The 144,179-nt window shown below is 31.9% G+C and overlaps 4 protein-coding genes across 18 annotated transcripts; 2 read left to right on the plus strand and 2 right to left on the minus strand.

Moving 5' to 3' along the window:
• Nucleotides 1–2,272: 2,272 nt before the first annotated feature.
• Nucleotides 2,273–4,066, minus strand: LOC108562155 (glucose dehydrogenase [FAD, quinone]-like). Its single transcript, XM_017920378.1, has one exon. It carries the CDS (start codon nucleotides 4,064–4,066, stop codon nucleotides 2,273–2,275), a length of 1,794 nt encoding a protein of 597 aa, XP_017775867.1.
• Nucleotides 4,067–6,081: 2,015 nt separating this feature from the next.
• Nucleotides 6,082–104,035, plus strand: LOC108562169 (uncharacterized protein CG43867). 13 transcript variants are annotated; one of them, XM_017920415.1, is made up of 13 exons: nucleotides 70,414–70,652; nucleotides 76,290–76,582; nucleotides 90,949–91,011; nucleotides 98,132–98,956; nucleotides 99,016–99,133; nucleotides 99,266–99,439; nucleotides 99,496–99,710; nucleotides 99,763–99,939; nucleotides 99,997–100,380; nucleotides 100,443–100,673; nucleotides 101,766–102,117; nucleotides 102,181–103,088; nucleotides 103,148–104,035. In XM_017920415.1, the coding sequence occupies exons 2-13, from the start codon at nucleotides 76,514–76,516 to the stop codon at nucleotides 103,610–103,612; spliced, it is 3,981 nt and encodes a 1,326-aa protein (XP_017775904.1). In that variant the 5' UTR covers nucleotides 70,414–70,652; nucleotides 76,290–76,513; the 3' UTR covers nucleotides 103,613–104,035. The 13 variants fall into 13 exon arrangements, with proteins under 13 accessions (XP_017775896.1, XP_017775902.1, XP_017775899.1 ...); XM_017920417.1 differs by having other exon boundaries at nucleotides 76,294–76,582; XM_017920416.1 differs by having other exon boundaries at nucleotides 70,414–70,648.
• Nucleotides 104,036–105,543: 1,508 nt separating this feature from the next.
• LOC108562162 lies at nucleotides 105,544–106,736 on the plus strand. Of its 3 annotated transcripts, none has more exons than XM_017920388.1 (3): nucleotides 105,544–105,822; nucleotides 106,100–106,218; nucleotides 106,279–106,736. In XM_017920388.1, the coding sequence occupies exons 1-3, from the start codon at nucleotides 105,792–105,794 to the stop codon at nucleotides 106,501–106,503; spliced, it is 375 nt and encodes a 124-aa protein (XP_017775877.1). In that variant the 5' UTR covers nucleotides 105,544–105,791; the 3' UTR covers nucleotides 106,504–106,736. The 3 variants fall into 3 exon arrangements, with proteins under 3 accessions (XP_017775877.1, XP_017775878.1, XP_017775879.1); XM_017920389.1 differs by lacking the exon at nucleotides 105,544–105,822 and adding an exon at nucleotides 105,856–106,039; XM_017920390.1 differs by lacking the exon at nucleotides 105,544–105,822 and adding an exon at nucleotides 105,856–106,029.
• A 1,654-nt stretch (nucleotides 106,737–108,390) lies between these two features.
• On the minus strand, nucleotides 108,391–121,324 carry LOC108562178 (follicle-stimulating hormone receptor). The gene is made up of 13 exons (XM_017920434.1): nucleotides 121,266–121,324; nucleotides 119,888–120,027; nucleotides 119,042–119,113; nucleotides 116,064–116,135; nucleotides 114,227–114,295; nucleotides 112,299–112,442; nucleotides 112,058–112,198; nucleotides 111,915–111,980; nucleotides 111,683–111,826; nucleotides 111,051–111,122; nucleotides 110,710–110,999; nucleotides 110,277–110,651; nucleotides 108,391–110,216 (listed from the first exon to the last, which is right to left on the minus strand). Exons 2-13 carry the CDS (start codon nucleotides 120,001–120,003, stop codon nucleotides 108,625–108,627), a joined length of 3,153 nt encoding a protein of 1,050 aa, XP_017775923.1. The 5' UTR covers nucleotides 120,004–120,027; nucleotides 121,266–121,324; the 3' UTR covers nucleotides 108,391–108,624.
• Nucleotides 121,325–144,179: the final 22,855 nt, after the last annotated feature.

Here is a 144,179-nt window from a genome sequence, read left to right on the forward strand (position 1 = left end):
TTTCATAATAGTAATATTACATACATTTTAATGCATTTTTTAACGCACTTATTAAACTATTGCGAAGTTTATATAAGAGAAAGGAAACTATTATTAGTATTCAATCCATGATCAAGCAAGTCAAATATTTTACTACTTGTTTCTTTATTTCAAAATCATTGTTTTGTACATTACAACATATTAAAGTAATGTCTTACGTATATATACATATTTATTTTAATTAAGTTATTAAGTAAACAGACATAATATTTCAAGTATTATTTTATGAACGATTATAATTTGTCATTTATATATTGGTTTTGTTTAATTAAATATATTTCATAAAATTAAAAAAAATAACACAAAAAATAATTAAAAAAATGTAAAATTTAAATTAAATTAATCCTTTTCAAACAAACAAAAATCCTCCCAAATATCTTTGTCAAAACATATATTTTTTGTCATTTCGTCTCGAAAATTAAATAATTTTGTACTAAATTACCTGAACTATCTTCTTGAATATTTATTTAAATTATTTAATATAGATGTGATTAATTATAACTTTGAATATGGACAAAATTGAATTATTAATTAATTTGTTATGCAATTCTTGAAAAATACCTTATATGTAACAAGAAGTTTTTGTAGCCTATGGTTTGAATAATATTTGTACAAAACTATTGTAATGTATGGTATAATACTTACCTTTTACATATGTAATGTTCTAGACATTTATCTTTAATAGGTTTCAGAATTGAGACAAAGTAATTAAACTTAATACAGTAGAACCTCGCTTAACAAGCATAATCCGTTTCAAAATTTCTGGATTTTTATTCGTATAGTGAAACAATATTCTCTATATAAACTAATGTAATATACGATAATGCATTCGATTTTGTGAGTAATTTTTCTTACAATTTATTTTGCTTCTTAAGCGAAATGATCGTTATGCGAGGTTCCACTGTATTTTAAATAATCTTTCAATAGTCAGCGGAAAAATATCATTATTAATTACTTATAGTTTTGATAACTAGTTGATTTAAAAACGAAAATCAAAGTAAATTTAACATTAATTTAATCGCGAAATTTCAATCAGCAAATTTGATTATATAATTGAATAAAAAAAACTGTTCACATATTATTATGTTTTAAACTAAGTATGCATATACTTGCACTTCAACATATATAAGTTTATTATTTTATTTGGTGCGAAAATGTTTACTAGTAGTTTCCTGCTACAAAATATAAGCAAATAGATAAAATGCGTTGTTACAGGGAATATTATATAACGGTTATGCGGGAATCGAAAATCTGGCACTTAAAAGCCCCTTTGTCAGCGCTCTTAAAGCCCTGGAAAGCTCTCGCGTATAGTTAAGAATTTTCAATAAAAGCAAGGGAAGGAATTTGGTTCCATTGAAAATGCGCACACGCATATTGCGACCTGATGACAGGAGGAAACCTTATCCATTGAACATACATACATAAATGAATAAAAAAAGAAATCACTGCTCTTAAAACCGATATTAGGCTTGGTGGAAATGGAAGGGCCTCTTCAAAGGCACGCAGGCAACTGAATTGGAGGGTACGATTTTCACACTCAAAGCCTATTCACTTCAAGGGACTGAGTTGATGAGTGACGACTGAGAGAGAGAGAGAGATCCAACCACTATTTTATAATTGCATTCAATTTGCGCTGTATAGCTTCAATTTCATATAATTAACCTTCAATCATGCTCCAATTAACCCTCGTACATCTCCATTCCGAACACCAACAGACGATCCATTTTGTATCGACAGGCCCAAAGCGATTTTAAATTCCCTCTTTCCATCATCGCCGCCCGTCCACCCAACGGTTTGATAGGAAAAAGGATCGAGATTGACCCTATTTCCGGTCCAGCGATGGCCATCATATCCGGTGACGCCGGCCTTTTAAATTGCCTCCCTTAATTCCCATTCCGAAAATTGCTAATTAAAAATGTTCTTCGGTTAGAAATTTAATATTCTGGTGGCCGGCGCAGACCATGGCTTCTGAATTATTGGACAGCACATGAGGGACGACTGCGAATTGCTTAATTATGGGACGAAAGTTAACTTAATAATCCCTGGGGAGCTTTAATTAAATTTAGTCTAAAAAAAGAGGATATATTAATCACTTATATTAATTGCCACATAAAACTCTATTATCAATTAGAATGTTTCGTTTTTATTACTGCTCTATATTCAATTAAATATAAAGGTTTGTCAAAAGTGTTTAAATGGAAAGAACAAAAAAACAAAACAAATAATACAGCATTCACATCCAATCTTCTTTAATGAACGCCGAGCCTTTTTCCCCGATCATCATTGCCGGAGCGTTGGTATTTCCTGGGATTATAGTAGGCATAATGCTGGCATCAATTACTCTTATTCTATTTAATCCATGGACTTTAAGTGTTGAATCTACAACTGAAGTCGCAATATTTTTGGGGCCCATTTTGCACGTTCCAACCGGGTTATAAGCCGTTGTAGCGTAGTGTTTAATGTGACATCTCCAATAGCTATCTGTGGATGCGTCCTGAAGGCAATATGGGCTTTTCATAATGAACAATTTTGCTCCGGCTCGCTGAAAAGCTTTGGTTTGTATCAGAGATTTAATGAATTTGACAGCTTCCAGTAACGTTCTTATATCCCTACCATCTTGCAGGTAATTTGGTTTTATAATTGGCGCATCAAAAAGCGACTTTGTTAATAATGTACCAACGGATTTTGGATTTAAAATAGCGGGAGCAACTTGCCATAATATAGATTTAGTACTGGCTTCTAATATGCTTTTCGTGGAAATCGTATCCAACCCAATAATCTCCAATTCTCGATGTATATCTGGACTATTTTTTGGATAAAACGTGTTGAATATTTGCACGTTAGCTATCTTCGCATTCTTGTTTTTAGTATTTATAAATCCAACGAAGTTTGAACCTCCAATATTTGACAAGGATCCTTTATTCGCTGTAAAGTAATCGAAAATCCTATCTGGCTCATCAGCCTCTGAAGCGGTGTCATTTAGCGTAATAAAGAGAGTAAAAATAGCAAGGTGATCCAAAAGATTCCTACCGACGTGTAAATTAACGAGCGGCTTCCTACCTAGATCTTCCCTTAAACCGATGTTGGAATTCTGTAGTATTGTCGGCGACTTAATTGTTCCGGCCGACAGGATCACTTCTTTTTTGGCATACACGTTAATTAGTTTTGAATTTATCTTCACCAGAACACCTTTAGCTGTCGTCTTGTCGAAAATAACCTGTCCAACTTCCGCTTCGGTTGCTAGGAATAGATTGTTTCTGTTCGCTGCAGAAGCTAAATATGCTTTTGAAGCACTGCAACGCTTACCGTCTCTAATAGTCGCTAAAACTTCGTAGTAACCTAAGGAAGGTTCATCATCTGATATAAGCATCCCTACTTGCTTCGCTCCTTCCATATACATGTTTTTCACGTAGGAATTTGATTTTACGTAGCTTGTTGTCAAGTAACCGGAAGTACCATGCAAAGGTGATGTTCTATAAGATTCTCTTGTGGTATTCTCAGATTTTTTGAAGTACGGCAGAACTTCATCCCAGCCCCAACCTTTATTACCCAAATCGTTCCAATTGTTATACGCAAGTGGATTCCCTCTAACGTACATACAGCCATTTATAGTTGAGCTTCCTCCAAGGACTTTGCCTCTTGACCATATGCAACCTTTAGCCAAACCCAAGCATGCATACTTATTTACCGTTTGGTATTGCCAATCTTCAGCGGTGTGCTTCATGTACAGGAACAGAGCAGGTACCTCGGAACTTGCTGATGGATATTTGCCTGCTTCTAAAACTAAAATTCTCCATTTCGGGTTTTCTGATAGTCTGTTTGCTACTGCGGAGCCAGCAGAGCCAGCACCAACTATAATGAAATCAAATTCGCTTCCGTTTATTAATTTTGATCCAATATCATCTGGGTAACTGGCCCTCGGGTTGAGTGCACACTGTGTCGCCATTAAAGTGTTGATCAGGTTTAAAAATAGATTACTTGCCGTCCCTTCAAGGGCGTTCGGGCATGGATTTTGTGCACAATTCATAATTGCTTTACACTGAAAAGCGAATTTGCTAGAAAGCAAATATAGCAGCAACACCGTCTGGGATCTTAATTACTTTGCCTCTTTAAATATATTTCGAATAGCGATAAAAGTATGCAAATTTTGCTGATTCTGGTATCTGTTCCACTTTACTACAGAAATAGTAATGATTTCAATAAATTATAATTGCTATAATGTCCCACAAAATAAAATTATAATGTATTTTTATTTTAAATGTATATACCATAAAATATTTTATTGTAAAGTATAGATATATCATTAAATTATGAAAATGATGCAGCCAATAGCCATTTACAAGTTAATTGACTGTTTATAGGTAATACAATTTTCAATAATTTCGCCAAAAATAGATTAAATCAATAATATTAAAAAAAAAGGTACAAGTTTGTATAATTTTATTTGAACATATATATGTTATTGATAAATATATATCCTAAATGACTAATTACTTTTTATGGATATTGTAATTTTTTTTTCAAATTACTTAAATATAGAATATAAGAAAGAATATAAGTTATACACTTGGTGAGAAAAATATTGCATTTTTTTGCTGGTAAAATTGTGATAAAGATGCATTTTTTCGAGTCTCCCTTTTTTTAGGCACGGTCACAAAGGGCGTTATCGTAACGGCATTGCGAGTTGAGGCTTACCGCGTGCGATGCCATAAAATATCAGAAAATCCCAAATTTACGAGACCGTGCGTGACAAAAAGGCATTTTGCATATGGGATGTATTTATATGATCGAGGAATATTGCAGTTTCGATGAGATTGGCGCCAAATGGCTGCTCGTAAAAAAGGTGGACTCGACGACCTCCCAGCTCGTCTGAAATGCGAGGGACGAACGAGGGTAGTTTAATTAAAGTAAAAAAAATAGGAGGCCGAAGTGGAGGAAGAAGAAGAAAAAGAAAATGCGGGTGAAGAAAAACCGGAAACCGGGAAAGAGAAGAAGACGTATATTAAATGTCTGCTCAGGATTAGAAAACACATACTCACGGGAAGAGATGAAATAAATCCGTCGGAATCATCATTCGTGAAGCTCTCGGGGTGGCTTATGTCGCAGACTTTAAAAAAAGAAGCGAAATGAAACGGGAATAAATAGAAATAGAAATAAAAGAGACCTCTTCTTGAGTATACAGACACTCACATATATATATTTAAGTACTTCCGTTTTAAGCTAATGCATTCCGAGACGTCCGCTTCGTCTGGAGCTGCAGTAAAAATTAAAGTGTTCCCCCTTTCAATTTTACTTTTTCGATTTTTATCTCGCCGGGTGAATCTCCCCCTTTTTGGGGAGGTGATACCTGGTCGAGGCGGAAAATGAGGTAACATAGAGATATAAGTTTAAAAAATTCGCGATGAAACAACCGGAAGTGGGTGTGCAGAAGAAGGGGGTCGGCCGAGATATATAAACAACTGGGCCAGAGATAGGAGACAGGGGTTTGGAATCGACCCAAACTTACAATGAGAGAGAGAGTGTGTATGAGAGAGAGAGAAAGGCAAAAAAAGGAGAATATATACGGGGGTTGAGATAAGCGATAAGCTTAATCGGACACATTATTTAGCGTGGCCCATTTTTCCCCTATTTCCAGGGGGTTCAGGTGGTCCGTGATGAAATGTCCTACACATTTCAAATTACAACGCGTTTCTAAATGCAAATGTATCTACATAAAGTATGAAATGCTATCCGTCTTGTAATACTTCTCTCTCGTTTATTTCATTTTTTTTGCTAAGGGAGATGCAATAAAAAGGAAGATCGTACGGTAAGAGCGTGGGGCGTAAGAAGATGACTATTTCATTTAAATTATATTTTAGGTAAAGTCTCATTTTGAAACGCTCTAATAATTTTCTTTTCTTTTGTTTCAGATTACCGATGAAGTAATGTAAGAAGTAAAAAAAAAATATAAAAAAAATCCAGTTAACCGCGTCGTCCATTGAAGTCTTCATGTTAAAATTTTATATAAATTTATATATAAAAAATATTTATTAAGAAATTCTATATTTAGTAATTTACACGAGAGTCAAATTCTGTTGAATATTTTGTTGTTATATTATTGCATGCATTCATGCGTGAAAGAGGCTAAGTGAAATGAAAAGAGTTTTTTGTTTTAAATGTTGAAGTAATGCGCGTTCGCGAGTGTAAATGCATTTTATTACAAAACGCACGTGAATGAATGAGAGAGTTCTGTGTTTAGTATTCATTTGCTCAGTCTTAAGTACGACTACGCGACCTTCTCTATTACGGGAGTTCATTGGCTCTAAACACTGAGAGGATCCCAGCCTCAGTATGCTTCCAACTCACAATAGACTTGAACGCGTTCGCACTGTGTGAAACAGAAGAAAAGAAGTAATAAGAAAAGAAATAGCAAGGGGGAGTAAAAGAGGAGCGCGTCTCGGTCGTTCCGGATGTTCCGGCGAAAGTGTTCTGTAATTGTGTGATCTACAGTGATTGAGAATTTGGACTTAGTATCCAGCCATCTACCATCAATCAACACCATCCATCGATCATCCGTCATGGGCGAAGACGGCGGAGGTGCGAACAGTCCGCGCCGGCTAAGTCAAATTTTCGATCCGCTCTCGCGACTTAGCGAATTGACTCGCGAATCGCGTTCTACTCCGACTAGTCCAAGACTGTTACCGCGACGCGCCCGTGATCCCAATGCGACGTCTTCGCAGCAGTCGCAGATGCAACCGCTGGCCAGCTTCGATTCCCTGATGGACCCCGGGGGACACCACTCATCTGCAGGTGTTAATTGGCAGGAAAAATGTTTGGAATTACAATTGGAGTTGCACCGCAGTAGGACCCAGGCCACCAGAACAAGGGACATGCTACGGGAAAAGGTGAGTGAGAGTCCCTTCCCACACCGCCGCTTCTTTTCCTCCTTTCCCTTTCATCCCTCCCAGACCTCCCATTCCCGTTCGTCGCACTTTAATGCAATGGCATTTATTCATGGAACAGGTTGCGGTGGAGAAGCTTGCCACCTAATAACTATTAATAACGCAGGTCTTTTGTTTCCAACCACCCACTTGCACATCAAACACTTACCAAACTAAATTTATTTATATTTACAGTTATTTTGATAAATACGACATACATTCATTTCTATACCAATAAATAAATGAAATAAATATACAAATTTTTCTAAATGAAAAAGATCTGCAATAATATTATCTAAGGTTATTATAAACATTATTCAAATTAAACTTAATAATCCTACAAGAAAAAGTTTGTTGCAATGATATGACTTTTTTGGGAATCCCATAAAATTGACGTAATTTTAAATTGCTGGTAACATGAGCAACCGGCGTTAAATCCAATATGGATTTTACTTTACGGTCCAGATTTCCAATACTGTTGATATCCCACGCAAGGTCACGCGACTGCGGCGCTCTTTTATTTATAGTCTTAATGAATTAAAACCGTGGCCGAGGAAAAAGCCCACAACTGGGACACGCTGTGTTTATCAGCGTTGCCCACGATAAGAAGTCGATGTGTCTCGGATGGTAAAATTTCAGTTTTTTCAACCTCGATTTCTATGCGCAGAAGAAAATGAACGAACGACTTGAATCATACTGAATGACTGCATTTTTGCATCTGGTATCCTCTTTAAAATCTAAAAATAAATTTTATATAAATTACGTGCGATAACTTATGTCATAGCCTTTTAGATAGCTTGGCGTTGAAACAACTATTGCATTTAATGCAACTTTCTTATTGTTCGGAATTTAATCTGTTCATCATTAATACATTTGTATACGTCATATCCATCATCTCACTTAAACTGACTAATTGTTGTTTGCATAATCATTTAATTTAGATTTAAATATTAATAATTGGCAAAATTTGATTTCTCAAGTTCAATTTAAATTAAATGCATACTTATGATAAATGTTGATTTATTTTATATAACCAAGGTGTTAATTAGAGAAGTTTTTTTTACTTATATTTTGGAATGTCTCAAAGTAAATACAAAAATGTCACTCAATGGTTTTAATTTTGTCTTTTTTTTAAACTAATTTATTTTGAAAACCGTTACTTACTATCATAATACAATAATACTGTATAATAATTGCTGCAATAAAAATAGGCATATGATATTATTATATTAATCTATTATATTAAATTAACTGACTTAAATAAAAGCCTGTGTAATCATTTATATGACTTCATTGACGTCTCATTCATGTTATATAAATAGTGTGCCAGTTAATTGAAAAGCAATAAAGGGTTTCCCAATTATAAGATAGAATAAAGAAGGAATAAATCGAATATTCAATTAAATACCCATCATTCTATTTAATTCGACTGTTATGTTATTATAAGTGTTGACTTATTTTGTTTAATGTTACGTTGGTATTAGAAAAGAAATTGATGGTAGTATCAAAACAAAATAAAGTTGAATGTAACCATTATAGAAATTGAAACTTATTTTTCTTTTTTTATTCGAATTACCAAATGTGTGTATTCGTTTTATTGATGTTTGTCCATTTTGTCAATAATTGAACTAAAATACACATTGTTTCGTCACATTGTGTAAATAAAACAGTTTAATTAAAGTTAAATTGTCATTGTTATTTTATGCATATTCGAATAATATTGAAACAATGAAATAACAGACATTCTGCAATAAAATCATTTGAATTTCGTGGGTGGTAGCAGTATATTTTATAACGATTTTAACATTAAACAAGAAGTTGTTTGTTATTATTATTAATTTGTTATACTTGGATTCCAACAAGCATAGTTTGTCTGCATTTGCACGATTATATGTGTTGTTTAATTATTTTTTTAATTAATTAATAATAATTATAAACGGCTTTATTTAATATATGTTAATGGAGTTATTCGTGATGAATCATTTGAATCCTTATACGTATCTTTCTACGAAATTTAAATTCCGACGGGTTTCATTTAGCTAAGTATGTATTGGGAAAAAAAACGTATTTCGCGTAGTTCCCAAGGATTTCGTTGAAAGTTATCAATCTTGCTGGCCAAATTGGAGTGTCAATCAAGATCACTGCAAAGTAAATATAGAAGGCAAACGCACAATCAATAAACACTCCTTTTAAGAATTTAAACTTGAAATAGAGAGGAGAGATCTTAATAACGAGCCACGCACAATATCCTATTCATTCATGGAGGATTTTTAACGGTCGGAACAACTAACCTTTACGAGCCATACGAAGACTTGATTGACTGGTATTATTTATTACCGACACCGAGTTATTGAATATCTGCCAACGCCACGAAGATTTATATGAATGGCATTATTTTATTTACCCAAAAGCGCCGACCTTCGATGACAAATAAAAAATGTATGCAGTAGAAAAATCAATATATAATGATACTTTTGGACTTTGCTTCTGTTATTACATCACAAGAAAAAAAACATATCGTTTATAACGGATCATATTTTTTGGTAGTCTGTAAAATTTCGAGTATTTATAAAAGAACACAAGCAATGTAGTATTTATTCTTACACAATTCATTGTCAAGTTTTTGAATTTGCTGTATTATTTGTTTTGTAATAGAAATCTTGTTTGTGTTACAGTATTCAATACTTTTTTTAGTTCTAATAATAATTTATCACAATTCTTAATTAGTTTTAGACTTAATGTAAAAACATATATTTTGATTTTTTACTTGATTGTTTTTGTGGTTTTCTAAACTTTTTTACTAGGTTAATTAATTAATAAAATATTTCCTTTTATCTGATATTTTTGTTGCAAAACAGTAAAATTTTCTATTAATAATTATAATTATATATTTATTTATACACACACAATTCTATTTATACATAATTATAATATATTAGTAAATTATTTGCATCGATTATCAATTATTTGTTGTTGGTAAATATACAGATTCCCGACTTACGATCTAGTTCCGTTCCATAGGTTTGTTCGTAAGTCGGGGGAATTTAAAAAAATTCAAAATATACTTATCTTACCATACTTTATCATGGTTTTTACTTTTATATATGTTAAATTTCGTATTACTGACAGCATACATTTGAAAAAATATATTAAAATAAATAAAATACTTACAAACACTTTTCAATTATTTCACAATTATTTAATAAAAAACGACAAATAAATAAATGCAACAAAACAGAATGTACATTTTCCAAAAATATTATATTTTATTAAAGAAATTATCAATTCTTGTTTGGACAGTTAATTTTCATATCACTATATATCTCCTTGTAACAATTTAGAACTTTTAGAATTTTGTTCGTAAGTCCGGGATTTCGTAAGTCGGGGATACCTGTACAGACATTTGCATTTAAAATAATGCATCACTGCCTTGCATAGTGCGGTTTCAATCAGTGCGGATTCACATTTTTTAAATTTCAAAACATACTCAAATTTAATTGAGCAAAAATTGTACATTGTTTTTTTATTTATTTACATAATTGATCGGATTGTTAAGACAAGTCTCTTTTTGTGCTGTTTCAAACATAGGTATTTCTGTATACACGTTTTTAAAAAGTTTAATTGAATAAAAAACCATTTTCATAATCATGCAACACGATATAAATTGGATTATAATACTATTAATTATGTTTAATTGCGTACAAATTCAAATAGATTATAACTAATTAATGATAAAATACCATGTGTCCATACATAATTTTAAATATTATTTATTATATATAATTGTGTATGTAATTTAAATTGGATGAACGTCATTTTTATTGAAATGCGATTTGAAATACACCACATGATAATGATTTCGATGCAATTTATCTTTTGCAGTCGTGCCATCATGCACTAAATGTAAAATGGTACGCAGACTAGAGATTGAAAATACTGTCATATCAATGAAAGCGGAACGGTTTCAATACAAATGTTGATATGCGATTATTGGAATAACTGAAAATATAATTCTGGTTTCAATTATGTTTTTGTAAATATTGGAAAACCGAAATTGATACAAATAAAAATGTACGTATATACGTGATATATATGCTATGTGGGTAGAATAATATTCAATACAATGTTCGTTTTCGGTTACGCAATATTTGGTAATTATTTTACGAATTCACGTTATTCATTTGCAGCAATTGGAAAATCAAATCACTAATGATAGGTTTACATGCGTATTTTTATTATATCATATTGTTGTGTAACTTTTGGATCAACTATATTCCACATTGTACAAATTAATCTATGAAGAAAATTGACTTTTCTATCCAAATTTACTCAAGCTAAAATATTACCTAAATTCACAGCTTACGATAGTCAAGGTAACTTAAAATGAAGTAAATAATATAATTAAATAGTGATATAATTTCAGCATCTTTCAGTCATGTGTTTTCTCTAAATACTTGTTGTAGTAAATTTTATTACTCTAATAAATATCCTCTTCTGTAAAATATTATTGAATATAATATAATTATTGGTATTTATTTAAAAAATTGGAATATAGTAAAACTATTTGAAACTGGACTAGGACTATAAAACCGCAAACAAAAACTTCACTTTATGTATAATATATTTTAGAATTTATTTTTATTTTGCGGAATCCGGACTATACGAGGTATTGCTGTATATAGCAAATGTATACCGCATTTTAGATCGGATATATTCGGATCAATAATTTTGTTTTCAATACATAATCATAACGCTTCGTTCTTTTCGAAAGGAGAAAGATTAGGGGGAAAACTAGAAGATTTCGAGAGAAAGTTCATGCACTCACTGTGGATTTAAGAGTATTTCAGTCGTTCAAGGAAACGGAAATTCCGGAAATGGCTGCTCCCCGGCCTCTTAAAGATTTTTCTCTACCCTCGACCTTTCAAAAACTTGATATAGGAGTCAATGACACGAAATCATATACGTTTCTACTTGTGATTTAAAAGAATTAATAATAAATGATAACTTTGGATGCATATATTATAATTATTTACTAATTTGTATTGCACCTAAAATGGGATAAAGATCGAAGTCTACTTATATCAAACATTTTCAGCGTATTTAATTTATTTAAGTATTTAACGTATATTCATAAATAACATCAAAGTGTGAATTAAATAAACATGAAATTTGTTCGTAGATTTAAGCTTATGATGTCAGAACAAGTGGAAAAGTGTACGTTTGTACGAACGAATTTTATACCTATGAACAAAAAACATTAATTGCTCATCAAACGTACATTAGCTTACTGTACTCAATCTTTGTAAGCTTTATATACGTTAAGTGTCTCAAATAACGCATATCTAATGTATGTAGTAAAACGCAAAAACTGAACATCAAATTCATACGAAAATTATTACTGGACTTCTAAAATTCAATTAATTCAGATTATATTGATGGGATAACAACATGTTGCTAAATAATTGCAAATCATGTTAGCCTAAATTGAAGTCCAATTCCTTAATGAGCCGTAACTATCGCGTAACTCATTGGTCTCGAAGCAATCATCAATTATAGATAAGTTTCCGTTGGACCCGTTGCTGCTATTAATTTGGTTGTTCCCTCTAATGATTTCTGCATCTGACGTGTCGCTTTCAACGTGGCCGGAAAAGCGGAAATTATTGATGCAGACGGGGTTAATGGGCTATGCGAGGAAGAGACAAGAGTTTTGTCCTCTCGTAATCGAGTTTCTCTTCGGAAGATAAGGCTAGGATGATGAGCAGTCGCGAAAAGAAGAACCTTGCAAAAAACACGAAGCAGTGATAGGGTGAGGCAGAGAGCTGAAAAAAATCAACGACTGAAAAACATGCGAAGGGAAAACCCCTAATGGATCGTTTAAGAGAATACATTCACATTAGAGTAGCAGAAAAAACAAGGGACGAAGGTATTGCTTACGAAAGGAATATATGTATAATTATTTTTTTGGAAAGGTTGTCGTTAACGTGCGGAATGGGATTAATCGCGTATGTTATTGGATATCTTGTGTATATGTATAAAATAACGGTACGTACAAAGAGCCATGAATATTTGATATCTACTATGTATTATTTATGCATTCGCCCATTTGGCTTTAAGATAGGGAGGGATCGAAAAGACATATCCTTTTTATATTTCAAATATATTATACATAGGCGCTGTATCAAAATACGCTAAGATCAAACTTTACCGGGGAAAAAAAGGGACGGTGGAATGTATATGATATACAGGAATATCTCCATATCAGGGAGACATAAATCTAGCGACAAAATAAACGAACATTAATAGATAAAAGCCTCAGATATAAGAAAAGAACGAACAACAGGGCGGAAAAGTTTCTTTCCTTTCTTCTTGTTCTTCTTATTTTTATGGCGAAATTTCTTTAAGCTTTTGAATATTTTAATAAAGCTCACTCCCTCAAGTGCTGCCTGCACACGGCTAACTTACTCTCTCCTTATCCAGACCAGGATTTATTTTCACGAGGGCTTTTAAATTATACACCAATAAAAAATCTCGTTCATTCCATTTTTATTAACAATGTAAATTACGCCCGAACGCTAAATTTTAAATGAATTATTCAAAGTTTTTTCGTTTCTCCCCTTCGTTGAACGTTTCCTTCAATTATTGAGAAATTGTACATAATTAGTGATGTATTATAAACTGTTGTATATTTTATTATAGAACATGTTTATTTTAGTCTGCAATGAAAATTTGTATTTTGCTTATATTACACCCCAAGTAGAATAATGTTAGTAGGAATAATATTTTTTTCATTTTAAAAATAACTTTTCATAAAGTACAAATTTGTAAAGTGAGAACACATTTAATATCTTTGAGAAATAATTATCTCTATAGACGATTATTTTTCATATTACGACACAGCTTTGAAGTTATTGATCTATGTTTCATTCACACAACGATGCAAGTAATTTTGTATTATTATCAAACATTTCATCGTTTTTGATCAATGGTCTTTAAAACTTGATTTCAATAGTGTACGCTTTTGTAGTTTATTTTTTTATTTAAGCTTGTTTAATATATTAGATAAAAAATTGTTGCTGTTTCTATAGGAAGGAGCTTTACTTTATGTAGACTTTATTTCTGTTGGTGTTTAGAGTATTAATCTTTTTTTTTGAAGTCGTTTTTCTCTGAAAATTTTCTAGATGTAAACCTTTCTTACTGTTGTTTCATCATTGACTTTTAAATAGTAGTCTTCTAACTCTAAAATTTAAACTAACGTGTAAAAATGAATGCAAAAATGTACTTGCTGTCAAGAGTTTTAAGTTGATAAAAATATGTACAAGTATCTCCCGACTTACGAACTAGTTCCGTTCCAAAGGGTTGTTTGTAAGTCGGGTAATTTAAAAAAATCAGTTTAGATTTTGAAATATTTATCGAAAAATAGTTGGTTAATAAAATAATATTTATAATATTCTCAAATATAATAACAAATTATACTCCTATAACTAACAACATTTTATTGTAGAAGATGAAAATGCATACAATATTTATATACTTTATGAATAATTTAAATTGATATACTGAAATAAGTTCTTATTTATGCAAGTCATTAAGAAACATAGGTCAAAGTATACTTGCCAATTCATTCCATTTTTATTAACCGTGCTCGAACCCTATATTATAAATGAATAATTCAAGGTTTCCGCTACTCGGGTATCCTGCTTTTTATATATACTTTTTTTCCCTTCAATTATTTTCGGAGGGATTTTGCCACCTGCATCGCAAACATAAAATAATCCGGGCAATTTTCCGGTCGAGGAAACAAACCGGGGACAGCGGTGTCCGGTCCATCGGGCGTGGATGAGGAGAAAGAGGGAACATCCCCAGCTGGTGCCATTGGAAGGACGAGGATAAACCGGGACCCGTGTATATGCAAATAAACAATCTCTTTGTGTGTGCGTATATATGTATATATAGAGAGAGGCTACGCTACGCTCTTCGTTTATTTACCAATTTAACTTTACGAGTTTTTACTTATACAGTTCACTTAATCACGGCTCTATACGTTTATACCCTCATTGCAGTTTACGGCTCCAATCGTTCAAGCCTTCAATTGGGTACCTCATGCCCGTAAATCTTCCATTTAAATTACGACACACCAGGATCTTTTTCATTTTTTTATACTGTATATCATTCCTCGTGTAAATACATCGAATTGTCATACTGGTCACATTTCCAAATACCTGGCATATCAATTGCTTGCAGTTCCCAATATGGAAAAAAACCGCACAAAAAAATATTCGAAATTTTCATAAATTCTTACATATAAGTGACCGCATACAAAAAAATACGTCAAAGATTCACGAAATACATAAGAAAGTGTATCCAAACAAAATAAATTACAAATGTAAACATTTAATTTCTCATTGTACATATGCAGAAATTTTCAAAATGCACATACATAATTTACTGCTACTCGATTTAATCCAAAAATCGTTTGAGTAGGCTGTACTTAATGGTGCCAATGCCATTGAAATTCATATAACGCATAAAAAAAATCGTACAAAAAAGGGCCGCGTGACAATAGGTTCTACTGTACTTAACTTTTTTAATTTGTAATCATCAACCATTCAATAAATTATATGACAGATCATTCATATATAAAAATTATTTCGAAATTTGTGAATAAGAAAACTAAAACTTTCAATAATATACGGACCTCTTGTTGTTTTTCAAAGTTCTTGGAACTTTTAGCTTAGGGATTCTCGGGTCCAATGGGAACGTAGATGACAAAGATTTAGGACATTGGGCTTACAAGAAAACACACTTCTAAAGAGATTATATGTATTTTTATATAGATGTCTTTATCGCAATTTGATAACACTAATTGAATTTACTATTTAATATTTGGTATAAATTATTATTAGTTTTCTTTTTTGTAATATTTCTACATGGTTATATTTTAAAATTATATTGTTTGTAAATTGCAACAAATTATCCCTAATTAATAATCTAGTAATGAATGACATATTTAATTCAAATAATTAATGTTTATTATTTAATTATATTTTTTAAAATAAAATAAGTAAGAACTTTTCGAAGTTAAAATAAATCCATCCATTAGGATTATAATTCTGTAATGTTTTGTAATGCTGTATTTTTTTAAATTGAATATATTTGATTATCCTGCCACCAATTTAGATGGATAATCCGTGTTTAAAAAAACTTTTGATTTAGAACCTACAGTTATTATATCGAAAGGATAATTGCTTTTAGTATATTTTGGCTGAATATGTACCAAATGACTATAGCATAGTTCTTGTAATATCCGAAAGTACACTTTTTAATGTAAATATTTCAAATATTAACCTTTAGTTTTGTAGGTTTTTAAATATTTTCTTTTGACTTAATATGCATTATATAATTTAATGTATGTTCTTCAGAATGGTGTGACAATTTAGATTGATCGATCTATATGCGCATGTCTTTAAGAGTCACCAGTAGCGTCATGAAATGTCAATTAAAATTTCTTCATGAAGATATATACGTGTTTACATATATTGAAGCCTGTATGAAATAGAGAAAAGTTTATTAGAGTACCATTTTCTTAGAAAGATAACTTTCTTAAAATGTATATTTACCCTTACATGAATGCAAAATCATACTTTATACAATATTCTGCTTTATGGTATAAAATTATTATGATGTTAGATAATAACATTGAATCTCTGTTTTTTTTTTCAATGTATAAGAGGGTAATTTAAGTTTTAAAAGCTCCTATATTTAGAAAGTGCACTTATTATCTCATAAATATTTAGCCTCAGATTATCATAAAATAAGTTATTTTCATTGCTATGAAAGTTTTACTTTAATACATTTTATTATTACTAAATCTAAGCAATGGAAAAAAAAAAGATTAGCATGAGGTTAGATGCTAACACCGAATCAGCGAAATTTATCGTGAAAATAAAAGAAAAAGCACTTAAACATCCGGCAGAGGGAATGTTTTATTGCAATGCCAGGAAGCAATAAAGTTTCGCACAGGGAACAATAATCGTATGCGAGGTTGGATCGCGTGTTGTGTGCGTGTGGATAGGAACAATGGCGAAAAATTAAAAACAATTTTGTATTTACATATAAAGCGAAAATATTTTAGCGATTAGCAGCGAGTTGTGGGAAGAAGGAACGGTGCAGTTGCAGTGGGAATGCCTCGCATAACTAGGAGATGCCACGACGATGATAATACCCGTTTTATGATTCTATTTGTCGTTGGGAAGACATGCCCAGACTAAATGGAAGAGCAAGAAGGATGGGCTGAGATAGTGAAAATATTTAAAAGACAAATTAAATTACTGAACTCGAGACAGATACTGGTCCTCCATAGGTTATGTCGGTTATTTAAAAAACCGTTTTTTTGATATATTTGTATAATTTAAAAACCGGTTTCTAGATTTATATTTTTAAAATAAATATTTTTTAATCAAAAGTACTTTCTATGTATACAAACAATTTATTTTTCAATGCGAAAACTGTTTTTTAGTGTTTTACAGTTAGTCCTCGTTTAACGTTGTCTATTTGAAGTGTAACAAACTCTAAATTCAATTATTAAATATATATTTAAGTGATTTACTTATGATGTGATTTTAGTTTGACTTCGTTTTGCGCTGTTCTGTTTAGAGTTGTATTGTCTTGGAACGCATACTATATTGGATTTTTTCATAATTCTCAGTCTTCTCTACATACTTGAAACTAAAACATAGAAATAACATCGCCTGTAGATGCTTTTCCTTGTTGTTTTCCTTCCTGTTTTGTGTACATCATCAGAAACAAAACCAGTTGGCTAGCTCTGAGTGCATTATGAAGTAGTAAATTTAAATTAATAACAATTACAGTGCTTCACTTTTAATTCTGTAACGGACGCAATTACCGCCCCGTGTATAAATCAAATTGTGACAATTAGCGTCGAGCGTACACACAAAATAACGTAAAACAAAGAGAGTAGGGAGTGGAGATGAGCGTGTGTACGTGCGTGTGTGCGTCTGTTGTGAGCTGTACACATACGGGACCCATCAGCTTTTGAAACGCTATTTTAATAAACACACAACACACAAATAGATTGCATTAGATTCAATGAGCACAAAGCGAATTCAACTGATTTCGAATGTACACGAATTAAAATCTGCGCCCGGAAAATGCACTTGATTTTGTGTAGACTTTGTATCTACGGTATTGATTTTACACTATATGTCATATTTATCTATAACAAAGTGTACCATGTGCACCGATAAGCTTATTGTGTTTCGTTGTCAGATCATATCAATATTTTGAACATGCTGGATTATGAAATCTATGTGATTTCATATAAATGTAATTAAATTCTGAAATCTGAAAAATATATTTTCGTGAACATTAAATTACTTTTACATCGCGTCGTGTCTGAATTCAGTATAGAAAAAATTGTGCATTATAATATGAAAAACTGTTATATGATTTAAAAATTTCAGATTAAAATCGAAGTTAATCTAAATATATTGAAATCCAGAAGAATTGTAAATAATTATCTATAAATATTTTTTAGATATATTTATGATTTTATAATAAAATAACAAAATATTGTTTTATTGTTATATAATGTATAGTATTATACATTTTAGATTATTATAAACTTTAAATTAGTTTTATATGAACCACTAGTGTTTGTGTATAAACAAAGTAATTTTATTGAAATGTTGTCTAAAGATTAATGTTCATGCTAATATAAACGGATGGAAATGAAATGGCTTTTCTATTGGATTAAAACCTCATCAAAACGTTTGCTGCAACAAAAAATAAACATGTACGGGCATTTGTCCATCCGATTATGGCATAAACCACATTAGTCAAAGGCAAATCCGCATGAATCAAGCAGATATAATGCGTTTCATTTCGCATCGTCCCCCTAGAATCTGTCGTCACATCCGTAATTTCCTAATCCAATTGTATTGCGATTTGTGTATATGTGTGGTGGCATGGTGTTGGATGTATGCGCGCTTTGGTTTGGCAGAGCCTTTCAAATCGACGAATGCTTTCCTATACACAAGCTAGCAGAGTGTCGCAGTCGTGTCTGAAGCTCGTAACTCGACCATTATGCAAATCGTCGTTCGAGGGTTAGCCTAATGCCTACGCCCCCGCAACTCCGCTCGTGATCGAACGTATTAAAAACACATGCGTGCGCCTATTCGTTTTTAGTTAGCTTCGGCACATGTGATACATAAAAATCACCCTATTACCATCTTCAGGACAGTCGAAAGAGGATAGCCTGACTATGGAGAGCATAGGAATCGGGGAACAAATACTTAACCTTCATTCACCTATAGGCTTGGATGCATGTTAGTGGAACTAGGGGGAATTTAATAAGTGAGGCGGAATAAAGATAAATATTGATTTACTTCATGCGATATTATATGAGACAATGGATGCACCCTTCGGAACAAAAGGCTTTCAGATGAAAATCTATATGCTGGCTACACAAGTACAGTCGATGCTCATCATCTTAACATATATTCTGATCGAACTAACGCACTAATACTAATATTCATACTCATTCACTGACAGTGTTTGCTTATCAATGACGTGTATTCTTACGGACGTTCTTATGTATCTGTCAAATTAGTTGGCATGTTTTATTTTTAACTGCTTTCAATTTTCTTGTCTTTTCTATTTTTCTTAAACTCATTTGAAGAAATAATAAATAACGATACAGTATCATTGAAATAAAAACTGATGACAAAATCTATAAAGTACGTTTGTGCGAAAAATAAGATGAATGTACAAAACATAGTAAATGCATGTATTTATGTTTGAATTCACTAGGTTTAACATACATTATCTTAACTAACGACAATGTGCGTAATATTTATGAATTATGTACGTTAACTGAGAGCTGATCAGCTATAAAATGTGCATCAAATATATTAGATATTTTTGGAACATATATAACAATGTAAATATTCTAAGCTAACAACAGTAACAGTTATTGATGTTTTGTTCAGAACTGCCTGAAAGTAATTATTGGAATGTTGCATATTATGAACCATTAATTACCTTTGTGTTTGTGGTACCTTCTAATTTTATGAAATTAGTAATAACAGTTTTCATGAAACATATCTTCACAGTGTTTTACGTCGAACTAATTTCCTTCTCTAATGTTGAATAGTTGTTTCTGAAACAATGGAGGTATTGTGATGATCATAATACAAATAATGATACATCCCATCGCCATCCGTCCATTATACCATACGTGTCTTTGGAAATGTAACCGTGAACTTAAGGTCTAAACCACGATACATAATATGTATTATACATACATACGTAATTACATATTCGTGGCGGCGGTAATAAAGTTGTATTACATTGGCCGCATTTGTGGGCAATTCTTTCATTACCATTTTTCTGTTATTTTTCTTACATTCGTGCAGCACATGCTGTGTGCGTTTTGTGAATTGAAATTCCTTTATTTCGTGGCTAGATAGGCACAAGCATTAATTAAATTCCATGCCATTAAGTGGACGCACCGATAACGTGCCATACACACAATAGAATATTCGAAACATTTTAACTAGTCTTTATACGTAAAGCTTATTATGAATCCTTTTTGTTGTAATTTATTATTTTTTCATTAATAAATAATGAAAATTAATTGCGTGGGCGTATCGCACAGGTAGGTGCCAAAAGAGAATTAATGTCTCGTACGCACGACGACAACTTTCCTAATGAATTTATACTTTATTCATATTTTAATTTCATAAATTCGCGATGCTGACGATTTCATAAATTATTAATATTTTCTCTCCCGTTTATATAGCGCTCAACCATTCTAGTAAATCATCTCTCTCCTGAAATTTATAATAATATTATTTGAAGTAGATCTGTGTTATTTTATAATCTAATATATTCTATATCGTAGCAAGATCACGAAAGTTTATTTTTATACTATTAACATTGTTTATAAAATATAATAAACATTACATTTTTCATTAAATAAAATCAAGAAAAGCAACAAAATGAATTAATGTTGAAGCATCAGACAATTTTCGCCAAATTTTGACATAATAAAAATATTCTGTTAAATATTTTCTATCTATTTTATATTTCGCCACTGAGATATTCAGAAATACCTTCCTTTGGTTATTGTGGATTAATTATAGTCTAATTTAAAAATTAAAAACAAACTAAATTAAAAAAAAAACAGTAGATAACATGAGCATAAATGATATTTTTGTATACAGTAAAGTCTCTTTTTGTGCAATTTATCTTCAATTAGCCCGGTTGCAAACCGGTTCCGGATTATTGGAATTACACTCATTATGCGATGAATTGCTGTATTTGTAAAAGCATAATAATCCTTATAATGTTTCATATATTTTTACTTATATTTAATGTTATTTTATAATAATAAGTTTTTATTCTTCTAATATAATTATTGGGTTGTTACATAAGTCCGCTCGTAGGCTTATTTTTGGTGATTTATTGGGAACATAATCTTTTTAGACTAAGATCTACGGTGAACAACATTGTTATAGAGTATCCATTTTTCATCTCAAGTAATCAAATATATTTTTGGCCGCTTGAGTTGCGTTTTTCTTTTTCGAAAATAATACAGCATCAAATGCCAAAAAATCTCGTTTTTTCTTCTAGAATTCAATAAACTTTTCACTAAAATGTAGCTACAACTGTATCGAATCGTTATCAAAAATATCCAGCCACCTAATTAATCATCGTCCACTAAACATCAACGTGTGCACACCAAAAGACGAACGGACTTATGTAACAACCCAATATTATCAAATTATTAAAACGAATTAAATGCTCTTCACTTATATTAGATAAAACTACAGTACGAAATGTATATTCTTTTATATTAACATCGTTATGTATAATTTGTATATCAAATCAGTTTAATTTTAAGCAAGTATCAGAATATTCAATATCGAATCCAATATGTGTGTATGCGCGCTCGGCTCGGCATGTTCAAGTGCGAACAATATTGTTCACCAGACAAGATGGTTACGCTACATTCGCTGGTAATGAGAAACATAAAGGATATTACAAGCTATTAAACGGTGTCGGTGTATATGTGTACGTAGTTAGCCTACAACATTCTGTTCCATAATTTAGTAAACACCTCAATCTAAAGTGCATCTGGTATAATATGCAACATAATTTAATTGCATGGTATGCAATTTTCACCTGAATGCAATACCTCAGCTTAAGTTTAAATTGGAATCGATATTATCTATATTCAATTAATTTATAACACCGAAAATTAATTAAAACAATTGCAAATCGTATAAATATGAAACAAATACCATAAGCATTTTTTCTTCGACATCGAACTTGGTAATGAACAATTATTAAAAATAATAATAATATTTATTGCAACATTAAATCACAAATAAAACTTTATACAACAACAAAAATAAAATAAAATTCAACTTCTGCAAAGTTTTATTATTCCAGTTCTATACTATTTAAATTAATTACCACAAGTATTATTTTAAGATTTTTGTATGTTTAAAGTCATAAAACTCAGAGCTAATCAAAATATTTAATTATTATATCTTTCGCCGGAAAGTATTTTACAAGTAACTTTATGTGGCTGTAAATAATTTTATTTTTTTTGTAATTATATCGCTTCTTAGTTATTATACTTTAATAATAATAATTAATTGGACTGTTTCATATAGTCATATTTTTTTTAAATATATTATTATATCATATATAAAATTTTAGAAATATGATAATTAACAATATTAAAAGTGAAACATTCATAAAATACTAAATATTTTAGTTGTAAACTAAGTTTTGTGTTGTTAATTGGTCACATATAAACTGTGATTGACTTATTATTGTTCTACGTTCCACTATTATATAATAAAATAACTGTTATATATAGTTAATAGAATAGTTAAGTAATGTATTTTGTCAAAAGTATTTGGGATTAAAGCTAGGACATTGAAAATACTATTCAATAATAAGAAGTCTTAATACCATCTACAATATATAGCAATACCTCGAATAGTGTAGTTTCGATCAGTCCGGTTTGAAAATTTTAAAACAAACTACATTTTATTTTATTAAAACAAAAATAAATTATAAAAAGTAGGAAACAAAATTATATCCATAAATAATCGTTTTTTTTTCGTTTATGCAAGTCTCATTTTGTGCGGTTTTATAGTACAATATAGTATGATTAATTCGTATATTTCATCATTTTATAATTGAAGTGATAATTGAAGTCAGCATAATTATTTGTTTGAAAGTTTAACAAATATTAGGTAGAATGAAATATATTGAAGTAGGTTCTTGTCGATGTACATTTCATGGAATATAATGTGAACAGTGAGAGGGAATGTCCTTGGAACGTTTTGATGCGACAATAAAATCCGTTTTTGCTTTGCCGCCCTCGCTTCAATTAGATTCCATCAAAGACGACGCTCTTATCATTTACTCTAACAGTGGCATTGTTATTTTGATAGACTTTAAATGGCTCGGCGAGGCTGATTCCAATTTAAAGTTCTGCCGAGTATAAATATTAAGATCTTGTCTCTGTTTAAGTTGTAAACAGTATGTGCGTTTGTGTTTTATGGGGCGTGTGTCTGCGTGGGTTACGAGTGGAGTGTGTATTTCAGAAGGGAGGCGGATGGTGCTCGTAGGTGTATCAGAATGGGGATGGGGTTCAAAGGGTTTTTGGTGGGTGGGTTGGAGTGGTTGGGTGTCGTTAAGCATAATTGCAGTCTTGTTTTTCCCCATGCAAAAGGAAATGGGCTGGCTCAGGTTTATTGGCGACCGGCGAAGAGGATACGACCCCCTCTTTGTATGAGGATGTGTGTGTGTGTGTGTGCACTGAACATTCCGGAAGCATTTATTGCATTCCACTATCCTTCGGACGAGGCTGTGCATACGCAAACTTCATTATGCCCAGGGATTGGGCGACTACTAATATTCATTATTGAAGATTCTGAGGTCGACCGCTGCTTTATGCCACGTATATTTCGGTTTAATGAGAGAAATGTTCTGTGGCCGGGCCGACACCGCCTCGAATGCTGCACACTTTAAAAACAAATTGAATGTTCGGGATTATTCAAATTCCCAGAGGAAATTAATTCACAGATTTAGTAATTATCCCCTGAACTATCGAAACATATTGCATAGGGATACTTGAAGTATTCTTCACTTATTAATAAAGTTTAAAATAGTTAATATTTGATGGCAGAATATTAAATTAATATTTTTTCATATGCCATATGCAGGTTCAAATCCTGCTCAAGCCAAGCCCTTTATGAGTCCTCTCGGTGTTTGCAGCTATAGGACCATCGTTCATCAATGAAAGAGGTTCAGCATAGGGACTTTAGCCAAGTCGATGGACAATGACAGTGTTAAGGATAGCAATAGATTCACAGTGAAAGGAAATAGTGGAATCGCAGAGCATCAATATACTACTGAAGTTAACCTACAAGACGACAGCCTACAAATTAAAAAATCATCATAATGGTAACTATCCACCGGGAAAGATTACCTACCTAATGTCAACCATGATCTTAAATTTACTCAATTTTCACATTGATGAACTGATTGTGAATAAAATTACACGACATAAAAACAATATATTACTGGAAATAGGAATATCACATACATTATGCAGCATTATACAAGGACTTTTGGCTGCAGTCTTTCTATCCTATATATTTTTAAATTAATGATAACTATACTAAATGAATTACATAAATAAACAAAGAGAAAAGTATAAATTATATCAATATAAAATAGATCTTGTTCGAAATTCCACTTTGCAATGTTTTATTAACAAAATTCAGTAATATGTTTTAATATTACGTTTATTTCATTTAAGTATTTCTTTATTTTATTGAATCATGTGTCTTTATATAATTTTATAATAATAAAAATAAATAGAATAATGCTAATTTTAATGGAATAATATATGAAAATTGCTTGACTACAGTGATATTACGTAAATGTAAGTTGGTAGTTTTGTTGATAGAAAAAAATATGATAAATAAGGTAATAGGCTATAAGAAGCATCATGAAATATATAGCATTAAACGAGACGGACAGTCCTACATCGACAAATAAGGAAGTCAGCTGCAAGTTATTGATCTATAAAACATTAATAATCCTGTAATTAGAATCTGTAACGACTGCAAAATGAATACGCATTCCTTAGGAAATTAATTATGGCATCGTAAGAACAAGAAGCAATTAAGCAATCGATCGGAATCGGTCTTGGGTACAGAGAGAGCGAGCGGTGCTCCCAGGATTTAATTTAACACATGTGTAATAACATGGAGTGTAGAGAGCCTAGGCTACGCGAAAACCGCAACGGCGACCACATTCTCTGGCTTTCCAGCCGCCTCCAATGCCGTGTATTTGAACTGTCCCAAAATTAATTCCCGATGTGTAAATACGCAGACGGTGGAAGCATGAAATGTGGTGGTCTCGGCTCAGGATGAACGCTTGCACGAAGAGCAAATGACATTCTGCTCAAAACTCAAATACGTCGGCGCCCTATGCTAATAAACCGATGCCGAGGGGACTAAGCCTCTCCAAAACCCGCCCCAGCCTCCCCCTGTAAAGAGGAGAGGAGAGAGAGAATATTAAATGTGTCTGTGTGCTCATAACTGGTGGATCCCCAGAGTGAGACATTCGCGAGGTGTACTGTATTCAATTATGTATAATTACACGGATGCATACTGGAGCCACTCTTTCCAACAAATACTCTTGGGCGTAAAGAACAAACGAGGAGTGCATTTTCTACTACCTAAACTAGTTCACGCTTATATACAACACGGAAACTCGAGAAATATTCAATCTTTGTTCTGCCTGTTAAATTCAACATATTAATCATATAAAATTTGAGATACTCTTGGGTTAAATTTGTAATATTTGTTAATTTTAACATATTAAACATACTTGAAATCATACTCAAGAAAAATAATAACGAAAACTTTACTTTACTTTTTTATATTTTATTTTATACCATTATTGCATTCTTTATTAAAGCTGAAGTTTCTAATAATTAGCTACATTTCTTAAAATAAACATACGCTTTGACGTGATGTTTGCTAGAACAAAAAAAATGGAATACCATTTGTAAAAAATGTAGGTTATGGTGGACTTTTAAAGTTTTATACACATCTTCATTAATTTGAGTAAGTTTTAGTTAGAAACAAATACTAAATTTGAAATGATATAAATTTATTTAATAGAATATATATTTTCAAATTGTTTTGTTCTTTTGGCCAAAAAGTTATCAACAATTTTAAAGAAAAACCTATGGACAATTAAATATTTATTGATGTAGACGACACATTAAATTATATTTTAAAATTAATATATTTATTACATATACATTGTTGTTTTTTATTGATTAAAGTAAATATATAATTAATAAATTGGTTCTATTATGTTGCTTTATGCTCGAATGGCTACATAGTTTTGTACATACAATGCATATATTATAATATATTGGCATTCGCTTTCAAATATTTAATTAAACAAGTTGTACGGGTTCAATAATTAATTCGAATTTCTGCTCGTGTATGTGTAGTGTATGTGACAGACCAATGGTCACCAGTTGCTGCAGCAGCCGGTTTGTTGGTAACACCATGATGGTGGGGCAACCGCCGCCCTCGCCTCCCCCGTACCGTCCCTCAAATGGTGGAAGTTGTAGTAGTACCGATCGATTGCCCAATTGCTTCTTGTTTTAGCGAACGGCATAATTAATTGGAAAGGAATGCATTAATTTAGAACGCTCGGTAGTGTGTAAATCTATGAAACAAGAAGGAAGTCGTTACGAGTTGCCAATTACAGAATTAGATATTCCCAGCACGTCGAACAATTTCGCTCCGATTTATGCTGCTAGGAAATTTTCGTTGCCCGTCACCGAACCCAACCAATATCGCATAATTATAGTATTTCGTTCGTGATTGAAATGGTATTAACCACCCAGAAAGCTGGCTGGGTCCGACGGTTCACGTCTTTTAATTGAATTCCGCGACTGTCGCCTCGTCCTCTCCATCCCCGAAGCCAATTTGCCGTTCGGCAATTTCGATTTGGCAATTACATATTTAATTGGCATTCTTTTAATTGCAGTTTTGTCGTCGCCCATCGGGCGTATTTAGAGTTACGCTTTCGGTATGTCAATATTAAAAAAAAATTGAATTACAGTTATTTAAAACCGTTTTTAAGTAGTTATCGAACTTACAAATATTTAAATGAAATCATAAAAGTATTTTAGAACTACAGAAATAAATAAAAAATTCTAAATTATTCAAGACAATTCATTCCAAATAAAAGTTGGCTTTCAATGCCTTCGTATATGATTTATTTTCTTTAGGTTTCTTAATAAAGATATGATAGTTTCTTCGTCTTTAATATATTCATCTGTCAGAATGAGTTTTCATACATCTAACAAAAGGGCTTAAACTTTCTGTACATTTTTTTAAATAAATTTAAGATATTAAGATTTGAATATAGTGGAAATACATTATATAACTTTGTTAAATAAATATTGCAGAAGTGTTAGCATCCCAAATTATCTTTCTTGAGTTCGTACCTATGTGCAAATCAAAACATTCTCCAGATTCATAAAGATTTGTCTACAAGTCTAAACTTTAAATAATTTAATATATAATAAATTTGTACATTTATTAATTTATACATTGTTTATAGTACATAAAACTATTTTTTTTTAATTAAAACAAATCGATCGATATTTGAAAACTAGTTATAAATATATACCAACAGGGAGCAGACATTGTGGATGTGCGCGCGCGAGAGTGAGAAAGCGAGGAGGTGGAGGGCTTTGTCCATAAACCAAAGTGCATTGTGTACACAATATAAACCGCTATATAAATTTATCTGCTGTATGCCAGGACAAATGCATTTTATAGATAATGGCCGTACGGCCGGGCATTCAGGAGATTTATACCTACAAGTACATCGTATATCTTTCATTGTAAAACTTCTCTAAAGTATCTCAGTATTATCGGGTGGCGCGCGGCTCCGAGTTACTTGCGATGTTTATATAGTTCCGATCGGGGGTGGTTGGGTTCGGTTTTGAGTTGAGTTTGGGGGTAGTGAGTAGAATCCACTATCCGTTTGCCGAACCAATATAAAAATTTCATTGCTCAAATGCACAGTAAATTCGCAAACAAACGGGAAATGGGGATAATATTTGTGCTAAGAAAACTCCATTACACACATACCAACTATGTCCTTACAATCACAAACTTGTATAATTCATTTATGTTTGAAGTTTAACGTGCTCTTAATTTAACAAACGTATTTTATTACAGTTTAGCAAATAATGAAAATGGAAGCTGTATTGATTTTTTTTATCTAAACATTGAACGTCCATCTGGTGATTCACCTCTTTAGAAAGTAAAACAATGTAGGTAATATTTGTATGGATGACCACCAACTTTAATGAATCTCGGAGTATAGCAGATTTTTCTATACTGGAAATAATTTACAAATCTTAACACAATTTATATATCAGCAAATGAGAGGAAGTTACTAACAAATTTACTAAAATGTATGTGTACATTTATACATATTTTTGATAAACTTAAGAGTACTAAATCTACATTGATGGCATTGCAATACTAAAATTTAATGTTTAGTCCCATTATCCCATAAGCATGTCTGTCGTATATTGTAGGTAAAGTGTGTATGCTGAATACATAACAGTGCGAAACACCAGACATGGGAATTCTCGAATGTCATTGTATATTTAGGACATTTAATTGTACATTTACATACGTATAGTTACACTTTAGATGATTTTTTGGTATTTGTGTGAGATCTTGAATATTTATGTACTATGATGTTATATTTCTATATATTCATATATATTGTGCTCATTTATTTAAAAGAAAATCTTTTCAAAATAATCATACTTCTATTGACATGTTGTTGCTAGTAGTAGTTGAATTACTTTTTGGTGTATTTATGTCCATATTCGTAGGAGTAAATTGTTTGCCCTAGTAATGTATGCTAATAATTATCTCAAATTAGATTTACGACCTATATGGTCTAAACAGTTTAGTAACGTTATTGCACCAAGTCGGATGATTTATCGCAATGCGAATTAGTCCTTTCGGTAATTAATTTACTGTAATTGTGCGAGGAAATGCAAACTGTTCGAAGATGAAATTTAATGAATAATAAGGTAGGAGTGAAAGACGCTTCAATTCCTGCTCCATTTTTTTGTTCCCTGCTCGTGTGTTCCGCCGAAGTCCAATCAATCACGGGGGTGTAGTGTCGGTTCCTCGGGGGAGGCAAGGGCGCACGTGTCGACTCTAATCACTTAACAGTCCCGAAGAACTTCGATATACAATGTACAGAGAGAGACTGAACCAAAGGGAAGCGGAGAGAAGTCGGATACAGCCTTTTTCTCAGTCCATCCAATAACATAAATTACCCATCCCAAAGGATCCAAACATACATACAAACACATACACACACAAGCAGAGAGCGAGTGGAAACAAGCACGCATAAATCCACTTTGCTACCGAAATCAAATGATCTATTTTGGTAAGCCAATTTCGGAATTTATAACTTGCAGCGTAAAGCAAAATAGATTGGGATCGAAAGGGGGCAGCAAAGAGGATGGCCCCCGACGTTCCTACAATTTTTTTCTGGCAACCTCCCCACTGATGCATCATTATGTATAAACGAAGGTGGAAATTTATTCGAATCGATTGATTTATTTGCATCATTTCGTCTTTCACTTCGTGCTTCGATATTTCATACTTTATTTGCTCCACCAGCACAATTTATGTTTAAAATCATATTTATAAATCTTAGCGACACGTAAAGTGCTTTGAACCTTCTGAATGTTCATTCATTCAATTTCAACTGTAAACATTGATTTTTTGTTTACATAAAAAAATCATATGTTTAATCGACCATAAACTTCTGGTATACAGTTTTAGTATGTTTGTATACGATTATATAGAAAATACAAAATAATTTATTATTTAAAAAGCTAATTGCAATGTATGCAACTATAATAATATTAATTACAACAGATAAACTTAACTTGAATTAAGCTGTTACAAATGATGTGATTTTATCTGCTTGAAATAGGTTTAAATGTATTGTACAGTTTGAATTTATCTTATAAATCAGATTCCTTTTGAAAATTTATAGGTATTTAACGATGGGCCTTCTATTTTAAATTGTATTTTATGATGCGTAAACTTTCGTACCTTTAATTACAAAAGTAATTATATTATTTCCACTCGATTTTATAAACTTTCCAATTCGCTTGCGTCCTTTTAATGAATATAATATATACTTGTCTCGCGGAACCTATCTCTCTCTCTTCTTTTTTCCCCGACTTTCTGCAAGTTCGACTAGATTAAATGAAAGTTTCTCTTGTGAATTTATTTACTAATTGTAATTTAGTTAAGCAAAGTTTTGAGTGTTTTGTAGGTGCACGGAGGAAAGTTGTACACATTCAGGGAAGGAAAGGGTGCGAAAACCAGCGGCCCCTTACAGAAACCTCCCCGAATCCTTAATTGCATTTACATTCAACTAAACGAAAGTATCATAATATTGTATCAATTAAAAGTTTCGCATTATTTATAATTGCATTTAGCGGAAGAAGAAGGAGGAGGATTCTCTCGAAACTGAACTCGGCGTTTCAGTCCAACTCGCAACTAGTTAGTGCTGCAAGCAGTAAGTTTCTGAATCTAATCTGCACTGCGTATTATGTAAGATAATTCGCTTAAATTACTTGGATCGCTTTGCAGTGAGTAAAATTGGGAGCAGGGAAATCTTGTGTTCCTTGAAGCGATTATTTTATTTGTCCCAGTTCGTTCGTTTATGTGTATAACTCTGTGTATGCAGTAGACTATATATATGTGTGTGTATATGTATGGGAAATATATAGCAACCCCCGGCTGGTCGATTTCCGTATGCAAATTCGACGGAGCCCGTCGAGATGTTTCCATAAAGGTTTCGCGATTGATGCCGTCCCTTTGGGGGAGTGCGATACAAATGAGAGCGGGAAAACGGGTAAACACTGAAATTGTTATTGTAACAAACGTACCCGTTTTCCACACTTTCATCTAGGAAAATGCAGGGAATTTATATGCGCGCGTAATTTTCTTGGTTACCGAGCTCTGGCTTAGAGGCAGAGGAGGAGTTGGAGGACATTTGCATGGTATGTGTTGATTATGCTATGGCGGGAAAGAAAATAAATGCATTATTTATCTCCGGCTTCAACCGCAGGCAACGATCTTCAGGATTCTTCAGTCAGTCACATGCAGACCAGACTGAATTTTGCGCTTACAAATTGCTCCTTTATTGGTATTATGAGTTTAGATTCGAACACCCCCCACGCAGCCTGTGATCTCCAAGATACGTCTTTAAGGGTTTGGGGAAAAACCGTTGATGCTCTTTCTTCAGACTGACGACGCCCGTAGTTTGAAGACGATGATCGCACGACGTTCAACAACACACATCATTTTTCGTCCTCTCTCCCACCAAATACCACTGCAATTGGATGCGAGCCAAACGGACGCGCAAACTTTCTCTTGATTTATCGACACCTCCGAACAACACATTTTCTTAAACGGGGAACATTACACCAGATAGGAAAAACAGAATAGCGAAGAAAACGAAATTAGCGAAACGCTCATAAACTTTCCAGACCAACCACAAATCATTGTCGTCCCATTTTTCTCCAGTAATTTATACATACTCTTCATTTTTATTGCTCAACTTTTTGCAAGACTGCTTGTTTCGTTGGCCACCTACCAAATTTGGAGCAAAGCCCTTAAATTCTAATGAGACACCCAAGGAAGAACTTTTTTTTTTACAATCAAATAACAAAAAACGTCTCTACAAACTTTTATATTTTTATAGTTATTATGTCGAGATTTATAAAAACAAAATTTCAATCGTTGTAGCATTTTTGTCATTAAGAAAAAAAAAAACACTATAGTTAGTTAACCTTCATTATTCCTCAGGAATATACATTTACAGTAATATGTTAAACAATGGCTATAATAGTAAAAACAATGTCAATAAGGCAATAGAAAGATATTTGTAATGATCAATGTTTTGATTAAAGAAAATGATACATTTGTGAAGTAATTTTAAAAATGTATGATTTTTTTTGATAAAACTGTCCTGTTTTACCATAATAATTTATGATAATTCGGTAACTACATTGAAGGAACTTGAAGGAATGATTGGAAATAAAATTATTGTAAATGCTTAATTTCACTTAAAAATTGATATTTTCTAATTCGTTATAGGTTTTGAATTCAAATAAATGTTGACAAATATTTCTGTGTATTTCTAGAAAATGTTTAATTTATCTTCATACTTATATATATTTGTGTTTATACAACATAATTTATTTCTGCACGTTTAAACCATGTCCTGAAACTGCTTTTTCCGTGCAGCGATGGAGAAAATGAAAAATTTAATATAATGAAATAAGGACTGTTCTACATTCGTCTTATTTCTTTCTGCGCTCGGTCATATCCTTTATTGTTATCATCTGCTTTTCTTCTTCTTTATTCAATTAAACCTGGGGAACGTGATCAAATTTTTCATTAAGGTTGGTCGGACCATTTAAGGTAAAAGATAGTGGGCGTAAGTGAAATGTCGCCAACCCTAAGTGTGCGTATTCGTCACTGCGGGAGGGCGACGGGACGTGGGGGTTTGTATGTCGAGTAAGTGAGGTGGATTGAGCCCCAGGTGTTTACGTTCGTCTTTAGATGGATCTAACGTCACTTGAACTCTTGTAGGCCGGCCATCATTCAACACCCCTCCGTCCCCTTCTTCACCCCCTGGTGGGAAGAGCTTGTCTCTTCTCTGAAGAAGAACACAGCCTTTTATCTCTCGAACCTCCTTTCCTCCCTCGCGGCTGCCTGAATTACAGGCCGTGAAACTTTCCGAAACAAAATCACTCATCCCTCCAAGTTAAATTTAATCCTCCCGGAAAAACTCCAGAGCCAATTGATCAAAAACCATCAACTCGGCACGGCAGCACCGGATCCCTAATAAAACACGCACCGACGATCGAAATTTTAATAAAAAAATTTACGATCCTTTTCCGGATTTCAATTAAATTTTCGCCCTCAGAGTTCAGCTCTTACTATCAATTTCGTAAAAGCGTATTATCTGCGTCCTCCAACTCCGACGTCCCTCTTTGCTTAAACTGAATGTGTTTTAAATGACGAGGTCTTATCTTGTATGTTCAGTTTGTCTACATAAACTCTGACATCGCACTACCATTAAACTACATAAACTTTATTTGCTACCAACTTTATTTTCGCCGTGACACGTTTAGCAAAATATATATACTCTACATATCTTACAGTTAAAATTTATTTTACCAATATTCTACGTTATATCTAGATATAACAAAAATAGTTCCTTGTAGTTTAATTATATTATTCGATACTACACCGAATATAATAACTTCAAAACTCTATCAAATAATAATAACCTAATATAACAAGTTAACATTTAATTTAAAAAAAAATAATTAAAATCTTAAATTATTCAAAACATTTTACTATACAATTATGCAGCAGGTATTATGTAGAATAACTAGATATAGTATGAATTAACGAATTATTTCATATTTTAACTATTTACAATAGATATTCCATGAAATAACTAGTTATTACACGCTTTTGCGGATTTTACGTTATTGGAGATATATATCTCTACCGAGCGCCGCCTAAATTGGTTAGGGATAGAGCTCATCAATCATCGTTTTAATTGTTACAGATCACTTTGTAATCTGCGGTGCATTATAAAATTAAACCTGTCAGCTTTAAAATCATTTACACCCATTAATTTTAATCTACATCTAACATTTTTCGCCGTACGAATTATCGAGGAAAATTTACATTTATAAATTCATACCGCATGAATGGACAATACTCGTATTTATATAATTATTAAAAATCATTAGGAACGTTGTTTTCTAAAGTTTTAATGTCACAGCTTTTTTTGTAAGCACTCTCGCCAATACAATAATAAATAGTATTTCCAGTATCTTTGTGTTATATATTTTGAAACAAATAAAAGCATAAAATTATTTATATGATAGACAGTTATTTCAGAAAGCGAAACATGAAATATTCTTTTTGACATATTGTATACTTTCAAACGCGTCATCGAAACGCGAAAACCTATTTATAGAACATGCTTTTTCTGACAAGTTTTAAAAGGATACAATGATGAATTTATTATTTATTTCTCCTGGGGCGAGTTTTCCCTGCATTCACATCTTTCCACCCCGTTTCAGAAGTAAACTATACAAACAGTTTATTACGGCATCACCCTCTTTAAAAAAATAGGGAGAAAATGCGGCAGCTTTTTCCATGCCTATCTAACCTTGCGAAATATTATTATATCAAAAAAATAACATAACAAAATGTATTTCGATTAATCCCAGAATATACTAACTCACAAGTACACAATGGACCTAATATCCTTCGTGCGTGATGTTGGTTTTTGGGGAATTGCAATTTTTGATGAACACGCTCAATTTCCCCATCTAATGTTCTTTTTTCTTCCAGGTGAGTCGCACAATTTCTTTTTTTTTGGCCGAGCTTTCTTCTCTCTCCACGCCCCGCGAAGATAATTTGGTGAGTTTCATAATTAATCTCTCGCTTCAATGGATCGGGGGCTGCTTTCCTCCTTTTTCAATAAAGCCTCTACCCCGAAAAACCATTCATGGAGGAATTACTACGGAGAAAATTTCACCGGATGGAAGGGAAGATGCGCGCATATTTCTCGTTCATCCTCCACTCTGAAAGCTTCATAAATATTTCACCGAGTGCATTTCGACTCTGCTTTATTGAAATATTTAAATTGGAAACTTTAGCCTCGGTGCCATTACACGCATATATGGGGAAGGGTGTATTTCGAAAATAAATAGAATTTCCTGTCCGGGGAAAGTTCGCGAAAGCTGAAACTTTGGAGAGGTATACATTTCGGCAATTATATAACCGGGGTAATTAAGTAGGCTAATAATGTATGGAGAGTCTGTTGCTGCGTTTCTCGCGTAACAGCATTTCGCATTATTTGGTTATTTATGTGATTGCGGATGACAGTCCTGGCCATTATTCCCAAATGTCGTGGAGAGGTTTGCCGGGGTTGGCTTGCAAACTTGACTAATTTCCACCACGTGGAAGAAAAGTTGGCCGGCTCCAAATTACCGAGCATAAAGAAGAAGTTTACTTCAAATTTTAATAAAGAACTTTCGACAGTCCCATTTTAAATCAGAGCCGGGGAAATAATATTTTAATCTTGCTTCTAGGATGAGAGGACGTTAAAATCCGGGGAGAGTGTTTAGTAGTGGAAACCGCACCGAAGCCACCCCTCGCTTGCTTCCATAACCCATCTGTTAATTAGTCTTAAACTAGTTACTATACATCTCAACTCCTACACCACTATCTCAGACCTAATAAACTTTACGGTCCTCGGTCTCAGCTACACCCCGGATCCTCCCCCCGGAAAATTTCCCTTTTGCCCAAACATATAATCGATAACAACTACAAGACAACTATTTAATTCTGTTTCACTCCTTTATGTATAAAAGTTTTTAAACTTTTACTATGTTAACTCTTTGCATAAAAACATTTATTATATATCATCTATATATATACCATTTTTCTAAAAGTTTATATTATCTTTTAGAGTTATAATCCTGTTTCTGTTGGTTGAGCAATGCTAAAAGTTGTTTCACTTTCATTTCCCACAACATGTGAAACATACATTAATTGTTCGATGACCTTGAAACAATAAATATTTGCAATTTACGAATTTATTTATATTTTTACTTCGAATTATTATTGAAAATAAAATCAGTTGTTGTTAATGTTGTTAATGATGTAACAAGTTGCACATTAGTAAATCATATTTACCATATAAGTAACATTATGCTATACCACTATTTGTGATGTAGGGTATAAGTAATGTGTAAAAGTATGTGTATATAACTAAAAAAAAATCCTTTAATGGAGAAGTAACTAAGTATGAAAGTGATTGAAACGCCTTACAAACAGTTGTTTCTCATAATACTCATAGTGTGGATGCAGTTAATATAAATCTGTGATCACTATTTCACTAGTAGAATTTCTGTTATACAATGCTGTTATATATATTTGAAGATAATTGGTATAAAAAGTAGGTTACTGTATTTGCTTGCACAACTTATAAAAACGTTTCTTTTATTTCCCCAAATGATCGATGTCTCGAAAAGAAGATTGATGTAGCTTCATATTTATACGTTCTGCGAAAAATAATACAAATCATCGACCGCAGCGCCGAATGTTCTCGCAGTGGCGTGTAATTAACAAAATCCCTTTCAGTCGTTTGTACTTAGTAACCGGGAGTAATCAATCTGACTCGGGCAAGCCCTTCAACCGTTAGCTAGGTAGTTTTCAAGTTAAACGTTTGTTCTGGGCTCGTTGCTAGTCCCAGATGGAACTGTCAAAATGCGTTCGGACGGCCCAGAGCTTAAGTCGGAGCTCCACTTCACTACATTTATATTCATTAGGCCCTTCCGTCCCTTAATGCCGACCCTAAACAATGCGGTTGACCAAAGGGTCGAGTGGTCGAAACACACCGAGCCGAGCCCTTCGCCTATTGTTACAATACTTGCAACCATTAACTTTGCTTTAGAACCGTAACAATTTCATTACAATCGAATCGCGTCCGCTCCGTTTATTGCATATTGGTATATCTCGCGATTCCAACGTAAAACGGTTTACTGCCATTACAATCGATTCCCAACCCATCCCATCCTATACCAACCCATATCATCCAATGCAACACTCGAATACAGATACAAAAATTTCGGTTCGTGCAAATCCATACACATAGACATTGTCTACATTTGGTGCGAATATTAATTGGTGACCGCCTCGCATTCAAGTTTATTTAATTCCAATTGCTATTTATCAATTCCGAAAAACCCGCAACAAAAATGACTGTATCAATATTACCTGTCCGGACAACGGCGTGGACTTAATTGGAAATTTCGGTTATTTGCAAAAGCTGTAAAATCGATGTTTGCGTATAAATATTAATTAATTAATTCCACGTATGCAAATAATAAAGCCGAGAGCGTCGATTGTGATTCATTAAAGTCAACAGGGATGCTATAATTTCGACCGTTTTAGGGCGACCACCCTCTTTGTTTATAATAATTAAATCTAAATTGAATATGATTTTGGATGGGTTTGCTTGTTCACTGTAATAACTGGACAGTTACATGAAAATCGATAAACAATTCTAATATTAAATATTTGCTCTCATTGAAGCATGACATGTAATCATTTAAATTATACACATGTGTCACTTTTATTATATGTCTATTATATATATATTTTTATCTTTACTTTAATATTTTTATTCTTACTATTATTTTATATTTCATTCATATATTGTATAATATCTTATAAAGGGTGTCCCAAAATTAACGCAAGATTTGAATTAAATAGAAAACACAGTTTAGGATTCAATAAAAAAATCACAATCGGACAATTAATGTATGTTTCACATGTTGTGAGAAATGAAAGTGAAACAACTTTTAGCATTGCTCAACCAACAGAAATCTTGCGTTAATTTTGGGACACCCTTTATATTCTTTAACGAAAATTATATTTTTAGTGATTGAAAAATCAATACCTAGATTTATATTTATATTCTTCTCTTATAATATATGCAAAAACTCTTGAAAATGGCTTTATTTGTAAATCATTTTTAAATCGGTACTAATTTTCTTTATTGGTTTACAATGAATAAGTTATGTGAAAAAGTTCATCGATTATTCATGTTAAATATCTAATAGCTACATTTTTATGATTCAACGTTAAGTCAATTTTGTGATCGTTAATGGAGACATAACTCACCTTCCCAAATGTGTTTTTAAAAAAAGCACAGCTTGTGAACATTTTTTTTTAACATGTTTTTTTTTAATTTAATTCACTATTACTTAATAATCGTTAAAGGGCATTTATTTAAACTTTATAATTTTATAACAATGAGTTTCATTGTAATTCAATGGTAGTTTCAATTGCTGCATTGCATGTCCATGTTTAAAACGCGTTTCATTGTTTGCACAGAGTTAGACATGCTTAATGCAACAAAGGAATACATTTATTTTACAAAAGAAAAGTCATTATTCTGATGTTAACGACCTTAAATTACTTTCTTCAGCCCTTATTTGCACTTATTGAAACACACATATTTGATTTAATAATTTATGTTGTTATATCTCTTTTAAATTTATTCCAAAATGAATCTGAACTTCAATGTCTATTTCATCTTTGATTGATATTCTCATTTGCTTTAGTAGTTCAAATAAATTATCAGTACACCTGTTTGTATTTAACTACCAAATCATAAAGAATTTACACAATTATCACAGAATTTGAACTGAATTACCACAACAATTTCTTATAGAACGTAAATTTTCCATATTTTGCTATCAAAGAAAAAAATGAATTTAATTATTAGAAAAGTGTATATTCATACGAAAAGACGAGATTTGTGTCTTAAATAAGTCTTCTCTATTGTTAGCAGTAATAAAGTGAATTGAATTATTTGCATATGGTGCTGGTGCTGGAAATCAAAATGTACGTTAGTATGAATTTTTACCAAATAAAAGGTAATTCTTCTCCCGATTAACATACATTCATGTTGCTAAATATGACTAAAATTACTTAAATATATAGCAATACCTCACATAGTCCTGGTAATCTATTCCGCCAACGTCCCGGAGTAATGTAAGAACTAAATACTAAATTTATACAAAAAAGCAATAGAAATAAAACACACAAAAAGAGACCTTACTGAATAAAGATTAGGAATCTATGATTTTTGTATAAATAATAGTTTCAATGTCTTTAAAATTAATGTACTCAATACTAAATAAACAATGTTAGTAAGAAATATACTAATTGCAACTAACTTATTATCTAAATCATGATAGTTGGTCTTCTAGTTGTTAATGGAACGCATTATGTACGTTAACCGAATGTTGACTATACACTTTGAGTGCAATGAAAGCATGCTATAATCAAAATTCCTTCAACATTTTTAACGTGAAGTTTCCCGAATCTCGTAGTCGATGTGCATTTTATTTGGTGTTTATTAAGTGAATATGTAAGAGATGCGATCGTACGTGTTGGTGGTCCATGAAGGTTGGGAATAATAAAACGTTCGTTCGATAAAATAAGTGGAGTGGTTTTGGTGTCGGGTTTGTTTTAGTGTTTGCAGTGAAAAGCTGATAGTGTGAAAATGTTATTGGGGATGTTGCGGACACTTATCGGGCGTGCCGTGCCGCCGACGGTGGATGTTTGCGAGCGCGAGGGGGTGGATGCACGGTGCAGGGTGCAATGAGTCAGTTGTTAAGTGAACGATTGACGAACAGTGATTGTGACAAGCGGCGCAGCGATATTGGATTTATCTGCGGTCTCTGTCCTCCGTGGGGGACAGATTATTTAGATGGATCGATGCATCCCGAATTATTTATACACAGACACCCCATAACCATTTGTTTGCGTTATTTATTGCCGCTACCAGCAGCCCTCTTCCTCATCCTCCTCCACACTCCAAACATCCAACACACACTCTCACACTCTCTCTTTTCAACCCATGAACACACATGCAAGCATTCCATTCACTAGAACGTTTATATTAATTATCGATCGTACATCATACCGACAAAACTCAAAATAGAAATTCCCTATAGAAATATAACCGCACGCTACTTCGATGCGTGGTGTGTGTGTTTTTTTAAGCACGTTTTGCTGGGGCTTGAATGCACACACCAAAAAAATAACATATTGCATTATATTTGGATGCAACTACTATAATTCAAAATAATAAATGGTAGTTCATTATGAGAATGATATATAATATGTTATGATTAAAATCATTGAAAAATATTGAATTAAATTTGTTTTAATGAATACGAATGAATATAAATATGATTCATATTTATTTTAGAATAATTATACGGATATTCAATGTACACTGATAAAATACTTTCATTTATTTTAAAATAATATTTTATTTTTATGTAACTGATTTTCGATGCATTTTCGCGGCTTTATTATAAATACATTTATTTTCCGTTTTTTTATACTCCGCCATTGTCTTTAAGTTCAATTATATTAAATCGCAAGTTATAATTGTGTGTGAATTCTTTGACATATTCTTAACTTAAAAAAGTTATTGAAATAATTTACGATGTAATAATAAATTATTTTATTCTAATTTAGTCTATGTTTTTTTTTTTATAATTTAAACAAATTATGTTATAAGTATAAGTTATAGTATAATTATTAAAAACAACAGTTTTTCTCTAACATGCAAAATATGAATTGTAGATTTAAACAACATATGAACATAGCTTTTGAAACACTGAATTGTGATACAATACAACAATTGTGATAGTATCGCCATTATACCGGAATGTTTGAAATCAGACCAATCGTAGACTAATTTGTAGAATTTATTAAAAAATAGTTTGGGTCTGTAGTGAATCCGGACTGATAGAAGCAGCACTATGGGAGGTATTGCTGATTGTTATTAATATACTCGACTAGGATTTGTAAATGATATCAAAAGAAAAGCCATTTTTCTTAATTTTTGTATTGCTTTTAGTTTCATTAACATTAAATAAAATAGTTTTATGTACTTACAATCATAGATAAATATAAACTCAACATCAATCTATTATATGTTGAAAAATAAAATAAATAAAAAATAAAGGAAGACAATAATTTTAGCCAAGTTATTATATTTTTAAAAACACTTTTGTGATTATATTTAGACGTGTTATACTACTAAACATAGATTTATGGAGGAACTTGTACCCGACATCTAACACTATGATATAGTTTACGAGTGGGTATTATATAATATACCCTAGCTAAGCTTGCATCTAGTTTCTTTTAGCTATTATACTACCATTTGACTTTGACCCCCAACAGGGCGCTAAATCACTCACTGGTGCAAAGGGGGGACCTAGCGCTAAGTAAGTTGTCATGGGACATAGCGTCCCCTTCAGTTATTATGTGTGTCTTGAGCGTGATTTAATTCCTCGCAATTAACATCGTTAGTGAATTAGCACTAATTGTAAAATATTTTTGGAACGAGAGGGCTTATTCCCGTTTTTCGGATTAATGCTGCTTCAGGTGGGAGACTCTAGCGTGTGGGAGGAGACCATGAAAACGTAATGGTCGAAAATTTCAATAATTACCAGCTATCCTTTACTATTAAAGCATCCACCGCTAACCCGGACCCTGTCTACAGAACTATAACTATTAACAGCAATTTATTGGTCCTATTATGCATTAAGGCAGCCTTAATACGGATGCGAGATTAAATTTGACCAAGCCATCTATTCATTAAGGAGAGCTTTCAAAAAATTTCCTACCTATTACGAATGTAGAATATATATGCAAAGTACATATATCAAAAAGAAATGTAGAAAATCTTTTTTATAGACCGACCCTTTCGTTCTATTCGTTTTAAGTTTAATTATAGGGTAATGCATCTGGCTGTGCTCTTTTCCGTGCTTGGATGTACCTCGTTCTTTCTTTTTTTTCATGACTTTTTTCCCTCACTCAATGCCAACAGCCATTAAACCACTTTAATATCTCTCGGAGCGTCGAGAAGACACCGATTAAAAGTTACGACGTGACGGCCACTCTCTAACAATTTCAAGATAATATTTGCCATCTACTTTTAGTGCTTCATAATGGCGCATCCAATTGACACAAAGTCCATTTATATTCAATAAAAAAAGTTTTTGGTATTTGTATTATATTGATTGTTGCCTCTCAAGAATCCTTAGAGATCTTTACTAATTAATATTGATTATTAGTTTGATTTGATACAAAAGTTTACGAAAATTTGGATAATGAACGCATCGATTACTTTTTGTTCTACGATTACTCTGGTTTTAAACAGTTTGGGATATTGGCAAAACTATGGCTTAGTTGTATCACAATTCAGTATCTTGAATGCAATGTTTTATGTCTTGTCCAAATCTACAATTCATATTTTGCATATTCGAGAAGAACTGTTGGTTTTAATAATTGTACTATAACTTATTAAACCATACTTCTAAGAAACTAGAAAGTAGAAAAATAGATTTTGAAGAGTTTATTTCGTATCGTATAAAATAATTATAAAACGTAAAAAAACTAAATTTTAACAAATCACACTTGGCAATATTCAATAATACTATCAATATTTTATATAATTGTAAATGTGCTTTTAATTATTGTCTTTTTTAGTCGGGTAAAACACGTACCCTTCTAACGGGCTAAAATTTGTAGAAATTGCTTTACGATTACTCTGGTTTTAAACAGTATTGGCAAAGCTATGGCTTAGTTGTATCACAATTCAGTATCTTGAAAGAAATGTTTTATGTCTTGACTAAATCTACAATTGATATTTTACATATTCGAGAAGAACTGTTGGTTATAATAATTGTATTATAATTTATTAAACCATACTTCCAAGAAAATAGAAAGTAGAAAAATAGCAAAACATAATTTGTTTGACTTAGAAAATCTAGTCTAAATTAGAAAACAGATTTATTACTACATCGTTACTTCAACAAATAACTTATTTCAATAACTTAAAATGAATTAAGAATAGATCAAAGAATTCACACACAATTATAATTTGTGATTTAATATAATTGATTTAAAGGACGAACCCTATTTAAAGACAATATTTAGACTATAATAAAATACATATATACTCAAGCATAGTGGACTAAAAATAGTAGAAATTGTGTTATAACAAACGCAGTTTCTACTCATTTTAGCTCGATTTGTTTAAATATTTTTCAGAAACAATGGTGTAGTTTTAAATTACAATATTTATTATAATAATTATACAATAACAAAAATAATTCCATTAATACAAAAATAATGAGCAACGGCCTATAGACTAAATTATTTCCACACGGTATGTAGGTCTTATTTTTTCAAATGTATTAAATTAAGAAGACTTTTAGACAAGTTGTCTAGTATTAAAATAATATTTACAAGCTTTAATGGATCTATCATTTTATACTAAAATGATACACTATTAAAATGTCATGTTTTGATGGAGAGCTAGAAAATACGTATCGGATAAATTGTTTATTACATGTCAGTTGTGTTTCGATTTTCAGAATAAAAAATAAAAATTGCTGGATATTTGTGTGAAGGATTAAATGATTGAAAGTATGTACATGACATCCACAATATTTTGTCAATTACATTTTAAAAACTGTTATCGATTTATCTCTCTCTATATATCTCCATCTATCTTTCCAGTTCTTCCTGTTTTTGATATGTGTATAATTATAATAGTAAATCTATTCGTGCAGATGACAGATTCAATTCTTGCGTAGGATGGGCCATTTGCTCGTGAGATGATATAATATCAGACACGCCCCATACGACTCATCTCTTCTCGAAACTGGATTTAGTGCGCTGAGAGGGGGAACGATGAGGTGATGGGGTGGTGGCCATTCTCCGTCATTTCCTTTTGTAACGTCTTCAGCAACATAATGCGGACCGTCATTATGGCGGAGGCGCCGGGCAATAGCCTCTTCCTGCTTAATACGTGCAGGGCCGAATATTAAATTCGGGAACGGCCGATAAGTTATGGTCTTACAAGGGAATAATGACCACGTAAGGGCATTTTTCCGCGCGCCCATAGGCGACGCTCGTAAATGCAGCCGCTCCCGGTTTATTGTTGTTCTATGGCCGCACTTTATATTGTAAAATTCTCGACTATAAATTATGTGTACCATCGATGGTACTCTGGTATGTGTCTAGAAAATTTTATTGTCGCTATAAATTCCAGACGAATGCTCGTTCTACGTTTTTCGCGTTTTGTTTTATTTCTCGATTACTCGCCGTTGTTATGCCCATTTTTTTGTTATGTTTCGTTTGTTCGCTGTTTAAATTGGGTATAAAAGTGGTGAATTATAGCGGAGGATAAATAATGCCATTGAATCGGATTATTGGAAGAGCACTAAACCGATTTTTACTATACTAATAATATCCCCATAAATTTCTAAATACTAAAATTTATTTATATATTGTACGTCCTATGCCACATGTTTTATTTATTAAACGAGAAAACGGATATACACTATCAAATAATATATATTCTTTAATCAGTAATACAAACGAATATTTATTTTAAATTGATATATTCAACAAAATATACTGATGAAACAAAATGTTTTATATACACTACCACGGTAAAAGTATGAATATTTCCAATGATAAATATATATATATAAATCTATATTTGAGAGTTTCTCATTTTTTTCTTGCTATGATACACTTTGTAAATCATGAAATTTTCATGGCACAAGTTGTTTATTTTGTAGGTTAAAGATAAAAAAAACAATAATAATTTATTTAGTAATCATTTCATTGAGGTTTGTACGGAACATAGTTTGGGAAACCCTGCTATATATAATATAATTTTAAACACTAAAAATTCGTAACTTTAACTTCTACGAAAGAACTACAATTCAACACTATTCTCAGATTTTACAATACTTTGAGTACGAACGAGGATTTTAGAAATCTAAAAAGATTTTTTAACTGAAAACTTAGTTAATTCTGAGGATAATCCTTTTTATAAGACAAAATATATAAAATTCAATTTGAATTAGTATTGATTGAAATATAATAACTTTCAGGTTTATTTCAGTATTTTATTAACCAGGAAACTTTTTTTGTCGATAGTCACCAAACACGGTAATTTTTTTTTAATGAATTATTTTCCAGTTGTTGTAAAATATAATGTTAGGGTTTACTTTAATTAAAATATTTGAGTGATTTGAGCACGTTGAACATCTAGCAATTGTGTATGAACAAACTTTCTGCTGGTGTTGCAAAGCAGAGTTAAATAATGAGCCATAAATTGCACAACTTTTATAGTTGTTGAAAATTGAGTAAATTCTTGTGGCGATAAAAAATATTAAAATGGAAAATGATAAAAGTCGTGGGTTTTACGGTTAAAAATCTAAGTTGTTCTATATATGTTCATCCTCCTTTATTCCCTACTTTCATACGCCTCGTTCTTCGTCGCTCTCGTTTCTTTGAGTAGGATTGCGGGGGTGTCGTCGGGTAAATAAAATCTTTGCGTAGCAAGAATTCCGTCCTAAATTCCAAACCGGTGAAAAACAGTTCGAAGCTGCGCATGGGAGAGACTCGGGGGAGCTTTTATACTCAGGATTAGGCCCATTTCTTCTCTCTCGGCTTTCACACAATACCGTTCATCTCGTACACACACTCCGTTTCGGTAGTGAGTGCGAGCGAGGAAGGAAGAAGGAAAGACCTCTCTTCTCCACCGGCATACATCCACACAATTCCTGTTTCCGCGACGTACACATTTTAACGCACATCTCTTATATAAACCTCTGCCATTTTTACCTACCTCGTCCTAATAAAATAAAACTTAATGACGTTTACTTCAACTGTAAATCTAATTTATTTCTCTCTAGCAACACCTATGTACAAATTGTAAAGGCTTTTACACGTCAATGCCACATCCTCTCATCTTATTCAATGCCTTTCTTCCTATTTTCATATCCTATATAGAATCTTACTAGATATATTACAACAGCACACTCTAAACTAACATGAATAGTTGCTATTTTCATTATAGTTAAAACTGAACACCCGTATTTCTCCTGAAATATTAGCAGAACTATCCGTCATGACATGAGCTCATTATTTTCAGTTCCTATTGTCTACAAATCCAATGGGCGAACTAGAAAGTATTACGAAACATAACATAAAATGATTACTACAATTTGATATTTTACTTCATATTTAAATAGAAAAAAATGATGTTACTATCAAAATGAAGATTATGTAATACCATTAAATGTATATTACAAATGTTTCACTGTGTTTAGGCAATTTTCACAATTATTGATCAGTGTTGTCGTATTTCCCATTTAGATTATTGCGTTTAAATAATTGATGTTATCGGTCCAACTATTATGATTACAAAACATATTATATTTTGTAACTACAGTAGGCCAATTTATATCTAGACAAAATTCATACATTTTAGTTTAGTAAACTGATTGCGTTTTGTACATTTATTTTATAATCAAAGTGTTTTCAAATAAGATAAACGTGACTTAAAATATAATTGCTATAATATATAGTCATAATCACTAGGAAAATGTTTTTTTTGCAAACAATCTCGTTCCATCTTCATTTTTTTTTTCTGTCGGGATGGGCATGTGTCGGAGATGGCATTTTAAGCAAATCTGTCGTTCTTTTGTCCCGTTGTGAACGGGGGCCGCGCATATTTCTGAGGGCGCCCGTGCTGAATATATTAAACGGATTAAATTTTCACAATTCCGTGCACACTTCCAACACCCACCGCTTATACTCGCACCCTCTATTTCACTCATTCCCCGTCCCTCCCTCACTCACAATATCTCCATACCGTTCGCTCGCTCTCTCCTTTCCAGCTCTCGCTACACGCACTGTACTCAATATAATCCCATAAACAACAAATACACTATCTACCATTGTTATTACATACAGTTCGGATAATCCGTATTGAATAAACAGCATGCCTAATGTATAAGCTCCACGTCATTTTGTTTCAATAAATATTTTTAAGAATATTAAATTTTATCAACATGTTACTAGTAGATTGCTTAAATAAATAGTATTTCCAAATATTGCAAAAGTACTATGATATTAAAATTTGTAAAACCCGAGTATAATGTGCAAATATTTTATTAATTTTGGCAATACATTCAATGGTGATGTTCAAGTATAAATCAATATTAAACAAGTGCAAGTATAGCTGATATTTGACATTTTTTCAAATCTTCTAAAAACATATTTAATTATTTAAACATCATATTAAATCTTTAGTTTTTACCATTTTTTTTTACAAAAATGAACACATTTCTTTATCTTCGATTCTCATCATAATCTGCATTTCGCTTGATCTTGCGGACTTTGTTATATCGAAGCTGATGTGTTTTTTATTAATATAGCATTTTTTAATTTGATATAAAAATAGTTGTAGCAGATTGTAAGAAATGCGTATTATATTCAAGATTTTACAGTATGGCTTAATCTTTAATATAGTTATAATACAAATAAAAAATAATGTGTAGTTCTCAATTTGAGAACACTTCAAAGACCGTGCAGAAATATTCTCGAGGCTTCCAATTCCTTACATTTGTATATATATTTCAGGAATTGTGAGATAAGGTTTGTTGGAAAGGACTACCCTCCTATCCAGCAAACCTGTGTGAGAACAAACGGCGTTACGAATGTGGGAATGATGAGCAGTTACGCGTAAATGAACTTTCGGAATGTACTGAACATATTTCAATGATGATGATGAAAGCTCTTGAAGCACACGTGCACGTAATGCTAATGCCTGGGTAATACTCGGTTCGATTTGTTGCATATACACAAAGGGGAGCGGAAATTCGAAATTGCTCGCTCGTTTTGTATATATTGAATGGAGATTTGAATGCAGTTATGGTGGACGAGATGCAAATAACATGACTACGGCTGGAGAACTTCAAGTCCCGGATGTGCATATTCTGTATCGTTTCTAAAGAGCTAAACGGCATCTAGACCAACAATATTGCATTAAAAATTCATAAGCTAGGATTGCATGTGGAACAGAACGTGCTCTCTTTTTCATTATTATTTTTACTCTCTTCATCATTATTATTATTAATATTTTGTGTCCCTTTTTCTCTCTGTCCGTGTATGTGTGTGTTTGCTTTCTGTTTGGAGGCCGAATAAAAAGTTTTATTGCCGCGTTATTTATTAATACGTGCAGTTAACACGCACACCTTCATCGGAACGAGTCTAGAAAAATACTGGTAATGCTGTGGAAATCCAAAGACCATAAACCATTTCGACTTTGCTTTGCATTCCGTTAAACTTGAAGTCACCTCTTTTTATAGTTTTAATAACGTGCTTGCAAATAGCTCCAAGGCGACGAACGCAGAAATTGCCGATGATTTACACTCGCAAAAGCAATGCATGCATTCTAAGTTCTCCAAGTAATTTAAAAGTTGTGATTAACTGTGTTAAATTCATACATTGGAAGAACGAAAGGAAACAATTTGAAAATAGAAGAAAAAATAATGTATTCAGTTATTTTCTGATCTATTAGTTCATATTAATTAAGATAATTGATGGCTTATGTAACATAATTACTCAAAGAAAATGGTTATGATGGTAAAAGCAAATATTTAAGTATTTTAGTTTGCTGACCTTTTGTTATATACAAAAAAAATACTTTAATATTTTGTTATTTTAACTATTTGACTTATAGCAGATAGTACAAGATAGTTTAAATATATGATTATATGATGTAATTAAAATGTAATTAGAAGAAACTTATGTGGATCTACATTATATAACTATAATGATTAAAAATTAACATAAACATTGAAATTAAACGAAGTTTTCCATTGAAAACTAACCATAAAGGAAATATTTTATGTACTATTTTAAATAAGTAATTACATCAGTGATTTTCACCGGTGTGCCGCGAAAATTGGTCAAAGGAAAAAGAGTTGAAGAACACTGAATTGATTTTTAATCAAATAAATTGTCAATATTTTTTAATCGCAAAACTATTTGGAATGCAAGCGTTTTTTATATTTAGTTTGTTATATTAACTGTTTTATTTTGTATTTAATTTTATTATAGTTATGATTAACTATGGTAAATTCATAGATTGGAAGAAGAAACGGTGATTATATGAAGATAACGTTGGGTCAGTTTAATCCCAAAACTCGTCCATTCATTCTACTGATAGGATTTACTTTTATTAGGCCTAGGAATAATCTAAGCTCGACTGGATAATAAACCGGGCTTAATTATAGCTATAAATTGGAACGTGATGCTTACGATTTTGAAATTGATAATAAACGACGATTTCAATTAGTCTTATGTTCTTACGAAAATTATACTATTAAGGAGAATCCTGATTTAGTGTAATATACTAATTCAATTATTGCTTGTTAATTATTTATAATTCCTATGCAGTTTGTTGTGTCAAATGTGTCGATACGTAATCGATACGATACGTTCGAATTTTATTGAATGTTTTGGTATATATATCAATAATTAGCTATAATAAAACGTGTTTTGATTTAATCAGCGAAACAGACCATTGATTACGTAAGTTGTTATATTTGAACTTCGGAGTGTTCATATTTAATGCATTTGGCGCCGCATAAGTAATAAAATAATCAATATTTTATCATTTCAAATGAAACGATTGAATTTAAACCTATTTTTGATATTAATATTTTATTTTTTGTTTATGTTAGTCGTCAAAATGTGATTAAATCAAAATAATAATTCCGAGTACAGATATGTGCTATGATATGAACTACTTCCGTTCCAAATGGTTGTTCGAAAGTCGGGGGAATTTTAAAAATTACAAAATATACTTATCTTACCACACTTTATCATGGTTTTTACTTTTATCAAGGAGTCGATCGAAATTAATTTTGTTCCGGTTTACGGTTACGTTCCAAGTAAATGTTTATCATTCCAGATTCGGTTTCGGTTCATCTAAAAATTTCGGTTTAGTTTCAGTTCGGTTCCGGTTCAGTTCCGATTGAAATCGAAAAAAACTATTTCAATTACTTAAAGTTAAAATTTAAAATGGAGTGAAATCTCAAATTTTGGTTTGTTATAACGTTAGTTGCGCAAGACTTGTGATTGCCCTTGTTCACATTTTCTCTTTTTAACCGGTGCTCGTTTTAGAGATTTATATAATTTTTCATATTCTGCGTGATGAAAACGGGAGTAGTGTTTTATTTCTATTGTTGATTAAGCGATCCCACGGAATTCGGCCTTATTGTTTTTTTTTTATGTATTTGTTTATTTGAAAACATAATTTGTAGTATTCAAAGAGACTTCAGCGATGACTCTTATACATTGTTTGTTTATATACTCTATTAACATTAGACCGACTAAATAAATAAACCAAAACACTAGCACCGACACACTACCATCAAAGAACATACATGATAGAAAACGATTATGAATTAATTTAATAAAAAAAATAACCGTAATTAAAATTTCTTTCCGGTTTCGTTTTTTCAATTGAGAAATTTTACGTTCCGGTTAACAGTTACGGTTCAGTTAAATCCGGTTTACGGTTTTCGACTCTCTGACTTTTATATATATTAAATTCCGTATTACTGACTGCATAAATGTGTAAAAATATATTAAAATAAAAAATACTTACACATGCTTTTCAATGTAGACATCACAATTATTTAATAAAAAACGACAAAAGAAACAAATGCAACAAAACAGATAGTACATCTTCCAAAAATATTATATTATATTTTATTAAAGAAAATATCAATTTTTGTTTGGACAGTTAATACACCTGTATATTATCAAAAATTCTCTTAAGATTTATTTCACAGCTAAAAAAAATCGGAATAAAATATATTATAAATGTTTATTCTTAATTTATTACTGAAATAATGGAAATAATAAATCTTGTAGAGCTTCAAATACATATTCACAAAATGTATCGTTTTTTTTTAATATCGGAGACAAAATACACATACTATTTATCACTTGAGTGCGTATATTAAATATAGAAAATTTGATAAACGTGAAATATTTGAGTTTTCAATATTCTAACGATACAACTTACTCATGCAGAAACCCATTTGCAAGTTCTTCCCAATACGGGATTGGCATGATTTGAACTGTTAAATGTGACCCCAGAGGCCACTTACCATCGTAGTCATTGCTTATGTAAAGCCTCTAGCAACATTACGGTCAAACACATTTCCTAAATGATGTAAACATTTCGAAGTTTGAAGATCCGCATATTTTGTCCTTATATTTTTTTTTAGTTATCATTATATAACAATTTGCGGATAGTAACTAATCATTATTTAATTAATGAAACTATTTAGATAAAGACATCTATTACTTTCATTTACAAACTGAACTGTCCAAAAAATACAACTTAAATTTCCGGTTGTTCTACTATATTTATATATTACTGATGCCTTTATTTGCATTACTTAAATATATTTGTGATATAACTATTCTTATATCATGCAATTGATTACTATATTGATTAATATGTCAATAAATAATCATCTTTAACAAGTGAATACTTCAAGTTATACAATTAAACTTATTGTTTTGACCTACTTTAAAATATGATCTTCTAATACGTACGAATATGCTTTGATATAATTTGATTTGTGGTGCAATTCATTTACTAAGGCAGTTGAACAAGTCCAGTAAATAATGGACATATAAAAACGTCCTCTATTTGTTACAACACGGCAATAATAGTAAATTCTAAAAGCCATACATACTCATGTATAAATAGAACTTGTTACCAATTTCTATATACATGTGTATATATGCATGAGTGGGTTGCAATAACATTCAATTAACACACGAACCGGGGGCGGCGGTGGTTGAGGCAGTTTCGTTTGCCTTCAAAAACAAAAAAAGAAATCTGCAATAAATGTATTAAACGTGTAATTTAATATAGATTCATTTGTAATTTGAGTGGTATAACGTGGTATTCAATTACTCGGTGGCTTCAAATATATAGGCGATTTTATTTTGATTTAAAAATATACGTGTATTTGTAAATGTATTTTTTACTCATTTTTCAGCATAGGTAATAAAATGATTTGGATAATGTAGATTATTTTGAAATAGATCAAATAAATTTGCAGAATTAAAATCTCGATAATTCGCACACATTTTAACTACAAAACACAGGAATTGTCATTTTATATATTGAACACTAGTGACATGAAATAAAATATTGAAATGCATATTAGATACAAATTTTAACTTGGTCAGGAACATTTGCACTAAATTTCTATAATAAGCTTTAAACGTATGGGACAAAAAGGTTGTTTATAATTATATTGAATAAACAAATAATTACATCGTTTTTTTTTTCATTACGTCCTATTTAATACTTTAAATTTTTAATAATTATTAAAATGTAATAAAGTGAAATTTCTATAATAAACTTTAGACGTTTGGGACGTTGTATTTTAATATTTTGCAGAAAACGTTTAATTTATTGTATAATTTGTATATGTTTTTTTATATTTGATTTAAAAAAAGTTAATGCATATCAACACTATGCTTTAAATGAGACATAATTATCTGTCACAAGTAATTACTATTATTATGGAGTTTTCGGAACACTGAAACTTTAATTGCACACTGTGTAATCCTGTATACATAGTAGTTGATATATCACACGCATAACGGATGAAACATAATGTTATTTTTTTATACTCATACATTTTCAATAAAATTAATGAAAATCTCTAATAATTTAAAGCAAGAAAACAAAGCAGAACATGATATTCAAATTTTTGAAACTACTCTCATACATTGTGATATAAGCTATCTCTTAATATTTTCCTTCTTAAAAAAAAACAACAAAGACGCTTTTGTACAGGGAAAAAACAAAAGAATGGGGAAAAGGCGAGGAACAATGCACCCAGTAAATTGATTATTCATGTAAAGGGGTGGAAATGTGTCATGTGGGTTATTATAATACTCATGCTTACTATACAGCATGAACTTTCCATGCGAAAGACAAAAAAAGAAATGGACAACGCGAACACACACACATATACATTAGAAACTACTCCGATGAAAAGCTTTCGTCTTTTCATTGGAACATGTGCTCATTTTCTGTTGCTCTCTGCTTTTCATTACTCCTCCTGTTCACATCGCCTGAAAATTAATTGATAAATGTTTTGTTTCAGGTAAACCACATCAAAGGGGAAGAATGATATGATGGGGGACAGCTATCTCCATATCAAAGGGCCAAAATAAATCCGTTTTCCGATTGATTTATCTGCTGCGGCGATTAAGTTTTCTCGTTATATTTGGCCTTCAGATATATAGTGCCTGGTATATGTATACATATATATATTTTTGATGTATCGTTTTTTCTGCATCATGCGAACGTCGCTACATATAAGCGGCTTCCACCGAAGGAATTCCATATTTCATTTCCACTTTACGACACACTCGCACACATATACAGCGGCAAAAAATGTCCGGCGTTTTTTCTTTAATAGCCCGGCAATATTTCATGTGTTCTCCAGGCCAAGGAATAAGAGGAGGAAGCAAAAAAGAAAGGAATAAGGATAAGACTAAGAGCGAAAGAAAAACGAAGGGGGTCGAAATACAATTGAGTAGTATGCAGGCCTCTAATAAATAACAAACCCAGATTTATTTATTGCCGTGAATGTGTAGGGTTGATATTCGATTTATTAAGGAATCGTAAATCACCTGAGAAGACGCTTCCTAAATTATTATGATAAGTAATTCTTATTACGGTTTGTGCGTTGAACTGAAAACATTTCGTATGTTTTTTTTTCTACTATCCATGTAATACAATTAATTTGCACGAGTAAATCAGTAATATATACTATCATTCGCATTTATACTTCCTATGCGATCCTAAAAATATACATGCTGTAAATAAAATTTTAAAACAGGACATTGTTAAAGATTAAGGAAAGCGTTTTATCCATTAATTAGTATGAAGACAAAAAGACTGTTGATGTTCTGTGTTATTTAAAAAAATATTTTAAAAATGAATAAGATTAATGAATTCCTATTTTATTTAAAAACAGATGTTTTCGCTTTTTATTTATTTTTAATTAATTACATAATGTTTTCTTTTAAGTTGTAAAATACAACTTTCATAATACCACGCTTATAGAATTTCTGATCTTATCAGAAAAACACGTAGTTCTGCTATGCAATCAACATTATAAACGTCTCTTATCTTATGTTTACGAACGCGTAATTTGTCTAAATTAAGCTAAAAGTGACATCATATATCAAAAAGAAAAAAACATAACATTGACAGAAGTCCTTCAAAAGAAACATAACACTATCTATTTGTAAAAAATGTTCCAATATATATAAATTTCATTTAATGTTAAGTTGTTTTAGGGAAAAATTATAAGAATTAATTAAATTAATTCAATAAGAGGATAGTTGTATTGTTAAAGAGTTATTGATTGAATGTAGTGTATTATCGACAAGTATCCATTGTAGTCACAAAGGGAAGTCATTTCAAAAACGTGCAGCTGCTGCGATGGCAACGGTAGTACATTTAATAAGTGCGGACGAAAGTTAAGCTGTATATGAGTGGCGTGGTGAAAAATATGTGATATAATTGCGAAGGGTTCTTGAACAAACTTTTTTTCGGCGCTGCTATGGAGGGTGTAGTGAAGTGTCTTGAAGATAACGTCTTGCCGGTGGCGAAACGAATGTGGGTCATAACAAGGGTTCTCCAAAACTCCAGCAAACAAAACGCATTGCTTTCTCCCTTAATTAAAATGGAAAGTCTACACATGCTATCCTACCGAAATTCCTCGACGAAAGCGCTCCTCGTCGAACAATCCCCCAACTCACCTCCCTCTCTCACATTCAACCCATCTCCGTTTGCATCCCTTCAAATTTTAATTCGGGATTCCACCCTGTGAACTAAACGAAAGAGAAAAGTGAAGTTACGATGGAAAAGAAGATGGTGAAAAAACGTAAAAATAATCCGGCTAAGTGAACAAGCTTTTTGGGGGGCGAATGGAAGTATTTCCGATTGAATTTAATTGCGGCGAGAGGGGTTTGGGGGAACGACGAAGATCGGGCTTTGCTGTGGAACAATTTTTTTTTTTGGGGGTTGTTCGGAGGAGACAGTAAGCGAAGTTTGGCGATAAACAAAAGAGAAGTTTTCAGCACGCCAGGCTCCCCCCATTATGGATATATACCTGTTGTATGCTAATTTAAAATCGTCCTTTATATATATTACTCCCAAGTTTCCTCCTTGCTGCTTCCTTACGAACTCTGCTTGTTTGTTTATTTATTTTCTAGAAAAACAGGATGAAAGCAGCAGAACTTGGGGTACCGACATTACGTTGGGCCTTGAGAAACTTGCACTCATTTCTTCATACTCTCGATGAGATTATAACCGATGCAAAGTTTTGCTATGCGGCAAATAAAAGGTTTCGCTTTAGTTTAATCTTGGACGCAATTAAAATTTAAATGCCGACTAGAAAACTTTTCACTTACCGCGTGAAAATAAATTTATTTACGAGCGACATCGTTAAATTTTCTTGCATCTCCAAGGATGTGAGCTTTAATTACATTATGGAACGATACAGTTTTCGGGCAGCTTAAAGATTAATGAATCATTCATGAAAATCATTTAGGAAAAACGGATATAAATTCTGCGATAAGAAATTATAATGCTTCAAGTTCAAAATTTGTTAATTGCAATACTATTATGATAAAAAATGTACTTTTTACATCCACGACCTTATATATTTACTTCCCGAATTTAATCTAAGGAATATAAAATCTGTTTAAAGCTTAATGAATCATTCATTAAAATCACTTGGAAATGTTTATTTTCCGCAGATATAAATTTCTTACGAAGAAAGTCGTTAGACGTTATGCTTCAAGTTTAGAATTTGTTAATTACAATGCAATTAATATGATTTTTTTTAATATATATAAGTATATCATATAAATATGATTATTACAAGTTATGCAAGAAAAGTAAATAAATGCTAGGCTTAAAGAATAATCATTGAAAATCAATTAGAAAAAAATTGAATTTAGCCGATTTAAATGTAAAATACAAAGAACTGTAAAAATACAAAGGTACTTGTAACATTAATCTCAATAATAGATCATGAAAATTACTTTAAAAGAAAAAAAATGTTACAATTATTCTTCAAGTTTCGAATATGCTAATTTCAATAAAAATCTGTATATTTTTAATATAAATTACAAACATACAAGTTTTGTTTGAATTAGCAATATTTATAATATCTTAGAAAATTGTGATTTTAGGTTTAAAATTAAATCCGGTTAATCTTTAATCTGCTTTCAATTTTCTGATTGGATGATTTTCTAAAGGACTTGGAGCTGAATATTGAGCACTCGAGAATGCGTGAATTGAATGAGAGAATTGCGTATAATCGGATTAACTAGTTGAATATTACATGAATCGCTAATCCAATAAGGAATTAAGTGAAGTCAGCAATTTTCCTAAAACAGTGTCATGTACTCTAACTGTGTGTAGTAGTAATCAATCGAACGATTACCTGAAAGCTACAAAATACATCACTCCTGTCTGAAGCTTAATGGATTTGCTCCACCTACGAGCAACGTCGGAACGTCACGGAGCATCAACCATCTGTAATATTATTTTATATAAAATGATTATGCAGAGAACGAGATCACACAAAAACATGAATTTTATAAAACTTGTTTAATTTATAATGAATATAAACATGAAGTGTTCTAATATAATATATTGTTTTTTGCCTTTTTTCTTCTTATAAAATGGATATTTTTTATTTCTTAAAAGCTTTCTTTAACTAAATTATACTGACCTAATTCAGGAACCGTATATAGTTCAAACAAGGCAACTTTTACAAATATTTCACATAACCCTAATTTTCAATTTTATTATGTGTAATTTAGAAGTTTTTAATTAAATATTGTTTCCTGCCGAAACGCTAAATCTACGTACTTATCAAATTTAAACACCTTTATAAATTCGGCTCTATTATAGTAATTCATTAAAATATCATTGCATTTGTAATTAAAGAAATGGAAGAGATTATAAAGTGCTTTCCGAAAGAACGATTTCCTTTTCGAGAAACTATTGCATTGTAATCTGGAAGGCGATTGAAATTTAAATCGGGGGTGCAAAGTTTTCACCTGCAAATATGCAAATTGCGTTCAGCGCAACTGGGTTTTCTGCCTTCGTTAAGCCGAATTTGAATGCGAAATAGTTATTTTTAAGAGCGCGCATGTGAGAGGGTTGGTTGGGTGGGGTTAAGGGTGAACAGTGGCCGATCTTGATAAGTCGTAACGAATGTGGCTTTAGGTATGTATGAGTTAATTGAGAAAATATTAATGAACGTAACACGTGTTGGAAATGTGATGAATGTGGTTGCCGTTGTCCAGATCGAAATCTGAAAAGCTGCCGTGTCTGGTGTTTTCTTGTTGAACAAAATATGAAACTACACCGGAGGACATGATTTATGCCTATGCAATTAATAAACGCAAATAGTGAGGCCCGATAAAATGGGGAATCGCGTGCGAAAAGGGAGGCGACCACCGCCATATTCCTTCCCTCTTAATTCCGACTCTGCCTATAAAGTAGGGGATTGTTTTCCAATTAAGACGCGGAAGAAGCGGTTCTTGATATTGTTCGCGAGATAATCCCCGGATGCTGATGGAAGTTATTGATTCCCGCTTCTCTTCCTACATTATTTTTTTTTCATCTCTTTATATCTCTCTCATTCTTTCACTCTCTTTCTCGCATCGTCCTTTGTAATTACCTAAAGCTGTGGGTGGCTTATTTTTCCTCTCTTTTATAACAACCTCGAGCCCCGGAATAACGCGCGATTCTATACAGCAGTTAATTATCGAACCACCCTCGAACGCATCATTGCGGGGTAAGAATCGTTTTCAATTAGAAGACCTACCTCCAAATGGGCAGCCTTTTTCCATTTCTTTCCTTCTCCTCCTCCTCTTCTGGATTAAATATATGTCTGCAGAAAATATTGATATTTAGCCCGGAGAGACCAGTTCCATTAGTGCTTTTAACCGTGGCTCGGTTAGTTTGACCACTCCTGAAAGGGGGAGTCTGGACCGGAAATAGAGGAAATCAACTCGCGTTTCCGCAGGACCCTGTATTTATCCTGCACCTGACAACGTTTTAATTAAAGGGTCCATTCAGTGGCAACGCATTCTTAAAAAAAGAACCTTCTCGACACAATGGTTGAAATCAGAGTGGTCGGAAAGAAGAAGTGGACAGAAAATTCCCTAAATAAATACGATTACCTTTCACCCTCTTCGTCTGTCCAAAATAAAATCTATAATGCTCAACACATTCAAAAGTTATTTGTTTGTCACGTTTTATTGAATAAAATGTAATATTCTAAAAATAATATTCCATCATATTTTAATAAAGGAAAATAAATCCGAGAAATAATTTCGTGTAAACTATTAAAACATTTTTATTAGTATTTTTAATGGATGCTTTTATATGGCGTTTCGTGTAATAAAACGAGATGAGAAATTGTTATTATATATTATTTTATAAACTGGATAACTTTTTATTTCCTTTTATTGTTTAATTTAGTCCGAAAATGGTGTAAGAATACTTAAAATCATATATTTCTTGCAATTATTTTCCAAATTTCAATTAAATTAAAAACATCTTCATTACAACCGTTGTCTTTCCACTAAGTTGTTTAAAGAATATTTTCAATAATTTATTTAATAAATGTTTTCTTCTTAGTAAAAATATAATACTAAAATTTAATTTTCTTCAATAGAAAATAGAAAGTCACATTAATATATGTTGTTACTTACAGCATTAAAGTAAATATTTACTATGTGTCATATATGTTTTTATTTTTCATATATTTTAAGATATAAATTATATATTGAATAAGTTAAAATATATGCTGAAAAGATATGTATATATATTATTTTTTGTTGAAGAAATTATGAGATTACGGTTTCGCGTGTCCTCGACAGATTTGTGGAGAAATCTGATATCACATTAAATCCCGTTTTAATTTCGACGCCCGGAATTGATCCTGGGGTTCCTTGAAATTATTTTCTAGTTAGGCACGGAATACGGACATAAAAGGCGACACAAATAAAATACGACCGCGTACAAAAGTATATGCGACTCACACACTCACATGTACTTTCTAGTGTAGTAGTCTTATATAAGGAAGTTAAAAAAAGCGTGCCCGGAACGGTCGGGATCAATAAATTCCGGTATCATCGGAACGCCGCTAATGAAATAATTCACAAATATTTCCCTTCAGGGACCCGGCGCATCCGCAATTTGAATGTTTCCTCGATAATGCGTGTGTACAGGCATGGCGGTTGCACGACCAGAAGGGTTTAATGCAGGAAATCACGGAAAAGGAGGGGACAAGATGTCCTTGCGATTCCACCGAACCGTGAAATGAAACGATCAGAGAAAGGCAAAAACGGAATGGGGTCGCTCTTTTTCGCCCTGGTCAGAGGGAATGTGTATCGAATCATCCGGAAATATCCAAAGATAAGACACCGATGCATATATACATGGAAAAAGTAAAGTGGATAGTAAATATATACGTTTTTAGATGAACGCAATTAACATCCGATATTCGTGGAAAAGACAAAATGTCACCGTGGCCGGTCTGGTATTAATTAAAAATTAAGTATACAAGAATGCTCGTGGGCCCTTTGATCTTGCCTGAGCAAGTACCGTTGAAAGGGTAATTGGATCGATGCAGCGTTTGAAATACGCCGCCGTAAAAGTACAAGGATATATATTCCTGGATATATTGATTTCTCCTTTTTTTTTGGTATATTAACGAAAAGTCTATTTGCATTTTTATACCCCTTAAAGCGATTTCAGTTATTATTTCGCAGCATAATTAATGGAAATGAAGATATAAAGGATTGGATGACTGCAGGCCATTTTCTGCTGCGGAATTTATTCCAAATAAATACATAAAATCATGCAACGCTTAAAAAATATGGAATTGAATTGAGAGTTTTGTTGGTATTACATTTATCAATTAGAGTTAATATCTTTATAATTACATATTTTAATGTCAATAATTATTTATATATTTAAATTTAATTAAAACAGTACAACTTATTAAATACAATAATTTAACGAAATTACATTGATATGTTTGTTTAATATATTGTAGCGATCGGTTTATTTTTATCGATACTACATAATTATATATAACTGATTATTTAATTATGCTTTAAAAACAAATTTTAATAAACAACATATTTATTTCATGTTTCATGTTTCATGTTTCTTAGTAATTTTATATTTTTTTTACAATGTTTTTTTTTATTGGTACTGTTTATTAAATTTGAATATGTTTATCGTTACACAATTACATAAATAATTGCAGATAACAAAAATGTTTGTAGTAAGTTTCTTCATCCATATACATTAGTATTTTAAAAATTATGTATGTGTCTATTTGTGTTTGTTTAAAAGCAGTTTAATTATATATATTTTTTGATAATGTAATGATTTTTTAAAATAATATGAATATTCAGTAACATTTCAAAAATGTAAATGTTTCAATTGTATCAATTTGTCTATTAGAAACCGAAATTGAATTTATATTTAAAAATCGTTTTTATCAAGATTCCACAGTTTTATTATAAGTCTTGTCAAAATTAATAGGTAATTTTAATATTTGACTACAACAAAAAATTAAACAACTATGCGATTTACAGTAAATCACGTAATTGCATCCCGCCCTAATGGAATTTAGTATTTCATGTATTATATCAATATTTAATTTTATTCAAATTGGTATTCTTGTCCGCATGATTAAATGGTGGACGCGCCGGGTTGTCCATTTACTCTAATGATTCCGTATTACCGTGCTATGTGCACATACGGTTTAGGTCCATTGTTGTTTCTATGAGTGCACGTACTTTGCTCCCTCTCGCTCTCTATCCCAGTCTCTCTCATTACATATATGTGTAATCTATTCGGAAAGCGAAAACTGAAACCGAACATAAAAGGCACAAGAATTGAATAAAAACCGACGTTTTTGATGGTCGCCCTTTAAAACTAAGCGCTGTTAAATAAAACTCAGCCTGTGTACGAAGCATAGAGGGAAAACATGTGCGGTGGACATATATTGCAGGCGAATCGTAAAGTTGGTAGCGCTGCCGTCTGTGTGCTTGTATATGTACTTGTAGGCATATGCGTGTTTGTGTGTGTGTCAGGGGTTTTTGCGGTTATGGGGTGTGCGGGGGTGGATGTGTATGTGTGCGAGGGTTTTCAGCACCCCCGGGGGGCGGCGGCGTCGAGGGGTGGAGGCATTCGTCCACTCTCCTTTCCCGAACACCAACACAAACACACGCACGTCAATCACTGAAGCCTTGTCAGCACCAGCGATATTACAGGCTTGGCCCACAACTTCTTTTTATCGTTTTATTGGAGCGTAGGAAGTGCGGGAGGTTCCCCGAAGAAACAACGAAGCTTGGAAGAATGAGGATGGAGGAAGTAGGAAGTGTAAGAAGTGGAGGCAGCGAAGCGAGAAGTGTATTAGAACCGGGATCGGGACCGGAACCTAGGGGACAGCAGCAAGTGTTGCTAATGTCCAATTGCCGCAAAAACACTGCCCCCGAACGACGGTGGCAGCAACACAAACACAATATTTATATTATATAACGCCGCTGCCACAAAGTACGGCGTTGTAGTAAGTAGTATATTGGAGAGCGCGTGTTTATGAGCCATCGATTTCGCATAAACTGCTCGTTCCGATGGAAGGGTAGGTAGGCCAATGCTGGCTTTCTGGCCCAAAAACCCTCGGCACAAACCCCGGCCAGAAAACCAGGGAACGTTTCTCTTTACCCAGACTTTTATATTTAATTTGCATTTACGACTTCTCTCTTCCACTCATTCCCTCTTTCTCATACACACACACTCTTTTTCTCGTCCGCGGCTTCCATCTCTAATTTATTAACTAATATAAAATATAAGTGCCGCATTGCAGCGCCGAATTAAAGAACTCGTTAACGTTCATTACGTATTTATAATGGCGGATGTTATTAAATTCCATACATGGCAGAGACGCACCAAAACGAAGAAGACAAACACATACTCACTCACTCGCATACACACACAGCTCGTACCGGGAAGAGGTTTTATATTAAAAATTGCAATGACAAAAACGGGAAAAATTCAACATGTAAAATAAAAGCAATGGAAGGGCTCTCTCTCAACCAAAAAAAAGTTCGTTTCAATCCTGCGGCGCTTCCATTAATATCATTTTTTGTTTGCTTGGTAGCCGCATTTTCCAGGGCTTCGACCATTTCGAATATATTAAAGAATAATACTGTTTTTTTTGTACTTACTAAAATCACAAATTTTCATCTAATGAAATAATAATAATAATACAGAGAATTCAATACGCATGACTTAAAAATAATATGAAAATTACATAAACAAAATGTATTCATATTATCTTAAACTTAATAAGTTAACATAACTTTGAATAATTACTTTTTAATTATTTCCTGCAAAATTTAGTTTTTTTTAAACAAAGTAATATTTTAATAAATAATTATAATATTATTAATTTATAATGGAATTTCAAAGCATATTTTAATAAAACAATATAGCCCTTAACATTTAACTAGTCGCACACATAAATTTCTATGTACTACTCGCACAGTGTATTTTATACACCACATTTACTGCAAGACGAAATGCATAAATGATTGTATTATGACAGGAAAACACTTTTTCCTGTTAACTAATGCTTTTATTATTAGATTCACAACTATTTGTAATACATTAATATAATAATTTTTGAATCAGAATTGTCGTCATTGTCCTCTATATAAGCGTGAGTAGAGGTATCAGCATTGTCTGCTATTACACCAAAACTGCAGAGCAAAAACGAACACGCACAAAAACAATTTCTTTGAGCCGCAGTCAACACAATATTGCACCGGCATTTAGTATACACTTTGATCATAGGTTTCATTGAGTGTCATTTATGGGAAAAGAAAATATAGATGTGGTATCATTTCTTAGTTAAAGGTTAATTAAAAAAAAACACAATTTGAATAATATCTGAAAATGCACAAAACTAGTTATATACTTTCCATTACCAAATATTTGTAATTATATAGCAAGATTTATATCATTTTTACTGGAAAAAATGTAAATAATGAAATGTATATACCGAGTTAAGATTTGTAAATATATTTAAAGTAGAAAATAAACAATTAATAACAAAACTATACGGATTTTTAAGTATCAGACTTTTCATTAAGTTAACAACGAGTAAGGAAATATTTATAATACTTAAATATAGTTCCGTTTATTTTTTGTATATTATCCACTGTTAATGATTATAACAAAATAGATAAGTTAGTATTAAACATAGCAATTATAAAACCCCTTTATATAAAAATATATTAGTTTTAACAAGAAACCTTGGACAGAAAAACTTATGATTTTTTTATTGCATAATTTAAAAAAATACAACAAGGTATACTTCTTTTGTGCAGTCTAAATATCGATAATAGTAACTGATTATGTAATTTTGGAAGTAAAATATTTAAGTTCATGCCATAATGCCATCAGCGATTGTTTGCAACGTTCTTAATTTAAATTTATTTATTGGTTTTTCTTGTTTGTTCTATGTTTGATTTTGATTACTCTTCAGTTTATTTTCCTCTGATAAACCTTATATTTGATTTTAAAATTACTACTGTAAAATGATAAATATTTAATAAAATAGGAACCATGCTTTTATGTAAACTATACATTATAATTACTGTTACGGTATTACTTTACATTGAAATAAATATTAGTAAAAAATGAATTATTCTAATTACTTAAACTTGATGTAATTAAGTGATAATATTTATTTCTATAAATAAGTAATATATAATAAATAGTTAATTATAATTATTAAAAATATACATCCTAGACCAAGAAATAATTACCTAGATACAGTTTCGTGCAGTATCCGCACGTACTGCGATTTAATAGGGAAAATGCATTTTCGAAGACTACGTTAAGGTCACGTATCAGGTATTTTCTGATTATCGAAGACAATTTTAATGTAGATCGATAATATTTGTTAACATTTATCTAAGAAGTTGTTTACCGCGAATTTGTATTTGTCCAGCTTGTTTAGTAGAAGATTGATGATTATCGTATGGCTACGCAGACGTGTATGTTTTTCTCATTATATATAATCGTGTTGATTTTAGGGTGAGTAAGAAGGTTTTACGTAATACGAGCAAAGTATAAAATGTAGTATGCACTCAATAAAGTTAATTAAAAGTAAATAGCTACACAACTTTTTAGAATATACACATTTTAAACGAAAATAACCATTCCGAAATACAATGACAGAAAAATATACAAAGCATGTTTTAAATATATAAATACAGACTGGCTTGGCGCAAACGGAGCGGAAAAATAATTGAAATTGCTTGCATTCGGCTTTCGTTTTGCTCGAATTGATTTTAAAATTGAAAATGGAAGATTATTAAAACAGAAGCGAGAGAAAAAAAAAGCGCGAGGGGAACAGATGAAAACTCAGGCTCACTCGAATTATAAAGTCCTAAATGAGAATAAAACGCAGACAATCGAAATTAATTTTACCATCAGCCAAAAAAATATAAGAGAAAATGACGAGGAAATAATTATTTAAAGCTGCCTTTTCAAAAGGCTATATTTGATAAGTAACTTGTAGTTAACTACTTGTACAAGTACTGATTATTAAATATACTTATGTTCTTGTATACATAATTCGTATACTACTATACAGTACTTGACAAGTAATTAAATGAATTATACACGTTTTCACTACATATTACTTGCGAAGTAATTGACAAGTATAGGATAATAATTATTAGTATTGGTTTAGTATCATGTAAACAGTACTTTCGAAGTACTAATAAAAACTACTGAAGTATATCTCATACACAGTACTTGACAAGTATTACAAAGTAATTCAATGGATTAGATTTATGTACTTTTCAAAAAAGTGCTGTAGTACAATTCGTTCATACTACATAGAATCTAATAATGTAAGTACATCTTGTACACAGTAGCTGACAAGTATTTCAAAGTAATTCTAATCCATTGAATTACTTATGTACTTCTCAAAAACAGTGCTGTAGTGCAACTCGTTCATCATACATTGTATCTAATATTAGTTAATCTATTAGTAACTAATATTGTAGATATATCTTATACACAGTACTTGACAAGTATTATAAAGTAATTCAATGGATTAGATTTATGTACTTCTCAAAAAAAGTGCTGTAGTACACCTCGTTCATCCCACATAGTATCTAATATTAGTTAATCTATTAGTATCTTATACTGTATGTGTATCTTATACACAGTACTTGACAAGTATTACAAAGTAATTCAATGGATTAGATTTATGTAAAAAAATGCTATTAAAAAAAGGACAAATATTTTACTGTAATATATTACATTAATATGTAAAATTAAAATAATTATTGAACAATTATAAAGAAGTCCAATTTTCAAGGGAACAATTTAATCTCTTTTAAACTGTATTTAATTATAATTGAAATTGCCGAATCTAATTTAATTAATGTTGTCTGCAACATTTTAAATTCTCCTAGTTCCAATTTTGCGCATAACGAAACGAGCTCGACATGTTTATACGTATTTTATTTAATTGCGTTTCATTGTTTCACTATGCAACATTGTATGAAAATATATATATTATACTGTAACAGCTGTAATTGAAACATATTTAAACTGAATCTGGTATTTATTTTATATTCGATATTTAATTTCATTGTAATATATTTAATAAAGGAAATATTTATTTTCGGCCTTTTATTTTTCAAATAATGCTGCTGCTACTGTTTGATTATAAATGTATTATATGTTTTATTGTGAAATAAAATGTAATATTTTATACAACATATGCGCCAATTCATTAATTTAGTCTGATAAATTAGTTATTTAAAGGTTTTCAAATTCACTGATGTACACTAGTTGTATTTGTTTGTATTATTTACTATTATTTACTATTATATTTTATTAATAATGTTTATTGCAACAAATATAATATAAACTTAACACAATAACAAAATAAAACTAAATGGAATTGCTGCAAATAAATTATATATTTCATCATTATTTATATCCGATTAATACAATACATGAAGTAAATTAGAATCAGCTTTAAGTATTCCAAATAAATTCCACGACGCTTACATTCACGTTCAAAGGAATATCGAAAATTGCATATATAAATTTTCGAATCGGAATTGGATTCAGTCTGTGTTTTATGTAAAATATGAAGTAAATTAGAATCAGCTTTAAGTATTCCAAATAAAGAAGGTGAAATTCTAATTATCATATAGTACGGCTTCGATTAGTGCGAATTTACTATTTCGCAAATTTCAAAACAATTGAGCAAAATAAAAATAAATTGGGTGGAAAGACCTCGGTCGTTAGCCCTTTGGCCAGCCTATTAATATTTTTTTTTTATTTTATGTTAGAATTTATTTATTTATGTGTATAGAATGTTTGGCCAATAAATTATTATTATTATTAAAAATAATTTCTATGAAATTACGGAAAAAAAATATTGTTTTTTTTTCTTTATATATAGTCAATTCTCTTCTTGTACCTTTTTAAAGTTCTCTATTAGTTAAACAGCACTATGCGAGATATTGCTGTATGTTATCATTATGTCTAAATTATTTTTTTAAGATAATCATATTACATTTCAACTAATAAATAATTATTATTACGATGTACAATAATAATAATAATACAAAAATTAATCATGGTAATATTGTCTGCAAACTCGTATACAGTTCGAGTTGTTGGCGGAACCGCACTATGTGAGATATTATTGTATATATATTTTTTTTGTCAGTTTTTATTTACAATCTATTCTACTGAATATTTATCAAGTCGGTTCGCTGTTGACATTAGGAAGTTGCTGCCTAGTGGCACCATTCCATTACGTTTATATATAATATTGGGTGAAGTAAACAGTTCTAAACCTTTTGTCCCACACATCGAGACTAGACTTGAGATTAGCCTTGTGCAAATGGTTCCAATTTGTTCTTTTTTTACCACCATTTTGGAACGCTCTAATACACAACTGGATTTACAACACAAAACTGTAAAAGAACTTTTTTTTAAGCTTTATGTCGCCTTTAAGTCACAGTATAGAATGGCAATTATACATCGTGAGATTTGACTCACTAAAGCCATGTAACGAAAAAGGCTCAGAACTTTTTATTTCACCTATTTATTTATTCTTTACTTAAATCTAATCCAAGATCCAAGGGCTTGAAGCGTTTTAATCTTCTTGTTGTCACGCCATTATCGAGTCTTTTTGGAGAAATATTTGGCAGCCTCTTCTACTGTTTTTATTACAAAGTCTTGGTCTCTTATTGGTGATGTATTAAGGTGCACCCGCGATTCTTCTAATATATTTAGATTGGATTAATTGGATACCGTATGTCCAAACTGATTTCAATATGACTTTGTACACTAGCAACTTGTTCTCCAAACTCAACTGAGAATTTGTGCACAGCTTTGTTCACGCTTTGCCTGGATATGGTCCTTCCAAGTCATTCCATGTGACTCAGCTCAGTTTGTGCTTACTCCAAATTGATAAAAAAAACTTTCGATCATTTAGGTAGGATTTCAACATTTTATAGAAATTATGTGGAAGTTGCATTTTCACCTTATAGAATAAACTTGTATGCAAAACTTTATTGAAAGTCTGAAATATAAATCAAATAAATACAAATTCAGTAAGATCTAGTATAGGTTTCATTCGTAGACGAAACACGCTAAGCAAAACAGCGTTAAAGAAGTCATCTTAACAAATAGTAAATAGTTCACTTTAACATAATAAATATTTTAAGCTTTTATGATTTCGTTAAAAGATATGTGAAATCCTATATTTTTTACTTATTTTTATATTTCTACTTTATATATTATTTTTTTATAAAGTATCAAAACATTTATAATAATTAATACAAATTAATAATAATAGTAGCATATGAATATAAATAAAAAATGCGAAAATCCGTTTCCCACTCCAAAGTCCTTCCCCTTGCTGCGAAGTTTCAACAGTTCATGTTCCAAAGTCCGAGCTCATTATATAATCAGAAGTTTAGGGGGAAGGCTCAGAAAGGTAACGAAAATTTAATAATTATCGGTTATACATAAACATAAAGTTTTGCACGCCATGCCTCGAGGAGACCTAATTTGTAACGCATTAATTCAAAACAAATTAATTTCTCGAGGCCGGCCGAAACGATAATATTTATACACGGATTTCTTCGAATCCACCCTTCCTTGCTAGAAAACGCTTAGCAGATATTCGAGAACGAAATGGTTGATACGTTTTCTGTAAGGGTTGAGATGGGGTTTTCATAAAGAAAATACTCAGAGTGTTTATTCTATATTATTGTTTTTTTTGTGTGTGCGTTTGTATTGATGTTGTTGTAAATACATATATGTTTGATGTCCTATGTAATACCAGTGCTTACATCAAGCCGGTCAAACATAAATCCTACGGATCGGATATCCTGTCGTGTATGTCTGCATTTTTCCCCGCAAAACATCTTCCAGCAAATACAAATGCTGTAAATCTCACGCCTTGTCAATATTACACATACTCGGATCCTTTTTGAAATAGTATATACATGGATGCACTGTATATGCGGTACATGCACGTCCACGAAAACTAGATCAATTCCACGACGCTTACATTCACGTTCAAAGGAATATCGAAAATTGCATATATAAATTTTCGAATCGGAATTGGATTCAGTCTGTGTTTTATTTAAAATATTGAAATACTGCATCGGGCATAAACTATATGTTGTTTGATGTTCGCCTGTCATCGGCATCACGAACTAGACAATATTTATGACAAAGGTTATACGGCACAACGAACTAAACTGTTACCTAAAAACAATTTGATTTATATCAAATATTAATTATATACCAAGTTGACTAAGTACATTGCTGCAATACATCAATTTATAATTAAAGCAACTATTAAATAGGATAATGTACACTATAGTATACACTATTAGTATATACCGCATAGTGCGGCTTTGATCAATCCGGATTCTATGAATAGTATTGTATAAATCGAGTACTCAATCAATTTCAAATATGTTTTACTAATATGAAATTTATAACACGCTGTACCTTTTTTACGCGGTTTTTTTACGCGTAAATTAGCATTTTCGCGGACTGAAATATAAATAAAAAAAATCATCCGAAAAAATTTACATTAATAATAAAAGACAAGTATTTTAATAATTAGGAATTTACCAAGCGATGAATATAATGAGTTTGTATTAATTAGCGATAGTGAGTCCGAATCGAATTTACTCTTGTTTTTTTTGAAATTTTATCATTATGTTATGTAATAAATATGTATTTTCAAAACTTATAATAACTTTTCTTTCTATTTTTTTTTACTTACAAACTTTATTTACGCGTTTTTAATTCGCTTAAAAAAAACCATGTCGAACCGAAAATTGCGTAAATATAAGCTCGTTGAGCTTTGATATTTTTCAATAATTATTAATACTAAACATAAAATGTGCATATTTGCAAATTTTAACTATCAAGTAAACATTTTAAGAATTTAATAATTAATTTGTATGAAGTTGGAGCTTGGAAAGGACGTTGTACCAGAATCAAATTATTTTAAAGTAAATAGTGCTTTACATCAGGGTTGCCCAGCGAACCCAACGTTATTCAATTTATTTTAAGCTTTCGCAAAGTAAGCACTCAAGCATTAACTAGATGGAGTAGTATATGGAAGATACAGGATTTTTTTCGAGCGAAAGGGATAGTGTCGAACGGTCATACACATTAGATAGATCAAAGAAAAGATTAAATAAAAATGTTTGATTATATGATGTAAGAAATTCATAAACAGCAGATTTAATTAAATTATAAGAAAATAAGTTATTTTTTTTCTTTCAAGTATTTTTTTATAATAAATACTCATCGTCACTCGTTATGCGAAACGTCGCTCGTTAAGAGAATAATATTTAGAATAATTAGACAATTAGAATGTCAATTTACGTAGCAAGTTTTTCATATAATTAAAAATATGAGAACTAATTTGGAAGGAATTGTTTTACTGTTTATATAAGATAATCAATGGCATTTTACAGCAAATGGATATGAAACATTTATATTCTTATGATGATATATAATAAATTTCTATATATGAATAACACTTTAAGATGTTTTTTTTTTAAACAAATACAGATTTCTACTATAGTAGCTATACTATAGTATCAAATATATAAATGTACAAAATAAAAGATTTTTTTGGCGGAGGATTCTTAACGCATTTCATTTTTCCCGATCTTCGCGAGAAAGATTTACTATTTATAGGTTTTCCGGTTTATGACGTTACCCGATATGACACGATGTGTGTAAAAGAAAAATATATATATATATATTTCATCCACCTCCTTTTCCTGCTGGACTACGTAATAAATTAGTTTTGGTTTGGATTTGGAGGTGCCGTTTGATGTTCTCATTTGATGGCTGTTACATTTGATATGGTTTTGAGTTCAGGTGTGCGATGCATATGATGTTATAGATTGGATTCGGCGGAGGCGCGCATGCCACATTGCTGCTGCCTCCGCCGACTCCACCGTTGCCGCCACCACCACCACCACCGACGACGGAACCGGCGCCGCCTCCACGGCTGGCGCCGCAACGCCACACAGCACTATCACCATCCTCAGTAGGCTCCGAACGTTCGGCCGCAAAGGTTGCGCTCGCATCCCACACAGTCTGTGCAGTTCGTCCTCTCGTTCGACGGATCCGAAGATACTCAGTTCTGCGCTTTTTGCCGCCACCGCGCGATGTTGTGTTTGCCCGCGTTTCCGGAAACCAGCGAAAATGATTAACCCGGATGCGATGCCGTTACGTAACGATGATCGTGCACCCGCGAAACACCAGTAGGTGCAGTGCAGATGTTACTTTGTTAATTTATCGCCGCCCGCTTTCTTAACTGCAACGGCACTAGGTTTTATTACACAACCGCCGCCGCCGTCGAAAATTATCCCTGATGGATAGCTATTGTTCGTAGCCTTAATTTCAAAGAAAAAAAAAATAGAACAATCAACGCGCGAGTGGAAAGAGATGAGGGAGAATGCAAAAAGAAAGGATATGAATACTTCGGAAGGTTTCACTCATTTTCTTCTACTTTAAATTGTCATTTTCTATTTACCCTGCTGAAAAGCCCACTTTGAATTTTCATCCGAGTGAAAACTGCTTTCCGCATGAAATGTTTCATAATTCTCGCATCATTACACTCTCTATCTCCCTCTCTCCTTTTAATTCACGCAAAAAGCCATTTGATTCATAACGGAATGTTTCCACGAAATTAATTCCTCCGCTCACGGTTTTCACTTAACTGGAGATATATTGAATGGAGGAGATTGTATTGTTTCATTGCATTAAATTATTATATTGTATGCGTATGTATCTATTCTCTCGGTGTGGAGTTGGATGTTGATGTGTGTGAGCGCTCTTCTATGAGACCGAGTGTGCAGCGGAGGGCACAATTGTAGGATTAATTATATCTTGTCTTTGTGAGTACGTGAAATATTGCGACTGCTTCCAAAAGCGACTGCTCTAATTTAAACACCATATACAACGCACCCAAAGAAAATCCAAAGCCCTATTGTATGTAGGGTCTACAACCTAACAATAGACCCCTTTCTTTTCTCACATACTTTTCAAAATCAAATAAATTAAACATACGTTTTAATAATCTTTGATAAAATTTTAATTTACTAAGACTTATCGTTTTACACTGACAAACATGTTTTTGTTCAATTATTATTATTTACTTCATCAAAATATCGCATGTTAGAATATTAATTATAAACTTTTTTCATTTAATAATATTTATTACTGTAAAATCATAGGTTTTTCACTCCCATTTAATTTAATGTTTTCATATTAAATCCTATTACATTCAGCTAGAAGTTATTTTAAATTCTATAAATTGCGTTATTTTGAACATCTACAATGTTGGATATTTATGTTTTTATGTTCTTTTGTTTTGTGTATTTAACGTTAGTTAACGTTTATGTCTACGGACTACTTGTTTAGTCTAGTTTCTTTTACTACGTGAAAATGTGAATGCTAATTTAAACAATTTTAATTTAATTTTAAAATCAACAACAATTATTCGCGTTTTAAGAAAGGTCAAAGGTTGATGACTTTAAAAAATGAAGTGAAAATCTATATAAAAAAAATAATTTTGTGTTATCATTTTTTAGAATTTGTATTAATTTTTTTCAATTAAAATTTAGTTTGTTTTGAAATTTTCATACCTGATTGTAGTGAAATCGGACTGATCGAAGCCGCACTGTGTGTGAGGTAATACCTCGCATAGTGCGGCTTTTGTTGTTTTGTATATATGTTAATTATAATCAGTTAATCATAGTTAAATATTATTTTTACAGTGATTAATTTAATTTCATAGAAATGAGTATCATTTTATAGAGAAATATTTGATTTGATATTGATACTAACATTTTCAAATTTCCAAACAAAGTATTAGTAATATTATTAGTAAACAAGTTTATATGACTTATCTTGTATTTTGAACTAAATTAATAATAATAATTTATTGGCCAAACAAGTACAATTTATACATAAATAAATTTTAACATACAATAAAAAAATATATACTAATAGGCCAAAGGGTGAACTAAATTATTTTTTTTGAGAAACAGTTTATTCAAAATGTTTATTTTCCCATATTTTTTTTATATCTTATTTTACATGGACTTGGATTTTAGCTTTTGATTTAGATTCAGGTCTGGTTTGGATTTACGGTGACGCCTTGGGTTTGCTCATGAATTTAAAAAAAAAATACATAGGGTTTGGGGTTTGTCGGATTTTCTCATACAGATTTTATATACTCTTTTGGAAACACTATATAAAGCAATTACAACTATTCGTATTTTAAACAATTCTATTAGAAGAAATATCTTTGTTACTTTATGAGGGATGTGATTTTAATATAAATGTCTTAATTAATATTAATTTATTAACTTTTGATAATATTGAAATAATTCTGATATACAGTGGAACCTCGCTTAACGAGCTCGATATGCTAGCATTTTGCTTAACTAACAAAATGAATTAACGAACGACGTTTCGTATAACGAGTGACGATGAGAAGAGAAGTCCCGGATTGCACATATTATGTGTATTTTTGAATATGTTTCACTACACGAGTAAAAATCCGGAAAGGATTAAACTCGTTAAGCGAGGTTCCACTGTATTTCCATATATAAAATTATAAATGGACATTGATTGTAATTTTTTACACATCTACATTATATATCGATTTTTTTCTACATATTTGTGTAGATTTGTTATGTAAATGCTTTGAATGAAATAATTTTATTTAACAAAATGATACATATTAAAAATAAAACTATTGCGTTAAATATCCAAAATTTTGATTACTTTATTGTTTGTAATTTTTTAATTTATAAAACGATAAATTTACAATAATCTAAATTATTGAAATTATTCCAATAAAATTAATGCAGTTTTTTTTCTTAGAGAAATATGTGTTTTAATAAACGGTATGTCTGTAATTTAGAATTTTGTAGCAGAATAAATTATTTAAATGTTTTTGAAGTATTTTAAATTTTCGATTTATTTTCTATGTATTTTTGTAAATCTGCTTAAATGTATCTAAGAAAATTGATAAAGTTTTTTGAATGGAAATTGTGATGGCCACAATAGAAGGAAAAGGGCATTTAAAGATATCCTTAATTATTTACGACACCTTCGAACAAACCTGAAGTCGAAGAAGAGAAATAAAAACCGTGGAGAATACTAAATTCAGTATAATTTCCAAAGAGATAGGAATAAAAAAATAGGAAGGAAGAGAATAGAGGAAGTTGTGCGTAAAAGATCCGGAACCCAGATTTATGGTTTGCTCCGCTTCGGTATTGAAGTATTAAAATTAAGTGCTCAGTTTTGGATGTGATAACTATAAAGCTCTCGGGTTACGGCAGAAGCGATATCCTATTTTTTAAAGAACTTTCCTCGCAGTCGGTAGGGTGGAACTGCATTATGCTCATCACTGAATAATTCCTGTGCATTTTAAGCGCCGGAAGTGGCGCCCGGATAACGTATGGGCCACATATAAGTGTCAATAACGTAATTGCTTTTTCTTCGTCGCCTCCAGGAAAGTGCTTCACTTCTCGGCAACGTTAAAAGAAAGAAAGAGAGAAGTTGAATAGAGCAAAACAAAGAAGGAAGGAGTCTCATCCAGTTTACGGGCGTTCATAAAAATCCGTAGGTGCAACAACACACAATACCGGGGAGTTGTTTATAATGAGTCCAAGTGCTTAGCCAGATTAGTTTTATTCTTTACGATTATGGACCTGGAACACGTTCTGCTGTTGTGCTACAATGCATTCTCTCGCATTTACTGACCGGCGGAGTTACCTTGAAGTTACTACCGCACTCGAAACTCTATTTCAATTAGCGCCCACGCCATCCACCCAGGTTGATTGTCCCCAGGCTTCTTGTCGCGTTAAACGGAATTATGTAACAGACTTCCTGTACTTTTCTATCCATCTCCATCGAATTGGAAACACTTCACTCTTGGGAAGGGAACGAATTGCGTTTACACTACCCACCCTTCTTGTACACCAACTTCGTTTTTCTTCCCTTTCCTTCGTTCGGTCTTTCGTCGAGTTTATATAATAAAGCGAGTAAACATCATTAATAAAACCAATTTCTGTCTGAGGAAGGAGGGGGACATGTCGGATTTATTTCGAGTCGCGAAACTTTCTTTCTCCACCACAAAGGGTTTCTTTTCCTTTTTGTTTCCTTTTTTTTATACAAATTTTAATTGATTTTGTTTCGGCTTCGGACTATCTCCATAGCAACTTTTCAAGTGATAAAACTGGGTTAATCAATATTTACGCCCTTCCCGACGACGACGACAAAAAAAAACATGAGAAAAAACAGAGAGAAATGAGGGCTGCATATGGAAAAGGGCTCAGAGATGTCCCTGGGGACTTTTCATTTTAAGGCTATTCGCTCTTTCTCTTTTTTTTTTGCTTCCTCTCTTTTCCGTTCTATCTTCGCCACTAAACTATTACAACGCCCCGTGGCTTTATTTTTGATTTCCTCCTTTATTATTTACGAGGCTTCGTCCAGCATCCATTTAACTAGACGTATCATTTATTTACAATTCTGTTTATCACAATCTCCGCTCGCACGTGAAAAAAAAAATAATAGGAACAAGGTGAAAAAGGAAAACCCTTTTACCACGAATACATTATTCCCAGGCAATGCATTTATTATGTAGCAGCAGTTACATGAAGGTCTAATGACCTCAGCCTTCAAATTTCATATTTTTTAAACCTTTTCATATATCTGCATAAAGTTACAGGCCATAACATAATTTAGTAGGCTAATTTCTTGAAGCAATTTTCTTTCCTAATTATTACTCAAAATATTATCATTATTTAAAGAAATCATAAACAATATTCATCTCTTTCATATAATTTAGGTAATATGTTACTACAAATATGAAGCATTATTTGAAAAAGTAAAAGTCTTTTTTTAAAGTCTCTGATAACCAGACAATAAATATTAAAAGATTGGACGGAATTTAGGGAATATATTGTTCAAATAAAATGTTCGGCATTGTAGTCGAGTTGCGTTCCGCAGAGTTCACAGAGGATGAACAGCATTCCACGATTGTTTTCGTTCATGGCTCGGGGCAAATATTGAAAATACGGGAATTTCCAACTAATACAAGACAATGAAAATAAACCCCTAAAGTATGTTTTAATATTGCAGTGAGAATGATATGAAGTTATTGTTTGTGATAAAATTTTACAAAATATTAAGAATTTGAAAAATATTTTTGATAAATTTTAGATCAATAGATTTACTATTAACGACATATCGTTGTATTCCTATTTAAAATAGTTACTAACTAATAATTTGGAAAATTGAGATCGTAATAATCGTTATAAACAAGAAATAACAATTTAACATTTTTGTGAATTATAATAATCTAAAGAAACGCATACAATTTCAGATCATTTATCTTGAAACCACTAACCACTTTATGAACTATATAAATTATAATATAATATAGATATAATACAATCTCTGACAGTATGTTTTCTTGATGCTAAAAATACCTAAGTAATAAACCCATACAATTACATTAATAAATTATCATAAACTATATCAGTAACAATGAAATAATACAATCTCCTAAATATTGTCTTCAAAGGCTGGCGGTGTTATGTAATAAACATCTAGTTTCTAATTAATGTATTTGTTTATTCGCTAAGTGAATCAGATACAAGTTAGATACTTCCAAATAGCATTCCTATATAATTCATCAAAGTCTCGACCGACGGAATCCCCTTGGTTCGGGTCTCCGGTTGCGTAATTAATACATACTTGTACATAGAAGTATACATACAACACATGCACAACAGAGCGGAGAGCACAACAGCACAACATTGCTGGCCTTCGTCGCTCAGTCAGTCGTGATACGTTACTCAATCAGGTGGTTTCTTTTCCCAGATAGGTTCTATTAATTTGGTTCTGGCTATAAATTAATTATATTTATCGCACGGATCCCGAGGAGCGCAAACGATGTGTTAAAAAGGATTGATTCGGTTTGGTGTGTGTGCCTGTGTTAGCTTGTGCGTGCGGGTGCGTACGTGCGTGCGTTTTAGTAGCAGTCTTCCGAGGCCCTCTTCGCCACGAGGGATTAGAGCTTCCTGGGCTGCTTCTCGCACCCATCCATGGTTCAACCCAGCAACAACAACAACGGAAGCTCCGACATGGACTCACTCGAGGACATGTTACGGAAGGTAACAAACAATACCATTCTTAGTTTATACTCTTGACTTTACGTGTTTTTTAACTGAATACATAATGTTCTGGATTGTGCAATGAACAATGTCGTTTATAATTTAAATAAACAAAAATGTACACGAGAAATATTACCTGTTTTTCTTTCTTTTTTTTATATAATAATTTAACTGACAACAAATATAAGATATAATATATACTGTAATATCAACATTTATTATAAAACTTATACAATTACGTAAAAAATTTCCGACAAAAATATTTTAAATAAAAAAACCACATGAATGAATCATTACATTCTAATTTATTTAATTATTAAAAAAAATAATAACCTCATAGCAATATCGGTTCATGAATCATTTCAACGTTTTATTGATAATTTTTGTAAATAAACTATGAAAATCAATTTATAAACTAAGAAAGAGACATGATTTATAAGTCATTAAATTATTAAAGCAAACACCAATATTTGATTTAGTGAAAGGTTTAGATACACAATAACTTCAGTTTTTATTGTTTATTATTTTACATTTTTTTATATAATTATTGTTGTCTTGTGCAGGTAAATTTAGTGAGAAGTAATTGCCAGAACAAAAAGTGGCTCATTAAATAGTTGTAATTATCACGAGTCATCGCGTAAAATAACTTTCTTTTTAAATATACAATTTTCACATTCGAAACATGTAAAAAAAAGAATGCATATACATACACAAAACACGGCTAATTGCCTTTTCCCGCGGCCCACAAAGAATGTACTTGATGACTTTTACTTGCCGAAACGTAATGCAGCACTTTTCATTTTGTAATCTTTTACGAGCGAAGACTGACCTTATAAGAGGCGTTGAGTGTTAAAATTATAATAATCATCGAGATTTTTTATTTACTTAAATAAATAATTATCTTTATTGACCGTTTTATTTATATATTGTGTTGACCACAGCTTTTTTTTCAATTTTAAACAGTTTTACAAAATTTGCAACATACACGTATTTTACTATCATTTCTGAAAATAGTAATAATAATCTTACCAAGACGGAAAAGCAATAAATTATTATTATAATTAACATAATATCACATCAATAATGATTGCCATGAAAATATTATTAGACAAGTATTAGTAATTTAGGATAAAGTTCTAAAATAAATAAACTGTTTATCATTTAAAACCATTTTCATTATCTGTACACTAATTAAAAACTAATCAAAACAATGATCTGCAATATGACCAATTTTTGATAAAAATAACAATAATATTTGGAAAAACAGATATTGAAGATATTCAAATATAAACAATTTTCAATTTAAATTTATAATGTTTGATATAATATTTCAAGGTATTTTTTTCGAGGTCATCAAGAATTGCAATGTATAAAATTGTAAATATAGAGAATATCTATGTATTTGCAAGTATTGTAATGTATATACATTTCAAAATAACTTATAAACAATACTAATATTCTTCTATATAAAAACTATCATAAATTATTATAGGTTGATCTAAATAGAATTAGAAAATATAATTGTTATTACCGACTCGCTTTTACAGATATATAAAATGAGGAATGCCATTTGCTGAGTAAACGCATACAAGAGAAGTATTGTTACGATTGCAGCACAAATAAATGATTGTATGAAATGTATATAAATAACATTATGAAACGTACTCGTTAATCAAAGAGGAAGACATCAGCGCAATTGCTGTTATGAATCAGATAACGATGATGAATGAAAGAATTACAATAATGCTGTGTTTCTTTTCTTCTTGTTATGAATTTCCAGACCTGGGTGATAACCTTTTTTTTTTCTGCAGTATAATTCACTGTTAAAGTGGTTACTTAATTTCCGTAAATTTATATGATGCATATTTATTTACGTTTAAAATGTTTTAATGCCTTTATATGCTACTAAACTCCAGATGCCCACGATCTTTCTGGCATCTCCCAGGTTTTAACCTATTGAGACTCCGGCAATTATTTAATTAAGTCTCTTGACGGTAGCAACGAACTTTATCGCGCTAATTTGACCTTGGGTCGTCGAGGTTAATTGCAGGAATATGTTCGGAAGGGAGCACGAAATCTGAAACTCACAATTCGTGAAGTTGTTCCACCTCTCTAATAATTGCAGCGGTAATTATTAGACACAAATTCCCATTACAAATTCAACTCAATTAATATTAGTAAATGGTTGTATACAAATATTCTTAATAATATTTCTTATATTGACTATTTTCTACTCGGTACTTGGTGTGTACTTGGATACTTCTATAAAAAGTAATTTATTCATATCAAAACTACACACTAGTTAACTTAAGATCTTAAGAAGTATTGAGCATAGTAATAGTTGTATGCTCTATTGTTAAGAATTCTGGTTTACCGCAGTCTTTCCGCAACTTTTATTATATACATTGGAATTTTCGTTTAAATCTATATGCAAATCATTGTTATCTTATTTTGGTTTACGTAATTTAGAAATGCTGATAACAAATTCTGAGAATTTATTCATCATTGTGGCGATACCACTTATTTATGATTCTAGAAATTTTGATGACCCAAAGTGTTACAAATAATAATTATAATATAATAAAATGATTGCCATCTTTTTTCTTTTCAAGAACTATTTTCGACACTTGCTGCTTAACTTTCTTTAACTATCAAACTTGAACTACTTGATTAGTCACTGTTGTTTCTCTTGAATGTAAATAAATGCGAACAACACATATTTACTTCATTGTAGTTACAAAAGCTTTGTAAAAAGAAACACACACGAGTGTCACCGGAAAACGCCAATAAAGCCATACGATTTAATATGGTTAATGAAGGTTATCATGTATCCGCTACACGTGGGAAAACTGCAGCGGTTTCCATCCGAAGGAGACACGTGAAAATTTTCGCAACCCCCGCATTTTTATCGAATCTAATGAATTTATAATTCGCGGAGGTGTGAAATGTTAATATAAACATTGAAATTACGTTTGTGTAAACATTTTTTTTAAAGATTTAGGAATGGCGTAATTGAATGGAGCAGCAAAGTCATCAGCAGCAGTTCGTGCACGATAATAACTGTTCGATTTTTATTAGCATCGTCGGTCCGTCACGCTCGCATCTGCGAAAACGAAATTAGCATGGAGATTTAAATAAAGCGTATAATCTCGTCTGAAGTGTAATTGAAAAAGCGCAAAATCATATTAGCGCCGAAGTTTTGTGCATCGCAGCAGAAGCATAGAATGATGGTTGGAGAGGCGGTGGTACAGCGTAGCCTGTTGCCACTACAACTAGGCTGTACCACCGCCTCTTTACTATCATCAGTATCAGCAGCAGCAGTAACAGCAGTGGCGGCTCGGAAATATGATTTAATTTCATTTAACAAGTCCGCATGTTTGCCGTGCGGTGTGTGGGGGATTGGCGGAGCACAGTGCAATTAATCAACTCATCCCATGGAAGGAGAAAAGGACGAAGGGTTGCTCGTGGATTGTGTGGGAGTGCGAGGGATGTAGCAGCATATGTTTGATGCGAAATCTACAATCGTTTCGGCCGCCGCTTACGGTGAGGCTGCAGTCGCGGCTCAAACATATTGATCGATTATATAACCAAAACCGCCGCCCCTCCGCCCCCAACGCACACCCATCCACCACACCACCCCTTCATCTGCCCCAACGACCGCTACAACCACCCTATCGTAACCAATTCGCGCTATCATTATCGTATCTTATTCCCGAACCCTAATCACCAATTATCATTGCACGAAACTTTCTCGATATTACAACTATCATATTCAGGTCATATTAACATCGACCGTGATGGAACCAGGTGTACATCATCATTAGAGCTGCGCAACAGATTTCCTTTTAATTTCCATATTCCGTTTACATAATTGGGGCAGCAGGGGTACCGATCCACAGTTGATTCCGTTCGGTCGGGGAATATATTAAACATTATTGTGCTGTATGTATGTAAGACACCTTTTATAGTAATTGGTCCCTTGGTCATCATCAGGATTAGTCCAAAAGGCTCTCTTTGTTTGGATAATGTTATCATTGCTTAGAATTGTCACGAATGAAGAAAAACTACGCCATTCCTTTAATGGAATTGAATCTCGAGAAATGCTTTTTATAATTCAATCAATATTCATAACCTAAATCTATGCTTATTCTATGTTCAATCTCAAATAATTATTAAAACATTATTAAAGTCAATCCAAAATTTAATTTATTTGCAGATATTATTGCCATGTGATGTATTCTCTCTATACCTGCAACTGTCAGTTCAGTTTCATTGTATTAGAACTTCATGATAACCAATGGAAGTTATCATATTTTGCAGACAAAGTTGTAAAAGCAGTAAATAATAAAAAGTCTAAAAAATAGTTATTAGGATGCGTCCATTCTACTTCTCATAATTTACATATACATATATGCGTGTAGAAAGTATACAATTTGCTGTGTTTCTGCCCACATCTCGAATTAAACAACATTAAAATTCAATTTAAAAGCAATTATACGTATTTAATGTAATTTATTTCTGTCAACAGCAAGAAAGAAACAGTCTTTGAACTTTATTTTGCCTGTTATATTTTTCTCTTTTGGGAAAAAAATGGAATACATTAATTTAAACATTAATTTCTTAACAATGTATAGTGTCTTGTATTTATCTACATGTATTTATCAATATTACATTTATCATTACAGAAAAAAATAAGAAACATCTTTCGATATTTTACATGTAAATTATTAAAATATTAGATGAAATAGCCCTTTGATTTATTGTATTATATAATAATATTTTTTGTATTTGTTTATGGAACTGTTTTAATAAATATTGATTATTATTACAAGACATATTGTTAGTATAATTGATGTAATTTTTATTGAGAAATATAAGCTAATTATACTTTATATCACATCTATTATTTAAATTTAAGCTACAAATGAATGTAATATGTGTAGTGTATAGTGTAGACAAGTTTAGATCGAGTTTTATGGAACGTTGCAGTCGCTGTTAAAGTATTGTCAAGCGAATTTATAGCTAAAATATTTATGTGGTATTCAAGACACTCTTGCTACTGTTCCTTACAATAGCTCCAACGATTCAAAACAACTAATGAAATTGTAACCTACGTATAATTATTGTTATTTTCAATGAAAATAAGATGTATAGGGCGGAGTTCTATAGTCAATAGCGCTTTGTAACAGTTAATATATGTATAACACTTTGATTTTTCTTAATTAAATCAGTATTAGTATGAGGATTATTACAAAACAATGACAATACCATCAACGGAAGTAGGGTGATATTAATTGCATTACTTAATAAATGAGGCAATATACAGTATTAGTTTTCCTGTAATCTTTATTAGTACATCTATTAGATTAATCAACGTATTATTTGCGAAAGTATTTCCTTTTTCACTCTTTCACTTCTTCCTGCGAAGTAATTAAAAGTCACTTTAAATTAATTAAACCGTTTCCTTGCACGGCAAATTGATATAAAACGAACAAAAAAAAAAGAAGAACACAGCTTTCAACTAGTCGCCGTGTATACATGTCCAATTCATAGCACGGAACAATTATAAATTAATTAATTATAATGAAGACGAGCACCGTGTGCATGCGGAATGCAAATGATCTCGTCGGAGTGATGGAGTTTCGTTTCGCAATCGTAGGGAGGGACGTATAATTGGATGAGATCATATTTCGGGAGAAACGGGAACAAAAAAAAAAAAATAAATAAATAAATAACACACACAAACTATGGGAACGGATTACGGCGAAAGAGGTTTACGTGTGTGCCAGGAGGGCCTTACTAATAGGATCGATGCCAAAAATAACAAGTTACGTTGTAAAGCTGATTACTGCAGGAAAATTGGTCCAAAACAAAGAGAGCGAGCGAAAAAAGAAAACAATATATATATACAGAGAGAGAGAGAGAGAGACAGAGAAAGAACGTACAAAGGGAACGGAAGAAACGAAGCTTTATGGCAGCCAGAAATAAAATAGTTTCTTTTTATTTACGTCTACTTTCTTTTCTTTATTTCGGGAAGAGGAAACTAGGATAATCTTAATTGATGGAGGCAGAACAAATAATGCGTTTCCTCTTTTCTTCCAATTTCTTCTTCCACTTATTATTATTTATTTTTTTAAGAGTATATTTTATTCCCACATAAAAGATGATTTTATAGCATTGTTTGGATTACAAAAGGCTATTGACCGCAGTCTTTCCACCCTTGATTGTATTATTTGTTTGTTTTTAAATTTAATTATACTTAAATGTGAATTCAAGATGGATTTGCTATATTTGGAAAATTTATGAATTTTGGTGTAATTCTATTAGCCTCGAATAATGATTATTTTATTGATATAAATTTATTTGATAAATTCTCTGGAATATGTCCAAATTCTAGTATGGAATCAAATTTTGGACAGTTTATTATATTTCTATGGAATGAAGTAAAATTTAAAGACTTTCATTTCTTTAATTCTTTTTTTATCTGTTTGATAATTTATCATTATTATTGATCATTATAATTTTCTTATTTTTATCAGTTTCTTAAATTATTTTCAAAATATTTAATGTTGTACATTTGTGATAATTTCAAAGTATTAAAAATATTTTTTGTATATTTCTCGAGTTTGATAACCGTTTTTTTTTTTTTTCAAAAGTCGTTTTTTTTTTGTATAAACCTTAACTTGAATTATTCAAAAGCTATATCAATGTTACTTGTGCTTCTTTTTTTTCACCGCGTAATTAAAGGAAAATGGTAACAGGAAGAAGGGTTCACTCTCTGTGGGTGTATACACACATCCGCAACGATGTCATAAATAACGAACGTGCGCAAATCGCGTGGGATTTCCACGTGATATAGGACATGTCAATTGGTAGACAAACACATCAAAACTTGCCAGAGGAAAGAACATAGAGAAAAAAAACTGTAGAAAGAGGAAGCGACGAAATAAGAAAACGAGGGCCGGAAAGTAGGGAAAAATTTGGGCATTATTCTCGGGCACGTTCTATATTCATCTTTCAACGATACATTTCGATACCATTTACTTCCTGCAGACGCTCGCGCCCCAGAATATATTTATTCGGGATGTGACAACACCATTTATCACCACCACCACCACCTAAATCTAGTTTTCAAATTAATGATTCTTTTGTACGGTTGGGAATCGATGCGAGAGAGCGAAACATGTTACGACGCGTAGTTTCTGGGATTCCGGATAATAACGTAGGTGTAAGCCTTCCAGGACCGTATTGAATATGGTAGGTGGGTGCGTGATAAATCAAAGAGGATAACTTTCCTCCGCGAAATTAAGTCAGATTTCTGGATGTAAATCCCGCTTTATCGGGATCGGGAGAACCGGCACGGTATATGAACGACTAAATCTTCTTGGCAAAGGAATGCGCTTGGATAAATCTCCTCTAATATACCCTAATAAATTATTTATAAATATACCTCAAATTATACAAAAGATATTGTAGTTTCTCCAGATGCGGAATATCGCATTTTCCCTGTAATACATTTATAAGTACCAGAGTTCGCACGGCGTATAGAAGATAAATATGTATGATTATGTTTTCTACGAAACTACCTTGCATTTTAATATAAACTAAATATGGGTTTAACTAATATTATGCTGCGTCCGCACTGTGCGTGATATGTGTCTGTCAAGCATACTAACAACTATAGGTTATCATGAGGTTTAAAGACATTGGAACTAACAACTGCAATTACACTTTGTACTGTCATGTTTAAATTATAGTTATACAATTTAAGTCTCATAAAATATATAAAACATTATATAATAATTTCATTTGGCTTCTACGAAATTGGCTTATAATTAATCCTGCATCTTATATAAACTTACATAATGACCACCATGAATTTCCTACATCACTTGAATCAATATGATATTAATATTATTTGTTTATTTATAACTTCGACAACATTCAATAACTTTATTATACAGACTTATTTCATTCTGATAAAAAAAATAAACACAATATGTTATCTAACTAAATGGAGCTTAGTTACCTGCTGAGTTAGAGAGGCAATTGCTGAGGTAGGAGGGTAAAGTCAATAGTGGTATTATATCGCAAATATAATAAAGTAGATGTTGTAGTGCTTGAAAGGAAACGTATATTTGTAGAGAAATGTATCGAGAGATCTAAGAGAAAATCTGAATGGCTTTGGAGATTATGTGTAAGGATGGGGGGCGAAAACTTGAGGGAAATTAAGTTGTAAGCAACAATGATGAAGGTAAAGTTTGGAGGTATTGGTCTGAAAATATATATGAAATATATAGCGAATAAGGATAATAGAATGGAGAGGATATAAAATGTGTACTGGCATGTGAGATCAACTACCTTTATGAATAAAGAGAAATTAATAAATTTATTTTCATTCATTCATTTTTCTACTTCTTCGTATTTATTTTTTAACAGAAATTGATTGTATTATAAATACGTTACATAAGCTAAGTCACAAATCTTTACTATCTTTATCATTAATAAATATTATCTTGAACGAGAAGTATTTTCCTAATTTCAAATAATGTCTGTTCATAGTTAAATATTGTATTATTATACCTTTGTGTTGCTAATAGACAGAATAGAAAAGTAATAAGATATTTCATTCAAATTAGTTAAATACATACATTTATTGTTGAATTAAAATATATTTTTGTTTACATTAGGAATCATTCACATATATAATATAAAATATCAATGATACTTTGTATCTGGTATTTTCAAAAGTACAGTACTTCTACATCCCATTTTACCTTTCATTTCAATGTTTACAATTCACTACGTTTATGAAATATGCAGGTAGCTTGTATGTGCACCTGTTAAACTTACCTCAACTATATAATTTATGTACAGTTATATCAAGATGCACACTTCTGGGAGAAATACCAAACTTTGTTGTAAACTATATTCAACTGTTACTTGTATTTGTTTTATTTTAACACATTTTTTGTACACAGAGTTAGTTTTTTTCTCAATTTTTGTACTAATTAACCAGATAAAATTTGCTAATCATTCTTGCATTAAATGATACAATTCACTCTATTTCTTAATTGGATTTGTTTTTCTTGCATTTTCAATACAAGGAAATAGATATACTCATATTATTGTTTTGATAGTTTATCGATGTTTCTTCCAATGAATTTGCTGATTGAATTACTCAGTAATCTATTTATATGTTTTGTTTAATGTTTGGAATAAAATGGAATGATGAGTTAATAAATTGTTTATTTATATGAAACATATTAAGAACTAAAGTTATGTTAAAATGAAGATATATAATTTATCGAAGTTTAAATTGGTGCTTCAAATATCTGTAGAAGGCAAATCTTCGCCAAAAGCTTATTAAAGTGGATTATATGTAAAAGCCTCCCTCCATCCAATTCACTTGAAATTGCATGAAAAGTTTTCATTGTAACCTAATGACGTTATGATTTCGCCGTTCCGAAAACTTTTAATTGAAATACAGAATTGATAAATTCGTACACAAAATAGAAACACAAAATCTCATCTGTTACTTCATTCAAGTAATTCCTCCAAACCAAGAGGTGTATTCACATTGAGAAGAGAGAGAGACAATGAGCTAACAATAGAAACTGAGATATAATTGAGCCGTTGCATCATATATTGATCGATCAAGATGTAGGTTACCTTTTTAATATCGCAACTTAATGTTCATAATTTAATTATACGATTGTATAATCACATCGGCTTAAATCGATAACGGTCTAAGTGCCACAAAGAAAGCTCGCACTTAACGCGATATGGTCTGAATCAGCTGGACTTCGAAATATGGTCTTCCTCCAGGTGGTCCCCGCACATACAGTAAACTGGTTTACATCTGTGGAGCAAGAAGACAACGTAAATATGATGTAGGTGGTCCGCGATGTGTTTTGACCCACCAAAATGGATCACGTAGGAAATAGAACGACTGCACTAAAACCTTTGAAACCGTCTCTAACTTCGAGTAGAAAGTCCGCTTGTATATAACAAGACATCTTTATTATAGTAAACCATAACATGGAATCACTTATTTTGCTCCGAATTGTTTATTATGCTGTAAAATTAGAATGTCAGATTTTAGTTTATTATTATTTTTTGGGTTTGAAAAACAATCTTGCTAATCGGCCATTGACCGAACTATTTCAGTCTATGTTGGTTATTATTTATATGGATGAGAAAAAAAAACTTAAGAGATGAGAATTTTTAGATTTAGAATGTGGGTACTATAAGAATCATCTTTAAAAACAAGACTTATTAACATAACAGTTGATTTTATAATTAAATCATTGTATTATTAAATTTTTGAGTAAAATATTAATCTAACAGCAATCAAATCTAATTATAACTATATTTTATTCAAATAATGATTATAAATTAAATACAAAATATTGATGATTTTTAATAAATTATGAATGTCATGAAAAGACTTTAAAATATATTTTTAGAACACAATTAAAACTTCTCCATTTTATAATTAGCCTAATAGCGTAAAAAACGTGCCCTGGCATGTAAAAGACATAAGATACACCACAAATCTAAATTGATTTATATAAGTAAAATGTATGTTAATATACAATAATATTAATTATTAATAATTTTTCATCTATACTAAATGCAAATTGAACTGATATTGTCAATTGCATACCATATTGTATAAATAGTTTGATAATACTGACATGTTTGTCATGTATAGTGTGGATAAAATTAAACAGTTTTTTATTTTTAAATTAAAGTAATAAATTATTTTATTAAATAACTAAAATATTTTGAAATTTATTATTTGTAATATAATTTATTTTTAACTTTTGTTATTCATTCACAACCTGCCAACATTTCTGGCTTGTAATATAATACAAATATGGAATATGTAAGAATAAAGTTAATTAATTATAATCCACATTTACAACTTGTTAATGCGCCTCTAGTAATAATAAATATAATATGAGTTACGTGATCCAAATGCAGCAGGCTTAATGCACATCTTTTGACGTCCGGTTTCTTTAGTGTTTGTGATAAAAGTATGTGCTGAGCAGCTGTGTATGCCATGTGCGGTAGTCTCGGAATTTAAACAGTTTCTAAAGCTTTGATGCAGCAAGTAATTAATAACAAGCGCTAACATTAATTATCATTCAGGTAGAGCACACAATGTAACTTAATACTGTACACATATGTATGCAATGGAAAATTAGTGCGCTTCATAAAAATTGCTTCTTTACTGCGTACAACGCAGACAGAATTTCCTCCCAACAATTTTTCGTTCAAGCTTAAATTTTATTACGACATGCAATAAGATCTTATATCTAACTTTTTTGTTTTCGTTTTCTTACTTAGTCCCTATTTAGAGTGTAAATTTACATTATGGAAGCCGCGGAGCGAAATTGTATTGTTCCATATTACGTTAATTAGACCATATGTGTGCATTGCTTGTTGCTTGTTCCCTCGCTCGCTTCCTTACTAAACTTCATCACATTTCCTTGGGGGGAGTACGAAAAGGGATATCCTTCTTTCTCTCTCCTCTCTTTCATTTGTCTAGATAAATGATTAAGTTTTCGCAATTTATTATCCCCGTTACCATTACTATGGCAGACGAGAGAAAGGAACAACAAGGAGATGAAGATGAGATCGAGAAGAAGAAGAAGAAGAACGCGACGGGGAAAATTACAGAAATGAAAAAATAATAATATAGAAAAATATAATGTAGCAGCGGGAAGTTGATTAAGTTCCGTCGGACAGGAAAATTAAAAATACACACAAGAAAGACGATGAAAGATGGTATTAGATGAAAGGAGAAAGAGAGAGAGGAAACAACAATATTGTGTGCAAATTTGTTTTCAGGAAACTTGAAAGAGAGTAATTGGAAGGAAAGGAAACGCGAAAAGCGTCTGCTCGGGATATTGGAATATCCATCATATATTATCGGAGGGGAGGAAATTCGATGAATTAAATTCGCGGCAGATGGGGATTTGATTGAAAATGTAAATAAGGTTTGTTTTGGTGGAATTGCGGTTTTTATTTCCATCGATACATCCAGGCTCTTGTGTGTATGTGTACGGTTTGGGTAGGAGGTACGTAGGTAGGTGGTTGCACGTGCCTGGAAATTTAAAGGCTTTCAACTAGGAAAACTGGAAACCACCGCAATGTGTGTATGCAACACGTGGTTTATATTTTCTCGAAGCGTTACCTGCCTATGTGGCAACGTTATAAAATATCCCATCCGTTTCGATATACCCAGTCGATTCAATCAATCACCAACAACCTCTAAATTATTTACAACCACGTTGCTGCACATTTCCTGTGCGCGCGATTCGTTATAACGCAGAATACTAATAATACCTAAGCACGACTAAGCCACATAATGACGATAAAACGAAGCGATTCGGAAAATCGGATTTTGTCGCAATGCCCAATTTTCTCAGGACGATTCAATTCCGCCTTATTACGTTTGCGACTTCTATTGAAATAAATATGATTCTTCGTTGCGTTGTATCAGCGAGCAGAGAATGTGGAGGAAACGAGAGGTCCTCGAAGACCTTGCATTCAATCGCCCGGAGGAGCTTTTACATAAAACAAAACGCTTCCATTCAGGAGAGAAATTACTTTCCTCGGTTTGTTTTCCATTTGTTTCTCTGCAAAACGAAGCGACCCGGGGGCGACTCCGTCTGCGGTTTTCTTCGACTTCGCCCCCATGATACATTTCTCTAATTAAAATACGTCCGTGCAATTTACTAATTAATGCATATTTACTATACTGTAATGCAATTGCCTCAGAATATGCAAATATGAATTATGCATTAGAATATGTTAACTTGGCGTGCACAAATGATTCGTGCATTTCTTCGGATTTATGAAAATATTTACTTTTACGAATGGTAATTGCTTGTTCCGTGCTATATGAGCTTATTACATTTTTAATTAATTTTGTCCCTGCAGTCGTTTAATCGATTACAAGGAAGACCCATTATTACTCCATCATATTTTCTACTCTTCTTTTTAATCATTTCTAATTGATACTTGTTATAGAGCACTAATTAGACGTTCATAAATTTGAAGAAGATTCAATTTTAATTTTCAGATTTCAATAATAAATATAACCAAAATTTTAATTACTTTATGCAAAACTAATATAGAAACCAAAACAATTTAATAATCTATATATTCATATATTTTATTACATTTTTTTAATAAAAGAAACATTTTGATTGATAGCAGAAATTGAACAATTATAATAAGAACTATTATTATATTAATTACATCTATATCTTAATTATATGTTAGAATATCGTTTTCCAAAAAATTAATTAGATACAAGTCTCAGTTTAGCTCAGCAATCCGGTCAGAAAGTAAAAACATATTTGAAATGGAGTTCCAGAAGAAATTCAACAACATTTGAAATTCATCATTTGTGGAACTATGAAAAATATGCTATTATATATATTATTACATTTAATAATATTAAATTATTTAATATTTACATGTAAATATTTTATTCTATGGCGCATAGACTGCGTTAATACATTATGAATTATATTTCAATGAAATTTTAAAATTGCTTTACTTAGAATAATTATTTACAATTTGAAAATATAATAATTGTGTTATTTGATTACTGTATTAATATACTTGCTTTTCTATTTTATTATCGAAACATGTCTGTTGGTAATTATATCAGTATCAATATTATTAAATTATTAATGAGGTTGTTACATTATATTTACATTATATTCAGTAATTTGCCCATTGGCAGTTAAGTATTTTGCATACTAAACATCAATCTGTTTATAGTAAACACGATCCTGCATTACAATAGAATTTCGGAGCAAAGTTTCATCGACTAATATTTACAATTCAATTCAATATAACAAGTATAAATATAATTCCGTTAATTGTTGAAGTTGTTTCGAATTGTAGAATAATGTTTGGTTAGCAAATGTTACGAGGGTAAGTCATGTAACATCACTTCAAGGAAATAGTATTTCCAGTGTATGTGGCGACATCTGTGCTGCATCCACTGAACTTGCTAAGGGGTAAGGTGGTTCTACGTGTTGGGGGTTGCTGAAGATGGCGCTACGATGCTACTTTCCGCGGATAACAGGATATTCCAGAACCGGATATTATATGAGAATTATAATAAAAAGATAATTCATTTACTTTTATTTTTTTACTTTGTTTCATACTAAATTATTATTTGTAAATAAGAAAAAAATATATATGAATATAATCAACAAATTATTCTTAACTTATATGTATTTATTATACAATTTAATAATGGTTGTGTGTCGAAAAATGTATCATTTTGTTTTTTTTTAATTAACATTTTTTTTAATTATGCAATTTGTTTTCAGCTTTCCGAGCTCGAGCAGCGAGTTCTCGAAGCGGAAGGCCGTGCTGAAGAGGCGGAGGATAAGGTAATGACTCAACTTAGTATTTATTCAATTAACGTACACATTTGAGTGCATATTTTATATAACTTACTTCTAACGAAGTAAAGGCTATACGGCTGTATTTATACTATACACCTTTAATTCATACAGTCTGCAAATGCTAATATTCCACTTCTTGTTAATGCGAAATAGTTGCAAATTGCTATAACGTAATCATTAATATTAGCAATAATTAGGTTTATTAATAACAAATTTAATTAGTAATTGGAAAACATGTGTCATATTAGATTGGAATAAGTAATAGAATGTAACTTGAAATCCTACATTTTAATGCATGCAATTCGATCATTGCCATTCGTATCGAATTCGTTGCATATTAATAGTGGATATGTAATATCTTCATTAATAATTATCATAATATTAACGTCCTTTCTAATTCGTTAAAAAATGTCAAGTTTTAATCGTAATGCTATTTAATACATAATATTTAACATCCTTGTTTTAGTTTAAAAAAAATACAATTAGTATAAAACCTTGAGGTTGATGGCCTTTTAACAATGAAACCTACTAAAAATGATATTCCATAATGATATTCCATAAAAAGTTTTGTTTATTATTTTTTATATGAATAAGCATATGCAAGTTGTTTACAAATATGTAATGTAAATAAGAAAGAAGCCGGTCATATGTATGAGATCATTTATATTTATTTACAAATTGTCACCGTTTTTATATATTAAAACCTTGTGGTTGATGGCCATTTAAGAATGAAACCTTCTAAAAATGATATTCCATAAAATATTGTTTTTATTATTACATAATAATTAATATTTTAGTGGATGTAATTAAATATAAATAAGTAACTTTTGTTTATTATTTTTTATCTGAATAAGCATATGCAAGTTATTTACAAATATGTAATGTAAATAAGATAGAAGCCTGTCATGTGTATGAGATCATTTATATTTATTTAGAAATTGTCACCGTTTTCATATATTAATTTTAAATATTTACTTTTTAATTTTATGATTTAAACAATTTAATTTATAACCTTGTACCAAGAAAGCCAAGCACCGAATTATATATAATTATTAAATACTAGCAAATAATTTTTGATATAATGAAAGTTATATAAATGAATTTATATCTCTTCATTATGATTGTATATTCAAATAATAATTATATAATTCACAGCTTATGAAAGTTACACAATGTATATTGGAGAGTTAGTGATTTATTTATATCTGAATTGAATGGAATTATAGCATTCTGATTTGTTTATGTAATATCAACTTTTTATGTATATGTTTTTTTGGGTAGACATTCAGCTCATAACAAGTATGTTGTGATACATCCAAATTATATTTATCATCTGATAGAAATGTCTATAAGGCGTACCCACTGCTATGTAAATGTTAACAAATGTAGTTGTTAGTTCAGTTTCAATAACGTTGAACTCAATAATTGATAACCAATAATAGTTGGTGTTATGGGACATTATATGTACCCCATAATTAGATAAGAAAAGTAATGATATGAGTTGTTACGCCTGACAGATATTTATTTGTAATGTCACACATAGTGTAATTAGATTAGTTGTAATAATTTAATTGTTTGAGGGCACTAATGAAGCCTTATTACAATTTTCTAGAAAATGTCCAGGAAAGAGATGAATTTGATAGATGTTTATGTTGAATCCGTACTATCCGCTGTTGATTCAATTGACGAAGTTATCTGATTAAATTATCTAGAAATTTAGGAATTTCTGGCCCTTCAAAGGGTTAAACAACAGATGTTCTTTATGAATCTTCCCTTCAATATAAAATACATTATGTAATCTACAAAAAAAAGATAAATTAAATATCAATATAATTAAATATAAAAATGTATGGTATTTAATATATAAATAAATATTTCTAATAATAATTCCAATATATATTACAATAATTATACAATTACGTCATTAATTTCAAAACAAAAACTAGCAAAAACTATTGCAACTAGCAATAAATATTTCTCATTTTAATTTGCTTTTTTATATTTTTATGTGAAAATTAAAACGTCTTTAATTATTTAAAAACATTTAAATTTTTAATGGGTAATATATTCTATATTCTTTTTTACCACATTAGGATTAAACAAACAAATATTCGCATATGCATTTAATGCAATGCAAAATTATATATTAATAATTCTGTCACCAATGAATTGTAATTGTTTATGTATGAATGGTAATATCCTTTGAACATAGACCATTAAAAGGCGAAGCCTTTGAATACGAAATTTCCACGTGGTTTTATCCGGAATCGAAAATATGCGTACACTCCAACCAAGTGGTATTAAATGTTATGCTGAATGTGGAGATTAGGTTCTATCCAGAATTCGTTGTAAGTTTAATTGAGCGCAAAGGGAAATCCAGCACCTCTTTGATGTTACACATTTTTGGCTCTTGAATGTTGGCAGTTTTGCCGAGACGACGGGAGGGCATCCCTGCAGAAAGGGATGTAAGGGATGTAGGCTGAGTGTATGTGTGGGGTGTTCGGGGGTTGCCATGCAACGCGCCTCTCACTTTCGCTATCGTCTGTTATTGATTATTTTCCGTCGCGACGCTGGCGCTCGGCCGTGTGTTCGGTGTGTGACGGTCATGGCGTCCTGCAGCTGACAGAAAAAACACTCTTCGAAAAAAAAGGTACTTCTTTCCGTTACCGAACGGCCTAATATTCCATTATATCATTTTGGAAATACCCCATAACGAATCCGAAAAACCCCATCGAACGACCGACGCCGTGACGTGCCTGTTGTATATATCCTCCAGGTCGCATAACGACCCCGTGCGACCTTTCCCAGTGCTGTTGTGCGCGAATCCAGCGTGTTTTTACGGTGTGACATTCATCAGAAGAAAATGTAAGTTTAACATTTAAACATTTACCGTTACAACATTTAAGTGGTAGCCTTACCTACAGAGCAGTCCGATCATAAATAATCAACTCTCCTCTCTGGGCAAATACATCCAAAACAAAACCAACTCATTCATTATTCCCTTCAAATATTTGCTAAGACAACAATGCCTTGATTAATATTTAATATTGACATTTGTTGTTTGGTTTTGCGATGGAAATGGAAGATTCGAATTTCATGCAGCAACCGTAGACTTTGTTACATCCAATTTTAATGGCTGGTTGTAAAAGAACGTTACAAATAATTGATTGGACACCAAGTTTTATTTATTTATATCGCTTATTACCAAGTTTATTAGTAGTAAGCGAGAATCCAATAAGAAATCGATTGAGACTATCAATCGTTTATTGTTATGTTTTGTTTGTCTTTCTTGCTTATGTTGCTTCTACTCTACACACACACACTATTTGTAATGTAAATATATTATTTTATTCGCTGCGTTGCATGTAAATTACATCAGTATTCATTTGCATCGTTTTATGTCGGTAAGCGCATAGTAAATAGCTTGACTATTTCTTGGAAGGAGTACTTTGCTTCTATTTCCTTTTGCTGTTTGTTTCATATAAATTATTAATATTTCACAATTTACATGTGGAAAAGAGTTGTTATTAATTTGATACACCCAATGCAAATTAAGTTTTTGATTTTATGCATTCTTAAGAAATACATATAAAATGTTTAAACAAATAAAAATATTAATAAAAATAACATAAATAGTACATAGATTAAAAGAAAGAATAAATGTAAAATTAAATTTATTTAAAACGTTTTCGTGTTTGCGTTATCATAAATTATGAAATAACTGTGCATTTATATGAATCGAATATTTCTTTCTATATCTCAGATCTGATGATTATCTTTTAGGCTGTTTCTTGTTCTTTTATTTTTATCTATTTTTTCTTATTTATACATTGAATAAGCAATTATTGGGTGTTAATCTTCATTAAATGATAATACACCTAACCATTTTATAGTAAAAGTTATCCATGATTATTTTATTTGGTTGACTCTACTTTTATGAACTATACTTCTAGATCTTCGAGATACTTAGAAGCAAGTACTCAGATTGTAATATTGCATTAGTATTAGCTATTTTTAATGTATATTTATATTTAAACTTACATATACAAAGACTTCTTAATTCTTGTAGTATAAATATATACTTTTAGACTAATCTACAATTTTCTAATCAATGGCAATGTCAAAAGTTAAAATAATTGTAACATCTGACATTTAAATAAAATATATTCGACGATAGTCTTTTTGCTATATGTTCAAAATCCGTATTTTGAAGTAATTTTTTTATAATTATTTTTTTAGATATTGATATTTATATTAAGCTATAAATTCGAATTATCAGGATTACGGTCGACACATAAGGACATGATTTTTGTTTGTGTCAACGTAGAATTTATTAAAGACACTATTTCTCGCATGTGATATATGCTAGACACGTGTCTAGACCGTTCAAATGCAAACACATAATAAATATTACTCCCAAAGGACAACAAATTTTCGAAATCCGGTTCAGTATGTTTCAATTATATCAAAACGAAAATATAATTAAAAGTGTAGAATCATATCTTAATGATAAACGATGACATTTTTTTTTAACATATTAACACATTTACGGTTGACCATAGTCTTTCAGTAAAGTAATCATTATTATTACAAATAATTTACATTTTTTTATTTAATATAATATTTGCTAATTAGATATTACTAATACTGACTTTTTGGTAAATTATTTACGAATTACTATTGTATTCATAAAGTTAGTTTGTATCATATATGTTAAAGTAGATAATGGATGAACGGTGCACGATTCAAATAATTTGTATTTCGAAAATACAGTTATGATTTTATTTTGTTTTCTTTAATTACAAAAGTATATTTTCGTACGTGCAGTGTTCCATGACGACGGCTCTGACAAATAACCGTTTTCCGTTTGATCACGTTTGATGTTTCGTATGCCCACCGTACAGAACAGAGTTATACCGTGAAGCCTTGCTAAATCAAATCAAATATAATTCGTGGAATGCGATTCGGTTTACAATTTAATCATCGCAGTCGTTTGAAGTTGTTACTCGTGTGTACGGTCCTGTGTTCTGCATGGGGGAACGAAGGATCCGCAAAACTGCTGCACAGACATACGTCCTTTTTGTTAGGGATTTTAAAATGTGTAACACAATACACGCACGCACACACACGCGCGTACACACATATGCACCCTACATGTTTAACGGTGGGGTGTCTTCTCCCCCTATAGTATTTAGGTTAATATTAAATGAGTCACCGAGAATAAACATTGTGTGGACACAGGAAAAAAAGAGAGGAGAAAGGATAGTTTTCATGGAGAAATTCGCTTAAAGTTCATTTCCAGAAGTTTAAGCATGAATAGATAATTTTTAATTTGTTGACGAGAAAAAAGCGATTTGGTATGCAGACACCTGGCGCTTCCAGTTGATCCCCTCACCGTTTCTTTTTCCCTTCATTCTGTCTTTCCTTCCATTCGAAATTTATTTATAGTCCGGGAATGTTTGTATTGTGAATATATAGCGGCGTGCACTTGGATATATTTTCGGAAGATTTTTTCTTCTTGTGTTTTTTTCTGTAGTTGTTGTGTGTTACATCCATGCTGTTATTTGAGGAGATTTGAGGTTCTTTCGGGATGAGTTATATCAAAAATAGAGGAAGAGAGCTTGTGCTATTATTGTAGGGTGCTTGGCCGACTGCCAGTGAGCTGAGCCGAGGGGCAAACACCCTCGTTGGGGAAGTTTACTGACGGCGTCGCGACGCTCTGGCGCCATTTATAGACCATACGCGTTCTCTTCGTGCTCTGCAGACAGTTCGAGCCCGACAGTCAGTGTGTTAGTGTGACCTATTGTTCCTCAACATCGAAAGAAAGGGCACGCAAACTGAGATTTCGCTGTAATATCCGATTTCTATTATCATAAAGGACGCACACGCACACCATGGAGACCTCAGGTAAAAAAGGGAAAAGGAAATGCCCGGTGTTACGGCGGATAAAGAAATGCGTTTACATTATTCAGCATAATAATGATTCATAAAATTAATCAATTTTTCTTATCGGAGTTTCCGACTTCATCTCATGAATAATTTCAATATAAAACCTGGAATTTCAGACAGTTGCATATTATATTATATAATTGCTTCATTTTATTTTTCTCTATAGCAATTTATTTCTTGTGCACGGACGAATTACCAATTACTCCTAGATATTGGATTTTTACGTGACTCATTTTGTACATAAGAAACGTTATATGCTGAACATTATACTTTCTCTTTAAACCACAATACATAATTATTACAATGTTATATATGTTTATATATGCATAATATTATTATTAAAAAATTTAATAATACATAGTTATTATCGATTAAAATTTAGATAATATTATTTTGCACTAATAATTATATACATTGGGCTATTTACCACAGTATTGTATAGTTTATGACTTTATTACTTCATACTTTGAATACGAATTTTGTATTAAAAATATATAAAAATGATAATAAACAATATTGTATAACTAAATACAACGTCTAATTGGACACAGTCATCTAAGAACTATTTCAGCACGTTAAAAAACACATTATGAAATATTGTAATACAACACAAGTTACATACATTATATTGTTGATTCTATAATATATAAGATGTATTTTATTTGTTTGATCTCCAATTTACAATTTTTTATCGATGCACGCACATTACTTTGTCTCTTCTTCAAAGTCACTTAAACGCGTTTTTAAGATTTAGTGGTATTACATGGAAGTGATATTTTGTACAGCTCATTTATTTAAGACTTAAAATATATATTTTTTTAAGACCTATAATAAATCTAAATGTATTCTAGAACATGATGAAAAAGCGAGTGTACCTTATTAATAATATTTTAAATTGGTACAGAAGTGCCTCTCGTTGCTGTTGACGTTTGAAACGAATCATTAATGTCACATTAATACTCAACACCTGTTTCCAGTTACAAATTAGTCGAGACACATGTCTTACAATGCCGTAAATAAGTGCATCTATTTTTATATCTTCTCGAGATATTATTTAATCCTGTACGCGATGATGGAAAGGCGACTTCCGAAATCCATTTCCGTTTTGCAAGTTAAATGGACTTTAAAATGAACATTTGCTTTTGACTATTTTCAGGTACGAATAATGGAACAGAAGCTAGCATGGTCGCAGCAAAGTGATTCCAACACGACTCAGATATCGCGGCTGGAAGGTGAAGTTGAGGAGCAACGTCAACTTCGCCTTCAGGACGCGAGACAGGTCGAGGCGAAGGCGGCCCGCATCAAGGAATGGGTTACGAATAAGCTCAAGGAGCTAGAGCAGCAGAACCAAACACTCCGGGAGCAGAATATCAAGTGCAACCAGCAGCTGGAACTGCTGAAGAATCACCTGGCCTTAGCAGACCGCCGTCGATCGGAAAGCTGTTCACCGGAGCCGAAGGGTGCGGCGTCATCTTCAACGAGACACCGTCGACACCAATCCGTATGTGTCTCAGCGAGCTTCGAACCGTCACACCAACCCCTCATACCAAGCAACCTCGTAACCAGCGTCAATTTTCTACCTAGCAACTCCAGTATGGATCCTTTAACTGAAGATCTTTGCGCTGCAGTTGATAATTTAAGTTTGGGCCGAGTTCCTAGCAGTGCTTCAGATTCTGATTTGGCACATGATTATGCGGAGATCTATACTCCCAGCAGGGAGAAGGTAGCCTGGCCCAGGGCACCAACGCCTCCTCTGCACAGATTCCCTAGCTGGGAGGATAGGATTTACCAAGTGGCTGCAGGTGGCCTCACCTTGACCGGTACAACACCCAGCGACATGGGCCCAGAACAAGCTGGATACCAAGACATTCCTGTACCAGTTTACGCAACCGTCAAGGGAAGGGCCAGTCAGATTCGCTCAATGCCTTTCACCGGTGATTCTTCGGATGATTCCAGCGACGGTGAAGGCAACAACACAACGGTAATTTATAAATAAATTTTACATTACAATTATGAAACGTTAACATTATTATTTTTAAGGCTGTTGATGGTGGCACAAATACACACAGTAGAAGCTCAGGAGAAACTTCCGGGTCGAGTCCAGGCAAGAGGACGGCTTCCAGCAGCAGCGGATCTCCGAGTAAAAGTAAAACGCGTGGTGAGTTTTCACGTAGGACACATGCATATTTTTTCTTTTCTTTTTCCAATCACTTGTTTCGCAGCTACAAAAACCATTTTATTTTGCATTTTTATTTTCATCACGGCATTATCTGTTTGTTAACACAAACAGGCGTTTCAGATACTTCCTTTGAATCGGGCATGTCTGATGATTATGCAGTACCACCGGACGCATTGAGTTGCGACACGACGAGTCTAGAATCTTCACTTTTACTAAGAGCCTCTTATTTGGATAGCCCTAAACGTACGGAAAACTTAGAGAAGAGTGGTTCATTGGCTAAATTAGGTAATTTAATATTATTTAATTAGCTTTTTAAATTCTAATAATTTGTATGTATCTAGGTGGTAAACTGAAGACTTGGCGGAAACGCTGGTTCGTGTTAAAGCACGGCGTGTTGACCTACTATAAAAGTCAAAATGGAAAACCGCAAGGGCAAATCCTGTTAGATGATATATGCAAAATCACGAGGGCAGAAGGATCGAATACCTTTGAAATCGATACCGGGAAGAAGACGTATTATTTAACTGCGGATTCAATTACGGCCATGGAAGATTGGGTTCGTAACCTTGATTTAAAATCGATAATAACAATTAATTGCTTCAATTTAGGTCAGGATTTTGCAAAATGTGCAGAGAAGAAACGCAACAAAGTTATTATTAAGTAGAGAAGAAAATAAACCCGCCGTGCAGGGATGGCTTACAAAAGTGAAAAACGGACACGCCAAGAAATGTTGGTGCGTTCTGATTGGAAAAATGTTCTTGTATTTCAAATCACCAACAGACACAGTAAGATTGAATTTTCTTTAATATTACATGATTTTACATTATTTTATTGTATTTTAGCAGACACCTGCCGGTCAAATAAATATGCGGGATGCCCGCGTCGAGGAAGTTGAACATTTATCAGATTCTGATTCGGAAGAGCGTGATTCAGAGAGTCCAGATTTAACAATTGGCATTTTCCCAACTAATCAAGGTCCTACGTATCTCTTATGCCCCGGTAAACAGGAAAAGGATGCATGGCTTTATCATTTGACTGTCGCCAGTGGCGGTGGGCCAAGTACAGGAACACAGTACGAGCAACTCATTCATAAATTGATGGAAGTTGATGGAGATCCAAATTGTGTTCTCTGGCGCCATCCCGTTTTACTACACGTGCCTTGTACCAAAGATGGAGCTATCCCTTCGTACTTCCCCTTGACCACTTTATCTACAGAAACATTACAAGTATGAATTGCACATGATTCGAGCAATTAAGGATACTCAATTTAATGTTTAATCAATTTTAGGCGGAAGCAATTAAGCTATTCAAATGTCTTCAATTGTTCATGTCGGCTGCTGTGGACCAGGCGGGAATAGACTATCATGTGGTTTTAGCCCAAAACGCACTTCAGCAGTGCTTGGATATGCCAGAACTTCAAGCGGAACTTATCTGCGCTCTCGTCAAACAGACTAGCAAGAGTGCTCCACTACCCAAACTGGGCGTTCAGGTATCTACACAAAAATTGCTTAAGAAAGGTGTAAGTGTGCTTTTTATATTTATTTCCTTATAGAAAAAAAGAGAAATGAACAAATCTAATGAGGTTTCTCATAGAAATGAAAAGTATGTTACAAGATTTCTCAGAAATCAGATTCATTTTCTTTTTTTAAACTTTACTTTTCTTCTTCATTTCTTTAAGTTCTATTATTATTATTATTACTGGCAAGTTTGCTCGCAATTTGAATATTCTACTATCTACGTGCACAATTTCATTTATCATTTTTATTTCATTATATTCATCATGCAAAACAACATTTTTTTCTTTAACCAAACGACTTTATACAATTAGTTACTTAAACTTCTAGAGTTACATTCAAACATATAGAATGAAATAGTAAAGATTTCAATACATTTAGAAATCTAGTTTCACATGTATTTTACCATATTTATTTTATTTGAAACTGTTAAACAAAATAAATGATGGTAAACGTATATATTATTATATAGAAGCTTATAATATTGAAACTAGACTTTAGAGTAATTCAATTTTAAATCAAATATAAATTTCTCAATAGAAAGAGTCATTATTTGGTTAAAGAATGATTGTTGGCTTATTGGTGTCTGCATGCTTGGCGCATATATAGCATTTAGAAAAATCTTCTTTTTGACAAAGTGCAAGAAACAGATTTTTTATTTGTTATTATAATTTCTAGACGTAGTAGCAACTATTATAGGCAACAATTTTGGTAAGAATGTTGGTGTTTTCTTATATTTCTTTATTTAGTTTATATCTTTTATATATATACTTTGAATGTGTCTCAATTAGAAGATGTTCTTAGAATATTTAGTGATGGCTATGATTGTCTCTCCTATGTCTACTTTCTCTCTATATTTACACACACATTTCGCCGATTTATGTTCCATATATCATACCATTTTCTTTGTTATTGTTTGACACACATTCCATCATACACATCGTTCAGAATTTTCTTTTCTTTTTGGGGCTTCATCAACTATACAAATATAAACAATATATGTACCATATGTATTAATACTACAACAAAAACAATATGAACATAGGGGGTGGGATTTTGTTACCACAATGTATAAGAAACACCAAAATTCTTTTCAGCAACTGCTGCTTTGCGCTACCCAGAGTTTGTTCACTTGCGAGACAACTCCAAGTATTAATAGTACCTCTGATCAACAAATTGCATCTTCTAATATACAGGCTGTCCAAGAAGAGAAATACAAAGAGCAAAAGGAATCATATAAAGAGCACAAGGACCACAAAGGCCCGCCAAGTTTTACTTTGTTGCAAGGGTGGCAATTGCTCGCATTAGCAGTGAGCCTGTTTGTGCCTAAATCTTCCAGGTTACTCTGGTTTCTTAAATTGCACTTGCAAAGGAATGCGGATAACCGTTCTGAATGCGGAAAGTACGCTTCGTACTGTGAACGAGCTTTGGAAAGGACCATTTTAATGGGTAGCTTATTTAATATTACTATGAAGTTCGTTCGGTAACTCATTTGCAATTGGTAATTTTTAGGTGGACGTGAATTGAAACCATCTCGGATGGAAGTTTTGAGTATTTTAATGAAGAATCCTCAACATCATTCGTTACCGCATTCGATGCCAGTTCATTTGCTGAACGGCACCTATCACATTTCAAGTTTCGATGGCTCTAGTACTATTAAAGAATTTCAGGATAGTTTAGCACACGAAATTGGCTGTAGAGTAACGAATGGTTTCGCGCTGTTCAGCGACGATCCCATAGAGAAAGATTTAGAGCATACTTTGGACCCGAACGCAAAGTTATGCGATTTAATTTCGAAGTGGGAAATAGCGTTGAGGGAGAAGGGACTCGGCAAGTTTGAGAACAGCCGCGTCATTCGGTTGACTTATAAGAACCGATTGTGGTGGAAGAATAGTGCACGATTGGAAACGGATAAAGAGCGATTACTGTTATGCTACCAAGTGAACAAGCAAATCGTGGCCGGACGGTTTCCGTTGAGCAGGGAATTAGCTCTGGAATTGGCCTCGTTGATGGCACAATTGGATATGGGCGATTGCTCTTTGAGCGTTAAGAACACTCTGAACGCGAAGATTGTGCAGAGCGCGAACGCCACGTTAAGTGCCCAAAGTTCCTCGCACAAAAACTCCAGTGGGACTTTAAATGGGCAGACCCATGCAACAGTTCAAACATCACACACGCTCAACGCCTTAAACAATGTTCATAACATCCTTACGGCGCACTCGAATCAAACCCTCAACGCCATTGACAAATTCTACCCTTACCGGTATAGAGATCAACTATCTCAGGATGGTCTAAGCGAGCTTCAAGCTAAATTATTGGAGAAATGGCGGAGCCTGAAAGGCAGAACTCAGTTGGATTGCGTAAGGATTTATCTTACGTGTTCGAGAAAATGGCCTTACTTCGGAGCTACACTATTCCAAGTAATTAACAAATACTAATATTTACTAATTATGATATTGATTTGTCGATTATTTTTCAGGCGAGATTAAGGCAACATGATTCTCCGATGATTTGGTTGGCTGTGAACGAAGACGCAATAACCGTTTTAGATTTAGCAACGATGCAGCAACGTGTGCGATATCCGTACACCAATGTTTTAACTTTCGGTGGCTGCCAGGAGGATTTCATGCTGGTCGTTACTCAGAACGACCAGCAACCATCTCAGAAGCTGATCTTCTCCTTGAGTAAACCGAAAATCCTCGAGCTGACGCTGCTGATAGCGGATTACATGAATCTGCTGATAAACAACCCTGGCACTCCGTTGTTGGGCACGTTGAGCAGAGGAACCATGGTTTCAGTGAACCAATCACTGGTGAACCCCTCTATAATTAGTCAGACAATTGCGAATCAGTCGCAACCGGATATTCTGAAGTCGACTCCGGACCACGGGGTGCAGAGATCGGACTCGAAGAGACGCACTCACGTCGATTCGGGCCTAGCGTGATATTATTAAAAACTTGTGAAGTTTTTTCGTAACAATAATATTTTATATATATATATGACGATGATTATAATTTTTTATTTTGTGATTACTAAGTTGCTTCATAACTGATTATTAAAGAGATTGAGGATGAAATAATACAAGCATGTGCCACATGTACATTGAATGATAAATATTTAGCGGCAACTTTCAGTTTACGATTTTAGTTACGTCTTTTTTTTGTAATTTTAAATATTTTATACATATTTTCAATTTATTATTTATATATCGATATTATAATTGTATAATGAGAACTAAAAGGTATATCATTTTCAATGTGAAACTAGTCTGTCTGTATTTTGCATGTTGAACCAGTTACCAAGATAATTGAGATACGTTATTATCTATTGACTTTTTTTTTACTTGGAAAAGGAGATACGAAAGAAATAGAACCACACACGATTGCGCTCTGCCAAAGAGGGTGCGAGTTCTCGGATAAGTTCTACCTGTTAAATATATTTTAAGTAAAATTATTTTATTTAACATTTTACTTTTCTCTTTTTAATATATATTTTTTCTTCTTTTCTAACGCAGTAGTAATTTATTTATTGTATTTACAATTATATATTAAAAAGAACATTTTTTTATACCGGAATTTGTCTATTTCCCTTTGCTCTTTCCTAATATTACCCACGCTTATATAAAATAAATTAAGACATGATTTAAAAGTTTGGTATAAACATAACATTCTAAATGGAATACTATACATTCCTCAATGCAATACAAAATTCTATGGTTAATTTGAACGAATCTAAATTTAAGAAACACAATTCACGTTTTTACATGAAAAAAATATATATTTAGTTATTTTATGTTTTTGGCATTGATAAATACATTTAAAAAAAAATATAATTGAAAAGAAATCCCATTTATAGTTTAACAAAACTTTATACAAACTACACAAAGAGAATAATTATTTAATGTAAAACACATTAGTCATTGTCGTAAATATAAATACAAATTTTGTAATATTTAATATTTCTAAGTAAGATTTTATACCTTAATTTAAAGAAAAAAATAGTGTTGTAATTGAATATCTGTTATAGTAATGAGTATATATAAAAATAGTATTTTGTGATGATGGTCTGAGATAGTATAGAGAAAGGAAAGTAATTATGCCAATGTTAAAAATTAGAATCTGACGGCTTCCTAATGAGAAAATGTTCTGCAATAACTGAAGTTTATATTAATATATGTTTGTATATTGACCCGCAGCCAAAAAAAGACGATGACTACTGGAATAGAAGCATTTTATAGAAGCGCGTGACTAAAACATCTAATAAAACATATTCAGCTGTTCAAAAATATTCGTTTAAGATTTAATGCCAATTGAATATTATTTAATGCATGATTTAGTATAATCAAAATGAAAAGATGACTGTGAAAAGAAAACTAATTAACAAATATTTTTTAGTAGTGATATGTTGCTAATACAGAATTCTTTATGAAAGACCATTGGAGTAATCAAATGTCTTTAAGAAAGTCATGACTAAAAACTGATAAATTAAATACTTGCAGCTGCCGTGAATCGTCCTTTCGCGATCTAAATATGTCAATTGGTTGTTTTCTTCTTGTGCGACTTATTTGAATCTCTTGTGGCTCCTGATAGTCTGTTAATAATAATTCGGGTTGTTGGTATGTATACAAAAGTTAGTCACCTCAACTGCACGTGATAACTCGCAAGATTTAAAATAGAAGCTATCTTGAATGCGTTTTGCAGAAAAGAAGAAGTGTACATTCACAAATATATGCAGCATATAATAAAATTTGGGTTAGAAAGGAACAAAAAAAGAAGATGAAGAAAAGAAGGGAAAAAATAAATCCAGTTTAATCGTTTTCTCCTGATTGGTCGGGATCTCGTGAAATTTTTGTTTCGTAAATACCTTGAGAACGACGCACTGTTGGAAGTGTGTGGAAAGAGTCGAGCGCTCTGTGTGTGTGCGCGCTTCTCGCCGACACCGAGATGTGTCGAGTTTAAAATTAGCCAAAAATATTCGAAAGGTTTACACAGACGTTACTGACTGTTTTTAACCAACACACAACAACCAGTATTTAGTAGTTCAAACAGGAAAAAGAGGTAAATAACTACCATCACACACCACCCCTCAGACAGTGGAGGAGGACCTCAGCTCGCACAGTCTGAATGCCGTTTTGCGAGACCGATAGAATCCAATGTAAGTGAATACCATCTTAGAAAAAAAAGCGAGAGGAGAAACCTAAAATTGGGAAACTGAAACGAAATGCTGCCGAAGCTGCTGCTGCGTGTTTATTGTTGTTGGTCTAAAATTAGCGCGGATTTTTAATAAAGTGCGTTTCTCCCTGTGTGTGTGTGTATGTGTATTTGAGAGTGTCTTGTTTTTTCTTCCCATCGTTTGTATTTGGTAAAATATTGTGCGCATTTAAGTGCAACGACCATCCCAATAAAAATAACTCTGAAAATCCTATTTTCAGTAATGGATACTGTATATCCAGAGCCGCTGTCGCGTCTGCATAGGCGAGTGGTTCCGAAAAAACGCAAAGGGACATCGAACAGATACAGGACCCAGCCCGTGACATTCCTCGAGATACAGGTATCTTCTTAATTTCATTTATCTTTGATCCGCTTTAACATTTTCGCTTTTTATTTGTAGGAGGTGGACGAGGATAATCTGGACGACTCTGCAGTTCCGGAGCCGACCACTTCCAGATCCGAGCTCAACATACTGAATAGCAAATTTGATGAATTTAGGCGTTCTAGAGACTTGATACTTAGTAATAAGAGTGAGAACGAGGTGGACGTTGTCGAGAGCAAAAGCGCGGTACCTTTAAGCAACTCGAGGTCCACGGGACGTCTTCCTCCGAGACCCTCGATTTAATAATATTCAAATGTACAATAAAATAATTCTCTTTTTTTACAACAAAAATATATTTCGAATGAGTTAGATGTATTTTATATATATATTATACTATTACTACTATTACTATAAAAGATTTCTAAGCTAGTCTCGTGTTTTTTAGGTGAAAAAACGAAATGAATAAGATGAGATATAATGGAGATTAAACAGTGTTGTGAAGCGTAAATAAATAACAAAAATCCCAAAATATTAAACAGTACGGAATTTCTTTTCTTCGTTTTAATATTTTCATACACTATAATCGTAATTTCATTTAAAACTCGTACATTGAAATATCATATCATTCATAATAATACATAGTTGTGTGTAAATAACATTTCTTCGATTACCTTTAAATATAATATATATAGATTCTTGAGTTATATATTCATATAAATTATCACTTATTCAAAATTATTATTCTCATATCTCACACTTACGACCTAACAATATTATCACGCATTCGTTTTACGGTATTTTAAATATTTCATATTATTTTATATTTTATATAAGATTTCAATTATAATTATATTATCTGTTTCTTTTCTTTTTATTCCGGGAGATGGAGCTGGGGCAGATTGACCGTTAAATTTATCTCACAAAATAACTATAAGTCTGTAATACGCGCGGATTCTCCTTGATGCGGCCCTGCAATCCCCAAATCCGTCTCAACTTTATTTACAAATAGAATAAATATACAAAACATATATATTAAAATTTACATTACAATAGCTTCAAGAGATTTACTTTATCGAAGAACGGGCGCACACACGCCTCGCACAAACATTTTCTTGCTTCGCTCTATTTTAATAATTTATTAACGCTGTTTCCATGTGAGTATTAATAAACAATTTAGTATTTTTAGTAAAGAGAAAATTGAAGAAGGAGCGAAAAGAGAGAGGAAGGGATAATATTTCTACGCCATACCAAGTATTCTGTAAACAATTCTAGCCAAGAATCAAAATAAGCATAAATACAAAAATTAAATATACATTCAATAATAAATAAAGGTGACCACCCACTAAGAGCTCAAAATATTCGTTATAGTTTGATACAAGTTAAATGTCCAGTGGACACGTGGAAAGGCATGGACAAAATGCGCACAAAGAAAATTTAGAATATTCCAGAAAATAAGAATGTAAATATTAATATTTTTAAAGTTATTATCATTTAAAATCATATTTCAAATAAAAAAATATTTTCCTAAATTGTAGACGAGAGTCATTTTAAGAGTATTTTAAGATACATTCGTAAATTTAAGTAACACTCAACAAAATAGAATACAAAAATTGGTATTCACAAGTTTATAACAATAATTTATATCTGAACTTTATAAGGTTTACAAAATACTAACAGTATGTAATGGAAGGAAACAATATTAAATCATTGCAAAAGTGAGTTAGATTTTATACAACATATTATAAAGGATTAGGTTGATTTAATTGTAGATGGTTGTGAGAATGATTGAGTTAATAGATTTCAGTGAATATCAAATTATTTTTATGAGATAAAATATATTAAATTAAACTATATAATAATAATAATAATAAAAAATTTCATTGTTTACATAAAATTATTTATTATTTAAATTAAATTAAAACAAATAATTATAATATTGTTTTGAAATATATACATCAGACGTTTCAAGTAAATTAATTAAGTTTCAATATAGTTTGTTTGCTGTCTACTTCATTATATTGATATAATAATATTTAAACTTAATTTGGTTCTTTCAATATACTAATTACGTATTGTTTTTGATTCGATTTTAATTTAGAAAATATGTGAAATTAAGAAATAATATCTTCATTAACCTATTAAAAGATATAATTACATGTTGGGGTTAAAAGATTATTGAACAAAGTTAAAATTTGATAATATTGATATTTACTGAAATATAGTTCCTGTTACGTATATTGAAATATGTACATGATTTTAATGAGATGTAAATGCTGGAATGATTATGGAAATAAATAATAAATGTGCTGTTTTATTGTCGTCGATGCGATTGTGAAAAATATCGGCACTAACTCAACGAGTATTGCGTAAAGCGTGCGTGTGTGCACTTATCCTTGAGATTTGGTTGACTTAGGTACTAAATTATTATCTTATTAGATCTGGAGCGGGCTTTGACGGTCCCGGCTCTGGTTGACTAGAGACATTGCAGGTATCGGGTGGATGCAGTGTGACAATGGATTGTCTTCGTGTGGGGGTGATTATAGGAGCGGTATGGAGGATGGCGTAGAGTGGTCCTTCGCGTTCCTTTGCAGGACTAACGAGGACAGGCGGTTCATCCTCCAACTGCATACTGGTTTCTGCAGCAGAAGGAATCGTGGTGAGGAAGCGAACCGTCAACCGGCCAGGTGAACCGGGAGGTTCAGATTCGTCCTGTATGGCACACTGTCGGGTGAGTCGAGGCTTCGCCCTTAATCTGGCTGGCTCACTGGAAGCGCTCGAACGGGAAATCCTCCAGGTGCTTGTACTGGCTGTTGTTGCTGATCCGGATGAATCGTTACGGGAACTGGAGAGATTCGAGTCCTGCGAAGTCTTGCGGGTAACCAGCCATGATGACGCTCTTCTCTTCGGATCTAGCAGCCGCAGCGGTATGCCGCAGTGGTGGTTGTGACGCCAGGAATCGGAGCGAGAAGAGCTAAAGTTTTCGCTGGACGACACTGAAGATGCTCTTTTATGCTGTTTCTGCTGGATCTCGGCGATTTGGTAGGTGTACTGGTCACTCCTAGGCCGATGACGAGTCTGGCGACGAACGCACAGCAACCACCTGGCCTTATTTAAAAGCCATTCTCTCGTCCTGGTTTTGCGGTCGGGTCGAGGCGTATTCTCGTTTTGATCGCCCAACAATTTGGCGTTGCACGTGCACGTCGGCACGTGATGGTTCTGGTTCTCCCGCGAAGACCGGTCCGCTAAACTGTTGGTATTCGCCGGCGTTTGGCGATTACTAAAGTTCGAACTATGCCTACATCTACCAATGCCCCTCGTCACTCGGCTTTCCTCGATCGCCTTGCATATCATCACACAATCCTTCTTGAACTGCTTCGTGAGGATGGCGTACAGAAAGGGATTGCAGCACGAATTTAAAGGCAGGACGAAAACGGTGAACACTTTAGCTTGTTCCAAGGTGATCAAGTGCAGCCCGAAGGCTGCGGTGAGTGAGAAGAACGCAATCGGGGACCAGCACAGAAAGTCAGTAAAAACTAAAAGGGCCATTCGTTTCGCTATCCTAGAGTCGTTCGAGTTCCATGCCTGGGATCCACGGATGGCGCAGTACATTTTCAAGTAACAACCCATCAAGATAAGAAACGCTATACCATTTATGAACATCAGGAACACAACGTACGTCAGGCTGGCCGCATTGTTAGTTTCAAACGGTAAACACACTGCGAACTTGCGATAGTCCGATACACTGAAGAGCGGAAGCACGGCCATAACAATTGCAAATGTCCAACCGCAGATCATTATGTAACCGGCGTGCTTCAGCGAAAGTCTCTTGTTCAGGTGCATCGCGTGGGTTATGGCATAGTTCCGTTCTAACGTTATCACGGCCAAAGTGTACACAGACAGTTCCGAACTCAGAACACCCAAGAATCCTGCCAACTGACATCCCGCAGACATCTGCCACGGTATCGCATACATTCTAAATTCACCTAAAGTCGAAGCATCTACTACTGCTAAAAAACCTGAAAAGCATACAGCTTACATCAATCATTGTTCTAAAACCTTAAAAAACGGTAACCCACCTAAATAGATCCCCATGAAGAAATCCGCTGCAGCTAAATTGCAAACCAAGAATCTCGGTACATCCATTTTACTTCTTGAAAATATCAAGACGAACACAACAGTCCCATTACCCAACATAGCACAAAGAAATACAATCCAAACCCCGCAACGCAATGTCCACCAGTCAAAGAGATCTTGGCAAGGAAGAAATGGTCCCGGCAACGGAAGACATTGTATCTTCCCCACAGTCGTATCGAACCCATATTTGCTAATCTCATCTTCAGAATATTCTTCCACGTACGCTGGGAAATTTGCTGGGTAAGCGTACTCCGCAGTTGTCGCGAATTTATCCCAATAGCTTTTAAACTTTTGCCCAAACTTGTGACTAATGTTATCTAAAAACAAGAACATCGTAAATCTAAATTTAAAAAAATTAATAAAACCAATACTAACTTATTGATGGCCAGACATCGACGAAACTGGTATTCCAATAGCTCCAATCGACGTCGTCTCCTTCGTCCGGAAATACGATGATATCTTTGACTCGGGGCGGCGGATTCGACGGTATCAGAGGTAGGAAAGCGCAACAATGGTACGCGTACGCCAATACCAAACTTTGTATGCGCGGAAAGACTTCCGGCGGTGGAAACTCTCGCAAGTTTGGATTGTTGAATGTTTTCAAGTGCAGCAGCCGCTCGAGGCCGGCGAACGGTAACGTAGAAAAAATGTTGTTTCCCAAATTCCTATAACAAACTAATCAAAAACTCCTTTGAAATCAATCGTTTCATACTTACAAGTCTTCGACGTGCGAGATCGACAAGAACGCGTCCGGATGGATGTAGGAAATTTTGTTATCTTCCAAATCCCTATAACAAAAAAAGGGAGATGATTCACTATTGTTCGCAAAAAGAACATATAAGATATTCATTGTAACGGAAATACGTCTTTTAACAATATAAATATTTTCATAATCCAATCAAAAGTTTAAAATTTATATCATATTTTGCATAGAGATTGCAATTCCCGACAATAAAATGAAAGAGTTTTAATATATTTTTAAACCAGTATTTTAAAATATAAACAAAATATTATAGTTTTGTTACTAGCAATTAATTAATTGTATTTAGAAGCAAAGTTAATATACATTAATAATATGTTTTTTTTTATCATTAAAGATAGTATTTTGATTTGTTTCATAATGTTATAACTACATTAGTTTTATTTAATCTAGAACTATATCATATTTATCCAAGTAATGAGTTGATTTTATATTATTATTAAACACAGCTAATTCTATGTTATAAACTATTGTTATAGTCATAAACAATAATGGATTAATAGTTATTATTTGTGTAATTATTAAGTTATGTATGACTTAAATTGAAGGTATTGAAATGAAATATAAATATAATTGAATATTACTTACAAAACTTGTAGTTTGGATAGGCCGTGGAATGCATCGTATGGTATGTGTTGAATCTCGTTGTGAGCTAATAGGAGATCGTGCATGAGAGACATCCCTTTGAAAGGACGACTTTCCAACGAATGTATCTTATTTCCAGCGAGAGCCCTACGAGAAGATAGTGAATCATATAAAATAACGTGACGAACACTCGTATTATTTCTATTCCCACTGGGAAATGCTTAAAAATACTTACAGGACCTTCATTTCTTTGCAGTTGTAGAGATCCGGCACGCGAACCAACTTGTTGGACTTCAAATCCCTGCGAACAGAAATAAAAAGCGTCATGATGGAAAGCGAATATTGCGGGCAGAGATTAAGGACGAGAGTTCGGCTTACAGGGTTTTCAATTTCGGACACGTGAAGCAAAGGCTCGTGGGAACGGAAGAAATGCTGGCTCGATCCAAACGCAGCGTGTCCAATGCGCTCGTTCCGTTCAGACTGGGAAACGTTGATAAAACCCGAGTATCCGAGAGACTCCTGCAACGAATAAAATGATGTTTTTCGTCTACATTTAGAACGTGCTTTAGCCTAGACATAGGGCTCGGTTTTAGTATGTTTTAGGGAACTTAATACTTGCAGAATTTTTAGGTTTGGCAGAAACGAAAACGCGTGCGTGTCCACCCCGACCAACGGATTCCCTTTCAGATCCAACTGCACGATTCCCGGAGTTTTCTGAAGTAATCCGGCTGGGATGAATTTGATACGATTACCTGATATCGACCTACAAATAAAGTTATACGTCAGCAACTATACAATTAATTAATTGAATAAATGTAAGCTTCAAAGAGCAATAATAAGTTGATTCAATGCTTTATTTCATCATCTCTTTTTTTCTTTGTTTTAGATTGCAGAAGTACGACATAATAAGTCGGCGTTGGACAGGAAAGAAAACAAACGTAACAAAGCCAGTTGAGACAGGACCATTGTTTGCGCAAGGGAAAATATATAATGATGAAAAACGTCGCTCATATTTATTTCATTTCATGGAAGACAAACAAAGCGCACTGTGAGCAGTCCACTTTCCGTGGTTTTGTTAGAGTTTAAGTTTCCTGCGGAAAATAATTGAAAGAAAACTGTCTGTTGAGAAGGCTGCAGTGGGGTTGTGGTGATAGGACGAGTGAGGGGGCAGAGAAAAGCAGCTTATACCCGGACCACCGCAAAAGAGATCAGATCTGGGTCGATGGATCATTTTATTTAAACCAATAAACCAGAAAACTGCGGCGATGTGTTTCCACGGAAACTTGGAAGGTTAGAGTTGAGACCAGACAATCCTGCTATGTGCATTTAACAGCTTGACCTCGCACACATCCACAAACACCCTTCGACTTTAAACTTTTCGCTCTGTATTACAAGGCGGAAAACAGTAGGATAACTTCTGCTATTACAAATAATATACTTGTGTAGTTAGTTTTCTTCGTTATTCTCTTTCTGCTTAATTAAGTAAATTGTATATTACAGCAAGAACTATTTCTGTTACTATTTCTTTACTTTGCACTTTATAATTGAAACATCTATTCATTAAAATAAAAAAATTCATTATGCATATTTCAGCTATATTGTAATTGTTATTATTATAAATTAATGTAGGAATGTCATAAAACACACTAATTGTAAAGATACAAGTGTACAAGACATAGATGTACTTTGATGATGTGTTTTATAATAGTCCAATAAGTACTTAAAATGAATATTGTCTCTATAATGGATAACATTTTCCACATAGCGATAATAATTCTAAAGAGAAGATGTAGTATATAATTTTCTAGTTAATAATCTGTTTGCTATATATATAATCAAGCAAATTTGGTATAATAAATACAATCCGCGGAAAGACTGCGATATACAATCAATTTTTGTTTATATAATAATTTATCAATTTTATAAAAGGAGAAAGCATTTATTCAGACTAATATTCATATTTCTGGATACTTTCACAGAATAAAATTAATTTTGTGTGTTGATTAAAGGTGGGTTTAACCTATAAAACACCTAGATCGTCATATAATAATTGCGAATTTGTGAATTGAAAATATATAAATTTAGAGAAATAAATATGTTACAAACCCCTTTAATCCCTAAATTATCATAGCACATAGATTTCTTTTTCTATTAATTAATGATACAATAAAATACAATATTTCTTTGTTAATTATTGTATTCTGTTAAATTAAAAAATATAATTGCAGAAAAGTTGTGTTCTACTTGAATAATCAATCATAAATTTACTTAATGTTCACATTGACGAACAGATTGTGAATAAAATTATACGACATAAAATAAATATATAACACCTTGTTTTATAAATATTTTCGGAAATAAAATATAAAAATTCCTGTCTGGAAACATACAGTTAAAATACATAAAACGGAATAATCAATTAACATAGGAAGCATCTGCGACAGTTTAAATAAAAAAAAACACATCAATATATAGCACAGAATGATTAAAATGTCTGCAAAATTGCTTTTTAAGTGTACCAATCGTCGTGGTTATGTGGTTACTTACAGTTCTTCGAGCGCTGGCAATTTCGTCAATGCAGTCGGAATGTGAGCCAGATAATTGTCATCCAATTCGCTGAAAGCAGAAATCCGAAATCAGAATGGGACTTTTATTGAAAACGGCGGCGCCGGCGGGGGCGATGGAATCTTAATTATTTGCGACCGGTGCTAATTCCGCAAATTCCACGTCGTTTCTTCGCGAATTGCAAATGGAGAAGACGACGGGGGCAACGAGGGATGAGCAGTTGCCATAAAGAACTATTATTTTAGGACGCTCGACTCTGCGAGCCGTATTTTTCTTTTCCTCCAACAGCCTCCGGCTGCGGCCCAAATAATAAAACAATAATAAAGTGGAACGAGAATCCTGATCGAATTTGAAATTTCGAACGCATAAACATTTCATCAAGTCTCGGACAATCAATTTAAACGAAGTGTATTCGACAAATTATATTTATAAAACAAACAGGCCAGATTTATTCGAAAGTAGTTGCGCTTGGCAAAGTGCCTCTATAACAACAGCATCAACTCAGAGAGAAACGTTATTTATCAATGCGGAAAATGAAAACGAGATTTAAGGATACGAGAAAATATATTCTATTATTATTTTGTTTCTTGTTCATCACTTTCGAATGTTAATAAGTCTGCTATACAAGATACTACATAAATACAAAGATAGATCGAAAAGTTTATAAAACAACAATATTGATATAAATATTGTACGGACACAACTTTATCTATAATTTCGGCGTTTATAAATTATTAAAAATAATCATTCAATGTCAATCTAAAAAGAAACTGAAACTGTAATATTTTAGATCTTTGCCTTTCAACCAGTTTTTAGCGTGACCTGACCATTTTTTTTATCTGATCTAATGTGTCAAGTCTATAGTGATGGATTAATGTTTCATCCACTATTAGGAAACGACTAAAAAAATCTTTTGCAACACGTTTAATCATATTTGAAGATTGCGGAAAATGGTCATTCGATTGTCGACAAACGATTACTCATGTCTTAATATTGAAGTTACAACGGCAGTTGTTTTCGGATTATCATGGATTTTATTTCTTAACTTTATTTTTATTATACGTTGTCATCAACTATGTATAAATTATTTGAAATGAATTAATCCTATGAAAAAAAAGTGAACTTATTTTCTTTGAGAGACTTTCATAGTAATTTATGATAAAGAAACAATACGATATATAAAGTTTTTTTATATGACAACTTCTGACAGATACACCAAATATAACTAATAAATTGTGGTTGCTAGTCGTCCGATCAAAGCGATGAAATGATACTAAATTGGCAGCAGCATGTGTATTTTAATGTAAAAAAAACTTAGCAAAAATCAGAAGTATACAAATTATGTTGAAAGATTTCGGTCATTGGCCTTTTTGCATATTTTTATTGCGAATAAATATTTTTGTATACCAACTTAAATAATACACGTTACTATATTTAGTTCCTTACGGTTATTGTAATAAGTGCAAATATTTTCAGAATTAATTTTTGCACATTGCAAATGTGTACGCAACATTTTATGTTTCATCTGTTAAATACATAATTCTGTAGTCTTTTGATGTTTGAATTATTTCAACATATACATTTGAAATCATAATTTCTGATTTAGTCTAGATACTTTAAGATATAACCTTGAAATTGACAAATTTCTGTCAAAACATATTGTAGTTTTGACAGAAATTATAGATGTAGTTAAAGTAAGTACTTATATAAGAAGTAGTTAATAGTAGTAAGTACTTATATAATTTGCTTGGCAAGTAACGCCTAATGAATTGACTGATTTAGGAAGGAAAACTGGTGGATAATTTATTCCAATACTTACATCTTTCTCAGCTGCGTCATGTTGACGAAGGCTTCTTCAGCTATTTCGGTTATTTGGTTCCTCTTTAGAAATCTGAAACACGATTTCCAATTAGAATTCCGTCTGCGAACGACCCATTAACATAATCGCAGTCGTATATCGTTATTATTGTAATTGTCCGCTTCTGATTATGATGTAACAGCTTTAATGCGGCTGGAATTCGCGCCAGCCACGGATTATAATTTGATTGATGGATATGTCTTTCACCTATATTCGTCGGTTTGCATAATTAATTCAAAACACTTTAAGCAGTTTCTGTTTACAAACAACTTCAATCTCGTTCTTCGGCTGTTGGCAAGGTTTAACGGTTTCAAACCTGTAATTATATTATTCGGTGCAGCAACATATCTTAATTCAAAATCATATTTATAAGTATTATTGAAAATTACCTAAACTTAATCAATTCTATATAGTCTAAGTATATAGATTTTTTTCTTGAATAAGAAAAAATAAATATCAAACTAAATATAAAATAGTGATAATAATATATTTTAGGATAAAAAACCTATGACTAATAGGTCTTTATAACAGTTAATTTCATGTAATATTAATATTTATACAAGTTTTTTTAGTAGTTTTTGATAAAGATATATATTCGCTGCAGTGAAATATGTCTGACTTGACGTGCTTTTGAGATGCTATTAAATTATATCTAACCAATCTAAATAGTTTTCTTCTATAATTGTTTATTGAAAATGCCACAAATTACATCATGATGTGTTATAGTTTGAGCAAGGATTATCTTAATACCGGAAATTATAGAATATAGTACATTAACTATACTATACTAGGATGTAATTGAATATTTGATACATTGGATTAAGCAAAGGTCGAAATTTACAATATTTTGGTCTAATTATCATAACAAAGCAGTTGGTAATAGAAAGACATATTATGGGACTGTTTAGAACAAAGGAATAGTTTTCAGAAAATTATCAAGAATATTAAGAAAGTCAGACAAATCATATAATATGTGGAAATAATAAATTACATATTTTTACAATTTTTTTTTCAATTTAATATACTTAGTTGACAAATGTTATTCTTATTAGTAGAAGTATGTAAAATTAAATTACAGCTTTTTTTGTAAATATTAATATATTGTTTATTAGATGAAATTTTAATTAAAATATTTATAAATTATTTATGTAAATTTAATAATGGAAAAAAAGCTTTAGTTTTCAATTTCCAGAAAACGTATTATATTTTTTAAAACATTAATTTTAAATTATAAATTTATAAATATATTATATATGTTTGTAGATTTTCGATATAAAATGAGTTTGTAATTTACAACTGTTTGAAAATAGAACTGCCAATTAGCAGACCTGAAATAACATTTATGAAGTTGTTAACTATCCAAGATCAGTGGCAAGTTGTCACGGCATGAAATTTGTATTTCATTCACTCAATACAGATCTTCTATATAAATGTCAATTAAACTATGAAATATAGAATATTTATATAGCAATACCTATTACAGTAGGGCTTTAAATTTTAATTGAGCTAAATAAAAATAAATTAAAAAAAAAATAGTTTTATGTATTATTTTTGTCCAATTCCAAACATCATGTCTGGGAATCCAATAACCCGCACTATGCGAGGTATTGCTGTATTCGCTAATTTATATTAATGTAACATTACTTTCATGAAAATTTATAATTTTATATGAGGTTCTTCAATTTGGTGTTATGATTTGCATTTTATTTCTGATATTACTAATAAAAAAATGGTCATTAGATTTTGATTATTACTGTAGAGAATTAGTTTTATTTGAAGCGGAGTATCTTGGTGGAAAATGAAATAACTTTTATTGTATATAATTAGCGAACTGTCTCATTATTCTAGACAGTGAATTTCAAGATTCTTGAAATATGAATGACACTACAAATGAGATAAAATCGTTGCGAGAAGTAAGATTGCGAGTAAAAAGGAACTAGTTTATGTGCGAGAGTCGAGTCGCACACGAAACCACATAAATTGAGATTATTAAGTAATGATAAAACAATTTATAGTTAGGACTGTTCACACTTTACGTGTTAATGAGGGTCATTTTTACTTGGATAGCATCTGGAATAATTGAATTTATTCACTTGCCCACATTTGATTCGCGTTTCAGGCGCTCATTCTCACGTTGATTAGGGATAATAGGTTGTAGATATTTCGCGTTTCGCCCTTAATTTTCTTTGCATTGCCCTAATCCCCAAATGAATTAAGGGGGTTGAAAGGAAACTTAACGATCGCATTAACACCAAAAATTCGTTGACATTAAGACGTGCTCATTGCCCGTTTGGCAAGTTTCATTTATGAAATATAATGTAAGGGTCCAGGGAAATCGCAGGACACGTAAAGGTCGTAAATTGTCGTTCAATTTACTTCCTGAAAATTTTAGGTCATAGGGTTTTCTCCATTTTTTATATGTAAACCTGAACGTGCAACATCATCAACATAAGTTAAGCATTGATCTCTTTCGAGGCGATTATTAATTAAACTTCATCAGAGCGGTGCGTTTTAATTCGGCAATTAAATTTCCCCGGGGATTAAAAAGCGATTTCGCGTTGGGTCGGCACACCGAACTTTCAACGAATTATCCATATAACATGGATAAACTTCTGCGCAGCCAGAAGCAGAGACCCCCGACACATTTCAACGGAAGTTTAATTATAAATTCGCAGTTTGATATTAATAAAAGTATAGAATTACGAACAAATTACTACTACACAGTTAGAGTTTTATAAAAAAAACTAATTTTGGAAAAGTAAAAGAATTTTCAAAATCATGTATTAAAAAAATGGAAAACATTCTAATTAATTAAAATAAAATAGATAAAATGATAAAATGATATGGCAGAAAATTGTAAAATAAAAAATAAAAACTGTAATAAATAAAATCAGGTTTTACAAATTTCACAAATTTTGTCAAAAACAAACGTTACTTACAGAATCTCCAAGTTTTCCATTTGGGGGAAAGCGTTTACCAGGATCGAGGTAATCAAGTTGTTTCCTAGGTTCCTGTAAAAAGATGTGCAATAACCCATTAGCAAAACAAATTCCTGTAATTTTGGTAATATGTATCACATTCAAGGTCAAATAAATACAATCAAGTTCGTAGCCCTTCGTAGAAGGAATTTTGAGCGAATTTCATAACATTTATCTCCTTCCAATTTCGTTGCCAATTCCGCGTCACCATTGTACTTATTTTGTATGTTCAGCTTCAACTAAGAGAAGTATTATGTAGTAGAAGCTGCGTGTGTTAAAACATTTATATCTTTATTTTTTCCACTGTTAAAGTCCAATAAATGTAAAGCACAAAACTAAAAATAATTGAGACTAAATAAAGTAGTTCTTTGATTGTTTCTTGTGTTTTGTTGTTAATGTTAAACTATAGAAGTGTTCGAGTGGCAATTGCGTAACAAACTTCCATTAGTAGACAAAACGTGCGAGGGCAAAATTATTTGAGCAGGAATTAATCCGGTGAAAAAGCGAAATTCATGCAAATTTAATAGGACCTCGCGATTAGGGTAAATTAATCTCCTTCCTTCCTCCGCATAAATTTCATGTTTTGTCCCGGGCAAATTAATTTCAGCTTAAAGATCACTTCTGGAAGTTTGTTTTCAACTTTGGGTATTCATGTGTGTGCGTGTAATGTGTGTACAGTGTTAGAAAGCGAAACTAAGTATATAGAAGGGTATGATCATCTTTTCGTGTAGTTTTCTGTATATTTTTTTCGTTTTATATTTCATTTTTTTTGTTGTTGTTGTTGTTTCTTTTGGTCCCGGTACTCACAGGACCTCTAGGAGATCCAAAGGCTCCAGTGCGTCCGTCGGGACGGCGTCCAGACGGTTCCCGTCCAGCCTCAAGCTTCTCAGCAAGCGCACTTGCCGGAGGCTATCTCCATCCATACTCCAGATCTCGTTTTGGCCCAGCTGCCTAACCCAATAACATTTACAGCTCACTTTTACATAGTTAACAGAAAAAATAAAAGTAAAATAAAGTGGAAGGAACAGAAATAAACGGTTTAAAAAAAAAGAGGGAAAGACAGATGAAAAGACAGTACCAAATAAAAAAATAAACGAGGCCAGTGCAAATGGATCGCAATGATATGTAGAGGATGAAAGAGAGAGTAGAAAAAAAGGCCACACATCAGCAACGCATAAATATAAATAATTGTATGTGAAATCAATAGAGGCAGTCGCCGATTAAAGGACGAGCGAATAAAATATATGCGAAACCCTCTCGAATGGGACGGAAACATTTCGTCCTTGCCGCACGTAAACAGGCCCGAAAAAGGGCGAAAAGGGGGAGTTGGAACGGTGATTTATCTGGTATAAATATGAAAACTACTACTACTACTACTCGACACTGCTGGAATCGATTTGCATTACCTTCCACGAAAATGTAATAATGGTAATCAAAAAGAGGCGAAAGAGAGATGTAAATTTCCGAGTTTCGTGCGTGCTCGATCCTCCTTTGCAATGTATAATTTTATGTTGCGATTTCTTGTTCGCAATTAGTTTTTGATCGGCGCCTTTCACGAATTTAATGAAGCACACCGATCAATCTTGCATTCGCCTCTTTCTTAAATCCAATCCAATTGCACAACAATAACATTTATATAACCTGCTTCATTTGCAATCACAACAATAACGCGATCAATAATTTTCTTGCTTGTCTGCACTTTCTAATAACCCAAAAAAATGCATTTTCTGATTTGAATAAATATTTACAACTATCATTAACATTCTAGAAAATTATAAACATGAAGAAAAATACTGTCAACTTTTATTTGAATTTATTATTAAATTTAAAAAAATATTTTATGTTATTGATTTTTATGATGTTCAAAATAATGGATGAATTCGTTTTTAAACAAATTCATATATTGAAAGTGATGTAGTATTTATTAATTACTGATTATATAGAACAGTTGTGCCCAATCTTTAGCAAGACTCAAACCAATTTAGAATTTGCAAAATTTAATATTTCAATTTTATACTAATTTGGCGTAAAGGCATTAATAAAATTGATACAATTTTCTATTTTCTTGCAGATTTAAATAATATTTCAAATAAAAAATATATGTTAAGACAAATCTATAAAAAAAATATATCAAAATAACCATTAAGAAATATCAAAAGGCAATGTACAAAGATTGTTTACTTACAGTGCGTGTAGTTTCTTCAGTGGATAAATGGCTTTGGATGGGACCTGAGTTAATCCACAATTTTGTAAAGTCCTGAAAATAACAATATTATAATGATTTGGTATAAAACACATATAAAAAGAACTTGAGTGAAGATACCTATGTTTTTTTCTTTTACTTATTTATACAAAGTGTAGCAATAAATATTAATTATTAAACTAAATTGAAATATAATTTTTAATGAAGTAAATACTTGTATTTGCTTCATAAGAAATATGCATGGAAAAAATATAAACAAATAATGTTATGAATATTATTTTGTTTGAACTGCGAATCGATAATTCATGCATTATTTATTCTACATTTATTCGAGATATTTCCTTCCGTAACAAATATTTACTTTGGGGAGTATAGAATCATGTTCAATATCATATTTAAACTCTGCAGTAGGGCACAGGTTTACAGTTCAATTGATATTTAACCAACAAAAGAATCAATATTTGCTTATTGTAAATCTATCATAATTAAATTTCTGTATTGGATTTATTTCTCTCTAATTTATTAATCCTTGTGATTTTAAAAACCTTTATTAGCTTATTATGAAACCGCAGCAATTAATTTTCTGGAGGTTATTTTATTTAAAAATATTGATAATTATTGATTATTTAACATATTTAATTTATTTTTTTTAAATTAAGTTTGTTTCACTTTTTGTTTTGAACAGTTTCATTGATTTACACCAGCGTCTCTCATCCTGTTTTGCCACGTGACCCAACTTACATTGTTTTAGTTGCAGTACGACTTATAGTCAATAACCAGTTGATCTTTTTTGTTTAATTATTAGGAAATATGTTTTGATTGTTTTTATTTGTTTGCATGACTGTTGCAATATTATAAGAAAATTTAAAAAAGGGAAAGTACCAGTTTTTCGCTTTGACACAAAGAGGCAGCTGTCATTTTGGGACCCATTAAAAATTTTACTTAACAATTTTGATTGGTGGCAATCGCAACCGACAACCGAAATACCGTCAATCAAATTCCCGACGTTAGAAATCCCGACTGTATCGAAATCCCGACAACCATAGTCCCGACTATAGCAAAATCCCGATTCTATTAAAATCCCGACAACCATAATACCGACTGTATCAAAATCCGGACTATATCGAAAATGTCTTCAATAACATTTTTGAATTATTCCGGAGCGTATTCACTTTTAAATTGTTATTAATAATAAATAACAACAATTAATAATCTAATTGTATTTGAGATTATTTCATAATATTAAAGTTTATTATGAATAATTCAACAAAATCAAATAAATTAATAATAATTTATTGTTATTAATAATAAAAATGTTGTACAAGGTGACTACGCTCCGAAATAATTTAAAAATGTTATTGTAGAAATTTTCGATATAGTCGGGATTATGGTTGTCGAGATTCTGATACAATCGGGATTTCGATAGACGGTATTTCGTTTGTCGGACTTGCGATATAGACCCGTGTTCCATATGTAGAGTAACGCTATAGTCTAAATTATAACATATAAATTGTTATATAATGAAACAATGAAACTATTATTCAAGCACAGTAATAATTTACGAGTGTCATTAGCTGTCATTTCAGAATTGTATTGTTAATATTTACACTGCGATATTGTGTTTGACAACTTTGTGTGTAACCGTAACAGTTATCAAATATCATATATTATTCTTAACGATTTATTTGACTATGAATGTGTGAACTAAAAGCATATTTCACATCGCCATGACAACGGTTGCTTACGTCGAATCAAAATTAATTTTCTGCTTCTACATTTAACGCAATGTAATTTCATTCAGTTTTATTTCATCCACGACTTCTAGCATTATTATATTATTTTGCAAACAATAAAAAGGAGAAGAATAAAAGAAATTAATTAAATAAAAGTCTTTTTTCCCAAAGAATATAATTAATGTTAAGAAATTAATTCTGATATAAATAAATGATATTTGTGGAGTGTAATTATTTATATTATTTATAAAAGGAAAAAATAATTAATTGTAGCAGTTAAAAAAAAGAAGAAGTTAAAAAGAATCTATCATAAAAACAATGATTTTATTTAATTTATTCCTGAGAATGTTAATTAAATCTATTGACGGTAGACATAACTGTGAACACCGAGAGTGCTTACAAAGGGCATGGCTTGACCAGGATTCGAACCGGCGCCCACGGAATCGTGGGTAGGGCGATTTAACCATTCGGATATTAGTCGCCCTAAAAAAATAAGTAAAAATAATTTGGTTCCATTATTCTATTTGTGTATAAAAAAAACTATTCGAATAAAGAATTCGTGTAATATGTAATCCTTGTAAAATACAGTAAAAAACAGAAAAGTAGGTTTGAGTTTATTCATTTTTAAAGATAAATTAAGATATTTTCATATTTTTTCTAATTCAATTGTCTTAACTATTGTTAAAAAAATCCAAATTAAATATGCAAGAAATCCTTAATTTTCTTCAATTATTCAATTATTTATTTAATTTATTTACTAAAATTAATAAAATATTAACTTAATCATAATAAATTTTATTACTTTTAGTTTATTTTTTTACTTGAAAGTCAACAAAAAATAAATAATGATGTAATATTCTGAACATTTATAGTTATTTCATTTTTTATATGATTAAAATATACTACTATAATAGTTGAATAAAGCTACACAGTTGTATGGGTGTATATTGTATATAAATGTCCCGGCGCATCCACCATTTAGAGAGACAAGAGTAACTTGTATAAAAGCCTCGGCAGTTAAATTTGCTATGTAGCTGCAATACTTTATAGCAATTTCTCGGGCAATAAAACATTCTTTAAGAACAAAAGCTTAAAGCGTTTGGCGTGCTTACGCTCCGACGCCCGTATTATGTCTGAGGGACAATTTCTTTCAAACTTCTCCGTTCTTAACTGGCAGAATACGTAAAGAAATGATGGTCGAAAAATATGCAGAGACGATAACGGCTTTAGATCTAGGTGAATCCTCTTAAAGTTATTGAATGAATCGAATGTAGTTTATCCTCCTCCTCCTTTTTATCATCATCACTCTCTCTATCTCTTTCTCACTAGTAGCGTACATCCTACGTACTCTTATTCAGATTCCAACATCCAGGCTTCATTGAACGCCCGCTATGTTTCATCTAATCGAATTCTCAGGTTTGAAAAATGCATGTATTTTTATCATGACCAACCGCACGATGCACATCTGAATATAAATCTCGGTGCGGAATCTAGCGCAAAGTGTAGTAATATATTACTTCCGGATTTCGGGTGGCATCGATGCATGCACAATTCACGTTTACACACACCGTCGTCGCTGAACGTTCGAATACAAATTGCACCTCCATACAAAACTGTAATCTAAACCACATAGACTCGCAAAATTGAAACATATATCATGCATTCCTTTTTTCTTCTTCTAATTTTCTTACTACGTAACATTTATGATATATTACAGTAAACTAATGACTTAGACCATTCATATAATGAATTATAAGATTGACTAAGTAGAAACTAGATGAAAAAAATGAGATACAGAAAAATCAATCAGGATTTCTTTATGTCATACTTCATACTGCCATACATCATAAAGGTTTAAATTCATATTAGAGTATACTTCTAGATTAGATCGTTTCTAGTATGTTGAATACGATAAGAACATTGATTAAGTCTGGAATAGACGAATAAGAGTAAGACAAATGGATTTTGAGCCTCATCACTAAATTCAAAGTGTAATAAAGTAAAAGTGTCAGATATATGAAATATATATATATATGAAAGACATTTGATTATAAGAGTTAGTGTGTGTATTGCATATAAATCAATACTCAAGTGATCGACATTATCGTATCTATATTAAGTTATAAAGCATTTTTTGTAATTTATAAGTATAAAATAGTAATAGTTAAAAATATATGTATTGTTAAGAAAATTAAATAATGATTAATCGATTTATGTTAATTTTTTTCTAGAAATAATAAATTACAGTAAGACCTTATTTGTATCCTAATATTCCTAGACAACAAGAGCTAAAACTTCGTTAAACGAAGTCACATTAAAATATAGTGAATAGGAAAATTTAAAGCATTTTTTCTTAAACTAGGCTTCAAGTGCCCATCGAATATAAGAATTTTCTTTAGTAAAAGTACATCCGGTGATAAAGGTCCAGGTTAATCTGTTCTTTTTTTGAAACCCTTACCAGAGGGGGAAAGTGATAACTCCACTATAAAAGTTGAAGACAGGAAAACATATTCCTTTTACACCATTTACTCATTTCTTTGAGCCCTCATCGCCTAAGGTTCATCTTTCACCACTCTTCCATTTCCTATCCCATTCCTATCATCTCCATCTACCATTCATAATGTCGTTCACCATCTTCTACGACATCCTTCTAAATGATCTTCAACAAAATCTTCGAGTTGCAATAATATACACGAAATATACAATAGAGAATTTCATCACTGCGATACGACCAGTTTTGCCGGTGTCCAAGATATATTGGACGTTTGGAATAATACAACTTTCTGCATGTTGATCGTATTCGCACATCGTAATCAAGTTATGACGCTCCATGACACGAATCTGCCTAGATTCTTCACACCAAACTATTGCTGTTCATATCGAATTAGCGTTAATTGAGGTCTTGCTGTCGTTATAAAACGAGTTGAAAATCTGAATATATATGGATTTTGCTGTAGACATTATATTACATCATATGTTAATATGTACTTTTTCTTAAAAAATACTACGTCAACATTTGCTTTGATATTAATATGTACATGGAAATTGTTATTGTACATGACAATAAAGAATGAGAAAAGTTTGAAAAATTAAATTCAGCTTCGCAAATGTGCGACCTATCTCAAATATCTTTGTGTTGCGCAACTGTTTCGTCGGTGGCTGCTGGTGGCGGTTGGTGTTTCGCGAGAGGAGGTTGGGGCAACGCGGGGTTGTATGCGGGTAATGCGGAAATGGTTGCTGTCGAGAGTACTTCGACCGTTTTGTGTCGTTTCCGCCTTTTCCACGTCTTGTCCCTCGGCCCCTTTATTTCCATCTAACGCCTCGCCCAGAGAAATAATTTTAGCTGGGGATAACCATAAATGTGTATGAGGAGGGGACAAGCACACACTTCACTAAACCCAACACTGCGGAACGACTTCCAATAATTATCATTCCATCTAATCCAATGGAATGGTAAAAACCCTTCGCAGAAAGAACACCGTCCGATACCATTAATCTTATTAGTCCTCTCCTGGTATTACATGAATTGCGAGCGCCGGAGTGTGGATTACATTAAAATTGTATTAATCAAAGGGCGTTCCTGCCTGTGGACGCGCCATTTTGTACAATGATTAATTACAATTAGATGTTAGCTAGTCATCAAACGTTGCCGCTTTTCAGCGAGAGCATAAAGTGGAACTAATTAATTATCATTTGACTATATTTCAGAAGGAGATACGAGAAAAACAAGTACGAGTACGACGACAAGTTAATATTATTAATAACAAACGGACATTAAAAGCACTCGGCTCCTTCTTTATGTGGAATGCTTTTAAAACAATCTCCACCCACGCTCTTCAAACAATAAAATTTTCTTGGAAACAAAACCGCATTTTAAACTTACGTACATTATTTATTGTTTGTATATAACAATATGTTTTCAAGCAGAAAACAAACAAAAAGTCAAGAATTTGGTTTGAAATTAACAGTTTTAATAACAAACATAAATAAAATACATTTAAAATTATATCAATTCAAAGTTTGTATTGTTTTTCAAGAGTATTTGTATTTTAAACTATTGACTAAAAAAATTATTAAACTTTTTATATTCTCAAATAATAATTGTAATCAAATAAAAAAACTAAATATATTAGCATTTTATTCTACCATAAGTATAAAATATTTGAAGTAGAGTTGGTTGTTGTTAAATGTTTGAAGTAATTCGTAGAAGTGGTGATTCAAAGTTGAGCAACTTGTGAGAATCGTTTTTGTTTCAGTTCGTTGCGACAAAAAGTAAGGCTTCAACTACAAAAGCTCGTAAAAAGTCCACCCACGGAGGTTTAGAGGCCTCCTACAAATATATCCAAGTAGACAAAAACTATTATTGATATAGCAAAACTTTTACGTTTCCGAACAAATAGTTATTACTTAAATACAAATAATTTGGTTACAGCTGTTAACTTAAGTTGCACTTAATATCAGATAAATAAAGCCTTCTATATTAATAGCATTACTGGGGAAAGTACGTAATAAAAAATAAATTATAGTAGAGTAAATATCCTCTTTGTATCCATTGTCGAAACAGAGATCTCTGGACCTTTTCCGCCGAAAGCAATAATTATGATTTAACCACGACAATATAGAGAAAAACAACAACAGAATCACAAGTTATTAAAAGCACTCGAGCTCCACTACATTCGGAATGCTTTCAGAACTGTCACCGCCCACGTTCTTCACAACAATAAAATTCGCTAGAAAAACCGTAACCACTTTTTAAACTCTTCTATTTCTTATTTCATTCCACTTTCCTCGTAGCCCTTCTTATGCCTTCACGTTTTTTTTGGTTTCTCTCTCCTGTTCCAACGTAAACTTTTGTTTGCGTTTTCTTTTGCCGCAAGGCAAGGACGAATTTGCATTAATGATAAATAAAAAGGGAAAGTTCGCGTGTCGGGCAAATTTCGTTACGTACAGATTTATGACGGCGGATGATGGATTAAAAAAATAACGGGACGAGGGTCAGTGCATAGGCCAATAAATATTTTAGCAATGGTAATATCGTCGAAAGGAACCGCACTGGGACCATGTCTATAAATCAGACCCCAAACAAAAATGAAAAGCCGTGGAAACAAAATATGCGGAGAACAAAGAAAAAACAATATAAGGGATATGATAATAGTAGGTGGTTTAGGTATGTTCGCCCGTAAATAATAATACATTTTAATGGCGAACAAAATAGATATGAATGGTAAAAAATGGAAGGGAGCACAATTTGGGGAATGCCTTTTTTTTCCATCTCCTTGTGTCCTGAATGCGTAAAACGTAAAACGATGTATGCGGTAAAAGTGAAAGATACATATTTTTTATGGATTATTTTGGTAAGTCTGTAATGCACGAAGCTGCAACGAATAGATTATTAAAATTTATTACTTACAACATTTTCGCATCTGATGTGCATATTATGATTATATAAGTAAAAATTGTTTCAGAAATTTAAATAATGTAATTCATATAACCTCCTATAACGCGATTAATTTACCCAAAACACAACATTGAAATTGTAATTGACAATCAATTATTTATCCAAAATTTTGTCATTGCATTTAAGTTGTGTTATATAAAAACCGTGTTACAAGTGAATCACATTATGAGAGGTTATCCCGCACTATGAGAGTACCATGTTATAGGAGGGTTGACTGTATAACAAAATATCATTTAAAATATTTTTTTATGATACTATTTTTTATATTCGTACTAGGGATTTATTTGAGTTATGTAACGTGGTAAAATAGACAACGCTGCAAGTGCGCTCCACGTTGCAACTATGTTTCCAAAATTCGAGGAGACCGCAGCAACCCGCGAAAGAAGACGGTTGTAGTCTCCAGTTGAGAAGAAATTATAGATATATTTGTAATCTCCAAGAGGACGGTGTTGGTGCTCTAGAGGAGCTAAGGCCCACGGTCGGAGAAGAAGTTGCTGTTCTGAGGAAAGCAGTTGTTAGAGTTCTTCCTCTCTATGAAAGGAAGTGGCGCCCTGAACCTTCCCACGTCACGGACTCACGCCCTAGCCGGCTGAAGATTGGTATATCTTGTGTTTTTTATGTACACGAGCGCTATCGTGTTACATTTTAATTTGTAAAAATTAAAAGACTGCATTCTATAACCCTTTGTATTTAATTATACAACAAATCTTGTTTATTATTATTAATCCTGGGCTTAGTTAAAAATAACATGTATTTTAGCAATTAATATTAATACTTACAATCTTTTAATGTGAATATTATTAGCAAAAGCTTCTGGATGGATTTCAGTTAATTTATTGTCGTTTAAAATTCTGCAACAAAAAAAAAACAATACATAGATTAGATGATAAAATATTAATAATGTTAAATATTTTAATATAATACAGTTTAGTTCATGATAATTCAAGTATTTTCGATCGATGTCTAATTGATAATATTATATTATTACATTTTCTACATTTCTTACTCATGTATTATTCATATTTAATAGCTTCATTTAAGTCTTTGAGAACTCTCGTATTAAGTGATTAACATACAATTAAAGTTCATCAAAAAATAAGATTCAAATAAAAACATAAAATTTATTGTGTTTTTGCTAAATAAATATACATTTATGGACGGAAGAAAACAAAGTTCAAAATCTGCCACTATGGTCAGATGCTATTTAATTTAAAATTAGTATTTATTTCGTTGATTTATTCGTCGAATTGATTTAAACTAAACTGGTTATTGAAATTGAATCATTATATTTTAAGAGGATTGCTGCAATATTTTATCTTCTGTGAATACTTATTGGCTTATGTATATCTGCTAATTATAAAAGAAATATTAAATATCGGGACTTCGAACTCCCGGATTTACGAACAAAATTCTAAAAGCTCTAACTTGCTACAAAGAGATATATAGTGATAAAAAATTAACTGTCCAAACAAAAATAATTTATTTAATAAAATATAATATTTTTGGAAGATGCACTGTTTTGTTGCATTTATTTATTTCGTCGTTTTTTTTTTAAATATTTGTGCTTACGAATAATTCGACTTACGAACAACCCTTTGGAACGGAACTAGTTCGTAAGTCGGGGAATATCTGTACAATATTTTAAAATAGGAAACATTTATATTTAACTTGTAAGACTAAAATACTATTGTGAACAAATGGTGTCTGAACAGTAACTAAGTAAACAGGTAATTGAAAATAGAGATTCAATACAGTTGTGTACTGTTAAGTATTTAAAGCTTAAGAATATAAATGGTTATTATATGAAATTAAGATAGGTTCATGCGAAGTCTTTCGTAGAGCGAGAGTAATGCTTCGTTGTTCCTAGTGTATTTGATAATGTGGACGTTTGGATGCGATGGTATTATGCTCTAGTCGCAAGATTAGTGTTCAGTGTACGCTAGAGTAAAATTGGGCCCGTAGACTTTATCTCGTTGCCAATATAAACGTAGGTAATTGCTAAACAACGGCACGACCTTCGCAACTGGATTGGTAGTCGGGAACGGCGGCAAGATGTGCTTTCCCTTCTTAATCCAATCTCCTTGATTAAAATCCTCTAATTGCCGGATGATGGCGACGAAATGATGAGATCTGGCATTCGCTGAATAAATTTCGAATGTAGACTGTAAATTGATTCGCGCGAAAAGCTGATGCGAATGTTCAGCAAAGAAAGAGAGAAAAAGATGAAAAAAATATATAAAAAGATGGTGTTGAGAAGAAATGAGAGAATGCACGTAGAGAGAAAGATGAGAGATTGGCAGCACCCAAAATAGAATCCTGCAATATTGCAAAACAAATTTCCCCGTAAGGCAAATCCCTTCGGCGATGTTATGAAGTTTCCGATTTTATTATCGAGCTTTGAAGTATACGGCGGCGGCGATGGCAGCGGCGACGGCGTCGAAATGCTATATGGAATTGGTAAATGAGGCCGAAGAACAACGCGAATATACACAAACCCATATATACATCCAAGTAAACAGGCAAAAGTATGAGAGGAGATGGAGAGAGAGACAAGAGAAAAAAGGGCGCAAGTTATGAATTTTTATTATTTCTATATACAATACAAAGTCGAGAGTGAAATTGTGGAATGGCACTGCCATATCAATAGAGTGAAAGTTATTTAGGGAATCTTTCCCATTTTTTTTTTGTATGTTTGCGGTTTGTTGCCCTTTTCTAAGGGATTCCAGAGCCGGATTGCGTGCATGATGCTTGTTGGTATCTGACGCAATTTTGGAAAGGCCGAGAAGAATAAATTAATTCCGACACAGTTGAAAAGTTAAATAGGAAAAGAAATGGTCGGCGCCGCGGCAGCCACAAATCCCGAGGGAACTACGAGAATAAAAAATAACTGCTGCACAGCAAACACCACGGAAATAAATTGGACACCGATTTATCTGCACTCCGTCCCGTGTGTTGTTTTTCTTTTTGCTCTCTTTTATGTTTGCACTCGAGCTCTTCAACATAACTAATGAGATAACTAATTTACTCGTCTCCCACATAAATCTCTTAAGGCGAGAAACCCTTTCCTCCGTTAATTTAATTTTCCAAACTCGCTCATATCATTTACATATTTCATTACTGCTTAACGTGTGTATTGAAGCGCATCACCTTCTGTATTTTAAGTATTAGTGGTAAATCTATATTACTACCTTATGTTGCATTCACATTATACGTTAGTACGCCAAACAGACATTAATGTTTCATGGCTTACAGCTCTAATAATAATGTAATTCACAGTTTAATTTTATTTCTAGAAATTTGCAAGTTTACCCATAAAATTGTCCAGATTATATTTGTATGAGAAATACCTATAATACTATTGTTTGAAAATGTTTAATTTTGTCTTTTCCTACTGTTGCAATAAAGATTATTATTTTATTTTTATTCTCAAAGTAATAGATTTTTTTTGTAAGAATTTGTAATATTCCATGAGACAATTAAGGATATTGAATGTTATATTTATATTCCAAAGAAAATAATAATTACCAGTAATTAAAAAAATAATTTATATTTTTGATATTGCTTTAGAAAATTAAATAAATTTAATCATAGTTAATTAAATAATCTTGTCTATTTGATAACAATATTTCTACATTTTCTGTTTGTATTTCGAAAGAAATAGTAAACAGGAAATGTTAGTATTTGATAAAAAAAGAAGCATATATTATTTTTTTTTATTTCTTAAGAATTTGAGATTACAACCATATATACAATACGCAAAAAAACTTTTTTGAGATTGCAAAGAACTGCCGTAAATTGTGAAACTTTACTGCATGGTTTTGTTTTAAACTTCTTTGGCACCCGTCGAGGATTGCATGATTTAATCCATCGCATCCGTTCGGTTCCAATGAACTCGGTCACCACGTTTCAATATACAGTATTATTCTGCAATATACAAGAGTAATTTCTTACATTTATTCATTAATTAATTTAGTTACAATAATTAAACCATTTATTAGATATCGATGAAAAATACTTAGTTTTTTTCTTAAAGTAATAATATAATGGTATTTACATATTATTAAGTATTTAATATTACAAAAAATATTAATATAATATAATTATTTAATGCCAAAGTCATACATACATACATACATACCGGCAGCTAATAAAGTAAAATATCTAGGTATGCATCCAGATAGAAGATTGACCTGGAAGGATCACATCCAAGCAAAAAGAGAACAACTCTAAATTAACTTCAGGAAACTCTACTGACTATTACGGGAAGACTCGCGAATTTCGAAAGAAAACAAGTAGCTGATCTATAAAGTAATTTTAAAACCTGTCTGGACATGCGAAATACAGCTATGGGGAGTCAGCAGTAGATATGATATTGCAACCATACAAAGATTCCAATCGAAGAGCCTAAGAAGGATCATTGGTGCTCCATGGTATATTACGATCAAGAGAATTTATGAGGACTTTCAAATGGTAACAGTAGAGGAAACAATTATGCAAAACAGTAGCCGTTACCAAAATAGACTAGACAGACATCCAAATGTACTAGCTGCCAATCTCCTGGACAAGACCCTAACAACACAGCGACTGAAGCGACACAAGCCACTGGATCTACCATTGAGATTCAACAAATAGTCAATAAGTAAAGGATAGTCGCCAATGGGCGATGTTAACCGCCAGATCATTTACTGAATGTTTTTATTATAGAACAGTAGTGAATAAATATGACGATAAAAAAAAGTTATATAAGAAACATTTTCATTACTAAAAACAATTGTAAAGGTTATATAAAAGTAAAAAATAAACATAATTTATCGCTTAACATAGATCAATAATATATTTTATATATACACATTTTTTAGCAACCAAATCACAATTTTCAATTAATATATTCTAAAGTCGACTACTAATAATATTTGTCACATAATTTGTACAACTATTTCCGTCCTGTAAGTTTTATAATATACTTAGTAAAAACTAGATATATTTAATATTCTATGAAAGTTTTACGTGATTAATAGAAAGTGTAATGTAAGAATTATTTAATAAATAAATCTTTCTAGATTCCTGAAATCATTAATGTTCCAGAAAGAAATATAATATAATCGAAGGAATTTTAATTTACACCACTTATTACGAAATATTTTTTTTGTGTTAAATGAAGTGAGAAGTTTCATGCGACTGTATACATATTGGCAAGTGAAAGTGGGTTCTTCGGTATTTTTCCTATTTTGGAATGCTCAATGTAAACATATACCATATTTACTTTGTTTGGAGAACGTGCAGTAAATCAAAAGTATATTGGGATAAGTGTATGTGTGGAGCTGGCATGGGGCATGGAACAGGTTCCGAACGAGGGGAAAAAACTAAAGGTTTTATATGCAGAAATTGCTATCGTCGATCAAAGTTTTCCACGTAAGGCTTGGAAGTTTTTATGCGTGAAGACGGGAGACACCATACACATACCCTCTTCCACCCCAAGTGTGGGCCTTTACTCCGTTCGGAAGTTTGTCTGGATGTGATGAAAGTGTTTATATCGTTCCATAATTTTAAATCAAACGGAATTGAAGTCTGCCAGACTGACACTGTCTACGTATATATGTATATGTATGTGCGAGCGTGTGTAGGATGGGGGAATGCAGTAGGAGTGAGCGACGAGGACAAGGATCATAAAGACGGAATCTCCTGGTAATGTGTCTGGTGAGGGAGCTTTTGCTACTCTCGTTTGCAGTAGATATGTACGTCCATATCGCACAAACTGATGCGGGACGGAGGGTTGAAACCCGTCTCCGAATAGGACGTTTCTCTATCTATTTTATCTAAAATATATACATACTGTGTAGTATACCCACGCATCCTCCGAAATCCCAACAAGAAACGTCTCTAATTATTTTACCCGTTTAAATGAAATTATTTACCGCGTCGAACCCGGCGCATCCACTGCCGCCGCCGCCAGCAATTACCTTGGCTGGCGGTTTTATAATTTAATTTCCGCATGGTTAGGAATAACAATTTTAATTTGTAATAATCTTAATTAAATTACGAGGAAGACGGCTCCGCCGTACGTACGGAACCCTCAAATAAGAAAGGGAAGGACGAGAAAAAGAAAAGCGGAAGGAGAGACGAAGAGATTAAGAAAAATAACTTGGGCGAGAAAAGAAGATGCCGGGGGGTCGATGCTAGCCAAACAGAAGGTTTTCTTGTCGCATTACAAACGACCCTCATGGATCCACGTCAAACGCAGCGGCCTCTGTTTTTCTTCGCAATTTTTTTTTCACTCTTCCCCTCAACCTTCTTGATTTTTCGCGCCAACTTCGAAGTCAAGAGCCGGTAATTAGTATCAATGTAGTGGGACTCTTACCATTAACACATCCACTGTCTCATAATGAATCACTTATATTTTTACTTTTTTTTTCAAATGAGATTAATTTTTAATTTTATTTTATGTAACAAATAAACAGAATTTTATTTAGACACTACTTTTGAATAATTAATATATGAATTTAGATATACAATAAATTTTGGTTATTATTAATAAATCTGTGTAATATCAAAATACATTTCCTCAACAAATAAATAATTGTGTTTTAAATAAGACACAATATATTATGTTTCTCATATTCTATCCTATATTAAAAAAAATATAAATTTACTTTAATTTATATAGTAAAATGTACTTTATTAATAATTGTTTTATTAATATTTTTAGTTAATTGATGTAAATTTACAAATTTGAGTGATCGAATCGACAATTTGATATAATATTTGTGTATTATAAGATATTGTTTTTCTCTGAATTGTAATGTACATTTAGTTATTTATTGTATTTATTAAAGATTTAATAATTTTACATAAGAAAGTTTTTACTTGTATTTTAATTCAATACAATTTGTTATATTACTTAAACTGATCTTTTAAAACGTTATAGAAAGAAAAAAAACGTTTTGTCAAAACAGTACTTATTTCGTTGTATCTTTTTTCCCATTTTCTTAATTGTATTAGAGTTTGAGCTTTCCCTTTCTTAGGATTCTTTGTGTATCTTTGATTCTTTGTTTCCTGACAATAGATAAAAACCCTGATTACAAAGTACTTGATTTCATTCCCTTTGTTGTCAACTTTTACTTTAATTGTAATTTTATTGAGTTTCAGATTTAATGATTAATTATTTGTTAAGTTTTACAAAAAGCAGAAAAAAATAAAATCAATTTAATTTGTAATAAGTCGCTAAAAAAATACAGTAGAAGTGAATTCAATTTACTTTTTTTGTGATCGAATGTACAATAATGCACTGATAACTGACAATCGCATGCAATGATATGAATGATCGTTAAATCGTATATCAATCACTGTCACTGTGATGTATGTTATATTAATGCATTATGTTTGATTGATACATGTCAATGATCAACATATTCCATATGGAATAAATACCAGTATCAAGGAAATGAAGTTGGAAACCCAGTACATTCTTTTTACAATATAAAATAATTATAGTTTTATTCATTTATATAAAAAGAGCACTTACGTATGCTGAAATAAAGCAGAAAAACATAAATTTGATACTTTTCGGATTTCATAAATATATTTAATTTCCAAAAAAATATAATAAATTTACAGGCAGGCAATCATATATATATTGTCATGTTTGACCTGGACACTCGTGAACTTTGGTCACCAACAAGACCTACGCGGGTATACGTGAGATCTTTTGTGGTGAGGATAGCGGTGGTTTGTGCGCCATGTCTAATCGATCTGTCCAATTTATTCTAATTTTATTTTAATTTTTTCTTTTGTTTTATCAAAAAAAATTCAATTCAATTTTTTTTATAAGAATGCCTTTTTTTAATTGATTAATTATTATAGAAAGTTTTTTCTTGTACAATATTTTCATTTTTTCTCTATGTATTCTCCGGGCGAAGAGAACTTGGTAGATAGACCTTTGCTCAATGTTTGACCAATAAATATGTTAAAATAAAAAACGCATTTTGTAAAATCAATGCCCGAGTTAATAGTTCAAATTATATTAATCAGCAATATTTTATAAATATAAACTAGGTGGAACACTTATGTATCACAGTTGACGAAATTAAAATTTTGTGAATAAATGATAAAATTTTAGCTTTATAAGTTTTAACACAAATACATAAAAAAACATAGGACTTTGCGGTAGATTAATTTGAAGGTGAATCAGCTTAAAATTGCTTAATATAGAATTAATCCAACAAAATGAGATATGTAATTCCATTTGAAACATGAATGCATGGAATTTAAAATGATTGTAACAACTAAATATGTTTAGTGTAACGTAAATCAGAAGTGACGCGAACAGAAATTAAGGTATTTACTATAATTTATATAATGCACGCATCGCTTATAATAGCGGATTAGTAAATGGTTGATGCAATAAATTAGAAAGCTTTTCATAATAAAATGCACATTTAGCGACGCCCCTCTAATTCAGGATTTATTTTTAAAACGATCCTAATAGCATTCTTTGTCGAGCGTAAATTACCGTTCTATAAATAACCGTTGGCCGTGTGAATTTGTTTGTATTCTCGCTCTTCTCTCAACGCTTCTAATTAGATAAACTAATTGTCGAATTAGGCAAGGCTTATGTAATAATAATAATAACTCAGTGGCTGCACATTATCGGTATCGGTAGATCATGAGAGCTACTTGTATTCGCCGAGGCGCAAATCTAGTGGCATTGCCACTTTGTTGTGCATAGCCATGGTATCAAAGTGTCTTCGGTTATGGTTATTGGCGGCGCCGGCGTCTTTTCTCCTCTTCGATATCTGCACAATGTAGCAGTTTAGACCCCTTTGGACCAGCCACAACTTGATACTTAAGGAGACTAATAAAACTGAAAAAAAAGGAGAGAATAGGAGGAGTGGTTGGTGGAGGGACAAATATATGTCAGTTACGTCCGGGTGACTGCATTTCATGGGCTCAATGCTGTCAGACCAAGTCTTTGCATTTAGAACTGCAAATCGGATTTGGGGGATTCCCGTTTGCTGCAATTAACAAGCCTCTGAGTGCTGGAGCAAGAGCTGACAGGCTCGTAATTACAGAGCTTATTACATTTGGCGGTAATGCAATTGGATTAAGATTACATTTCCGATGCAACGAAAACTAATGCTCCCTGTTATATACGCAAATGCATAATTAAACCAAACGATGACAAATGAGAAAATATTGTCGGAAATGTATAATTAAACGTACTTCTCATTAACTACTACCTGTATAATATATACTACTTCTGTTTATTGACATTTTTCTTGTTATATAAACAATATTTAAAATTATTCATTAATTGGGTGAATCCTAGATCTAATAGTATGATATAGTTATTATATACAAAGTTGCGAAAGAAGTTTGAAATAATGATCAAGAAATATAGACCCAATTAGATTTTCAGTCAAACTAGTATATATCCATCTGGAAGACATAGTTTCTTTCAGATATATTTTTGGATACCCATGTCATTTCCATTTCACGTTGTGTAAACCAGATATACTAAATTAGTTCTCTTCACCTACAATAATATATTCAAACCTTTATAGATATATAACTTCTAAAAACTAATTCACATATTTCTATCATTTTTTGTTCCAGAAACATTAAATGATTTTCAATTGAAACATTCAAAATGCACATGTTTTAATATTTAAATAACACTAATGTTTAAATTGAAATCTTAAGATAGTTATCTATTTTTAACATATTCAAATTGGTGAACAAATTAATAAATAATATCTAGCTAAGTATTCTACTTTGAATAAATAAATAATTGTAAACGTAGGAAGTGTTAATAAAAAATATAGATAGATCCAGTAGTTCGTAATTTATTAAAAGTTTTGAAGCTAAAATTATTCGTTTTGTTAAAATCCAAAATTGTTGTTTTCAATATATTTCTCATAAGCATAAGTCCAATTAAAGAAAATATTTTTTATAACAATTAGTAATTATCATTTATAAAGTATCTATTTTAAGAAGCTATTTTTATGCGATTTTTTTTATGAGGTATATGAAATCCAATCAATTCCAACGGCGTTGGGACCATTATAATGTTTTCTATCAATATGCATACGTACAACCTGCTCAAATCAATTTATCACAAGAGGATGTGCGTTTTGGATTAACACGAGTAGTAGTGAATTATGTATGTGCCTTTTGAATATTTCTCCATATGTACAATGAGAAAGAAAATATTTCCATGTGTAATTTAATTATTTATTTAGTTTGGATACACTTTCTCATGTATTTCGTAAATCTTTGACGTATTTTTTAAGTGAGATTTTTATATATGCGGTTCCTATCCACCCGATAAAAAAGTTTCTGTAATTTATTATAGTTATTTGCAATATGTAAGAATTAATGAAAATTTTGAATATTTTTTTTGTGCAATTTCTTTTATGCGGTCCCTATCTACCGCACAAAAAAGTTTTTACTGTATTACTTATAATCAAAAAAATATGGATTTATCGATGACAAAACATTAATTAAGAAAAGTTTAAAAGCTAACATGAAGCAAAATATTATTTATTTTATTGTAGCCACAATTAGAACATTTATAATCCTAGTATATTTAAAACGAAATATACACTTTATTCGATTTATTACCTGAACGATTTCGTAAAGTTTACAACAATTCAATTAAAATTATTATTTTAATAATCCAATAATTGCTCAGCGAATTATCCGCTCGTTGTATGCATTTAAGTTTAATTTAAAGGCTTAAACCTAATAACCCAAGCAGCCGTCGTTATTATAATAATTAATTATTCCTCCAATAATTTACGAGCGCCAAGTATTTCCAAAGGTTAACGACATAATAGCTTAATAGCAAAAAAACGTATAAGCAATGAACACAGCATTCCGTTTAGTTTATGAATCCGTAATTAAAACTGAATTACAAAAACTACGAATGCAATTTTAATAGAATGCCAGGACTTCTTTACAATCCTCTGATAAATTGCATTAAGCTACTCGACCCGAATTACATTCAAATGCTGCTATCTCTTTTTGCATTTCTGTCTCGCTCGCTCTCACTATTTTCCATTATTCTTCATCTTCCTGTTTTTGGCATGTAAGTTATAAAAGGGCGCATCCCTCTCGTCCGCACAACTGCGGCTCGCTAACAAAGTGCACGAAATGCGGTCTGGTTAATGGAGTTAGTTATTGTTGAAATGTCCGCTGAAGTTAGCTACGGTTTTCGGGATAGGGAGTGATTTAATTATGTGGATAATCGTCTTCTTTTTCCGTTTGTGCCGCATAGTCTATTGGGTCGATTTAATTGCAATTTAACACGACCAATTGACCTTTCGCTGCCCAAGAGAAACCCAAACACATATATACACACACATAAAACCGGATACATAGGAAGTTCGCAAATTGATAGGGCCTTTTGTTATCTACGCCAAAATTGCATCCGACTGCTGCGTCTGGTTATCTTAAAGGGCACTTACAGTTCTTCCAGTAGCGTATATTGTTTCAGGGATGTCTCGTCCAGCGACGATATATTATTGCTGCTAAGATCTCTGGAACAAAAATGAATTACAATTAGTGTTAATCTTAATTAGTATTTCACGTACACTGTTAATTAGATATAATGATAGGGTATTAAGTTAACTATGCAGCATCTGCACTATGAACAACATTACAATTAAACGTTGTCAGGTCTACCAACTTTAGTTATCATTATGACACTGGCAAATGTATTTGCAGAAATTAGATAATAAAATTAGGTTGAGACGTAGACAGTTAAAAAGAGAATATAGTAGGATCTTTCAGTTATTAGTATCCTTACTATACGTATTACTAAAACCCAATGACACTGACAGCTGCAATTATTTTAGATAATCTAAATTAGACTACTATAAACACTACTAACGAGAAGATACAATAATAGTTTCTTCTCTTTTATCATTCTATAATTAGTCCCCAGCTTGCACAAAATTAGATACAAATATGAGTCACGTATAGTAATTTTGATTATTATCATATGTTACTCAAAGAACTTTTAGGTACAAAAGACGCATCAGGATCATCAAGATACTAACAGCTGCAAAGATGATACAATAATAGCCCTCAAGTTCATTTGCAATCTGATTAGAGGGCAAACAGATTTATTTCTTTGTATTTCATTTTTATTATTGTATTAAGATTTAATTTTATATTTTTATTGTTGCAATAAATATTATAATTAGATTTAGATGTATGTCAGGTGAACTAGATTTGGTTATCAAACTTCGATGACCTTGACAGATGCATTTGCACTAGATACTATAAATTAGATCATTCAAATTATCAGTAACATATGTGATTATGATTATATTTACTGATGAAATATCATTACATAATGTAAATTAACCAATTGATACTACACAGTTTGTATAATGATTGGTACAATTGATAGATATTTATATTGAATTTATTGTGAATAGTGTGATTGTACCAATATGTAAATGAATGAAAGGTATTCAAAATAATTAAGGTTTGTTGATTCTGAGGTGAGAATAGTGCGAAGTAATTAAATAGAAGAGCTGAAGGAAGTGCGAAAGTAGGACCGATCCCTCCGGGGAACTTTATTAGGGGTCGCGCGGTTGTCACGTAAGATCGTAATGGACATCCATTCATTTCGTTCCCTCCAACTTTGTTTTTTATCAAAGGCCCAACGAAATCCTTTGGACCCTTCATTGCCAAAAGCAATATCCTTTTCCCGCTCCATATTTTTTTTCATCTTCCTTTTCTCCTCCTTTCCTGTCCGAGTCCAAAAAATTTAAATTAACCAACAGGCGATTTATGATTTTTAATAAGCGGAAACGCTCTAAATTACATAACCTCATCGTAAACAAACTGAATTACAGGTGAGCCACAGAATTACCTTCATTATTTTTGCGCGGTACGCTTTAAAGCTTTGGATAACGATCCATCAAGCCTTTTATACAGATACACGCATACGCTGAGCGAAATGAATCGCAATACCGTGTAAACAGCGATCGCAAATGACACCCATTACGAAACATCAAACAACCAATAAAAAGATATACACGCACTTCCTTTATTGAGGCATCAAACGGGGCGTTTCTGTTATTTATAATCAATTTTATTTTATACGAATGGATTATGTAATGGTCATATTCATATTATATATATTTGTTTTTTTATTGGGATAATCAAGTTTATGAATCGATGATTATCGTAAAAACAACACGAACGCTTCTGGTTGTCTGAACAACAAAAAATAACACTCCATAAACAAAGCTGAAATTCAACCGAAAAACACGTATAGGCTTATAAATTATGCAATCAATTATTGCGTAAACCAATTATGATAGCTTAATCGATTCTCCATTAGGACCGAAATAACCATTTGCATTTATAAGTTAGACTAACTATTTCTTATAATGAATTATATAATGATATTATTTTTATTGTGAGATAATTAAATTTATTAATTTATATTGATTTTAACCTGTGACACAATTTTATTGCTACTGTAATTTAAAACGATACAAAATATTTTGTAAATAGGACTGAATTTCAATATCATTACGTAAAAATAATGGTTCATTCCATTTGATTCTATAATAAATTTATGTTTAATACAAATTTTATACTAGAAAAATTCTACTAATACAGAATTATTGTAGAATTACTTCACATAGTGCGGGTAATCGGCTCCACACTGTTTGAAACCCGATTAATCGAGGAATTAAATACATGCATAAAATAAACCTCACATTATGTATAAAACTGATATAACATTTAAAATCACGTAAATTGAAAAATTAACAGATTCTCCAATACGAAACATTTGATAATATTTTTTTAATTGTTTTATAACTTAGCTTCCAAAAATTAAGTAACTCAAAAGAACTCAAAGCTGTATCATGAAAATTGACTTATATAACAAGGCTGATATTGTATTCCTCACTAAATGAATTACTGTTATAATTAAGTTAAGATATTCTTAGGTGAATACAGCAAAGCGCACGAAACCTGGAGGGTTCAAGGTTGGCGTGCCTTTTCAATATTAATTTGGGGTAGATTAGGGTTATTTACAAGAGAGTTGACCTTATTTAAAGATTTATATCGTTTGTACGGCTTACAATTTACATTTAATATTCCTCTTCCGCTTGAATATTTTCTTGATTATATCCGATTAATTTCGAAGATCAATTAAGAATACGCCCACTGAGCTGGATAAACCTTTTATATCTGCGAATCTTAAATAAGTCATTTATAAATGTTTTTCTTCAAAAAACATTTATTATTAAAATTAAGATAATGGCTTGCATTATTTATTTTAGAATATGTCAAAAAACATAATTTATATAGCTTTCATTTATTTCATAATAAAGATAATCTCATATTGTAACATAATTTTTCAATTCTTAGATAATTGTGCAATTATTCTTGATTCTTGAATTATTTTTGTTTCATTTAAGAAAATTAAGAACCAATCGAAATAATTATGAAAAATACAAAATAAATCAATCAATATTTAAGTAATTAAAACAATATTTAATACAAATTTTAAAAAGAAATTTGAGATTTTCAACAAAAGTCAATTAAACATCTTTTTACAATATTTTTTTTTAGATATTAATAGAATGTACGTTGTTGGCATCAACATAAAATATGAAAACAATTCATAGAATAAATAAAATGTAGACACTATTAACGGTTCAAATCAATTCATCAAGTTTATATTTTGTGTTTCGAAATCAAAATCTTCCGTTTCTAATATTCCTTTTTCTTCTTCAAATGTCAGTTAATGCTCAATGCCTAGAAGATTTTTACCACTTCACCACTTACTGTTAGAACGAGATGAAAATTATTACTTAATATATGCTATGAATAGAAGAGACTTTTGGAATGTGGACAAAAAGTAAGTAAATACAGATTTTATTATATCAAGTCAAAATTATTAGATCAGTTATTATATAATTCCATGATATTTACTGTAGTGATTTCAGTGCAGTGATTGGTTTCAATAAATGATATTTATAGTTGTATTTCCCGACATTTTAAACTAGATAAATTGTCGAAGAAGAATAACATATATTTATATTTACTTATATAGATTCTATGATATAAGAATATCATAGCTTGCATATAAATAAATTCTTATAAATAAGTACACTTGGTTCTCTTTTTATGCGTTAGATACGTTCCACAGGAAAATGCATAAAAATAAATCGCACAAAAAAGGACTAGACACACATATAAAAATAAAGGATACGTTCCATAATTTTTTAAAATCGCATAAAACTAAATCAATGAGTTACAAGTTACCGAAAATCGCATAAAAAAGGTTTTATTAAATTTCAGAAAAATAACTAGTCTTACTATATTCTTTCTGAAATGTTGATTCATAATTTTATAAAAACATTAACAATCATAGACAAGTTTATAAAATTTCAGAAAAATATAATCTTAACATATTCCTTCTAAATTTATACGGATAAATTTTACAAAAAAAAATACAGAAATTTTTTATGAAAGTTAATCTTTCTTCACATTTTTTTCTTTAGAATCGTCGCTATGTGAGAGTGTTCGGCATAATTTGAAAACTGGTTCGAAATCACTTTCATCACTAGAAGAGATAGTCAGCATATCAGATCTATGTCCTGAAGATAATGATTCTTCACAAGTAAAATTAGTCTCAACTTCGCATGTTGATTTTTTCCCTTTGACAAT

Source organism: Nicrophorus vespilloides, unplaced genomic scaffold (genome assembly GCF_001412225.1).
Source record: "Nicrophorus vespilloides isolate i.1.1-1 unplaced genomic scaffold, Nicve_v1.0, whole genome shotgun sequence".
NCBI classification, from domain to species: domain Eukaryota; kingdom Metazoa; phylum Arthropoda; class Insecta; order Coleoptera; family Silphidae; genus Nicrophorus; species Nicrophorus vespilloides.

Excerpts from the sequence above, each read along its gene's own strand:
- LOC108562155 (XM_017920378.1), bottom strand. The coding sequence starts at position 4,066 with ATGAATTGTGCACAAAATCCATGCCCGAACGCCCTTGAAGGGACGGCA.
- LOC108562169 (XM_017920407.1), top strand. The coding sequence starts at position 6,597 with ATGGGCGAAGACGGCGGAGGTGCGAACAGTCCGCGCCGGCTAAGTCAA. Across the intron at positions 99,440-99,495 it reads TGGTTCATTGGCTAAATTAG|GTGGTAAACTGAAGACTTGG; the intron begins GTAATTTAATAT and ends GTATGTATCTAG. Across the intron at positions 103,089-103,147 it reads TCGGAGCTACACTATTCCAA|GCGAGATTAAGGCAACATGA; the intron begins GTAATTAACAAA and ends ATTATTTTTCAG.
- LOC108562162 (XM_017920388.1), top strand. The coding sequence starts at position 105,792 with ATGCCGTTTTGCGAGACCGATAGAATCCAAT. Across the intron at positions 105,823-106,099 it reads CGAGACCGATAGAATCCAAT|TAATGGATACTGTATATCCA; the intron begins GTAAGTGAATAC and ends TCCTATTTTCAG. Across the intron at positions 106,219-106,278 it reads TGACATTCCTCGAGATACAG|GAGGTGGACGAGGATAATCT; the intron begins GTATCTTCTTAA and ends TTTTATTTGTAG.
- LOC108562178 (XM_017920434.1), bottom strand. The coding sequence starts at position 120,003 with ATGGATGGAGATAGCCTCCGGCAAGTGCGCTTGCTGAGAAGCTTGAGG. Across the intron at positions 119,114-119,887 it reads TTGGATCTCCTAGAGGTCCT|GAACCTAGGAAACAACTTGA; the intron begins GTGAGTACCGGG and ends ATCTTTTTACAG. Across the intron at positions 116,136-119,041 it reads ATGGAAAACTTGGAGATTCT|ATTTCTAAAGAGGAACCAAA; the intron begins GTAAGTAACGTT and ends ATCGTGTTTCAG.